General features: G+C 42.4%; 3 protein-coding genes across 7 annotated transcripts; 1 reads left to right on the top strand and 2 right to left on the bottom strand.

The window, feature by feature from the left end:
* Window positions 1–30,404: 30,404 nt before the first annotated feature.
* On the bottom strand, window positions 30,405–68,176 carry CFAP95 (cilia and flagella associated protein 95). 3 transcript variants are annotated; one of them, XM_075931700.1, is made up of 7 exons: window positions 67,134–68,171; window positions 61,114–61,222; window positions 54,107–54,228; window positions 52,155–52,223; window positions 44,434–44,491; window positions 34,558–34,605; window positions 30,564–30,700 (listed from the first exon to the last, which is right to left on the bottom strand). In XM_075931700.1, the coding sequence occupies exons 1-6, from the start codon at window positions 67,418–67,420 to the stop codon at window positions 34,567–34,569; spliced, it is 684 nt and encodes a 227-aa protein (XP_075787815.1). In that variant the 5' UTR covers window positions 67,421–68,171; the 3' UTR covers window positions 30,564–30,700; window positions 34,558–34,566. The 3 variants fall into 3 exon arrangements, with proteins under 3 accessions (XP_006137902.2, XP_075787815.1, XP_075787814.1); XM_006137840.3 differs by lacking the exon at window positions 34,558–34,605 and having other exon boundaries at window positions 30,405–30,700; window positions 67,134–68,032; XM_075931699.1 differs by lacking the exons at window positions 30,564–30,700; window positions 34,558–34,605 and adding an exon at window positions 38,244–40,005 and having other exon boundaries at window positions 67,134–68,176.
* Window positions 68,177–76,589: 8,413 nt separating this feature from the next.
* Window positions 76,590–89,118, bottom strand: LOC102457766 (uncharacterized). 3 transcript variants are annotated; one of them, XM_006137841.2, is made up of 12 exons: window positions 88,980–89,118; window positions 86,052–86,288; window positions 85,824–85,955; window positions 83,639–83,725; window positions 82,937–83,228; window positions 81,708–81,990; window positions 81,323–81,559; window positions 79,984–80,060; window positions 78,608–78,712; window positions 78,302–78,513; window positions 77,799–77,963; window positions 76,590–77,128 (listed from the first exon to the last, which is right to left on the bottom strand). In XM_006137841.2, exons 2-12 carry the CDS (start codon window positions 86,273–86,275, stop codon window positions 77,005–77,007), a joined length of 1,938 nt encoding a protein of 645 aa, XP_006137903.1. In that variant the 5' UTR covers window positions 86,276–86,288; window positions 88,980–89,118; the 3' UTR covers window positions 76,590–77,004. The 3 variants fall into 3 exon arrangements, with proteins under 3 accessions (XP_006137903.1, XP_025034646.1, XP_006137905.1); XM_025178861.2 differs by lacking the exon at window positions 88,980–89,118 and adding an exon at window positions 88,633–88,911; XM_006137843.2 differs by lacking the exon at window positions 78,608–78,712.
* On the top strand, window positions 89,105–142,928 carry PTAR1 (protein prenyltransferase alpha subunit repeat containing 1). The gene is made up of 7 exons (XM_075931698.1): window positions 89,105–89,237; window positions 98,219–98,388; window positions 110,720–110,786; window positions 117,093–117,197; window positions 125,505–125,718; window positions 133,271–133,587; window positions 136,429–142,928. Exons 1-7 carry the CDS (start codon window positions 89,152–89,154, stop codon window positions 136,772–136,774), a joined length of 1,305 nt encoding a protein of 434 aa, XP_075787813.1. The 5' UTR covers window positions 89,105–89,151; the 3' UTR covers window positions 136,775–142,928.
* Window positions 142,929–144,179: the final 1,251 nt, after the last annotated feature.

Below are 144,179 nucleotides of genomic sequence, written 5' to 3'. Positions count from 1 at the left end.
CCCCCTCACTCTAACCCCAAAACCTGACCCCAGATGTACTCATTTGCTTCATAACTGCTAATTGTGTACTTTAATATAATATAATATAATATAATATAATATAATATAATATAATATAATATAATATAATATAATATAATATAATATAATATAATATAATATTCAAATTGTGTCTCACGTTTTTTGGTAACTTATTTTGTTTTCATGTGTCATCATTTTAAATTTTCATTATGGCTAGGGGCCCCAAAAGCTGGAAGTGGCCCAGGCATCTCTGGACTGCTAAGAAAGCTTGAACAAATGGGATAAAAGCCCACATTTGTCAAAAAGGTGGAGTGGAGTGGAAAGTGCAGGGGAGCAAGTGGTGATGCCAGTCCCACACGGGGGGTAGGCAGGGCTCAGGTAAGCAGCAATGCCAGCTCCGCATGGAATTGAGGGGTCCAGGATGAGCAACTTGGGTCAGCCCTGTGTGGGGTCGGCTTGAGCTACCATCAAGCACTGTTCCATTTTCCCTTTAGGCAACATGATCACCCTAACAATTGTGCTGCTGCTATATAAACAACCAAGAGGGAATGATTCCACAGCATGGTGCTAGCTTAGGAGCTGTAGATTGCTTTCCTTTTTGTGCCTTTCAGATTACAAAGATCACAGTTTGTCAGTATGTGACCAAACCCCTGAGATATGCACTCCTTGAGAGCCAATATTGTTCACAAAATATCAGAGCACCAGGAACACAGATGCGTAGGGAGTCTGATCCCATCATCCCAATGAAATAAACATTCGTTAATACCTCTGGATTACATTTAAGAAGGGATAGTTATTACAGAAAACGGAAACATTGCCCAGAGACAAACATACTAAAAGTTCCTGGCTGACAGCAGAATTCATGTACAGATCTTTCAGAGAGGACACTTAATCCACACAAGGCTGAAGATATAGGTGGAGATTTCCCCATTTTGTGTGTCATGGGATGACCCTGTCCTTTTAAGAGGACAGAGGCTAGTGTAACTGTGACTGGGCAAATGACCCCCAATTACTCTTAAAAGAGGGCACCTGCACCCTAGTGGGAGGAAGCAAAGAAAGACCTTTAAATGCAAGGAAAATTATTAGACATTACCAGGATGGGGAGAAGGGTCTGTGTCCAGCTTCTAAGGAGAAGACTGTTTTTGGATTTCCTTGAATCTCATGCCGGTAAAACCAGACTCTAAGGAGGGCTATCACTGAACGGAAAGAAAATAATTGTCTTCACTGCACTTTCACTCTGAATTATGAGGGTGTGAACTGCAGGGTACACCAAAATGTCCTATGTTGGCACTGCCGGAGGTACTCAGTTTGCATTAACATGGCTGTGTTAATTCAAATGAGGTAGTCACCTTCTAATTCATGCCAGCAGCATTCACACAGGGCAGCAAGAGCACATTTTGGTGAGATCTGCAGTTCACAGCACCATACTCTGTACTATGGTGCAGTGTAGACATAGCCAAACAGTTCTTAAAAGTCCTGAAAGAAGCGTCCTCTCCCACATAGCCACAAAGGATCACTCAGATGGCAACTGCCTATTACAGTAGGAAACAGTCACCAAAGGAGGGGAGATTCAGCAGTAGTTATTGAAACAAGCCTTAATGGCAGAAGAGATAATCATCCACACTGCTTTCCAACCAAAGAAGAAGAAGACTTCACAATTGTCTAAAAAGACCACTGGCTCTCTTAAGTTTTGAGCTATGGTTTCTTTCACTAGTAAATTAAAATGAAATATTATTTCTGTTGTGAATGTCTACAGGTAATTTTCTTTTCGGGGCTATTGTGCCAGGGTTTCTCAATCTTATTCTCTGCTTTAATATATTGACTCTCACTTGATCTTAAATTTAGCTTTGTTCTAGCTTTCATATACATTAAAATGTCACAGTTACCACCTGTTTGAGACTGAGTCAGATACTATGTAATTTATTCCAGTCAAAAAAGAATTCTAAAAATAAATAATATTATGGATAATGTCACCTGTCAACACCCAAGAAATCATAGCCAATAGGTCTCTACTTACCTCTAGCTAACGAGACATAGGATGGGAAAGAGAAGAGAGGGAAATAGAATGAGGGAGAGAAAGAAAGAAAAAGATCCCAGCATTTATTTCTCTTCCCGCCACCAGCACTCCTTTTCAGCCTCACTACCAGCAACACTAACCCAGTCAGGCCTGAGGGAGGGAGCTGGAGGGAACCAGAAAAGCTGCTGCAGATCCAAAGAGCTGCAGTACCTCAGCAGCTTGCCCTGAACTCACAGAGCTGTGTGTTGCAGGAATTGTCCAAACCTGTGTTTGCTGGAAAGGAGGAGTGAGACTGAACCATGGATATAGGCAGCCTGATGCATCAGCACAAAATATAATAAAATTCCACCAGCATTAACATCATAATTTCATTTTATAACCAGAGGGATCAGCCCACGCACTCCTAGTGATCACAGCTGTGATATTACAGCATGAGGAAAGAGGCAATCACTCAGTCAGGTCATTCCTAGGCCATTTAGTTCTTTATAGTTCGAAACAAAGATTATATTCTCCGCCAGGCGACCAATGAACTGGTGCCAGATGCTTCCCGCAAGACATCATGCTCAATAAGCAAGCTCCTACACCATTTTCCTTCTCTGAATAATTAATATTTAGCCCAATATAAATTGCATTGCAACAGTTTAATCTGAAGGTAACCACAGACACAAATAATAGTGGAAAAAGTCTACCCCTGAAAAAGAAAGATTGCTACCTGCTGGCCAGACACAGATGGTAAAAAGCTGGATAACCATTGTAACATGATAATCTAACAACAAGTGAATTAAGTTTAGAGGAAGCTACAGTTGCAGGGTGCTCTTCTTTTCCTACTCTCAAATTGCCTGTCTTAAAACTCTCTTGCAGACTGTCAGTTTGTGCACTGCTATAATGAGCGAATTCTTTCTTACTACTAGGGAAGGGAGTGCAGCCAAAGTCTCACACTGCATTAATGATGGTGGCTGTTGCCTGGTAAATTTGGCACTTGAATATTCAAATGCAGCTCCAAGCAGATCTGATTTATCTGTAGCTTTGCCTCTGGAGACCTGGAAAGATTTATCCCTTCAAATCTGCCATCTCTAAAGCTATGTTTTCAAACATAAGGGTTAGGATTGTCTTTCTAGCTGTGAATTCTAACATCACACTTTGTGTGTCCCTAAAACTACCTACCTTAATCTCCTTAAAAATGCCCTTAACTTGGCTTACATCAGCCCTGACTCAGTTATGCAATGTGATCCAAAGGTATAGCAGCCAAATGACTGTTTTGATCTGTCTCCAGTACTCTGACATGAGTAGTTCTTTCTTAAATAATAGCTCACAAATGCCCTCTAAGGCGTCAGGAAAAGTTAGGGTGGCATTGTGCTTTTTATTTAAAAAATAAAATGTTATATTAACTTTCAAAATACAATCAAACTTTTTAAGTTTAGGTAAAGATCAGAATAATCTTTTTTGAGACCCCAGAACACTCATCTCAGTCGGAGGTTAACTTGACACAAAACACAACAATGCCATTGACAGAATGGCTACGTCTACACTGGCCCCTTTTCCGGAAGGGGCATGTAAATTTCACCTATCGTCGTAGGGAAATGCGCGGGGGATTTAAATATCCCCCGCGGCATTTAAATAAAAATGTCCGCCGCTTTTTTCCGGCTTTTAAAAAAGCCGGAAAAGAGCGTCTACACTGGCCCCGATCCTCCGGAAAAAGCGCTTTGAAGTAGGAATAAGAGCCTCCGGAAAAGGGCGCTTTTTCCGGAGGATCGGGGCCAGTGTAGACGCTCTTTTCCGGCTTTTTTAAAAGCCGGAAAAAAGCGGCGGACATTTTTATTTAAATGCCGCGGGGGATATTTAAATCCCCCGCGCATTTCCCTACGACGATAGGTGAAATTTACATGCCCCTTCCGGAAAAGGGGCCAGTGTAGACGTAGCCAATGTGTTTGTGCTTGACACCCAACTCATTCAACAATAGTCACTGTTACATTATCTAAACCTGGCCATACTGTTTTGGTCTGAGCTCTTCTGCCCTGATTGCCACAGAGCTCCTCAAGCTATTCTAATTCCCAGTGTGTTGCCATGAACTGTGCTAGAAAATTTTCTTTGGCAACAAACAGTGCAATGCTTCGTAGTCCTGACAGTGGATCTATCAACATTCACACTACCTTTCCAGTACTTCTGAGACAACCCCCAGAACTCAAACCCATTCAATATTTTTGTCAAGGACCCAATTCCACAGAAGAAACTCGGTGGTTTGTTTATCATTGGGTCCTGCATAGCAAAGGCTTGAAAAGTACTCTCGCCAGCAGTGGATTCCTTCCAGCTCTAACAATTCTAAGTGTAACCCTTCTGCCGGGTAGCACCAGCAGCAGCCAGGGCCAAGTTCAATATCTAGGGGTTCCTGTCCATCCATCCAACACAGAACTGGTGCAAGCCCCCACCTAGTAACAATGGGTGTTTTGGGGAGGCAATGCTTCTCCATTTGCAAGCACAGAGTCTGAAACTTTTAAATAAATGGAGAGGGGAGTAATTAATGTGGGAAAATGCCACAAACAGAATTCATATCCAAAACCATGAGTTACAGTCCCACCCCAAGTAGGTTGGGCAAGGTCCTTTTCCTCTCAGGTTCATAAGTCTAGCAATGTAAATGTCCTCTTCAAATGCCCATGCCTTTCTCTGCACCCCACTCACAATTGCTGCCCTTGGTCAGGGGAGACCAGAGTTCAGAGGTACATCTGCAGAGTTCACCTCCCATGCTGAGTTGGGGGGAGAGAGGTAAAGAGGCATCTTACTCTGCTGGTCACTTGCCACCTGTCTGCTCACTACTCTGCCGCTGCCCTGCTGGCTGCTCATCACAACTCTACACTGCCTCCCAGCTAGCCATTAATCTCACCTCTCTGCCGCCACCCTGCTGGCCGCTCATTACGCCTCATCGTGCTGCCATTACTCTGCTATCCACTTGCTCCATCTCTCCGCCACCTCTGCTTCTGCTGGCTCTGATGCATTTGGCTCTGGGTGAAACATAATGATTTCAGCTCTTAGCCCAAAGCACAGTCCAGCCACAAAAATTCCAGCATCCACTGGGATAAATTTAAATTATAAAAGAGACTCCTTATGGAATCTATCTTTAGCTCTATCATTGGAACAGTGGGGATAAAAAGGCTGAAGCAGTTTTTCTTGCTCACACCTGGAGAGCATGTAGCCTGCTGACTCAGAGTCCTGCCTTCCCCAGCTTAAGCTCACAGGGCTTTGGAAGTGGACCCTCTGTCCATCCACGTTTATTTACACGGACGGTGTCTCTCTCCCTTATGCTAAGTTAAGCAGAGACTTTTTTTTTTTGGTATTCCCACAATAATTACAGACATTGCAATTAATATTAACACAATTTGTGACCCAACACCAGCCAAGTTGATTACAATGAGCAAAACACTATTCCATCAGCTGAATAACACGTCTAAGCAAGGCAGGGGCAAACTGTATTTACATAGACACACACAGGGTTTCTCTTCCATACCAGCTAGCTGTAATGGAAGCATTGATTCAGACCCTGATTACATAAGGTTCTCTGATACACCCATTCAAAAGATCTTTCCCCTATTTGTTTTTTGATTGAAGGCCTCAGCATCCAAAGAGAAGAAAAGGGTTCCCACTGGAGCATACTTGTAGTATCCTATAACCAGGGCTCGACAAACAATATAATCTACTCGCCGATGGTGAGTAGATTACACCCTGGAAGAGCCGGTGCAGAGCGCAGAACCACGCGGCAGGCGAGCAGGGCTCACCACCGCTCGGCAAGCCCTGCAGATAACAAATATTCCTAAAATTTCTGTACAATAGTGTTTCTTCATTGGTATCAGGAAAATATCTTGATTTGAATCAAATTATGATGGAAATCGGCCCATATTATTTGTGATTACAACCCATAAATATAGTTAATCACTATGGATGCAAACACAAATACCATTTATAGAAATGTGGTCAGACAGAATAAAAGAATTGAGAAACAGGATAATTTACTGTCAGTATTAGATTAAAATGTGAATTATTTGAAGAAAGAGGCCAACCAGGATGAACTGATTTAAAGACAATTATTAATGTAACTTTATAGCAATAATATCTGCGTCATTCATCAGCTATACTGCCTCAACTCTGCTGCATTTCCTCTTTATTTTTATATCTATCACCCTCTCATTTATAATCTATGCAAGAAAATAACTGGTACTGTCAACAACTTCTGTTTAATTTTAAAAAATAGTATCAGGAAGAGTAAGTATTAAAGTATTGACAACAACGGATTTTCTGCTTTATACATGCAGCATGCTACAGTTGTTGAACTTTTAGTATAAGAAAATTATGGGGCAGCACAGAAAGAAAGTTTGTCATCGTTATAAACCTATGACTGCTATTTAAAAAGCACAAATTCCTTGTAATATGTTCTTCTTCAAATATGACACTTTAACAGAAAGTTAATTTATTGGGTTTCTTCTTTAACTGTGAATTGTCAGAATGGACATGTAGGGTGGGATTTTCAAAAGTGCTTAGCATTGACCTAGCTCTGCGCCCAAATGAAACTATTGGTGAAGCTCCCATTAATTTTAATGGAAACAGAGTCAAGCCAACACTAAGTGTTTATGAATATCTCTCAGCCCTAGACCTGCTCTTGCCTCACCAGAGTTCACGTGAGTTGACATGCATGGGAGTGGGACTGACCTTAACTAACCACATCATCTGTTGAATTTTTGGAGGGAGAGTGATGTAAAAATAAAGCATCAGTCAGTGCTGTTACTAGATGGGATCCTGCCCTGTGAAAATCTATGGTAGTTTTGCTACTGGGGTGCTTCAGTGGGGTTAGGATTAGACCCATCCCTGCATTTGTGATCCAAGTTTATGACCAAAAAAAAATGAATACAAATAAATAAAAAATAAAGACAGCCATACTAGTGCATATTTTCCTTCTCTGACTATACAGTCGATACAGTGTAAACTCACTCCCTTCTCTGTCCCTTTCTATACTATTTACAAAGCAGAGAGCAGTGTGGCCAAAGTGAATGTATTAAGGATAGGATGGAATGAACACAAACGTCTGTAGCAAAACAAGTGAAAGCACAGTCTGCACCAATTTGTGAATTCTAATGTCAGTGTAACCCGACAGTATCATTTAATATAAGTAGAAAGGATTACTGTTTAGAGAAGGATGCAAAACAGGAATGAGAACATCCAAAAACTCTGAGAAGTTTGGATTTGGATAGTGTCCTTGCAAAGGCCTGTTTTTGTTGTTTTATATTTTTCCAAAAAACATACAGAACACATACAATTATCCTGTAGATAGAGGCTTATTTCTCAAAAATGTCCCTAGCAAATGTGCTTCAATCAGGCCTGTTTTGTTTTCCTGAGAGGGTAGTTTCCAGTGTGAGAAGCACAACAGGGTGCTAAGTAGGTGACCCCCATGCCAACTTCTATAGGGTTTGATGCCATTCTCCTCCATGACCAGCTTACTCTGCACCAGAGTCATAACAAGGCACTTACCCTGGGAGCATAGCTGAGGGGGTACAGAGAATAATATAGAAAACTAATTATTTTAAGACAGCTACTTATTTTAAGACAGCACCGCTTCCCTCCCCCGCCCATTAGCATTGTCTGGCCCACAGTTTACATGTCAGGCTGCACGTTGCCGCTCTGCAATCCCACAGTCACCAGCCCTGGTGGCCACCCAGCGCATCAGCTGCTTCCAAGCCAAGTGCTGCCTTAAGGGGCCCTAATGCAATTCCCAGGCATGGGGCGTGGGACTGGGGGAGAAAGGGCTTAGATTGCCCTGCACAGAGGTAGAGGTGCAGGGTGTGAGGTGGGGGTGTCAGGCTGGGAGCCAGGATTCCTGGGTCTTGTTTTACCTCTGCCAGGGGAGTGGCTCTAGGACTTAGGGATATGTGATGATCCCTGGGTTCTATGGGTCAGGGTCCAGGCCCTTAGCGTGGTGGAGTCATGGTTTCTCCTCCAAAAACTGGAGCCCATGCGGCTGAGCCACCTGTGCCAAGTGCTTTGAATGTGCTACACAAACCAAGGGGACAAGGCAGTGACTGTGGCTTCTTGTGAAAGAAGTTTTAGTAAATTAAAATTAATTAAGAACTACCTTCGAGCATCCATGGGTCAGGAGAGATTATCAAATATGTCCATCTTATCACTAGAACACGAGATAGCGAATAATATTAATTTCAACACAATTATTGATGAGTTTGCCTCATTAAAAGTGTGCAAAGTACAATTATAAACAAATACCTAATACTACCTGACATGGTGATATTTTATAATTATATGTATATATGTATTAATTGATTGTTTATGCAGATCTCATAACTATAATAAATAAACATTGTGTTGTTATTATTAATTATTATTATTATTTATGTATTTTCCATTTTTCTACAAAATAACTACTATGAAAATATACACGAAGGGGCGCAATTTTATATTCTTGCCTCAGGTACAAAATTAGCTAGTTATGGCATTGCTCTGCACCTGCATTTCTGAGTTCTTTATAGCTCCTAGTTTAAAATGCAGTCCATGCCAATCCTAAAGGCTCAGAGATAATCACCAGCAGATTATTTACAATTCTCAGTGTTGGTCTCCAGTGTATCCATTAAATATAGCAGATCAAACACTGTTATTTTTCCTCAAATGCACAAAGTACAAAAGCCATCAAAAAGAAAGAGAAAAAGAATTCCATCTCCATTAATTCACGTTTGGTTTTTTTTTCCTTTCTGTAACAATTTATTTTAATGATACCGTGGATAATTCCAAATCACAGCAGATACCATGTCAGTACATGTCATCCACACATTTACCAAATGAGTTCACTGTGATTAGTGCTACTATAAGAAATCCCAAATTAATTAATAATGATGAGATATTTAAAATTAGATGTTACTTTGCTTTTGCTGGGTGGATAGTAAGTAGAAGGAAGTAGCTCATGTATGGGCATATTTGGTGGTAGTTGGGAGGATGACATACAGCAACAAAAATTATTAAAAATCTTTGGCTCCAAGTGTACTGCAGGCTTTGCAGAAGCCAAAACCAATTAGTTTTTTATCTCTCAAGAACATCCTGGGAAGTGCGATCTTAATTCAAGCTCAGCATCATTTCTGTGCTGTTCAGAATAAGGGATGGTGGCAGTGATGGCGATGTAACATGGGATACTGATGATTAAATTTCATTTGAGTTTTGAAAGCTAAATGCTTGGAATTTTGAGATTATCACACTTGCATTTCTCCAGATTTCACAGAGGGATATTACTGCACCTTTTCTTAATATACAAAATATCATAATATAGAAGGGTACCATATTACTCTCCAAATTAGTTTTATATCCCGATATATACAGTGATTGAGTACTCTTATTGGGTGAAGGGCCCTAAATGAAATATATCGTATGTAACTTTGGGTTGGGGGAGAAAACAGTGTTATATTTATTTCATTCACTTGTAGAATAGATTTAAATCTACTGGGATAATACCTTTCTCAGCAGCCCTGAAGAAAGGAAATGTGGTTGAGCAGAGAAAAAGAACAGTTGTATGGTTAGATTATGTTTGGAAACAACTGAAAATGAGTCTTAACTGACATTTGTTAATTTGTTTTATACTCTTTTAACATATGCTCATCTCCTGTTGTGATGAATGTTTTATGCTAAGGCAATTGAATCATTCTTGTTGAAGCTGTTGGGTGTGATAACCATCTTCCAGTCAGGCTAAACAAGAAACAACTAAATATCCCTTTGTTTAGTGATAGCTAAAGCAGGGGAAACCACCGCCCAAGGACTAAACCGCATGCAAGCCTGAGCAGTGACTAAGCACAACATCCAAGGGGTTTATCCAGGGGTCTAATAACAAGCACAAATGGGGGATTCATTTGATTATGGAAGAGGAATACACAGAACGCATCAAGAAAGCCTGATTGCCAGCCTGACAGCCAATGCAACATGACCCTGAGAAGAGCTAAAAATAGCTTTTGGGCAGAATGCTGGAAAAGGGGTTGAAATTGTAAGCAAAGAAACATCTTTTGATATTTGATTCCTGTGTTCAAGGAAACAGGAGTTTGTACATAATTATACATAATTGGTAAATTAACAGTATTACATCAAAGAAACACCTACCAGAAACAACCATCAAGACCCTGAATTTTGCTTGGGCCAAAACAAATAACAGGTTCACATTGAAAGAAAATGAGAAAGAAAACACATTAAAGACCTCCTACAGCAGGAGTGGGCAATAACACAGTGTCAGTTCGCCAGAATAAGCCCTTGGGCGCTGGTGACCTTATGTTTACCTGGAAGTGCACGTACCTGTGGAAGCGCAGGTAAATAAAGTATTGGGGGCCAACCCGATACTAACCCTCGCAGACCGTATCTAGCCTATGGGCCAGTATTTGCACTGCCCTACAGGAATAATAGTTAATACCATCAGATAAATAATAACATTCAAATTGATGTTTACATTTTGCTTGCATGAACATATCCTGTGGAAGTTATTTTGTTGGTTGCTTTGCTAAAAATCATAAGCATTCAGTATCTTTAATACTGATTTCTGTGTGGCTAGAAGTTCACAGGTAGTATGGAATTGTGAAATCAAATCAGAAGTGGATATTGGTGTATGTGCACTTCTGAGAATGAAAAATGAGATGGCAGTGAATCCCTACCTGTGTGTGTGTTAGCTTTGGAGATATGGAGCTAGGTGAAAAACAGGATGACATTCTGATGAAGGATTTGCCATGCTCCCACTTAACTCAGAATACAGTAGTTTATTCAGACATAAATGTTTATCTTATGTAAAAAGAGATAAATGTAAGAACATAAGAACAGTCATATTCCATCCAGCCCAGTCTCCTGTATGCCGACAATGGCCAATACCAGATGCCCTAAGGGAGGGGACACAACACGTAATCCTCACAAGATCCTTCCCCTGTCACCCACCTCCAGAGAAACAGTGGCTAGGGGCACCATTCCTACCCATCCTGGATAATAGCCATTGATGGAACTAATCTCCATGAATCTATCTAGCTCTTTTTTGAACCCTGTTAAAGTCCTAACTTTCACCACATCCTCTGGCAAGGAGTTCCACAGATTGACTGTGTGCTCAGTGAAGAAAAACTTCCTTCTGTTTGTTTTAAACCTACTGCCTATTAATTTCATTTGGTGACTCCTATGTACAATGTACATTGAAAAGAAAAAGATCCTCGAGTCCTACTAAGCAGTTCATTTTAAGGGCTACTTTAACAACTAAAAACCTTGGTTTTCGATAATAAAAGCCTGCTTCTCTGATGACATTTAATATAGTAACTCAAATAACTCAGTTATCATCAAAAGGTTCATTTTAGTTATTATGTAGAAATAGTACTTGTCAAGCTGTTTGGGCCTTCGTGCCAAAGTTTATACATAGGCCTATTGTTATAGTCTCAATAGCAACTGTATGTAGCTCATACATGCATGCCGATGTATGTGTGTATATATATATATATTACTTTTGGTCTAATCCCAAACTCAGATACATAAATGTGTATCACCCAAATGTGCAATACTTTGAGGCACAGACAGCAACCAATTGCTGTTAAACTCTAGTTCTCTTGGAATTTGGCATCCTCTAAAATGTATTTGAACAGCAATCTATGACACTTAACATTTGTGCCTGACAAATCCCAAAATGAAGGAAGATTTTAAAACTGAATCCCAGTTTCTTTCTTTCTATGCAGCAGCACTCCTTGGCTCCAATAACAGAATCCTCCAGAGCGATGAAGGAAACGCCTCACCCCAAAAACAAATGTTACGTTATTTACAAAGGCCAGATTATAGCCAGTTTCTGCACAGATGCAAAAGGAGCTTCCAACTCTTGTATCCCATATGCAGCAGCCAGCCACTTGAATACAATCCGGCTGAGTCTAGACTGCATCCCTTTTCCATAAAAGGGATGCAAATTAGACACATCACAATTGCAAATGAAGCGGGGATTTAAATCCCCCCCGCTTCATTTGCATAAACATGGCTGCCGCTTTTTTCCGGCTCGGAACTTTGCCGGAAAAAAGCGCCAGTCTAGATGGGGATCTTTCGGAAAATAAAGCCTTTTCTGAAAGATCCCTTATTCCTCTTAAAACCTTAAGTCCCCGCTTCATTTGCAATTGTGATGTGTCTAATTTGCATCCCTTTTACAGAAAAGGGATGCAGTCTAGACACAGCCTCCTTGTGTTCAGACAATTCATAGTAATAATTGTCCCCCAGTAGTGCCCAAAAAGAGGCAGGGAGAAGCTGGGGCCATGAGGCTATGGCTCCTTCCTCACCAGCCAGTGGAGTTGGCCAGCCATGAAGAGAAAGACATGATGCACCTACTTATGAGTAGTTGTGTAGGGACACATACCTATATGCTTGGGAGCTTGTGACAGCAAAATGCCTCCCAGAATTCTTACAGGATTAGAGTGGTTCTATGTAGATTCCAATATGGAGCAGTACCTAAATGCATCATGGAGTCCCATATCACTACAGGAAAAAACCCTAAGGGTACGTCTACACTGCCCCCTTAGCTCAAAATAAGCTACGCAATTTGAACTATACAAATTGCGTAGCTTATTTCGAGTTTATTCTGAAATAGCTTATTTCATAATTTGGCACTGTCTATACAGTGCCAAATTTCAAAATAAACCACTATTCCGAAATTTCCCTTAATTCTTGTGGAACAAGGTTTACTGAGATATCAAAATAGTGCACCCGTTATTTCAAAAGATATATTTTGAAATAAATGGGCATGCTGTCAAGACACGGAATAGCTATTTCAGGATACCAGAAGTGCCCCGAAATAGCGCCACTGTGTAGTTGTACCCCAAGGGCACGTCTAGACTATGGGTATTTTTGAAAGGAGATATGCAAATTTGGCACTAATTTGCATATCTTCTTCCGATCGCTTTTTCAAAAGTAAATGTAGTCTGGACGTGGTTTTTTCGGGAAAAAAAAACCCTTTTTCAAAAAAACTGCTCTTCCTAAAAAAAAAGGAGATTTATGTGGTTTTTCGAAAAAGGTATTTTTTTTCTAAAAAAAACGCATCCAGACTACTTTCACTTTCAAAAAACTCACTTCCAAAAAAGCAATTGGAAGAAGATATGCAAATGAGCGCCAAATTTGCATATCTCCTTTCAAAAAAAAAAGTAGTCTAGACATGCCCTAAGAGACCAATGGCTACACTACCACAGATCCCTAAACAGAAACTTTCTTCTAACTCACTGATTTAACCCAGTAAAATAGGATAAAATATAGGTAGGCAGTCTGGGTGTGTCTATACTACAGCACTAATTCGAACTAACTTAATTCGAATTAGTTAATTCGAACTAAGCTAATTCGAACTAGTGCATCTAGACCTAAAAACTAGTTCGAATTAGCGTTTTGCTAATTCGAACTAGCATGTCCACATTGAGTGGACCCTGAACCGGGGTTAAGGATGGCCGGAAGCAGTGTCGGCAGGGCATCAGATTAGGACTTAGAGCGTGGAGCTGCTGTCTTAGGCTAGCTGAGGGCTGTGCTTAAAGGGACCCGACCCCCACCCCGAACAGACAGTTCTCAGGGGTTCCCCGCTCGCTTGTCTAACTCGATGAGGGACAGCAAAGCAGTCCTGGCTTGGAGTGCCCTGAATGCCCACACTCAGCACATCACAGCACTCGGCCATCAGCCCGGCTGCACTTGCCGCAGGCTGCCATCTGGGGGGGAGGTTCAATTGGGGGGCTGCAGGAGAGCTTCCACCCCGAGGAGCCCACAGAGCCACCCCAGTCCTCCCCATCGGTGGCTCGTACCCCATTCGTCCCTCACCTCCTTCCACTTACCTCTTCTCAGCCCCCCTTCCTGATGTACAAAATAAAGGACACGTGTGTTCAAAAATAGAAACTCTCTTTATTGAACAAAACTCGGGGAGACTGGGAAAAGGAGGTGGGAGAGGGGAAGAGAGAGGGTGGGAGAGAGGAGGGCAACTAACATGATCAGGGGTTTGGAACAGGTCCCATATGAAGAGAGGCTAAAGAGACTGGGACTTTTCAGCTTAGAAAAGAGGAGACTGAGGGGGGATATGATAGAGGTCTATAAAAGCATGAGTGGTATGGAGAGGGTGCATAAAGAAAAGTTCTTCATTAGTTCCCATAATAGAAGGACTAGAGGACACCAAATGAAATGAATGGATAGCAGGCTTCAAACTAATAAAAGAAAGTTCTTCTTCACAAAGCAAATAGTCAACCTGTGGAACTCCTTGCTGCAGGAGGCTGTGAAGGCTAGTACTAGAACAGAGTTTAAAGAGGAGTTAGATAAAGTCATGGAGGTTGGGTCCATGGAGTGGTATTAGCCAGGGGGTAGAAATGGTGTTCCTGGCCTCTGTTTGTGGAAGGCTGGAGATGGATGGCACGAAACAAATGGCTTGGTCATTGTCTTCTGTCCATTCCCTCCAGGGTAGCTGGTGTTGGCCGCTGTCGGCAGACAGGCTACTGGGCTAAATGGACCTTTGGTCTGACCCAGTACGGCCATTCTAAGCTCAGGGCTCAGGGTCGGGGGTCTCACTGGACCACCTTGATTTTCATGCACACCTGCTCCTGGGTGGCCAGGCTGGCAGCTATCCTGCCCTAGATGGCCACTTTCCTGTGCCTAGTGCGGAGGTCGTGGATGAGGTCCACGATGTCTGCACTAGCCCAGGCGGGTGCCCACCTCTTGCGGACCCGGGCAGGCTCCCGGGAGCCGCCAGCCTGGTCCCGGGAAGAGGCGGAGGGCTGGGTGGCAGCGGGTGGCTGGCTCGAGCCGTGCCAGGTGCAGGGTCTGCTGGCTGGGTGCTGGCAGGCTTGCACCTGGCACAGGCACAGTAGCCAGTCCGTGCCCCTTTAAGGACTCCGGGGCTGGGAGGGGGGCAGACGAGTTTCCCTGGTGGTGCCCAGAGTGGGCACCAGGAAAAGCTGGGGAGGGCTAGCCTCCCACTAGTTCAAATTAAGTGGCTACACAGCCCTTAATTCGAACTAGTTAATTCGAACTAGGCGTTAGTCCTCGTGGAATGAGGTTTACCTAGTTCGAATTAAGCGCTCCTCTAGTTCGAATTAAGTTCGAACTAGCGGTTTGCTAGTGTAGCGCCTATCAAAGTTAATTCAAACTAACGTCTGTTAGTTCGAATTAACTTTGGAGTGTAGACATACCCTTTCTGAACAAATACAGGATCAGCAATCACAAATTGGAAATTGAAATTGGGAACTACAAAGCACAAAGTGGAAATGTAGGATGAAATTCTGGCCCCTGAGAAAAATTCCTATTGACTTAGTAGTCGTGATTTCATGACTAGAGCAGTGTGAAATGTGTCAGAGCAAAATCAAGAGATATTTTCTGCTTCACTGGCCATAATATTAAGGTGTGATACTTTCTTGAAGTATAAGAAACTACAAAAGACTTTTTTATCAGAGAGCAAGGAAGCAAAACTGTATAGCTTTTGAGAATAGAAGAGAAATAGTAGAAATAATCTCATGCTATCTAATAGCCTGCCATTATAAAAACCTGATCCAACTCCATTCAAATTTGGATCATGACATTAAAAGTGACCAAAAGTAATAAAACCCAAAACACAGAAAAGATGCTTGATTCAGAAGTAGTTTTGACAGATACTCACAGTTAAGCTGGCTAAAGAAAAAAATGTTATGAATTTGTGGTACCTGTATTTTTCCATATAAATTAACTAAATGTTCTCCGTTGTGTGCCCTAATTACAGAAGAGGCAAGCAATATGCAAACAGATTTCTCAACTATATTTCACAACTTTAAATAATAAAATAATTAATACATGTTCCAACTATCTCTGTGATACTCTAACAAAGGTATACCAATCAAATATTATTTATATGATTTGGTTCCTTTCCTTGCAATTCAAACACAAATTTCAAAATAAGTTTCTTGAATGTAAGGTACTCCATGTATATGGTGGAATAAAAATCACATGTAGCCAATAAATAGCCACCACTGTATCATTCTAACAAATCAATGTAGACTCAAATTAAAATCCAGCATGCAGCAGGGAGACCTGAGATTAACACTGCAGTACCTTGGGACCATAAAACTAATCAATTGATTACATTTACCCAGGGATGTAGTTTTTCTAACTATGATAATATCATGAGAAATAATCTTCCTTTCATAATCTTAATATAATCAAAACTAGCTAGCAGTGTAAGTAAAAATACCCTTTGGGTCAAATTCTGTCCTGTCATAACCCCATTTACCTCAATGGGGTGATGTGAGCAAAGAATTTGGCTTATTTTGTTTATTTCCGAACACCATGTGTGAGATGGAACGGACACAGACTGGAAAATGCTTATACAGAATGTAACAGGGACTTGCATAATTTGGTGGTATGTGGCACACTCTGCGGTGAAATGGAAGGCATGTCACAGGATGCCTTTTCAATGTGTCACATCAATGGCAGTTGTGACGTGCCTTAGACGTGGCTGATTTGCTTTCTGAAATGACATTGAATGCTGACCAGTGCTACTAGCTAATAGATGCAACCTAAATTGTAATACTGCTGGCTAGTCTATCAACTGAGAAAGGAAATAAGATAAAGTAACCCTCTTCAAGGCAGAAACATCAAAACTTCAATAACAGTTAATTCAGTTGGAACTGACAGATTCCATGATTTCTACCCCTGTTAATTTCAGTGAGAAATGCTATGACTGATACCTTGGAAGCCAGTTAAATACTTTGAGAATTCATAAGCAAAAATTATTGAGAGTGAAGCAATAACTGGGGATTTTTTTTCAGATGCTCCATCTGTGCATAGCAGAAATGTCTTGTATACTTATATTCGGGTTGCTTAAAAACAGGTCATCTCTAAACCTCTGCAAGGATTTGGCAGGTGGATCTTTGCCTTTTGCAGATTTGTGAAAATGGTGTCAATTTTTTTATTAATCATTATTATTGTTATTTTTAGTGGAGCAAAACTTCATGAGAGGTTCTTAGAATGCTGGAACATTTCCTCTTATGCCATCTTAATGCCTATTGAGCACCAATGACTGCATGAAGATTATATAGAGACATCAGTAAAATCAGTTCTGCTTATTCCTAACATGTACACGTAGACGCTTAAGCTCCAGCATGTTCCATCCGATTTCTCAATTTTGTCTGTTATGCCTGCAGGGATCCTCAAAAGGCCTCCTTGGCCTTTATAACAACATCTACTATACTGGTTCTTGAGGTGGCTCATGGATATTTCTTTTCCATGTTCCCCGGTAATGCATGATGATTCATTCTAAAGTTAGGCCCTCATCCAAATCACCTGACTTCACTTTACTCATGTATTTTTAAGTCTTCTTTCCTTTGCATGTTTCCAGTAATACAGTCATTAACTTCTTTGGGGATGCTTTGCTTTTCTTAGATGGCTAGTATCCTATAACTAGTCAGTGAAATTAGAAATACTATCATCTTTTTTCTGTGTTATTGTTCTAGGAAAGATATTTATACACTTGAATGGACTTCAGGCAGTTTATCTGAGGGAGGGCCCCTATAAGGGAAACCTTTTACTTCTAAGATTTCCTGTTGACTTTTGCTGCTTATCTCCTTGATTGGTGTTGTGTTCAGAGTCGATATTGCTTCACTGGATAATAAACACCAATGCTTAGAAATAATACATATAGCTATTGGCTACGTCTACACTGGCCCCTTTTCTGGAAGGGGCATGTAAATTTCACCAGTCGTCGTAGGGAAATGCGCGGGGGATTTAAATATCCCCCGCGGCATTTAAATAAAAATGTCCGCCGCTTTTTTCCGGCTTTTAAAAAAGCCGGAAAAGAGCGTCTACACTGGCCCCGATCCTCCGGAAAAAGTGCCCTTTTCCGGAGGGTCTTATTCCTACCCTAAGTAGGGATAAGACCCTCCGGAAAAGGGCACTTTTTCCGGAGGATCGGGGCCAGTGTAGACGCTCTTTTCCGGCTTTTTTAAAAGCCGGAAAAAAGAGGCGGACATTTTTATTTAAATGCCGCGGGGGATATTTAAATCCCCCGCGCATTTCCCTACGACGACTGGTGAAATTTACATGCCCCTTCTGGAAAAGGGGCCAGTGTAGACGTAGCCATTGTGTATAGTTTTGATATCCAGAGCAGTGACTAATATTTGGCTGTGCTGCCTTGTATGTCTTTGTACAAAATTGCCACTTTTCATAAGAACACAAGAACGGCCATACTGGGTCAGACCAACGGTCCATTTAGCCCAGTCTCCTGTCTGCCGACAGTGGCCAATATCAGATGCTCTACGGGGAGGGAACACAACAGGTACTCCTCACATGAGCTCTCCCCATCACCCACCTCCAGCGAAACAAAGGCTTAGGGACACCATTCCTACCTATCCTGGATAATAGCCAGGGCTTGCCGAGCAGTGGCGAGCCCCGCTCGCCAGCTGTGTGGTTCTGCGCTCTGCACATGCGCAGATCGCTCTGCACTGGCTCTTCCGGGGTGTAATCTACTCGCCACAAGCGAGTAGATTACATTGTTTGTCGAGCCCTGATAATAGCCATTGATGGACCTAACCTCCATGAATCTATATAGCTCTCTTTTGAACCCTGTTAAAGGCCTAGCCTTCACCACATCCTCTGGCAAGGAGTTCCACAGGTTGTATGCTGAGTGAAGAAAAACTTCCTTTTGTTTGTTTTAAACCTACTGCCTATTAATTTCATTTGGTGATCCCTAGTTTTTACATTGTGGGAATAAGTAAATAACTTTTTCACTTTAACCTGATATCTACAAAATAATTTCTAGTCTATATGTGAGAACATTATCTGAAGCAGTCATTTGCAAACATCTTATATTTTAAGGATAGAAAATGCTTGTATTAAATCAGACTGCATAGCAACAAATGGACAGCTCTGAACCACACAATGTTCTCTATTTATAAGTAGTTCCTTCTGCTCTGTAGACTTTCTGAACTGTTCTTAGTCTAATTTTACTTATATTTGCTTTTGTTTTTTCCTGTTCAATTTGTTTCCTTGACAGGCAGCTTTTTTCTCCTTTTGCCAGTTTGAATATCTGCAGTACATGAATGGCTCCAAAGCAAAGTCTTTCTGGGATGCAGAGGTTTGGGGGGAGTTTTTTGGGGGGAGAGGGTAGAATTACTCAGAGCTGACTGCACGTTTGACCCTTTTAATCCATGTCAGATGTACTCTATGGCTACTGGTGATACTACATCAGTAACCCAGGCTTAATGGTGTTTGGATCCACTACACTGGAGAGCAATTAGTTCATTCAATAGAATGGAGGCTGATATGCATGAACAATTTCAACAAACTTGAAATACATAGTATTGTTAACTGAGTACCATATTCTATTAGAAACATATGTTCTTTATCCCATGAATTGTGAGATATCTTAAAGACATCCTCTAACAGGTCCCTGACTATCTAATGAAAAACCATACTAATGGGGAAGAGAAAGAGTCCTCATTTTGCCCAGGGTTTCAAATGCAAAATAGAATCACTGGTCACTCATCTATGCCTGCAAATAGGAAAACAATATAATTACATTCCTTTCAGAATCAGTTTTATTAAAACCAGCAAAAGACATTGTATTTACCAAAGCTGATTTTAATTTCTACCTCACAATCAGAGTTAATGAACTGTACGGAAATAGATTAGCTGGGCAAGGTTTATTACCCAGAAGGAAAATCCAGTCCGAGTCCTATGGGACTGCAGACCATACCTGTCTCTCCACTTCCACACTGGAACATTTTATTCATTACGTACATTGCTGAATCTGGAAATCAAATATAATAACAAGACAGTTCAATCAAATAATACCCAATCTCAATCTAAAGACAAACATAGTTAAGGCTAGCTAATGCCTATATTAAAATTGCTTTGGACATTCCATATCAATGGCACAGCAGATGGCAATGAGGCTATACAATCAATGAGACATCTTTGTCTGAATTTACACTGAATTTGCCATTCTTCATGGCTACATCTAAACTGGCGCGTTCTCACGCAAAAATTCTTTGGAAGAAGACTTCTTCTGCAAAAACTCTTCCAGAAGAGAGCATCTACATTGGCATGTGCTTTTGCGCAAGAGATGTGCTTTTGTGCAAGAGCATCCATGCCAGTGTAGACGCTCCCTTGTGCAAGAAAGCTCTGATAGCCATTTTAACTACAGGGCTTTTTGGCGCAAGAAATTCATGTTGCCTGTCTACACTGGCCTCTTCTGGAAAAGCTCTTGGGGTATGTCTACACTACCACCCTAGTTCAAACTAGGGTGGTAATGTAGGCAACCGGAGTTGCAAATGAAGCCCGGGATTTGAATTTCCCGGGCTTCATTTGCATCTTGCCGGGCGCCGCCATTTTCAAATGTCCGCTAGTGCGGACTCCGTGCCGCACGGCTACACGCGGCACAGACTAGGTAGTTCAGACTAGGCTTCCTATTCCGAACTACCGTTACTCCTCGTGAGCACTAGCGGACATTTAAAAATGGCAGCGCCCGGCAAGATGCAAATGAAACCCGGGAAATTCAAATCCTGGGCTTCATTTGCAACTCCGGTTGCCTACATTACCACCCTAGTTCGAACTAGGGTGGTAGTGTAGACATACCCTTGCACAAAAAGGGCTTCTTCCTGAGCGGGAGCGTCAAGAGTTCTGGCGCAAGAAGCCCTGATTTTATACATTAGAATGTCAGTTTACTTGCACAAGAACATGCGGCCAGTGTAGACAGACAGCAAGTTTTTGCGCAAGAGCGGCCGCTTTTGCATGAGATCGCGCCAGTGTAGACACAGCCCATGTGTGTATCTATAGTGGCAAAGCTCTGGCCATTATTTCCTGTGGGTTTTGCACTACTGGCAGCTAGTGTTAGCCTCAGAGGCTCACTGTGGCCCTCCGTGCAGCCTCTTTCTCTTTACTAGATGCAGGAACCACAGCCTACTGAGCTATACTCATCACTGACTAGTTCATAAGTTTGAGGTAAACTCCCCACTTGAGTCCTGATCTCCCATCTTGAGTTAGATTGTTTTGTGATGTCCTGGGGAGGCTTGGGGGAAACTCAGGCCTACCTACTACTCTGGGTTCTGGCCCATGGACCCTAAAGCAGCAGCAACAGGCAGGGTTACTGCCACTGTCAATCTGGCAGCTTTTTCCCAGGCCACTTCCCCAAACAATCACTCCCAGTACCTTTCCTTTGGTACCTGCTCATCAGTCCTCAGCTCACACCCACACAGCACTTCTCCACTACACTTTGTCCTTCCCCCTTTCCTTGCCTGGGGGAAACCTTTTAAAGCAGCACCACGGGCCTTAATTGGCTGCAGGTGTCTAATTAGCCTGTCATTTCTAGCACACTCTAATTGACCCCAGGTGCCTGCCTGATTATGCTGTGCTGTTGGCTTACCCTTTTTACTACTCAGGGAGGAGAAAGCTGTTCAGCTCAGCCCAGCATGTCTTCTCTCTACTAGTATGCAGCAGCCAGCTGGTCTGTGTCTGTCACAGTACTCCTGGCCTCCCTTGCTTCCACCTCAAAAGAGAGAAATTATATCTCTTTGTCACCAGCAGGAGCCTGGCCTCAACGGTTTTCGTTGAATGCATATACACATATGAATGCATATATGCATAACTATCTATCTTGTTTCTAAATTAGGGGGCAAATTTTGAAAGGAGGACTGAGGGCCATATACAAAAAACTCTCAGGGTATGTCTACACTAGCCCCCTAGTTCGAACTAGGATGGCTAAGGTAGGCATTCGGACTTGCAAATAAAGCCCGGGATTTAAATATCCTGGGCTTCATTTGCATGTTCCCCGGGCGGGTGCCATTTTTAAATCCCCATAGTTCGAACTGACTGCCCGCAGCTACATGCGGCAGTCAGAAGTTAATCTGAACTAAGTCCTTAGTTCAGATTAACTGTTACACCTCATTGCAGGAGGAGTAACAGTTAATCCGAACTAAGGACTTAGTTCAGATTAACTTCTGACTGCCGCGTGTAGCCGTGGGCAGTCAGTTCGAACTAAGGGGATTTAAAAATGGCGCCCGCCCAGGAACATGCAAATGAAGCCCGGGATATTTAAATCCCGGGCTTCATTTGCAAGTCTGAATGCCTACCTTAGCCACCCTAGTTCAAACTAGGGGGCTAGTGTAGACATACCCTCATAAACTTGCACAGACACATTCATATTGGTCACTGTGTATACAGATATCTAGTTAGTGCATAAAATAGTCATCTGCACATGCAGTCACAGTAATTTTATATATGAAGGTAGCTGTGCATTTGAGCTTACAGATCTTGGACTTTCTCTTGCAATGTGTGATTGATCTATGCACAGTGATCTAGGGCATATCTTTCAAAAAGACAGTCAGTCTTGATTTAAAGACTTCAATCACTGGAGAATCTACCACATCCCTAGATTTGTTTTTCACATACTCCTATTTTAAAAATTGCTTATTATTTCCAGTCTGAATTTGTCTAGGTTTAGCTTCTTTCCATTGGACAATTTTACACCTTTGTGCTAAATTAAGGTATTTCTAGACCGTGTTTAAGTCTTCTCTTAATCTTATTTCGAGAAACTAAAATAAATTCAGCTTCTTTCTTCATGTAATCTAAAATATATTGTGGTAGGGTCAGACCAGAGAGCTGCTGCAGAGGGGGAAAAAGGCAGCTCAGAAAGGGTAAAAACCTGTAATTAGAAGCAGAGGGCTGCAGGACAATTAGATGCAGCTGGGAGGAAGCTGGCTCAGGTGGATTGGGGCCAGCTGACTCCTCTGCTGGCTGGCTGAAGGCCTTTAAAAGCTTCAGCAGTTGGAAGCTGGGGGAGAGAGTGAAAGGACAGAAGGGAAGTGAAGGAGAAACAGGGAGCAAAAGGTTTGAGAGTGATTCATACCAGCACTAGAACAGAAACAGCCAGCCAAGAAGGGAGGGAGGGAGGAAGTTTGAGGAGGCGTGATCGGGCTCTCTACCACAGAGACTTGCTGCAAACCCCCATACTCTGGGGTTGGGAGCAAGAAGCTAGCCCCAGCAGTGGCCAGGGTAAGAGGAGCCCTTGCCACAATATATTTGTAAGGGGACAGATAGCTCCTTACTAAAACTCAGTGGGAGTTTTTAGTTGGCCAGCTCCCAGTACCAAAAGAGGAAGGGTCCATGAGAAATCAGGGACCCGAGACTGACAGACCCCAGGGACAATGGGAAGAGGCCAACACTCTAGCTCAGCCTGATTGACAAGTTGGACAGATCAATGAGAAAATTAGAAGGCCAGGTCCCGTCCTCCATGTGAGCTGGGATTTTCTGGGTCATTGTGAGAAAAGAAAGATAAGAGCAGAAGGAAAATAAAGCTGTGTGGAGAGACAGAGCTGCAGTGTCAGAGCCAGACATACACAGCCCAAGAAGTGTAAGTGGCAATGAGGGGCAGACCTAGGGTTGCCAGGTGTCCGGTATTAACCCGGACAGTCTGGTATTTTTGCCTCCTGTCCGATTAAAAAATTCAGAAAATACTAGACACCTAAGATGTCTGGTATTTTCTGATTTTTTTTTCCCCCGGCCAGGAGATGAAAATGCCAGGCACCTGGCAACCTTACAAACACTCAGCGCCCAGCCTTCCCCTCCCCATCCCCAACACCCTCAGTCCCCAGACCTTATGTTTACCTGGTTCCGCAAGGCTACCAGCACAAAATGGATGCCTGCAAAAAGACCAAGGGAAAGTAATGACTCCTCTGGGTCTTAATGCTCAACCGCTCCCCTGTTCCTATCCCTGCACTCACTCTTAAAGGGGACATGCTGTTTTATTTTAATTTTTTTTTTTTTTGCTCAACAACTTTGGTCACACCACCCCCCCTTTTTTTTCTTCAACAGAATTTTTTCCTGGTTTTTTTTGGGGGGGGGGGGTCAGTATTTTTGTTTCAACCATCTTGCAATCCTAGGCAAACCTGCAGTGACAGAGCCACACACACAGCCCAAGGAGCACACACCCTGTGCTGAGCAGCAGACCTGCAGTGACCAGAGAGCCAAAGGGGTCAGAGAAGCAACACAAGGAGCTGGAGTCTGGCAAAGCAGCACAGTCTGCAGCTGGGTGTGGTGAGCAGCGGAGACCAGCAAAGGGGGGAAAAGAGGCTCTGGGCAGAGAGATGCCACCAGCCAAGAGGCCGTGTAGGCCAGACTTGGTGAGGGATTGTAACTCCAACTGGGAGAGGGGTCCTTCCACCTGGAGCCTGAGGCCATGTGGTCACAGCCAGAGCAAGTGTGTCCAATCTTCAGCCCCCCTGCAGCACAGTCAGAGCCTGAGAAAGAGCCCTGGGACCTATAAGGAACAGACTGTGAACTGTCCTTACGCTCTGCAGACTGCTGTTTGTGATGTCCCCATGCTACAGAGCAGGACTTTGTGTTCTTATTTAACCTTTCTCGTTTTTCCTTATTCTTTTCTTTTTAATCAGTTGTTGTTTAATAAATTGTATTTGTTTTGAACTATATGAAATGATCACTGGGTCAAGGAAGCATGCAGTGTGCAGAGAGCACCCCAGAGTGGGGACATCCTAGCCCCTGCCCCAAGTGACTACAAGGTTGGGGATTAAGCCTCAGAAAACCTGAACCCAGCCTTGTTGGGATTTTGAGGACTCTGCTACTCAGGAGAGTAGAAGGGGAGCCCTCAGGGTCAGGGAAGCCTTTGGGTAAAAGAAGTGGGAGCGGGGACTCAGATCCTTTTGCTGGTCCATTTCACTGGGGTAGTATAAAAGCCAGGAAAGTTCCCCAAAATAGTAGGACCATTCCCCCGCTTACATATTGTAATGGATGGAAGAGATGCTGTCCTTTTCTAAACATCTCAGCATTCAGCAACTAAAGGGTTAAACCCAGATAGGTAGGAAATGTTGGCAGGAAGCCAGAAGAACCAATGGGAAGAAAGTGTTGAGATGTGAATTGAAAGGAAATCTGTTTGCCACTTTTTTTTTGAGGGAGTTTTAAAGCAGCAGCTGGGGGAGGGGGAAGATTAATTGAACCAGGGGATATCCATAACCAGAAAAGGAATACCCGTGCCTAGAAATGGACTGGACCCTGAAAATACAGATATGTAAGTGATAGGGAATGTTTATTTAGCCATGATTAGGTTATTTTCTTTGTTTAGTTGTTTGGTTAAAACTCTTCTGTGCTGAGTCCCTTTGCCCCCTCATATACTGTAGTTAAAGCTGAATCCCAGGGAAGCCATTCTCTGTGCTTTAAGCTATTTTCTCAGTTCCTCTATAACACCCAGCAACCAAGTATGCTTTACCAAGTACATATTTTTGTTTTGTTAATGGTGTAGACGGAGCTTGATGGTGTAGACGGAGCTTGATCCTGCCTTGAGGGCGGGGGGCTGGACTCGATGACCTCTCGAGGTCCCTTCCAGTCCTATTATTCTATGATTCTATGATTACCTTTTTAAAGACTGCTTCTTGTGTCCTGGGAGGTAATAGGAGGTCTGTATATGCATACCTAAGACTGAGAGGTCAGCTATCAGAGATTACAGTTTGTTTTCTTTTTCTTCAGGCTCTCTTGTGGTAAAAGAGCTTGGGTACCCCTCTGGAAGAAGTTCACAAATGATTTCTTCCTGGGTTCAAGAAGAAAGGCTCTAGAGGCAAGATATTTTAAGGTCTCTTGCGGGCCCTCACCTTCTGTATGCAAGGTGACAAAGTGGGGAACAGCCTTGTCATATATACCAGAAAAGAAAGCCAAGTTAGAAAAAGAGAGGTTACCCACCTCTCTTTGAAAGCATGGCCTTGTTCCTCTGTTGGACATATCATACAGTATTTACAAAACTCTCCCCCAGGAGTTGTCATGCATAAATACTTTGACCTACATTTAGTTTAGCTTCTTAATGCTCCAACTGACAAGAACAAGTTTCCTATACCTAGAGTGGGGAATGGTGGGAGTAAACACAATCTTCTGAAGCCTTCAGTCATATCACATGCCTTCTATGACACTTTTTACATTTTCCTTTCCTCCAAGTTACCAGACAGACCAGGTGATTCCTGCCTATTAAAACTGTTCAGAAGTCTTTAATCTTTTCTGTTAGGGTTCTTTTACTGTGCCTATCATCATCACACCCAAGTGCCTCACATTTAAATTATGCATATGAATGCTCTGTTTTCCTGTATCTCTCCCATTGACTAGACATAGGTGGAATTTGTTAGACTGTGCTTATTGCTCTTCCTTGCCCTTCTTTCCCTCATTTTGAGGGCAAACTAGTAGAGACTTTTTTTAGTTTTGATGTGTCTGTAGATAGGAGCTGTCAGAAGGTCAAGTAAAAAAGATGTCCTTATAGCCTGTCCTGAAGATGGTCAGATCAGGCTCATCCTCGGCGCTTATGACAGGTAGTTCCAGAGTCATCAGCTAGATACTGAAAAAGGACTTGTCTCTTACTAGTCTTCTGATATTTGTTTTGACTTTCATTGTCCCTTGACAACACAGCCAGTGCAGGAGGCCATGGTCTTGTGTGGTGTAAAGAAAACCAATCTTTGGCTATGTCTAAATTACACCCCTCTGTTGGCAAAGGGATGTAAGTTAGATGTTTCGAAAGTGCAAATGAAGGGGGATTTAAATATCCCGCACTTCATCTGCATAATGGCGGCCACCGCTTTTTTTCAAAACAGGGCTTTTAGCAGGTAGTTAGCATCTTTGTTAAGGAACTACTTACCCATTACAAAGATAACTTCCCCAATTATCACCCCAATATCATTATCTCATAGACACTGACCTCACCCCCTCACCTCCTCCCATTTTAAAATCTGATTTGTCAATTTTATATGTGTTCACTTTTTTTTTATTGTATCTCTTTCGTATATATTGTCATGCCAATTTTCTTCCACAATTTGATCTGAGGAAGTGGGTCTGGCCCACGAAAGCTCATCACCTAATAAACTATCTTGTTAGCCTTTAAAGTGCTGCATAGTCCTGTCTTTTGTTTCAGCAAGACCAGACTAACACGGCTACATCTCTATTACTAGTCCTCAAGTTAAATGTGTTTAGTCATGTTTAATTGCCCTTCTGAAGAGTCAGCATCCTACACGTTGGACCTTTCTGGTCCTGCACCCTTAGGATCCAACTGGTCCCTGACAAGGAAATTTGATGGACCAGAGGAGGTTGGGGTGTGTGTGCCAGCCTCTCCACTGGGTTCCTGTCCCCAGAGACTTGGCACTGCTGTCCCTGGTCCCCCAGCTGTAGCAGCTCTCCAGGCTGCACAGCCCATGAGCTCCTGCAGCCCTACCAGCTTTGCTGCCAGACCATGGATGTTGCTGAACTAGAGAGTCCCAGATCACAGAGGTTCAGCCTGTAGCCAAAATAGAGCTTCATTTGGCATTTTGGGAAATAGTTGCCCAAATACAACTGAAATTTAAGAGGAGTTGGATATCTAACTTTCTTAGGTTTCTTTTTAAAATCTTGCTTCTCCATGTACTAAAGTAAATAAAGTATCTTTGCACTAGAGGGAGATATCTTGTTGTGAGTGTTCAGTCAAAGCAGGACAACTATGTATTACAATGACAGTTATTTTGGTTTTCATATCTCTGCATGTTTGTATGTATATGTTACAAAGAAGGAGAAAAGATAGGGGACGGTAATCAGGATCATATTTCTACAAAAAAATTATACATCATGGAGCCTCAGATACGACAACTTTCTGGACAGCCCAAGCTTCTTTAATTGGTTAAGGCCAGATTTTGCCCTCACCATAAGAAACAGCTTGTGCAGGCACAAGGAAGGACAGAAATTTATTCTCTGGTGATAGCATTCTCATACGCATCTCAAAGATTCCTGTGGCACACCAAGGGTACATCTACACTGGCGCGTTCTCACGCAAAAACTCTTTTGCGGAAGAGTTCTTTTGCAAAAACTCTTCCAGAAGAGAGCGTCTACACTGGCATGTGCTTTTGAGCAAGAGATGTGCTTTTGCGCAAGAGCATCCATGCCAGTGTAGACGATCTCTCATGCAAGAAAGCTCTGACGGCTATTTTAACCATAGAGCTTTCTTGCGTAAGAAATTCATGTTGCCTGTCTACACTGGCGTCTTCCGGAAGAGCTCTTGCGCAAGAGTGCTTATTCCTGAGCGGGAGCATCAGAGTTCTCGCGCAAGAAGCCCTGATTTTATACATTAGAACATCAGTTTACTTGTGCAAGAACACGTGGCCAGTGTAGACAGGCAGCAAGTTTTTGCACAAGAGCGGCCGCTTTTGCATGAGCTCGCACCAGTGTAGACAGCCCAAGACACATTCGCACTAGTGCTCCCACTGTAGTGACTTATTGAGGCCGCTAGGTTGGTAGAGTTATTGTCTTTCACATGAGATGATAAACTGAAGGTCTTTTCTGCTCCTTACTTTTGGGTGTCTCAGTAGAGACAAAAATTGTTATGGAGGGATTTCATTTATGTGAAACATTATTTCTCATTAATGTGAACAATTCTTTATAGGTCCCTACTGCTGCCAGCTGAAATGCTGCCGAATACTCTTTCTGGAAATTTGGGGATGAAAAGAAGGAGATGGGTGTTACGTGTTTTCCTTTACCTCTTCTCTCAGGCTCTTCTTGAATCTTACAACTTCTTTTACATGGATTCCTCTTTACTCCCAGATACTTTTACAGATCACTAATATATTAGCATTCTTTGCTGATCTCTCTGTTCCTCAGTCTCTATCTTTGTCTGTCAAGGAGAGATTTTTCTGGTAACTGTTAAATCCTTAGATCTATCAAATCTCTGATCCCTGTCTTAATGGAGAGGGAGCTGTTAAAGGGAGGAAAAATAAGTTTCCAAATCCTAGCTCTTTACATCTGGGTGGTCAATGGCAAGAAACCAGGATTCAAAATGTTCTTAATCTGCTTTCTATTTGCAGTCTTTACAGATTTTAAAGATGGTAACATTTCTTCACTATTTTGCTGGTGGTGGTCCCATTATGTTGCTTTTAAGCAGGGGAAGTGTACATTTCCAAACTGCTCATACTACTTTTTGGCAGCAGGCCCAACTGATTTGCTTCATCTGACTTGCTCAATTGCCTTTAAAGCTAACATAGGCTAGTGCATCTGTCAATTACCACAGGGATTCCAGCAATCAGCAAATGACTCTGGAGTGTCTCTGCACTCCAAATGTGCCAATTACAATGGTACACTCATAGACTCTTAATTGTGTGGAACAACCATCAGTAAAGTTCAGGTGTGGGAAGCACCATGGCAATTGTGAAAAAGGATCAGCAGGCAGGATTGCTGACTCTTTGTTCATGACTGAAATCTACTGTGCTCTGTTTTTTTTAAAAGTGAATTTTATGGGCAGTGATGTCTTCAGTCTTTAGTTTCAAACGGTACATCACATAGATAGTCTTTTTTCACATTCACATATTCATAGATTCCAAGGCCAGAAGGGACCACTGTGATCATCAAGTCTGACTGCCTGTATAACACAGGCAGGCCATAGAACTTCCATTAAAATAATTCCTTTTGAGCTACAAAGTATATCTTCAAAAACAATCCCGATTTAAAAATTGCCAGTGATAAAAATGCACTATGACCCTTGGTAAGCTGTTCCAATGGTTAATTACCCTCACTTAAAAATGTATGTCACAATGCCAGGTTGAATTTGTCTAGCTTCAACTTCCAGACATTGGATCATGTTATACCTTTCTTGAAGATCCCATTGTTAAATATTTTTTCTCCATGTAGGGACCTAGGCTATGTCTAAACTGCAAGCCTCTTTCGAAAGAGGCTCTTTCGAAAGATACTTTCGAAAGAGCCTCTTTTGAAAGAGAGTGTCTAGACTGCACGCGGAATTTCGAAAAAGCAAGCCGCTTTTTCGAAAGAAAGCACTCAGTGAGTCTGGATGCTCTCTTTCTAAAAAGCCTGTTTGCTTTCAAGAACGCCTTCTTTCGAAAGAGCACTTTCGAAAGAAGGCGTTCTTCCTCGTGGAATTAGGTTTACCACCGTCGAAAGAAAAGCCGCATTCTTTCGATTTAATTTCGAAAGAACGCGGCTGCAGTCTAGACGCAGGTGAAGTTTTTTCGAAAAAAGGCTACTTTTTTCGAAAAAACCCCTGAGTCTGGACACAGCCCTAGTGGCTGATTGAATCACTCCTTATCCTTCTCTTTACTAAACTAAATAGACTGATGTCCTTCAGTCTACCACTATAAGGCAGGTCTTCTAGACCTTTTTTCATCTTGAGGCTCTTCTTTGAACCCTCTTCAATGTGCCAACATCCTTCTTGAATTATGACATCAGAATTCCAGCAATGGTCACATCCGTACCAAATATAGAAGAAAATAGCCACTCTATTCCTACTCAATACTCCCATTTATATATCCAAGGATTGCATTAGCCCATTTGGCCAGAAAGTAAAAAGCCTTCATATAATATAGGTATAGTGTAAATCAATATAAAGAGATCACTTGCAGAATGCATCTACTGTAGAAAGCATTTCAAAAATATTTATTGAAATATTTGGAAAAATAGTTAATACATGAGATACAATGTGTCTATTTTAGATTCCATTATTACTGCTTAGAAATGATCTTGACATACATTTGAGGATATAGGATTAGTTACTGGGAAGACCTTTTGCTTTGTATCCGCATTGGCATATATCCCACTCTCATCTTGCCATGTGTTGATACCATGTCTTCTGTAATCTGCTGTGTCAGTAAACTGAGAATGACATTTTCTATGAACTATAGAATAACCATCTGGTTGGGCTCCAGCCTGTGGAAATAAGAGAGATTATAGTAGTTTATTCTTCAGCAAACAGAGATATTAAAAAACATGTTGCTTGATGACATCTTGCTCATATTATGGTCAAACTTTAACCTTCAAAAAAGTAAAGCATTTCACAGAATATAATTTTATCTCTGAATTAAATGTCTGGTTACTATATTTGATATACTGAATTGGGGACCACAGGATATCTATGATTTAGTGGTGAACTTGGAAGACTAATTTATTTCTTGGCTTCTGGAAATTATTTTTCTAATTAAATTGAACAATAAAAGTATTTGTTCTTCTTGTGCAATTTTTAAGGAAAATAACTTACCTTATCATTGGAATTTTTCAAGTTGTGCAGTCCATACAGATATTCATTGGGAGTTCACATGTGCTCCAGCATCAGAGATTGTAAGATTCTTCACTAGCAGTATCTATTGATTCACCTTTGTCCTGTGCCTCCTTATGCTCTAAACGAACCACACAAGTGGAAGCACAGACAATCTGTCTCTGCAGTTCCTATTTTACTGAAAATCAAGTGACTAGCTGAGCAGAGGAGGAGAACAGGCATGAAATGCCCAATGGGATCACACATCTTGAAGAACTTTATTTACTATAAAGGAAAGTAACGTCCCTTTTTTGTTCAAATGCTGGCCCCTATATTTATGTGGGTAACTCACAAGCAGTACCCATTGAAGAGGAGGAGGGTGTGAGGACCCAGGGTACACCACAGATTGCAGGACTGCTGTGCCAAAGAATGCTGAACAAGCCTGGACCTGTACATAAAGTCTAGTAAAGGTATGCAATGAGTTCTGTGTCACTTCTCTACAGATTTGAGAAAAGTTGTACATGCAGTAGTTGAATAGGCCCTTATACCTTGAGGAGAAGGAGTTACCGTCATATAGTAAAATATAGCCTGCAATCTAATTTGGGACTGTGTCAAATGAAATTTCCTCCCTTTTCATCCACTTAGCACAGGAGAAGAATAATCTCAGAGAATTTCAAAAAGACTTCATTTTTGATGGTAAATAAAAAGCCAAAGTTCTACAGATACCCAAGGAATTATCTTCTAGCTTTTCTAGTGGTAAGAAGTTTCAGGTACAACATCACTAGATGGATAGGCCAATTCAGGTGGAATCTTGAGGGAACTCCGCAATGAATTTGGGATGTAACCTTAGTGACAGTTTGTCAATATGGACCACCATGTAGGGAGGGTCTGCTACAAAAGCCACAAACTCCCCAACTTTTCTAGCTGAAATGATTGCTGTTAGAAAAGGGAATAGGAGGCCAAAGGCTCAAATGGTGGATTCATAATTTCTGACAGTAGGAGATAAAGGTCCTAATTAGGAATTGGCACCAATACTGGAGGGAAGGCTGGTTTCTGAAAACCCCCCTCAGAAATGTCATGGTAAAAGGATGAATATACCCCACACTTTTATCTTTTGGAGAATGGAAAGTTTTGAATGCTACTAGGTGCACAAACAATAAGGTAATGGATAAACCCAAAGATTTCAGGGAAAGGGGCGATTCCAAAATGGTTGGAATGCCAAAATCCAATCCAATGCATGTGTATGGCAATGCTGGCACCAGGTGAAGAATTTCTTCCATTTGGCAGTATAACATTTTAATCTGGAAGCCCTTCTTCAGTAGCTGAGAGCGGATTGGACGTCCTTGCAGCAAAACTTCTATGCTTGTCACCCAAATACAAGGCTGTAAGCTGGAGGGAGATCTGATTGGGATAGATGGTTTTGCCTTTGTTCTGAATCAGAACGTTCAGCAACATGTGGATATTTGGTAGATACTGGTAAACAAAACTGTTTCAGCCATCAAGAAGCCTCTAGGATCACTGTCAATTTGTCCTGGTTGATCTTATTCAGGACATGATGGAGGAGGCATACACTAGTGTATCTGACCCCTGAACCATGAATAAATCCCCTCTGGAATTGTGCCCTTGAGCAACATAGGAGCCATAGACTGGACATTTCTTCTTTACCAGGATGCAAACAGGTCCCATGACAGTGGACCTCACTGACAGTTGTGAAGTACTCACATGCAGTCTCTGTGAAAGCGACCTCTGCTGAGGCTCTCTGCTACAAGGTTCATTACTATGCAAAAGGGTGATCTTATGTCAGTTGCACCAATTCCAGAGCTTGTCTCTTTTTAAGGTAGAACACTGACATTATGTTGTTTGATATGATGGGAACATATGAAAGACAGAAGCCTATGGCAAGCCTCATGAACTGTCCAAAGTTTGAGAAGACTGATGTGTTACTGGGACTCTGGGAAGGTCTATACTAAAGCCAGAAGGTATGCAACTCCAGCTACATAAATAACATAGCTGGAGTTGACATACCTTAAGCCAAGTTTCAGTGCCATCCCCACAGCAGGAAGTCAACAGGAGAAACATACCCATTGACTTTCCTTACTCCTCACAATTGGCACCATCAGCATTCGATTTAGCGGGTCTTTACTAGACCTACTAAATCAAATGCCAGAAGATTGACCGTGGCAGTGAAGACAAGCCCCAAGAATCTTGCACCTCTTGGCAGTCCAGATGTGCTCCCTAACCTAGGAGAGAGGGGATTCTTTGTAGTTAAAGGGGAAACAAAAGGAACCCCTACAAACACAGATTTCTTTTTCCCCCACCAGGTGAGAGAAGTCAGAACACTCTGAGGGATCACAACTTATCTAACATGTTTATGTTCTGAGTGCAGACTATGCACATACATTTCTCAAGGCAATACAGATGGAACCTGGTGAAGTGTGCTTGTTATGTATCTGTAGAAAGACCAGACAGACATTAACTGTTTTTATGGACTCAATTGAAGTTGGGTGATTTTTGAGATCCCTGATTGCAAGACTCCTTTTTCAGGTAAATTAGTTTTGGGTTAATTATGTCAAATCCAGAGTTGCTCTAATCAATTTTATAATCTGCTTGGGGATTAAAGTGGACATTTGAAATTCATTTGAAGTTTTGCAGATTGCAGGAAACTGAGCATACTGTCAGTTGAACTTCCCCAAATGACGATCTTGCAAGCAGATAGTTATCAAGGTTAGGAAAAATTGGATTGTCCTGGCAATGCAAGTATGTTGCTATTATCAAGAACACCTTCATGAACACTCTTGGGGCTGCTGTGAGGCCAGAACGAACCCTCCACTGGTAATGTTTTAGTTCCACCAAAAAGCACAGAAAATCCATGTGAGATGGGTGAATGTCTATATGATGAAAGACATCCTTCAAACTGAGAACTGAGAAGCAGTTGCCTTTGTTGGGATATTGTTATAATTGGGGCTACAAATTTACTCTAATTGTGTGATCAACTGTATAAAGTACATGAAAGTTTATGGGATAATTATCTATAACAAACATTGATGGGGAAAAAGTAAGAAAGGGAGACAGACCGAATTAGTCTAAACATAAATGATTACTGATATAACTCTAGAACTGTGTTAAGATCATGCTTGGTAAACAAAAAAAGTGGGAACCAGAAGTCAGTGATGAAAATTGGTGTGTTGGATACCAGGCCTAATTCATGCACAAAATAATGAGAGGATGAGCTACTCTATCCATCACTTCTTTATCAGGTCGTTAAAGAGACTTTGGGGTAAAAAACTGACTATTGGAGTGATCTTCATAATCATGGCTGTCACCCACCATATCCTAGGACTCTGGGTCTTCATCATTGTGATCTTAAGAGATGTTCTGTTCTGACCAGGCCAGATAGAGGGACTTAGATGACACTGTCACTTCTGGATCCAAAAAATACCACCCAGGATGAAAAAGCAGCAAAAGCTCCAGTCCATCTCAACTAATTTCTTATATTTCCCAAAAGGTTAATTATTGTAATAGTTAATATCACCTTAAAAACTCAGACAAAGGAGGTTTTCCCTATAAAAGCACTCTCCATCTAAAGGGAAAAGGAAATAGGGATGTTGTTGTTATGAAGGCTTTATGTAATATTCCATGCTTTCAAACACTGTTTTCCCACCTTGTCTTTAATAAAAGATCTAAAGGATTTTTAACAGTGTGTTTACTATGGCATTAATCAGGCCCAAAACCCAAACCTTGCTTCACACTGTTTAATTTTGGACAGTGACTAGATTATTTTTACCCATTTAGCTCATATATTTCACTTAAATTTATACAATACAGATAATGGACTCCAGAGTGGTCATCTTGAACTCAAATAACATATGAAGACATCCACCCATCTGAGATATAGAATGGACCTCCTCCTTCTTGAAATGAGGAAATATATCATGGTATGTCTACACTACAGCATTGTTTCAAAATATCTTATTTCGAAATAGTTAATTCGAAATAGCTTATTTCGAAATAATGTGTCTACACACAAAATGCATTTCGAAATAGCATTTTGCTATTTTGAAATACCGCGTCCACACTGAGTGGACACTGATTCGGATTTAAGGCTAGCCGGAACCAGGTGAGGGTTAGGGCATCAGGCAAGGAGTGTCTTTGTGTGGCTGTTGCCTGAGGCTATCTGAGGCCGGTGCTTAAAGGGACATCCCCCTCCCTCGGGCAGTTCTTAGGTGTCCCTGCTTGCTTGCCTGCCTCGCTACAGGACAGCAAAGCATTTGTGTCTCCGAGTGCTTTGGTTGCCCTCACTCGGACACCACAGCACTCTGTAACAGGGTGCCAGAGCTGCCCCTGGGCACTCCGGTGTAGAGAATCAACAAATATAGTGCTTTGGCCGCGTGACAGGGCATCCCAAGGACGAAACCAAGCAAGAGTCCTGAGCCAACAATAACAACATCTGCCTGAGTCAACGACCTTCGAGAATGCTGTGTTTGGGACTGTGAAGAAGCAGTTTATGAAAAGCAGGATGTGGACTTTTGGGAAGTTTGAGGGGGTATAAAGATAGTTGTAATCTTGCAATAAAACGATTTCGTGCTTCCACCGGCCGGAGTCCGTGCCTTCATACACCACACTCCAGTGCATCTCGTGGACGCGTTGCTATCAGCCTGGCTGCTCTTGCTACAGGCTGCCATCTGGGAGCTGTGGGAGAGCATTCAGCTGCTGGTCTCGGTAACCCTGCAGTGTTGCAGTAGACTTGCTGAACCCTCGGGTGCGGGAGGATGTCCCGGGCAGGGTGGTGTGCCCTGCACGCGCAGCTGGTGCGGCTGTGCAGAAAGAAGAGAAGTGGTTAGTTGTCCCTGGGGACACAAGTGAATGAAGCCCAACCCCCCTCTGCGAGGTGAGGATGACTGTGCCCTGCACCGTCAGAGCCGCTGTACTTGCACAGAGGCCATGGTCGGAATGTCCAGCTATCCCAGGAGTGAGAGTTGACCCGAGACCGCACCCATGCGCCTGTGCTGTGTATAGTGCGGCTGAGGTGGGGGGGAGATGTCCCCTGCCTCTGTGTAGAGGGGGCTTGTGAAGAGAGGGCGTCCTGCTCTGTCCCGTCCCGGGGTCAGAAGCATGTCAGGTCTCTTCAAACATGCATGTGGCTATCAGGCCATGGCCCCTATGTGGCACACAGCTGGAGCCACCTGCCCTGGGGTGGCACAGCATGTGCTTGCACATGCACAGGTTGCTGCATGATCTGTGGTAAGCAAGGCCCACGTGTGCAGTCCCTGGTTTCCTTCCCCACCCCCCCAGGAAGGGGACAGTGCACTTACATGGTGTGGCCTCCCCGGATGACCCTGGTGACTCCGCTGCTGGGACAACTCTGGGGTCCAGCCGGCAAGGCACCCTCCGTGGCGGCTCCTCCTCTGCACCCTGATCATGGCCCTCCGGTCCCCGATTGCTTACCCACGGGGTGGCACACACCATCCCACTCCCATGACGCGGTCCAGGGCATCAAAATAGGGACAGGTGTCTGCCCCTGTTGGGGAAGAGAGAGGGTGGGAGAGGGGAAGGGGAAACCTGGGAGAAGGGAGCTGGAAGCGGGAAGCCAGGGGAAGAAGGAGGAGGGGAAGTATCAAACTATGGTACGCCATATCTTCAGTACTGTGTACAGATGTGATCTCCTCACCCCAGAAAAGATGTTTTGGCCTTGGAAAGGGTTCCGAAAAGGGCAACTAAAATGATCAGGGGTTTGGAACAGGTCCCATATGAAGAGAGGCTAAAGAGACTGGGACTTTTCAGCTTAGAAAAGAGGAGACTAAAGGGGGATATGATAGAGGTCCATAAAATCATGAGTGGTGTGGAGAGGGTGCATAAAGAAAAGTTCTTCATTAGTTCCCATAATAGAAGGACTACAGGACACCAAATGAAATTAATGGGTAGCAGGCTTCAAACTAATAAAAGAAAGTTCTTCTTCACAAAGCACATAGTCAACCTGTGGAACTCCTTGCCGCAGGAGGCTGTGAAGGCTAGAACTCTAACAGAGTTTAAAGAGAAGTTAGATAAAGTCATGGAGATTAGGTCCATGGAGTGGTATTAGCCAGGGGGTAGAAATGGTGTTCCTGGCCTCTGTTTGTGGAAGGCTGGAGATGGATGGCACGAGACAAATGGCTTGGTCATTGTCTTCGGTCCATCCCCTCCAGGGTACCTAGTGTGGGCCGCTGTCGGCAGACAGGCTACTGGGCTAGATGGACCTTTGGTCTGACCCAGTACGGCCATTCTTATGTTCTTATGTTCTAAGCTCAGGGCTCAGGGTCGGAGGTCTCACTGGACCACCTTGATTTTCATGCAAACCTGCTCTTGGGTGGCCAGGCTGGCAGCTATCCTGCCCTAGACGGCCTTTAAGGGATCCGGGGCCGGGAGGGGGGCAGACAAGTTTCCCTGGTTGTGCCCAGAGTGGCCACCAGGGCAAGCTGGGAAGGGCTAGCGTCCCACTAGTTCGAAATATGTGGCTACACAGCCCTTAATTCGAACTACTTAATTTGAACTAGGCGTTAGTTCTCGTAGAATGAGGTTTACCTAGTTCGAATTAAGCGCTCCGCTAGTTTGAATTAAGTTTGAACTAGCAGTTTGCCTGTGTAGCGCTTATGAAAGTTAATTCAAACTAACGGCTGTTAGTTCGAATTAACTTTGTAGTGTAGACATACCCTAAGATAGTGGCTTAGACTACTTCATTCAAGTGGTCAGGCTGTAAATCTCTAGCGAGCAATGGGTAGGTCAAAAGTCTTTGAGAGAGTGCAATTATTTGTTTGCTTTTGCTGAATATAAGATTACACTTGAAGAGGAGGTTTTCTGCCATCACTTGGACTTAATTATTAAACCCCATGTATTGAAGCCAAGAAACCCACCTTATAATACCGAAGTCTCCAGGAAGCAGGAAATGGAGCAGCTGCTTTGAAAGATATTTGGAGGGACATCTAAGCTATCCATCATCCAGAATAGTCTAAATTGCAATCTGAGCTCCTGAGCAGCCTTGTTTTCCCCATCCAACATGACATTTTTTTTTACCTTCCTTAAGAGGAAGAGCTTCTCCTCTGCCATCCTACATTTTCAGATGGCAAATTACCAGGCTGTGGATTTTGAAATGACTCCATTAAATAATTATAGTAAGGTGTTCAGGAAACCACCCAGGAATCTAGCAAATTCAGACACCTTACTAATTGTTTAATAAAGTCATTTCAAAATCCACAGCCTGGTAATTTGAAATTGTAGGATGGCAGAAGAGAAGCTCTTCCTCTCAAGGAAAGTAAAAAAAAGATTCCTGTTGGATGGGGAAAACAAGGCTGCTGCAATCTGTTGAGCTTGATAACGGCTGGACTACTAGCAAAATCAGGACAGGAAATGGAAAAACTGTCTGCCCCTTTTGATGAGGCAAAATAATCTCTTCTCAGTCTTATCTGGAGTTGGGACATAGTTAAGTGCAGTATGCCAAACAGCCTTGGCTAATTCTAATATGGGCCTATTGATGGGAAGTGTCACTTTACCTAGGCACATAGTTTGGAGGATGCTCACAAGCTTGAGTAAGAGCCTGAACTTCTTCCATGGAGATCTGTAAAGCTTTCACAATTATCCTGAGGAGGTCCTGGAACTGTTTAAATCATCAGGTGGTGAAGGTGAAGCCAGAGGTGAGAGGATACCCATGAGATTGTGGAACTCCTCTTAAGACTAATGCCACATCTTGGGACCACTGGAGTGGTCCGTGTATCAGCCTGAATCTTGCAGGAAGAATAAGAGTCCTTGAAATCTACAGGCAGAGCAGTCAGTATCTCATGTCTTATGCCATGATTGGTAGATTGAATTGGTGTATGACACCCTTTTGGTGCCCATATCTCAATACCCCTCAATATCTAATGAATGGGACCAGAGAGTGGTGTACTGATGGAGTGAAGTACCTTTGTGGAGATCATTGGATCAGAGAGTAGCAGTGACTCTGAGTTGATGTAAACCCTAGTTCCTTAATAGCAAAGGCTGGGTTCAGCAGAAGAGTGAGGGGCAGCTCTCTGTCAGTGGATAGGAAAGTGCAGACTCAGCTCAGAAGGTAACTATTACTGCCGCCAAGTCCCTTTTCCTCTTGTAGTAGGAACTGCAGATGCAGAGAGTGGCTGCACTCTCCTTTCCTTCTCTGATGATGGAACCAGACATATCATTTGCACAGGCAGCTGGCTAGGGGTATTCCCGGCTTTCAGTAGTGGCCCATGTTCGCTGTGAGCTACACATCTCCCCATATTGGGGCACAAAGTCTGCTTGACATACAGGGATCAGAGGAGGCAGATCTGTTACATGGTTTAAGTAGGGATTTCTATGGCTTCTTATGAGGGTGTTTCCCTTTATCTTCTTCCCACCCACACCTGGTAGAGTCTTTAAATCTGCACTCTTTATAACATTTCAGGCCTGCAAAATGCCAATTCCATCAATGTATAGGGAGTCAGAAGGTTCAGGGTTGAGATGTGGCCTTAGTTCCATCAGATGCCTTTTAACACAAAATTCTCAAGATTACACTTGGATGGAATGACATACTCCCCAAGGGAGCACATACAGGAGACCTGGTTATCACTAACTGAGAAGCCCTGGGGGCAGGGCAAGCAGGTTGTAAAACTGGGATCTGAGGTATAGTAGATGCTCTAAAAGTGGAGGTGGTCTGGGGGATACCGCTACCCCCAATGGTACTCCAGTTAGCTACAGTAAAATAAAGCTATTTACAAAAACCCTGAACAGAAGGCAGGATCACTAGGAAAGCTATGGATGGAAGTTCCACCTCAGACCATGAGCAGAAGAAAGAAACTGGAAACGCAATTGGTCCATGTCACTCCTTCCGCTCTCCGTTTGGAGAACATGAAGACATAGGAAAAAATAATGGACACTGCTAGTGAAGAATCTTTAGTCTTGGGTGCATGCGTAGCCAAGGAACCAGGAACCAGGACTCAAGAGACCCTGAAAAAAACTTTAAAAACAACAAGTGGCCCCTACAGCACCTTAGAGAGTAACAAAAAATATATATATAGCATCATGAGCTTTCGTGGGCACAAGCCACTTCTTCAGATGATCACTGAAGAAGTGGGTTGTGCCCACGAAAGCTCATGATGCTATCTATATATTTTTTGTTAGTCTCTACGGTGCTACAGGACCACTTGTTTTTTAAGTTGTTTTTTAAGTTACAGACTAACATACCTACCCGGCTGAGACTTTTAAACATCAAAGGACCCCTGCATTTCAAATTTACAGTGTATTAAAAAGCAGAGTATGGTAATTATATTTGTAATTGTCATTTTTATAATAATAAATAACAGCCATTCAAAAGAGTAATATCACTACCCATATTTTCATTTCTTGGATTTGTTGAATAATCTATCAAGGCAATTGTTAGAGACAGCGTTCAAGGAAAAAAACAACACTATTAATTCCTTCTATGAATTTGCCTTAGTAAAGGAGCACTATTTGGGATATTTATTTGCAATCTAGCTTAATTTAGTAAAATGTAATGTAATGTAATAAAATTACTGCACATCCTAAAGGGAAGATTACTTCTGTAGGAACAGGTCAGGGTTATATTTGACAGGGATATTGAGCACGCAATCCTAAACTAATAAGCCAAACTTTGCCAAGGATGCTGAAAATTAGATGACCAGAGCTGCTGAACAAAACAATAAAGAGATAAAAAATGTTACCGGTATGTCTGATTACAGAATCTGAGTATTGAGCTCTATTTGAACTAGAAGGTTAGATGGTAACCTTACGCACTTATTGCCTAAGGGCTTGAAAGAAGGTATAAAACAATAAGTATAAAACTACAAGTCATAAAAGAGACATTTTATTTGAGTTTCTTCCATGATATATTAAATTACAAAACAGTCATGAAATAATGAAGGTTTTGCTCTGTGAAGAATTAATTTCTAATTGTTTATCTGCACACTACTGAAGAAGAATTTAATTCCTTTGTGTGCTGTTAAAATAAACTAACATACAACGTATTTCTTATTTGATTGATATTTCCAGCCTGTATCTTTTTTTAAAATGTTTTTACTAAGCACCTAAACATGGGGTTTTCATGGCCCCTCTATGTATCAAATGTTTGCTTAAAAGTGTTTCTTTATAAATGAAGAAAACATAGCAAATGATACAAAACACATGCATTAATTATATATATATATTGGGAAAACTATTCTCCTCCCTTTAATTAAGTTTTTATAAAGAGTGTAAATACTTGTCAAAGGTCCTAGCAAGTGCCCTCTTCCAACTACCCACCAGGACTGCTGAAGCAGGAATACAAGACTCGTCTGCTGTGGATCCCTAGGGTATTTCAAGCTCCTGCTGCTTCAGCAATACTGATTCCTTTCTAGACCATCTGGCCTATTTCCTGGGCACTGACTCAAAGGCTTTATCTTTCTAGAAAATGGGGCTTTTCAGCCCTCTGCTCTGGTCCATGATCAGCAACGAATGAGCCCTGAGATACCCCGGTCAATCCAAAATAGGTCAAACCCCGTTGCCAGCTTTGTCCACATATTCATTCTGCTGATACCATTATTGGACCTAACCAAGTGAGTTATAAGATCAAGAACACATATTCCTGCGCATCCAGAAATATAATCTACGCTATCATGTGCCGAAAGTGTCCGTCTGCTATGTACATTGGACAAACATCTCAGACACTTCGCCAAAGGATTAATGCCCACAAAACAGATATCAGACAAGATCACAAAGAGAAAACAGTTTCTTGCCACTTTAACCAGAAAGGACACTCTCTCAATGACTTAGCCACCTGCATTCTGCTACAAAGACCTTTTACATCTGCACTTGAAAGGGAATCCTCTGAACTGTCATTCATGTTAAAATTCGACACTTGCCAACAAGGACTTAACAAGTCTTTGAACTTTCTCACCCATTACCAAGACAGTTTCCCCAATTATCACCTGTAATACCATTAACTCACAAACATCCCACTCTCCCTACCTTTAATATCAGCAATTCACAGACACTTACCTTCCTTCCTCCCCCTTCCCACCCCCCCGCATCCTCCTTCTGTTCTGCAATGTGATTTGTCCTTTTCATATTTGTTCATTTTTTTAATTGTATCCTTTGGTATATATGGTTGTGACTACTTTCTTCCACTATTTGATCTGAGGAAGTGGGTCTGGCCCACGAAAGCTCATCATCTAATAAACCATCTTGTTAGTCTTTAAAGTGCTACATTGTCCTGCATTTTGCTTCAACTACCCCAGACTAACACGGCTACATTTCTATCAAAATAGGGATGTGAGGGTATGTCTACACTACCCCGCTAGTTCGAACTAGCGGAGTAATGTAGGCATACCGCACTTGCAAATGAAGCCCAGGATTTGAATTTCCTGGGCTTCATTTGCATAAGCGGGGCGCCGCCATTTTTAAAACCCCGCTGGTTCGAACCCCCTGTAGTGCGGCTACACGGGGCACGAACTAGGTAGTTCGAACTAGGCTTCCTAGTTCGAACTACCGTTACTCCTCGTGGAATGAGGAGTAACGGTAGTTCGAACTAGGAAGCCTAGTTCGAACTACCTAGTTCGTGCCCTGTGTAGCCGCGCTGCACGGGGTTCGAACCAGCGGGGTTTTAAAAATGGCGACGCCCCGCTTATGCAAATGAAGCCCGGGAAATTCAAATCCCGGGCTTCATTTGCAAGTGCGGTATGCCTACATTACCCTCCTAGTTCGAACTAGGAGGGTACAGTAGACATACCCTGAAAGTGTAATTGTGTACACAGTCAAGAGCCTGGACTCTTCGGTTAACCTTCATGGTTACACACAGGCTCCTGAGTATCAGAGGCAGCATTGCAGGGGGAGGAGAAAGTGGGACCCAGATCCACGCACACAGCAGCTCCCAGGAAGCTGACTGCTGCCCCGCGTGTAACTGTAATTGCTGAAATTTTCAGCAGTTATTCAGTTACTTAATTAAACACATTTTAGCATCCCTACTCAGAATACTCCCTTTTCCCAGAATTCCACCCACAGGACTGAAGGTTCTGGTTTGCAGTTTAATAACTTTCTCAAGACATGCAGTACATGTAAAGCAGTCAATATATATATATATTTCATACAATTTAACACCTTTATGCATCGGCACCAGCTTCCTCATTTCCCTGGGAGTGCTCATCTCCCACTCTAGTCCAGACTGCTCCTCTAGTCTATTCTTCCTCTAAAGCTCATCCCGCCTCTTACATCCCCACACCTTCCCAAAACTGCTTAACCCCACCTCTTCCTGCCCCATTCTGTCCCCTCACTTGAGCACATCATACTTTCCCTCTGCAGCATCCCCCTCAGTGCCGCCTGAATGCAGCTGATCGCAGAAGGTGGGAAGCAGTGGGAGGAAGGGGAAGAAGCTGCTTGGTGTGGCCACCTGTAGGCAGGAGCACTTGGGGGGAAAGAGGAAACACTCAAAAAAGCTACAGTTCTAACACCTTTGGTTTGCCTTCCAAAACTTTTTATTCTTTTCAGTTTACATTTTATTTAATTTTAATTATAATTTAATTCCAATTTTGTATTTGCTACAAACCACATAATAGCACAATTCTTTCACTTTGTATATCAAGAGAACACTGATACTCACGCATGTGGTGGTTAAAAAAAAGATAAACAATTCATTTATGTGTAAGCTTTTATTAATGTGAAGCATCATTAAAGTTCAAGCAAAGATGGAAAGAATGTTATAAATATCTTAGGCTATGTCTACACTACGGGGCTTTATCAGAAAGAGGTACGCAAATTGTGCTCCACGATTTGCGTACCTTTTTCCGATAGTTTTTTCGGAAGAGGCTTTTCCGAAATTTGGCCCATCTACACTGGGCCAAATTTCAGAAAAAAAAACCTCTTTCAGAAGAGCCCTTCTTCCTCATGGGAGGAGGAAGACAGGGCTTCTGAAAGAGTGCTTCTGCTTTTCTGCAAAAAAAAAAAAAAAAGTGGAAGAGCAGATGCGTTCCCTGGGCACGGCGGAGTTTTTCCGGGATACCTCTGGAAAAACCAGAGGTATCCCGGAAAAACCACATAGTCTAGACATAGCCTTATTTTCCACAAAATACTGAGCTCATGTGGTGGATAATCAAGAAAAGGGAAGAAAATAGCTGTGAATGGAAATCTTAAATAAACAGTTTGCTAGCAAGTTATACGGAAATGAAGAAATGTGTCCCAGTAGTATATATACTCCAAAATAAATTATATCTGTTATAACTGTTTCATTTCATTACTGACTCCCATAGTTATATTGCTAATGGCTCTATGGAAATATGAACAAATCAACATTTCAAAAGCAGCCTCTTTTTTTCCCAAGGTTAATTAAATGCTCTAGATATGAAGCTGCATGGAAAATGTTTCTGTAAAATAGTATTTTTCTGTGCTATATACTTACCTGTGGCATATAATCATATGGAGGAACATAGTCTATACGGTATGTTGTATCCAGATACCTATGAAACACAAAAACAAACAAGTAAGCTATATGATAGCTCAAACAACTTTTATTTAAGGAAGCTTTGTTTATATACAATGGAAACATTTGGGTTGCAGCCATATTTGGAAGTGCAGTTGACTACAGCTACTCAACTCTGGAAGCTCCATGGTCCACAATGATACTCACAGCACATGAACAACTTAAGTGTGGTTGTATATACATGCAAATATATGCAAATAGCTTATTTCACACTGACAGGCGTGAATATAAAGATTAAACCTTAGACTGCGGCGCTGGACCCAAACGTGGCTAGTGTGAGCCAGTCAGTACCTCAGGCTATGCCCATAAGGCTAAGCAGCCAGCACTTCCCACAGTGCCCCGGCACTCCTGGCACCTCCTCCCTTGGGGCTAGAAATGCCAACACCCGGTACCTGTCTGTTCCAGCCAGCCCGTCTGCTTGTGTCTTTCAATGCTCACCCCACCTGGGAGATTTCTTGCTGTTGTGGAGCATGTTCCCAGTGGAGGCCACATTCAAAGGATCCCACCCATGGGCCGCGTGTTGAGCCCCACATAAACCCAAATCACACCATGGGCTGCAAACAAAAAGGCCGCAGGCCACATGTTGAGTAGCCCTGGTTTAAACTCTAAAATCTTGTCAAATCTTATCGCAACAGAGTCCAAAAAGACTGCCCTTCACTTCATGAATAAGGATGACTAAGCAAATATATGCTGCATTTTATTTCCTTGTTTCTACTCAAAAAAAGGGGGGAGGGAGGCAGGGGGAATTTCCAGGTCAGAATCCATAGGCAGGCTATTTTTATATGAATTTTTCTGGGAGCAGTCCTTATAGTGAGCCATATACAGGCAGTCCCCGGGTTACATACAAGATAGGGACTGTAGGTTTGTTCTTAAGTTGAATCTGTATGTAAGTCGGAACTGGCGTCCAGATTCAGACACTGCTGAAACTGACCGCCAGTTCTGACTTACATACAGAATCAACTTAAGAACCCCAGGCGTCCCCAAGTCAGCTGCTGCTGAAACTGATCAGCAGCTGATTCCAGGAAGCCCGGGGCAGAGCAACTCTGCCTGGGGCTTCCTGTAGTCAGCGCTGGTCAGTTTCAGCAGAAGCTGACTTGGGACGCCTGGGGCAGAGCAGCTGGGGTGCTGCTGGGTTGCTCCAGTAGCGCCGCTCCTCGGTGCTACTGGACCAACCCAGCAGCACCCCATCTGCTCTGCCCCAGGCGTCCTGATTCAGCCGCTGCTGAAACTGACCAGCAGCGGCTGAAGCAGGACCTGGGGCAGAGCAGCTGGGGTGCTGCCGGGTTGGTCCAGTAGTGCCCAGAGCGGCGCTGCAGGACCAATCGGCAGCGCTCCAGCTGCTCTGCCCCAGAGTCCAAAACAAAAGCCTGGTCTGCTGGGGGGGGGGGGGGAGCACACAAGCTGCGCCCCCTCCCCAGCAGACCAGGGACACGGGGAGCAGAGCCGCAGCGGCAGCGGGGTGCCGCGCCTCTGAGGCTTTGCTCTGGCAAAGCCTCAGAGGCGCGGGACCCCGCCGCGGCTGCGGCTTCAGTCCCGGTGCCTGTGGTCTGCTGGGGACGGTCCCCAGCAGACCACAGGCACCCGGACTTAAGCCGCAGCCGCGGGGGGGTCCCGCGCCTCTGAGGCTTTGCCAGAGCAAAGCCTCAGAGGCGCGGGGAACCGCCACTGCTGCCGCTTCAGTCTGGGTGCCTGTGGTCTGCTGGGGACGGTCCCTAGAAGACCACAGGCACCCAGACTGAAGCCGCAGCAGCGGCGGTTCCCCGCGCTTCTGAGGCTTTGCTCTGGCAAAGCCTCAGAAGCGCGGGAACCCGCCCGGTGCCCCTAGTCTGCTGGAGACGGTCTCCAGCAGACCAGGGGCACCGGAGCAGCTTACGAACGGGGCTTTCTCACCCCGACCTCCGGGGCGAGAAAGCCCCGTTCGTAAGTGCGGATCCGACGTAAGTCGGATACGCGTAAGTCGGGGACTGCCTGTTATGTTTTCAGACATCTGTGTGCAAAAATTCACCCACCTATTTGCATACAATCAACAAGCAAGTACTGAGATGTGCATACATACATATAGGGTTTGCATGCACACACTGAAGTGTATGCAGAGCCCCGCATTTGCACATTTGAGTACTTAGCCCCATAAGCTGGGCATATATATGTCTGAAAATATGTCCCAATATCTTCCTTTGTAAGATATTGTAACTGTAATATAACAATTTTTACTATTGTAGCGTGAATTAAAAGGACATCCTTTATTTCATAAGAGATATGTAAGTTAACACACAGTAGAGAGGTTAACCATAGGTATCATTCACAAGGCAAAAGTGGAGCAATTCCAACTACAACCTTCCAATTCAAAGTTTAAATTGGCATTTTGTCCGACAGTTGAGCAACATTTATGTGCTGCAGCCTGTAGGGTTAGCAGTATTGTTAGAATACCTGAATATTTTCCGCTCACTATCTGTCATATGCAGTGCTAATGCTTCCCAGTCTTGTTCCTTCAGTTCAAAGGAATTAGCACTCATCTTAAAGTACAATGGGGTAGAAATTAATCAGCAGAATTATAGGTAGATAATCAGCAGAAAATAAATAGGTTAGGACAGAGGACTTGTTCTATAACATAGGAGTGTACAGATACACAGTTTACACAGGCATCATTTAACTATTTAAGAACTATATCCAGCAAGGTGGAACCCTCCAGAGCATGATTACAGTGAGGAGAGAGGGGCTCGATAAACCATTCTTTTAAGGTTTCCGGTCATATATGGAAAGTGTTTAGAGAGAGCTAGATCAGTGTAAAAAACAGATGGCTGTCAATGCATTTGTCTAAGATGGGGGCTCTCTAACTGGGGTCATGACTCCTTTTAAGGGGTCACAAGGTTATTATATAGTGGTTGTAAGCATGTGCATAAAACACTGAAAAACTGCTAATATATATAATTTAAATTTCAAAAAGTATTGTAAATGTATAAAGCAGCAATCCTATATGTTCCTAAAAGAAATATATATTTGTATCACCACCACTTTAAGGAAATTGAACTCTGGTGATTGTAGTTTTGTGCACACAGGTCGGTTGCCTTGAGACTGAAAAGGTGGGACTGAGACAACATTAGAACACTTGATTATTCAGGGTTCATTAAACCACAGACAAATCAGAACACTGAGACTGCACCCCCAAAAAAGCAATATAAAAAAGCAATGTATAATTTAACAGTTTGACACAAGGTGGGGCAGTGCTAGGCCACTTCACAATTTGCCTTATAAAATAAAGAATGCAACAACTGCTTTGACCATCCTCACCAAACATTATGTGTTGGTCTTAAAGTATACCCTTTCTGAGCATCCTACTCCAAAGCCATGACTAACTTTCTGAAATGGGTTCAAAGTTATCATCAAAAGCAGATGATCCACTTAAAATGAACCTCATAAAATGTAGCTTTTAAAAGGAATCTGTATGGTCAATATAAAATTTGTGGATTTGGCAAGCTTACCCACCATTATAGTCAACAGGACTATCATTGCCTTCATTTTTTATTTCAGTTTTTCTATTTAAAAGTATATATCTGCAATTGTGCAGCTACATAATTAGTTTTGCACTTAAAAGAAAATTGTGCCCATTTTGCTGAAACCAGCCATACATGTTTGTTGATTGACAATCACCTCTCATCATAAATAAACTGATATGTATTTGAATAATCTCCAGGCAAGGCAAACCAATGCAGGAAATTCAACAAGATGTAACTCACAAAATTCCTGACTTATTTTCAATAGGGAGGGTCTTATAGAGGGGATATGGCCCTGCAATGATGCAAGTTCACAGAGACTGGCAAGGAAATCATGTGCATCTCCAGGCCTCATGTGGAGCATCAGGCCTATGCACTATTCCCCATTCCCTCAAAATGAATCCTGGCAATACAGCTCCCTCACATTACTGTTATATGTGTTGCAGCAGTATGCAGGAGCTCCGGTCATGTATCAGAACCTACTGTGCTAGTGTCATGTCAGGTACTTTCTCTATATAGCAGAGCCATATCAATATTCACACATGATGCTCCCCTAACCACTGTCACATTGGCTCTCTCAAAACAACGTTAGAAAAGGTTTAAAAAATAATGTCACATTGGCTCCCCTCACCTTCCTCTGAAAGATTTAAAGCATTGTATACAAGGGACTCCAAAATTGTCTTTAAATTAGATTTTGTTGAAAGTGAAGGTCTGTATTTAGAAATGTTGCTGTCTAAAGTTAGGGATCTAAATCCATATTTAATACCTAAATAAAATACTTGAATTTAAGCAATACCAAGAACCTAGAGCTCACACTTTTAAGTCAATAGGACCGAAAGATGTTTAGTATAACTGAAATCAGTTTAGTATAAATCAGGATGTTTAATATAACTGAAATTTAGTTTAGTATAACTGAAATCTGACTTTTTTAGGTACTTAAATTTGAATATAGGGTTCTAGCTTTGTGCATCCAAACTTCAAAATTTTGGCCTAGATATTCTTCAAATGTGATTGGCTAGGAAGTGCACAACAACGTAAAGTCACTTCACCATACAAAGATCTTCATACAAAGATTTGCAGAAAAAGATGTACTGAGAATCCAGGCCAGACTTTTCTTTTTCAATGAACTGACACCCAGGAAGAGGCCTTTGACTTCAAAAAGGATTTTATTTCACCCTGTTTTAATCTAGTGCAATAAATCAGGAAATGTCTAATAATAGCCAGAACAGAGAAAAATATGCTTGAAAGGAATACTAATCAAATTAGACATCAAAGTTTATGAAAAATAAATGCTCAATTTATGAAGTTAATCCATTACTTTCTAATTTGTTTATAACATTTGCAAAGGTTATGTATCTCACAATTGTAAATCACTTAAATTATTTTTCCCCTTGAATTGTTAGCTTTGATACCTCAGCTGATTCCAACTATCAGAACAGAGTACATATAGAGAAGTAGACCAGATGCTAGAAATCAAACAATAAAAGGTAAATACACCAAATCAGTACCTGTCAACACTAGTTATCTGAATATAGATGCATAAAAAAGAAAACATTATCACCCCTAGTGATTTGGCCTACACAGTGAAGAAAGGTGCCAGAATAGGACTTTGGTCCATCTCATGGACGCACCATCAAGACAGAAGAACAATCAGCCAATACTTTCTCAGTCCTTTCAGACAGTAAGCCACATAGCCATTCACATACTCTTCTGAAACACTCCCAGGGTATGTCTACACTACCACCTTAGTTCGAACTAGGGTAGTTAATGTAGTCAATCGAAGTTGCAAATGAAGCCTGGGATTTAAATATCCACAAGGAGTAACGGTAGTTCGAATTAGAAAGCCTAATTCGAACTACCTACTCCGTGCCGCGTGTAGCTGCGGGCACGGAGTCCGAACTACCGGGGATTTTAAAATGGCGGCGTCCGGCAAGATGCAAATGAAGCCTAGGATATTTAAATCCCGGGCTTCATTTGCAACTTCGATTGACTACATTAACCACCCTAGTTCGAACTAGGGTGGTAGTGTAGACATACCCCCCAGTCTCTAGATCAGTCTGTTTCAATCAAATATCATGGTCAATAGTATAAAACAGATGCCATGAGCAGATTGTGAACAGAGATGACTGCAGTGCTTTTGGTCCATATTCACATTTCAAGACAGGTTAAAATAGGAACCGGATATGTGAGGATTCCAAGTATTACAGAACTACTTTGTCATAGTCTTCTCACTAACCTTTCCCAAAACAGAAAGGATAGAGAGAGGGCAATTAATGACAAGTTATCAACATCAGTAAGGGTACATCTACACAACAGAATTATTTCGGTGTTCTGGGGCCAGGGAGGCTGGAGCCATGCGCCCTCCTCTCTCCCCAGTGATCCAAGAGCTGAGAAGGCTCTGGCTACGTGGCCTCCTCCCTTTCCAGTGCTCCAGAGGCTGGGGAGGCTCTGGCCCCGGGCCCTACTCCTTCTCTGGTGTTCTGAGGGCCAGGAAGGCTCTGGCTGTGTGGCCTCCTCCCTCTCCAGTGCTCCAGGGCCAAGGAATCTGGGATGTGTGCGCTCATCTCCTCCCCATGGTATCTGTGGGGATGCGTGCATACTTAGCGTGCTATCCCATTTCCTCCTCTCCCATGGTGGGGGCAAGGCCTTAGAAAGGGGGGGGGGGCTGTAGGCAGGGGTGTAGGTAGGGCTCAGGACGTGCCTCTCCCAGCCTTAGCTGCATCAACTGCCCATAGACAAACATATAGTTGAGAGAAAACCAGGCCTTCTAAGAAAGTGTCCGATAACCTTTATAATAGACAGTGCTACAGCCCTGAGTATTGTATGCATTGCTTTTTCCTTATATTAAAAATAGTATGATTTTACCAATATATCATTACTAATTAAGGTTACTTGAGTCACTAGTTATGCTGGAAGTGAAAACCATACACACATAATACTATGTATGAATTAAATGCAAACATTCAAGAAATAATTCTCAATTAACTTATGTAAAACCAATGTTTTAGTGATCCTTCCAGACCCTGATACTCTAAAGCAGGGGTCTCACACTCCATGGCCACAGCAATTGTGCAATCCAGAGATTGCTGGTAGGTTGGGGGGGCTCTCCATTACTGGACCGTAAGCATTCTTCCCACCATTGCCCTCTCTCCTTCATTACACCCCTTTCCCAAAAGGGAATGCGGCTTTGGGGATAACCGAGGTGTGACCTGCCACCATGTGGTGTGTAAAAGGGCAGCTGCCCTGTACTAGCCCCTTAAGAGCCAAACCCCAGCCTGGAGCAGGCCCGGGGAGTTCAGCCCAGCTGGGCGGCATTGGCCAATTAAGGCCCAGCTGGGGGCTATAAAAGGGCAGGGCTGCTTCAGCCAAGGCAGTGTGAGCCTGGCTGCCGAGGGAGCAGGACGCTCTCTGGGGCTAGGGCAGGGCTAGAGAGGTAGGCTGGGCCAGGGCGTTCGGACAGCCAGCCTGCTACGCCTGCTACGCCTGCGGACAGGCCTGCTGGAGAGACACCAATGCCCCGGAAGGGGGGCTCAGAGCGAGTGACTTGGGCACTGCCGGAGGGCAGTGTGGCGAAGAGAGCAACGCGACTAGAAGATTCCAGAGGGGAAACGCCACGTGAGCGGAGGCCTGTGCGGGCGGAATGGACTGATTCCGGGGACAGATGACGGACCCCCGCTACGGTGGTGAGTGACCCCCTCACAGGTGGCAGAGCTCATGCCCCACCCTGCACTCCCCACAGTGGCAGGAACCTCAGGGGAAGCACAGCATGTTGGATGGGTGCACTCACTCAGCTGCACACTGCTTCCCCCAGGGCTCTTGCTACTGCAGGATGTCTGGAGGCAGGGTGATGGGTGTGCAAAGGCTGTCACTGTGCAGCACCAGGCCCTCCCCTGTGATCCTCAAAGCCGCATCCCTTGAGAGACAGGGTGTGATTGGGCGGGGGGGCAGACAATGGTGGGAAGAGATGGGGCTTGGATATCAGTAACAGACAGGCCTCTAGGGCCTGCTGGGAGTCCCAGGATGAACTGTGCAATCACTCCACCCAGACTGTTCCATGGGCCAGGAGTCTGAGACTTTTAAAGCCACAGAGAACAAATATAATTTATCGCTAAAGAGTACATCACTATTTACCATTGAAAGATTACTAACATTGTAAAGTGATCTGAAGGGTGTCTTGGCAATACAGCTCCAATTCCTGTTTTGGGTAACCCAGGCTCCCTGCAAAAGAAAAGATGATTTTCAGAAATTAGCATACTCATAAGTAGTTTAGTTTTTCAAACATATTTTATGCAAAGTGGTAGAAGCAAAGTCTGAAGTGTCAACATTTAAAAGAGAACTCTCTCAGAGCTATGAAAAACATTTGCCTACATCATTAAACCAGCAAATAACAGGTTTTCCCTGCTTCACTGGGGAAAAAAAAATCTAGCTTTGCACTAGGGATGTAAATATTAGTCAAAACAGTTAACTGGTGAAACAATTAAAATTATATAGTTTAACCAGTTAACCGCTGATGAGCCTGCATAGAGAAGCTGGGGCTGGGGTCTCACCAGGGCTGCAATCCAACTGGATCTGTAGAGCAGGTGTGGCATGGGCTGCTCCAAGTCAGTTTATCCATCTGTGGAGGGGGTCGGGGCCACTCTGCTGAGGCTGTGGCCAGATTGCACCAGCCTGCCCAGGACGTTCCAATGTGGCTATGGCCACGGTTCCACCTGTGCAACTGGGATCCTGCCTACCTGCCAGAGCTAATATAACATGGCCAGCATCCTGCCTGTCCACTGGGGCTGCTCCAGCTGGGGTCCCACCTGCCTGCCGGAGCTGCTCCAAAGTACTGGGACCCACCTGCCCATTGGGGCCATGCTGGCTGGGGTCCCATCTGCCTGCTGGGGCTGCTTTAGTGTGGCCGGGGTCCCATCTGCCCATCAGGAACAGTTTGCCATGGCCAGTAATCAGCTCTCTCCAGTGCATCCATGGCCCTGCCTGCCCAGCACACCAGGTCTGGCACAACTGTTGCCAGGGCCACACATGCCTGTCACATGACCTCATCCCAACACAGGCAGGGTCCCACCAGTCCAATGCAGCCAGAGCTGCTCTGACCTGGTGCGACTAGTTGTCCACCAAGGTTTGGAGGAAAATATATATATATATATATATATATATATATATATATATATATATATATATATATATATATATTACACATGCACACAAAGAAAGAGAGAGATTACCATACAAATTATAGTTTGCACATATATTTATCACTGCCATCTATGGGCTAGAATGTACAGAGCCATCTCAAGTATTTATTAGATTGTAAGGGTACTACTTTGGTAGCTGGAGTGGACACATGACAGTTGGGGCCCAATTCTGAAACCGAATCTCAAAAGAGAGGAGCTACAGCATGGAGATGTTTCAATTCAAAAATTCATAAATCTTTAATTCTGGAGTGGATTCCCTAAAGTTTGGTGGGAAGATGCCATATGTTCCTTCAGGTTCTATCCCACTCTCCTCTTATCCAGATTGCCAAACCCACAAAGGATCTTCTGCATCAGCAGTTCTCAAACTGTGGGGTCAGGATCACAAAGTGGGTTGCAACTCTGAGCCCTACTTCCTGGAGTTAAAACCCCACCAGCTGACACTAAATCCCAAGAGTTTTAATTCTGGATGATGGTCCTCAGGTTAAAGACCCACTGCCAGGGGCTGAAGCCCTAGGGCTTCAACTCTGGTCTCCTCCCCTGTCCCGTCCCCCCCCCCCCCCCCACACACACACACACACACTCAGGCTTTGACTTTGGTCACCTAACCTGAAACAGCAGGACTCGGGTGAGTTCAGGCTTCAGTCTTCATGGGGTTGTACAGCAATTTTTGTTGTCAGAAGGGGGTCACAGTGCAATGAAGTTTGAGAGCCCCTGCTTGACATGATCCTAGGACAGGGGTCTGTGATACTGGCGTGGGTAAGGGAAAACTTGGACATGGAGAGTTCCCTTGGAATGTGGATGTGGGGAATAGGGTAGAGAGGATCTTATTTTATCTTTCTTTGTAGTGCAATTCCTATTTGAATGGTCTCACACAAAATTTTATAGTGTACACAATATTAATTTTACCTGTCAAGAACACCATCTTCAAAATTATCTTCGTTCAGCATGGATTTACGAATCTCTATTTCTCTATATTCTTTATTTGTATACGGTTGAGACAAATGATCCTGGTATGTGGTGATCCATGCCTGAAAAACAGCATAAAAAGATACTGGAAAAGAAAAAAAATCCGTTTTCATTATAGACTATTTTCAAACTGAGACACCATACAATTGTTTGTTGCTTATTAATTAATTATTATGATGGATGCTATATATCATAGCCCTATTTTGCTTTGCACTGCATAAGTTTAGCCCTGGCTAGGAGGTCTAAAAATAGGGGTTTATACATAGGCAATAGCTAGGTTTGACCTCCTAGCCTGGTCTCTTGCTGTAGGAAAAGTGCTATCTCTGTAACTTGTAAATGGTAAAAAATGCTCATGGTGTAAAAACTCTCATACATATGACATGAAATATAATTTAAATCTGCTCAGACAAAGTCACAGAGATTACAGTAATGCTGGGAAAGGGCTGGAATAATTTTATTATTGAAATGTATCATTTGTATAAGTATTCAAGAATATTCAAGACTAATCTCAACTTATTTTATTTCACAGAACTAACTTTTTAGTATGTTTGTTAACATTCTGCATCCTTTGTGTAAAAAGAGAAGAGAGTACAAGCTGGTCACATTTGCTCATGATTTTATCAAAATGGTCAAAATTTTATTCAACAAGACCTATTTCAACAAGGTACAAATAGATAATCAGTCTATGTTATAGCCATTAACTTTTTTCATTCTAATTTTTTCTCAGAATAGCATTGTTATTATTTTACATACATTAAGAAAACCTTTTTTTTTTACATTTGCCAAATGAGATTTAACTCAAATCAGCTACATGAATAAGTGACTTTATAACACAAAGGCTGTGTCTAGACTGGCAAGTTTTTCTGCAAAATCATCTGCTTCTGCAGAAAAACTTGCCAGCTGTCTACGCTGGCCGCTTGAATTTCCGCAAGAACACTGACGATCTCATGTAAGATCATCAGTGTTCTTGCGGAAATACTATGCTGCTCCCGTTCGGGAAAAAGCCCTCTTGCACAAATCATTTGCCAAGAGGGCCAGTGTAGACGTCACAGTACTGTTTTGCGCAAAAAAGCCCAGATGGCTAAAATGGCAATCGGGGCTTTTTTGCGCAAAAGCGCATCTAGATTGGCATGGACGCTTTTCCGCAAAAAGTGCTTTTGCGGAAAAGCGTCCGTGCCAATCTAGATGCTCGTTTCCGAAAATGCTTTTAACGGAAAACTTTTCCGTTAAAAGCATTTCCGGAAAATCATGCCAGTGTAGACGTAGCCAAAAAGTAAAATACAACACCATGTTATTCAAAAACGTGCAGAAACTGTCTAAAATCTTATCTTAATCAGCTCTCAGTAGTACAATAAAAATAGAGAGAAAGCAAAGTTACTCACCTTGATGTAGTAACTGTTGTTCTTCGAGATGTGTGTCCCCATGGGTGCTCCACTGTAGGTGCTGGGCTTGCCCCAGTGCTGCAGATTGGAGACTATTCCCTAGCAGCATGCGCGGCAACAGTCGCGCTCTTTTGAACGGTCGCGCGGTCCAGCTCCCGCCAGTTCCTCGAACCCGCCTCAGAAGACTTAACAAGAAAGAAAGAAGCGGGGAGGAGGGCGGGTAGTGGAGCACCCATGGGACACACATCTCGAAGAATGACAGTTACTGCACCAAGGTGAGTAACTTCGCTTTCTTCTTCAAGTGATGTGCCCATGGGTGCTCCACTGTAGGTGACTAAGTAGCAGAACCCAGATCTATAAAAAAGGCAGGACTCGGAGTCCCTATTTGTTTGCTGTTGAGAGTACTCAGGATGCCACTGAGGTGTCTGAGAGCCATCGCTGCTGATCGCGTAATGTTTTACAAACGTGTCATGCGATGACCAGATGGCTGCTCTGCAAATGTCTTTGAAGGAAACACCTCTAAGGAAGGCCGTTGATGCTACCATCGCTCTAGCGGAGTGGGCCTTAGGTTGCATTGGAAGAGGTACATATCGCGCGGCATAACACTCAGCTATACATGAAGTTATAATTTTTGAGATGCACTGAGATGATATTGGCTGCCCTTTAGATCACTCAGCGAGAGAAACAATCAGTCGGTCAGTTTTTTGGAATGATTTAGTCTGTTCTATATAAAAAGCAAGTGTCCTGCAGACATCGATGGTGTGGAGAGATGTTTCACGTAGTGAGGCGTGTGGTTTTGGGTAGGATGATGGTAGAATAACTGGTTCATTGACATGAAATTCCGAATACACCTTGGGGATGAATACTGGGTGAAGCCTTAAAATTACTCCATCCTTATTGAAAATGGCATATTGTGGTATTGCCATGAGCACCAATAATTCATTGACCCAGCGTGTTGATGTGATGGCGAGGAGGAAGACTACCTTCATAATCATTATTTGCAGGGGTATAGTAGCCAACAGTTCAAATGGTGGTGTGGTTAGAGCCCCAAGTACTATATCTAAGTTCCATGCTGGAGGAATGGGTTTGTGAGGAGGACTTAAGTCCCTTCATGAACCTCTTGGTGGTTGGATGGGTGAACAGGGAGGTGCCTTCAGTGGATTATCTGAAGGCAGATATTGCCATGAGGTGCACTTTGAGAGAAGCTAAAGCCAATCCCGTGCGTTTTAGGTTCAGCATGTAGTCAAGGATGACGTGAAGAGGAGCTAAATGCGGGAGCAGATATTGTGTGTAACACCACAAAGCAAACCTATGCCATTTTGAGAGGTAAGTGGTTCTGGTCATTTGTCTTCTGCTGTAGATTAGTATCTCTCTGACCTGTGTAGAGCAGAGGGCTTCGGATGCATTGAGCTGAATAGAAGCCATGCAGTAAGCTATAGGGTGTGTAGCTAGGGGTGTCTCAGTGACCCCTGGTTCTGGGTGAGGAGGTCCAGGAGAGCTGGAAGCGGGTAAGGTCTGCACGGCAGCATGCGTCGAAGGAAGGGGAACCAGTGTTGACGTGCCCATGCTGGTGCTATTGGTATGACGGTGGCCTTGTCCACCTTGACTTTTTGCAGTACCTTGAGAATGAGAACTGTGGGTGGGAAGGCATACAGGAGAGGCCCGTTCCAGTCGAAGAGGAACGCGTTGCCCAGAGACCCGCAAACAAGTCCTGCTCTGGAGCAATATTTGCGGCATTTTTTGTTGTGACAGGTGGCAAAAAGATCTATGAGGGGAGTGCCTCACCATCGGAAGAGAAGGTGGAGGACTCCATCGTGGAGCTTCCATTTGTGCTCTGGCGCAAAGTGCCTGCTCAGGAAATCTGCCGCAATGTTCGTGATGAAGGTAAGTAGGATGCCACAGATGTGATGCCGTGCTGAATGCACCAGTTCCAAAGACAGATTGCTTCCGCACATAGGGAGTGAGAGCGTGCCCCGTCTTGGCCGCTGATGTAATACATTGCTGTGACGTTGTGAGAATTTTTATAGTTGTATTGAGAATGTGAGTGTGGAAATACCTGCAGGCATTGAAGACTGCCCGGAGTTCCAAATGATTTATGTGGAGTCGTGTCTCATGAGGTAACCATTGGCTCTGGAAAATGGCAAATGGCAACCATTTGCACTCCCTACCCAAGGAGGGACACATCGGTGGTGATATAAAGGGAAGGCTGTTGCTGGCAAAAGGGCACACCGTGGAGGAGATTTCTGTGGTCCATCCACCAGTTGAGGGAGCGTAGGACCGATTGTGGAGGTGTTACTAACTTGTATACATAGTGCTTCATGTGATTGTATACCGACGCTAACCAGTGTTGTAGGCTGTGAAAGTGCAGTCTGGCGTGACGGACCACATAGGTAGTGGCAGCCATGTGGCCCATGAGCTGTAAACAAGTGCCTATCTGGACAGTGGGCTGCCTTGAACAACCTCTATCAAATTTTGGATAGATTGAAATCTCTGGAGGGATAAATATGCCCTCACCTGCCAGTTGCTCTCAACCGCCTCAGGCTGCATACGGAGTGAACTGGTCTCCTCAACTTTTCTTCCTTCTCCATCCATGAGAGTGTTTTGTCTTAATTATAGTTTCTATTCGTGTTATAGTTCTTTCCCACATATTCCCTAGTTCTCATTTTTAAAAAAATCCCTTTCTCCTCAGTTTAATATCCATAGTTTATAATTATAGATATAGATATAGTTGAATCCCTCTTTCTACTTCCCAGTTTAAAAAACAATTAGAATGCCTGCCTCACCCTGATTTAAAAAACGCGATACATGCCGTGAGGCCAAGCCCACTTCTGACAGCCATTCGGCTTTATCTGGTGCCTCGGTGAGGCTCATGTTGCACAGAAATGTCCACACTGCACAAAGCTAACCGCGAGGGCTCGCCGGGACAGAGAAATGAAGCTGCGGATTATTCTTTTTGACAAGGCTCTCCAGCCAGCAGGGTTGGAGCCTTCGGTCTCCCCAGACCAGCTACCAAAGCGCAGAGCCTTGTCCCCTACATCCGCTCTGCCCAAAAGACCCAAGGCATCTTCAACTAAGTCTCTACCTGCTACTTTGCAGAGTAGAGTGAGTATCGGGAACAAACCAGGCACCTCAGGCACTGCCATGCCATGTTTTAGGACCCTCGCAGCACCTAAGATAAAGAGGTCGGTGACTATGTCACCAACGAAATCTACATCGGCACCGATAGTGACCAAACCCTCGGCGCCAACGGATCCAACAGTGCCGTGATTGTCATCGGCACTGGTGGCACCGACATCATCTATGGCAGGTATCTCGGCATCGAGTTCAGCTCTACCGGTGCTGATAGTACCAGCTGCGCACATGGATGGTACCGAAACAAGAAAGTCCACATCTAGGACACCCCGGCACCAAAATCCTACTCCTCATTCACCATCACTCGCTTTCTCGCTGGCACCATCGCCTTCTCCACTGGCACTGACGTCGCCAAGATCTCATGGTGCGGACTGTCCGAGTCAGAACTACAACAATGGCTGCCCGCTTGTTTTATAGCCTGTAATACCTCTAAGGCTGGTATAGGGGGCTCTGTCTGTGAGGTGGAGTGTTTTCCATATAAGGGCATGTAAATTAATAATCTTCCCCTGCTCGCTCCACCCATTGCAGTGAAAGATCAGCCAATGGGCTGACTTGTGCTCAGGCCTGCTACTCCACCCACTGCAGCAAAAACCAACCTATGGGGTGATAAGTTCACAGGCAATAAAACAGGCAGGCAGCCCCTCTCTCACTGGGGATTCGCATTGAGTGAACGCCTGGCCTGATCACCCAGACGCCTTGCACCCCCCGCTCTCGAGTCTTACTGAGCGTACTCCGAGTTGGTCGACCCGAGTGGAGACAGTTTATGAGCATGCGACCGGTACTTGTGTTCCTGCTGTCTCCAGAACTGGTATAACTGCCCCCTCCCCCCCGCCATCATCCCTATCCTAATTGATTTTTTAGTTGTCCTTATTGCTTGTCAAGTGACAGTGGCTAAAAAGTTACTAAGTTAGTTTATAAATAGTTGTGGTTTAGGTTTTTTACTGTTTCCTTGTATAAAGTTGTGTAAATAATCAGCCCTATGGACAATACCAGTGTTAATTCAACTGTTCCCAACCCTTGGGCAGTTATTGGGAATTATTGTGATTTAGAAAAGCCTCAGGGAATTGTTTTGTGTTGTCTGGCAATCTGTTTAATTTTTGTTCTGATGATTGTCTGGCGTCATCAAAATAAAATCAGTTTGTGCTTTTTAAAACCCCCAGTTGTGGTCTCATCCTTTCCGGCATCCCTTCGAACCTCGTGTATTATGGGGACTGACACAGACCAACGCAGATCTCCTCACTCTCCACACCAGAGGCTGCCCTCCCCATTTCTAGCAGCGTAAAGAGATCATGCCCATTACTCGCACTGTCTTTTCTCTGTGTCTATAGCACCTTCCTCCAGGATCTTCGATGCCCGTTCCTGTTCACCACGCTCACCGTGGATGGCACCATTGGCATAATTTCAGGCATGCTTACCTTGACAGACAATCACCACTTGACAGAGTCTATTTGGATGAGCTGTGCCATGGCTTGGAACCTGGATTCCAGCAGGACTGCTCTTGCCTGCACCGAGTTCAGAACCACCCCTATTAATTCTATTCTATGGGTAGGTATGACTCTTGACTTGTCTAAGTTGAAGAAGAGTCCCAATCTGTTGAAGGTCATTCTAACTAGTCTCACGTGAGACTTCACTTGCTCCCTGGAGCACCCCCACAGCAGCCAATCACTGAGGTACGGATACACTTGCATCTGTCTAGCCCCTGCAGAGAAAGGGTACTACCACCACCATGTACTTGGTACATCTGGGAGGTGGGAGAGGGCAGCTGTGGCTAGGTCAAATGAGAGCACAATAAATTGATCGACTCTGAATCTTAGGAATCGCCTGTAAGCCAGACAAATGGTAATGTGGAAATAGGCATCTTTCATTTTGAGGGCAGTGTACCAATTAGGGATGTAAGCGAATAGTCGACTAACCAATAAGCCAAGGTTTATCGGTAGCCGAGTTGACAACTTACATTTCCCAGGCCCCTTGCTGCCTCTGTGTCAGAGGCAGCAAGGGGGGGGAGCAGGAGCCAGTACTGGAGAGAGTCAGCTTAAAAGCCGGTTCGCCCCAGCACCATCTCCAAGATGCCAAATGCAAGATTGGATAGCTTTCTATTAGATCTTTTGAATAAGAAAATTCCCTCAGTTAAGGAACTAAATCTTGTTTCAGTGACAAGAAAACATAGGTGCTGTCATAAACATAACCCTAACATGACTGACTTTGGGGAAAAAATACTAAAAACATCCGAGAGAAAACAAGGGAGGTAGCCTTTAGAGAAGGAAAAGAAAAGTTAACTTAATGGCATGGAATTTAAATATTATCTTATTAGATTTGTCCAATAGGTTGTGCTGAAGGCAAACACAACACATGACTCTAAAACCAAAATAAGGTGAAAGCCCTAATGATAAATAAATAAACAATATTGAATAATTTGAGTTAAAATATATTTACCTCGTCCAAAGTTCCAAACCTCGAGTAAGTAGATTGACATAAATTCTTTGAACCCAAAGGAACTTCATTTATATCATAATCTTTAGGTTCAGCCTCTCTGTTTTGATGCCTTTAAAAAAAGTTTATATTTGTGAGATGACAAATGCAAACATAATGTCCTTTTTCGAAATCTAAATTAAAATTTCTCTGGATATTGTGAAACTCTCCACATTTATGCTTATGATAGGCCTGGCACTACTATACCACCCATTCTTTTATGCCACTATAATTATCATATATTGTTGCACCTAGAGGTGAAAAGTGAGATTTCTAGAGAAAATAATAAAGAACCAAATATAATTAAAGGATTTTTTAAAAAATCTATAGCAGGAAGAAATCAGGAAAGCAACAAACCTGTTGGATAAGCTACAGCTAACCTATCACTTTCCCCTTTTTCCCCTTTGAAAACCTTAATAGAATCACAGAACTGGAAGGGACCTCGAGAGGTCATCAAGTCTAGTCCCCTGCCGTCATGGCAGGACCCAGTACCATCTACCATCACTACCTTTTAAGAATTAAAAAAAAGCATTGAAAAAGGATATTGTAATTTTAGATCAAGGTATTTTTGATAAAACAATTAACATTTAAATCAGAAAGATTTTATTTAGTGAAATAAATGTTATGCAAACCACACAAATAATACTGCATTACATATTAATCTAGAAATAAATTGAAACTATTTACACCAAGTAAGGAACTCAAGCTGCCTGCTAGTGAAAAGCATTCATTAGCTAAGGCAATACCAATGTCAGACAGACAAGGGCTACGTCTAGACTGGCATGATTTTCCGCAAATGCTTTTAACGGAAAAGTTTTTCCGTTAAAAGCATTTGCGGAAAAGAACGTCTAGACTGCCATGGACACTTTTGCGCAAAAGCACTTTTTGTGGAAAAGTGTCCGTGCCAATCTAGATGCGGTTTTGCGCAAGAAAGACCCGATTGCCATTTTCGCCATCGGGGATTTTTTGCGCAAAACAGTTTTTAGCTGTCTACACTGGCCCTCTTAAGCAAAAGCATTTGCGCAAGAGGGCTTTTTCCCAAGCGGGAGCAGCATAGTATTTGCGCAAGAACACTGACAATCTTACATTAGATTGTCAGTGTTCTTGCGCAAATTCAAGCAGCCAGTGTAGACAGCTGGCAAGTAGTCTAGGATGGAATTCATTTTTTCAGGAAGAACGGCTCTTGTGCTTGAGAGGTTTTTGTGCAAAAAGGAGCCGTCTACACGGCTCCTTTTTGCACAAAAGCCTCTTGCGCTAAAACAGCTGCTAATTAAGTAGGCAAATGAAGCGCGGCGATATTCCACTCTGTGCTTCATTTGCATAAGCTTTTCTGGAAGAAGGCTACAGTGTAGACCTAGCCCTGGGGGAGGGAGGTGGAGTGTCAGAGGCAGGCTCTGGCTGGGAGGTGCTTACCTAAGTGTCTCCCAGCCAACAGCCCTGCAACACCCCCAAGGCAGGCTGAGCTTCCTGCCTGCTACAGCCCCAGATCACTTTAAACTGACGGCTGCTCCCTCCACGTGGCTCTCAAGCTCCCGGAAGTGGAAGAGGCTTATGCTGCCCCCCATACACCAGGACAATCTCTTAGCTCCTATTGGTTGGTTGTTTCCGGCCAATAGGAGCTGAGGATTGGTCTGGGTGTGGAGAGAGATTACACAAAGCCTTCCCCTCCCTCCAGAGCAAAGAGCCACAAGGACTGTACTTTATAACACGGCAGCTGTGTGTCCGAGGGTCCGGGCAGGGTGGTTGGCAGGCTGGATCCGGTGGCTGGGGGGCTCAGATCTGGCCCCGGTCATATTTTGTCCAGCCCTGTTTTAGACACACAGGAAAGGATTATGCAGTGACACTAACGAGAAATCTTTTGGATACATAAAATCAATAGAACTGCTAAGGAATAATTGTAGAATACAAAAAGGCAACTTTGAACAGCAGGAAAGTGCAAGAAAACCCTAAAAAAACCCTCCTTCTTCTCCCCTTAATTGGTGTGGGTAAAATCCTGAGCCTATTGAAAACTCAATGGGAGTTTTGCCGTTGATTTAAACAAGATCAGGATTTCATCATGTGCATATGTGAGAGACTGAGAGAATTTAGTTTACGTAAAGGAGATTTAGATCTGGATGTCATCTGCATTTTGATGGCATTTTAAAATGTGCTCTCACGGTAGCTCTATAACCAGCTTTATGTTGAACTGAGGCCTGTGGAATATAGGGCTTTAAGAGAGGAGGACCAGTAATCACAAACCATTCTCTGAGTCCATCCATGCCTCCATAGAACAGCAATACTCATTACAGGGATTTTATTTCTAAAAGCAAATTAATGTGCTGTGCACTAATTTCTCTGTACAGATGCCTCTAGTGAGCACTAAACATCCTCTATTACATTTAAATAGAGTGCTATTTGAAACAGTACTAAGTTAAAGTGAACCCAGAAACTATTAGTGCACACCAGCAAGGTCTATATGGACCAATTAGTTTGCAAACATGTTAATATGTTTTAGAAATCACACTCCCATAATGCATCATTGCTGCTCCATGTAGACAAACCTTGTGTTTTTGCAGGGCACCTTATGATGGAATCCTGAACCTGATTGGGGCCTGCAGATACTGCCATAACATTAAAACCAATTATACAAATTGGGGCAAGATTCTGTTTTGGACGGTGATTAATTTTGTTTACTGCTTTATAATAATCTAATAATCTCTCTAAATGCAATAGATATTTAAAGACACTAGGAAAGTATTCCTGTCCCACAAATGTTTGTTTAATTTAAAAAAATTATCACTCCCTACATTCTTATGGGAGTAGGGAATTCTATTTCAATGTTTGTCTCCCTTTTAATGGCTGTGGACTCACTGGTTGCTTTTAAGCTTTGATACTAAAAGGACTCTTTTACTACAGTAGATTATTTCTTTTCAAAGAGGCAAGACAGATGGTCCACATATGCCTCTCACAAGCTGTTCAGTGGAAGTCTAAGCAGGAGGTTAAATTGTCATTTTAACTTTTTTCTGGCATTAAAAAAGACTAATGTCAATGTTCAAGGGTCTGAATTTAACAAAACAAAAATAAAATAAACAACTTTCCCCTTTATTGCTAAATATTGCATAGTGTTTACAGAACTGTGTAAAGGTCATTTTAAGTTCTTCAGTAAAGGGGCTTTACTTTTAAAATATCTAACACAATGATGGCTCGCTATAAATACATAAAAATAAAAATCTGCATTTGCAAAATATGCAAGCCTAAGCACAATGGATAGAGAGAAGGGCAAAGCAAAATCTAAAATCCTCCCTTTTGTTGCTTTAGGTCTGACCATTGGTAATATTTTTTTAATGTTTACAGTTTTGATCCAACTCCCACTGGAGTCAGTGGAAACAATCTCACATTTGTACTACAGTACGAGGATCTGGTCCTATGTTATTTTGTTTTAATTCAAGGATTCCCGAGCATTTCTTAGTGTTATTCTTTTTAAATTATAACATCTAAAACAGTGGCTTTCAATCTGTAGTCCACAGACTACTGTGGGTCCACAGACTATGCCTAAGGCCGTGTTCACCAACCAGTAGATCGCGATCTACCTGTAGATCTCGGAGGCTCTAAGAGTAGCTCTTGAGCCCTCTCTGAACTGCGCACCTGTGCAGTACATTTACATTATACTTCCTCATTTGAGGAGCAGCTACTCACCGAGCAACAGCACAGGTGAGTAGCTGCGAGGAATGGTGGGAATTGTTTTTTAAAGTAGCAGTATAAGGATTGGGGATAGCAAGTGATGGAGAGGAGGAGAATAGAGGGGGCGGGGCTTCAAGGAAGGGGCGGGGTAGTAGATCTTGGCTTGGTCTATCATTTAAAAAGTGATCTTGGGTATAAAAAGGTTGGAGTCCACTGGCCTAAGGGGTATATGAAAGCTTGTCGTTCTCATTACCATAAAATACTGGCTTTCAATCTGTGGTCAGGAGATGTGAGCAGGCAGGAGCAGATGAGAGTTTTGCGGGGCCCAGGCCAGCACAATTTTGCCCCTCTTTGAAGAAAAAATAGAAAAAAGGCGTCAAATGTGCAAATTGAAGGCTATTTTCATACTAAATGTGAACTGGGTAAATTTGATAGAAACTTAATTTAGTTGGATAATTTTTATTTTAATTATATTGTAAGTCATTCTTAAACAAAATTCTGTATTAATAATTAAAAATTTTCATTTGTATTTAAGTCTCCTCCCCCTCCTGCCTCACTCTCTCTTTCTCTTCTCCTTAGTCCTCCCCCTCCTGCCTCTCACTTGCGGAGCCCAAACGGCCATTTGCGCCGCTTGCTCCCGTACAGTGGACCGGCTGAGCGGCACAGAACTCAGCCGAGCACCATGGCGGTAGGTGAAGGGAGGCGGGGTGGTGACGTACATGGCCAGGGGGCAGGACCTGGAGCCTCTGTCCCGGCACTTCGCCTCCCGCCACGGCGCTCTGCTGAGTTCTGCACCGCTCAGCCGGGCCACCGTGCAGGAGCAAGTGGTTCAAGCGGCTGTTTGGGCCCCGCACGGTGGCTCGGCGCGGGGCCTATTGCAGCGCGGGGCCTGGGGAAGCCGCCCCACTCGCCCGCCCACTCGCCCTGCCCACAGACCTTGTCTAAAATTTCCAAAAGAGGTCTGAACTTCTGTTTGAAATGTTTTTAATTAAAAAAGGTTGAAAAACACTGATCTAAAACAGTGTTTCTCAAAGTGATCTGCAAAATCACTTTGAGAAACATGATAACTAGCTGCTCCAGTTTGTTTACTTACCAGTGCCACAGCCACGGAGCCTCAAGGCTCCCATTGGCTCCAGTTCACCATTTGCAGCCAAGCGAAGCTGTGGGAAGCAGCAAACTAGGGATGTTAAATTTAGTTTAATCAGCTTGCCAATTAGTTGATAAGCGGGGGAGCCTTTTAAATGTATTAAGAGTCGGCTCTTAATACATTTAATAACATTTAATACTTATTAATACATTTAAAAACCAGAGGCACAGTGTCTGGGACTGGACGCGAGCCGGAATTAGCTGATTTCTGGCTCGTGCCTGGTCCCCGCTACTCCCCTGTGTCCCCCAGAGATGGTGCTGAGGGGAACTGGCTTTTAAGCTGGGTCTCCCCAGCACTGGTTCCTGCTGTCCTGCCTTGCTGCCTCTAAGAGAGACAGTAAGGGGGGGAAGCAAATAGTCAAGGGTCTTTTGTGGAAAAACTTGCCAGTCTAGACGCAGCCACAGTGTTGACAGTACTACTTGCTAGCCAATAAGCTACCCAAGTTCAAAATACTGTATCAATTACCATACTATTTAAATAGTTACTACCCTCTGCCCAATCCAGCACACATGCCAATGTTCATATACAAGAAGGTAGCACATGTTTATTTCCTAGTCCATCACGGTGTCTCATTTCAGATAGGCATTACAGACCTCCTTCTAGCAACACCAAGAATTGTAATTCTATAAGTTTAAAAATGAATATTCCTGTGGCACCTTAGAGACTAACAAATATGTATATCATGAGATTTCATGGGCAAAACCCACTTCTTCAGATGAGCCACAGGACTACTCGTTTTTGTTAAAGTTACAGACTATCACGGTTACCCCACTGAGATTTCTATATGTTTAAACGTGCATACATACCCGTTACAAGATACATTTACAGGGAGACTGTTGTATCTTTAAGGTTCCTTTATGCCAGTATAACTGCCTCCACCCTCAAGGTCTTTACAGTGGCAACTATTTGAGCCAAAACACACCCCTAACCCAAGTGCCCCACAACATCTGGGGGCAGACCAGGCCAAAAGCTCCTCACAAAGCGCATCATAATCTAAAAAGCCCGAGTAGTGACTTTTTGCAAGGGGGTCCTACCAGTATAGATTATTGTGCAACATAATCTGGGAGGTGTGCAGTACACAAGGGAGCAGCGGATGTCTCTCCCCCCTCCCCAAGGCCTTTTGCCGAGCACCACGTATGTTCACAGACCCAAGGGGGCGACAGTGGGGGCCCCTTACCAGCGGTACACGAGGGTGGGTCTCCCATAGTGCAAGCCACGCGAGCGCAGCGTTAAGGTCCCCTTGCGCTCCAGCACGTCGGGTGGGCCCATGTCCATTCTCAGGTGTCCCCCTCTGGGGCTGCGGGACTTACTGCACCGTCCGGACCCTCCCCCCCGCACGGAAACAGTCCCGAACAGATGCCCGCCTCTAGCCCTTGCTACAGGGAGACATTCCCACGCAGGCGCTGCCTCGTCGCCTTGGTAACGAGAGACGCTGCGAGGAAGCGGGGGCGGAGCAACAAGCATTTTCCGCGCGGGCTCTATCGCTATGTCCTGAGAGTTCTAGCGGGCTGTCCCGCACAGGACTACATTACCCAGAATGCAAGGCTACGCTTTGACCCGTGCGAACAACGGCTCAATGCGGAGCATTGTGTGATGGGAAATGTAGTCCAGCAAAGATGGATGCCTGTTAAGCCAAAACGTGACTTCACTTTAAGGGGAGTTGCACCTTCCTCTCCCATTTCCCACCGCCCTTCACTGCCTAACCTCTCCTGTCTGCCTAGCCTGGAGGCCAGAGAGACACGCAAATTGTGTTGTGATGGCTTCCAGCTCCCTGTAGCACTACACAGCTATTTCTCATCATTACCTGTGTAATCTGGTAGCAGTCAGGAGACCCAGGCATAGATCTGTACACTCACTAATTCCTGTGGCAACAGCTCCTGCCCCAAAGAGCTATAATCTAAATTAGCAGTATACCTGTTCTGGAGACCAGCCAAGCAGGGTGGGTATTCAGAGAATTTTGCACACTCAGTGATAAACACATCATTTTGTTTTTGCCCCTCCTGTGATCACCAAAAAAACTATCCAGCTATACAGACAGCTTTACAAGCTAAAGGTGAAATCGTGGTCTCATTAAGATCAATGGCAAAACTCCCACTGAGCTCAGTGGGGCCAGGATTTCACCATAAGGCTATATCTACACTGCAGGCTTCTTGTGCAAGGACGGCTGTTCTTGCACAAAAACTTGCAGAGCATCTACACTGCACGCATGTTCTTGCACAAGTAAATTTACAAGAAAGTGTTGGAACAGAGGAAGGCAATGTGGACGGGCAACAGGGTTTCTTGCGCAAGAAACCCCTATGGCTAAAATGGCCATCAGAACTTTCTTGCACAAGAAATCATCTACACTGCCATGGACGCTTTTGTGCAAAAGCACATCTCTTGTGCAAGAAGCCTGCAGTGTAGATGTAGCCAAGAGGTTTACAGGATTGGGCATGATTTGCACAAGTAGTATAAATGCTTTAGGATTTTTTATTGATATTTTAAATCTTCACTCTCTTTGGACAAGTAAATGTATAAGTATTGTGATTACAATTTTAGCTCATCCCATGGTTTAAAGTTACTTCCAGCAAATAAATCCAAAGTAGTATATATACTTTAATTTACTGTCTATGCCCATAAGTCCTCCTTGTAATAAATCTGATAACTCATTCACAGCAGAATATAAATATTAATTGACACAACAGGATTCCGATGTTAAAATGGTAACCCTTGACTACCAATATGTTATTTCTGTTTGCACTATTACTGCACTTATTGTACTTTTTTTTGCAGTTTTTTTAAACTATAAATTGTCCAAGTCTTTAGAAATAAGCTGCTTTGTTCTTATTTCCTTCTGTATATAAAGTATGGCTTTATTCTGAGAAGTGACTTGGTAAAAAGTGGCATTACGGGGATCCATCTCTATTTTGTCTCCATTATTTCTACGTTAAATATGTTCATTTTACAAGCTTTAAAAAAAAGTATGTTTTATTTTCTAAGTATTGGCCCTGCATATGAGAGTCACTCTGCCACTTGAGCATCAGAACCTGTAATGAGGATTCTACAGGCCAAAATATGGCAACAGCAACACCTGTGCAACTCCATTGATTTCATAGCTAAACTAGCTACATTGTCACTAATAGGATAGCATTGGTGTAACAGACTGGAACTTGGCACAGAATTCTATTGTCAAGAAGGAAGAGACACCATTTCAAAGTCTTTCATCCTCTTAACTATTTTGGCTCAGCTGGAATAATGGGAATAAAATGTAGTGGATCCTTACTTTTTATCATTAAAGTGATCAAATAAAATCCTGAATACATTCAAAGAGCAGATATCTGTTGAGTAAGATACTTCCATTTTAATTCACTTTTCGGAGTGAATGAAATATTTAAACATGTTGCAGAATAAGTTAATTAACTTTTAGTTTGCTCCATTGAACCACTGAAAAGCGTGCATTTAAACTGCCATTTACTTCTTCCTTTTCAGTATGTATGTAAATATTTATGGATGATTCAAGTCAGCTGGCCATTTACTCCTCTTTACAAATTACAATTAGGCCTTTAATTGATGTTGGTGTTCTGTCTTCATTGCGCCCTAATCCCTTCTGACAACAAAAATTACTACATATACCCCAGGAGGTAGTGAAACCTGAGCCTGCCCAAGTCCCACCCCCTGTTAGGCAGGGGTAGATAAGGGTGAAGCCAAAGCTCAAGGGCTTCAGCCCTGGGTGGAAGGCTTGTAACCAGAGCCTACCCCCCCCCCCCCAGGGTAGAAGCTGAAGCCTGAGTCCTGCCATTCATGGATGAAGACCTCAAGCTTCAGCTTTAGCCCCCAGTAAGTCTAATGGCAGCCCTGGTGACCCATTAAAATAGGATTGTGACCATTACAGGGTCCCAACCCATAATTTGAGAACCACTACTATAATGCTATGTCTACAATGCACAGTTAAGTTGACTTAAGTTACATTGACATTTATCTACCACTATTGCACAACCACACAATGCTCTGAGAAAGCATTGTCATTAGTAGGTGCTCCTGAAGAAACAGAGAGAGGTGCACTGTAGGTAGCTCTTTCAGGGCACATCTGCACGAGAGAGTTATTTCAAAATAACTCCCCTTGTTTTGAAATAAGATGAGCATCCATACAAAAAGTCCATTATTTCAAAATTATTTTGAAATAATGGGCTTGTTATTTTGAAATAACTCCCACTTCTGATGAGGAATAATGCCTATTTCAAAACTGTTATTTCAAAATAGGGTTAGTGTGGACGCTCAGCTGTTGTTATTTTGAAATAATTGGCCTCCGGAGGCCTCTCACAGCTGCCCTGGTGGCTGCTCTGGCCACAGCCCTGACAACTATAATGCTTCCCTTCTCCTGCATTCTTTAAAGGTGCAGGCAGAAGGAAAATGGCTGATGGCATCACACTATGCAGCACGCTTTCTTGGAACCACAGCAGACACTCGTGCTCCCTCCAAGCCCCCCATGGCTGCAAGTACACCTGCTGCTACCTCAGAAGCCAGGGGCAAAAGACAGCACCAGCCTGGACTGGTGCAGAGATCCTGGATCCCATTGAGGTCTGGGGCAAGGTGTCAAACCTCAAGGATCTCTGAACCAGATGGCAAAACACCAGTGTCAATGGTCAGATGGCCACCAGCGTGGCCCAGAAGGGGCACAGCTGCATCCCATACCAGGCACACATGAAAATTAAGGAACTGTGGCAGGCCTACATGAAGGCAAGGGAACAAAATTCCCACTCTGGGATGGCACCCCAGAGCTGCTGCTTTTACGAGCAGCTGGATGCCATCTTGGGAGGGGGGCCAGTCACACACACCCCCGTGTCATCAACTCCGGGCAGGACACACCCATCATCAGCCTCAGCAAGGGTGGAGCTGTCTAAGAGGAGGAACAAGTCAGCCTGGACACCATGCTTGCCAGCCAGGAGGTCATCAGCAGCCTGGAGCTGGTCCCTTCCCCCAATGGCTCCCAGGTCAGTGGTTCCTAACCCCCCAAAATTCCCTACCGCTGCAGTAAACTGTGCATTTGATATTTGTCAGAAAGCATGAATCCTGTACTGCTCTGCAGTATTGTGATGAATGTTATGAACACAAAATGGATGATCCTGCAGTATTTCATGAACTACATAGCCGATGATGACATCATGGTGTCTGGACTACTCTGTGCAATGGACAGAAACTATTCAAGATTGCTGTTGGCACTTATGGAGCAGCTGTACATGGTGGACTGTCAGTTCTGGGTGCAGAAAACAAGCACTGAGTTGTGGGATCATATCATTATACAGATATGGGATGACGATACAAATATTTCTATCTTCTGAAAGGTACATGAAAATCAAGCATATTTGCCATTGAGACTCTCACAGCTGCTATGTGTATGTCCAACTATCATTGTGAAACAACCCCATCCAGGTGCACTGTGAGGAATGTAGGGAGAGGAAGAGTATAGGAAGGTCATGAAAAGTAGTCTGTAAGGGCTGCAAGGGGATATGAGCACAGAGATGTTTCACCTAAAGTTCAATCAGGTCATGTCTACATTACAGAGTTATTTCTAAATAACAAGGTGAGCATCCACATAGCAAGGCTGTGTCTACATTGGCACCCTTTTCTGGAAAAGGGATGCTAAAGAGACAAGTCGGAATTTCAAATGCCACGGGGGATTTAAATATCCCCGCGGCATCTGCATGAACATGGCTGCCGCTTTTTTCCGGCTCGGGGCTTTGCCGGAGAAAAGCGCCAGTCTAGACGGGATCTTTCGGAAAATAAAGCCTTTTCTGGAAGATCCCTTATTCCTGATTTTAAGAGGAATAAGGGATCTTCTGGAAAAGGCTTTATTTTCCAAAAGATCCCGTCTAGACTGGCGCTTTTCTCCGGCAAAGCCCCGAGCCAGAAAAAAGCGGCAGCCATGTTCATGCAAATGCCGCGGGGGATATTTAAATCCCCCGCGGCATTTGCAATTCCGACTTGTCTCATTAGCATCCCTTTTCCGGAAAAGGGTGCCAATGTAGACACAGCCCAAGTGTGTTATTCCAAAATTATTTTGGGAACAACAGGCTTTTTATTCTGATATAATAAACCCTCATTTCATGAGGAATAAGCTTATTTCAAAATAGGGTGACTGTGGATGGCACAGCTGTGCTTATTATCAAAATAATTGGCCTCCAGAGTTTCTCACAGCTGCTCTGGTGGCCACTCTGTCCACACCCCTCAGAACTCCATAATTTCCCTTCCTCTACAGCCTTTAAAGCTGCAGACAGAGGGAAAACAGCAGGACACATTTGTATAGTAACAGCTGACCCCACCTAGCTTCCTCACTTCCCCTCCCCCCCCCCCCAGCTGCTAGTGAGCTGGCAACCAGCTCTTTAGCCCCTGGCCGGGGCAGAACAAGAAGGCCCCTATTGGTGTGGTATGGAGATCCTAGATCTCACTGAGGACAGGGGAGAGGAGGCTAACCTCCAGGATCTCCATGCCAGGTGCAGGAATGCAGATGTGTATGGTCAGACGACTGCCAGCTTGAGCCAGAAGGGCCCCATGCCCACCCAGGAGCAGGTATGCATTAAAATCAAAGAACACAGGCAGGCCGACAGACAGGCCAGGGAATGGCGTTCCCTATCAGGGGCAGCACCCCAGGCATGCTGCTACTTTGACCTGCTGCACCACATCCTGTGGGGGGAAGGTCAGTCCCTTCCCTGACCCTTGTTGTTGACTGGAGATGCCCTTTGTGATCCTCCAAGAGGGTGGGGCTGTGCTCCAGAACGAGTAGTAAGAAGAGGCCGCCAGCTAAGACATGATGTCCACTAGGCAGCAGGCCATCATCTCCCTTCTGGGATGTCTCCTAGCATTCGGATGAACCTAGGGAAGGCCCATCAGGTGAGTTCCGTTATTTTGCTGCAACATACATGGAGGAGGCCAGGGGCTCATGCAAACGCCTGTGCACGTGGAATGCCAGTCTGGAGCAGACAGCCACACAGGAGCCTTTCACTCCTTCTCGCATGTGGAATGCCAGTCTGGAGCAGACAGCCACACAGGAGCCTTTCACTCCTTCTCACAAGGTTGGTGGAGAGGCCTGTCATACTCCAGACTCCCTGCGGGGACAACTTCCCACCACTAAGGAGGTTGGGATCATGGACACACACACAGCAATGCTGCACATGGTCGTGCCCACACCTTCAGAGCAGCAGTCGTACCCGCGCAAGCGCAGCAAGGAGGACATTGAGCCCCTGCGTGGAAACCTGCTAGGGGGAAGAAACAGAGGGGACCCCAGTAGCAGCTCCTCCAGCAAATAGTATCTGCTGCTCACACACACCTCCCACAACACCCTTCCTATCCTCCTCCAGTGGGCAGTGATAGAAGCCTGTGGGACACGACCACTACCAGACCCGGTGCGTACGCAGCATGGAGGAAAGGTTAGCCACCCTGATGCCCCCCTCCTGCCCAGAGGCTCCTGGCCTAGCACTGTTTTTCTCAAGTGGGGTTATAGTAACTGATATCTTGTTCCTGAAGATAACTGAGGATGCAAGCATGAAGGTCCTGAATGTATGTGACTGCAGACCAACTGCACATGCTGCTCAGTTATGTGCTGCCATAGTACCTGTAGAAGTAATTGCTGAATGGCATAGCAAAATTTTCTATCATGTGGGAAGAGGGATTTCTGTGACATCCCAGTGTACATAAACTTTTCTGCAGGGCCACTTTGCCTTGCTGAACAGGGGAATAAGAAGCCAATACAAACTGTACCTATATTGAAACAAAAAACAGGACTATGTAGCACTTTAAAGACTAACAAGATGGTTTATTAGGTGATGAGCTTTCGTGGGCCAGACCCACTTCCTCAGATAAAATACTGGAAGAAAATTGGTATGACTATATGACAGATATTAGACAGGATCACAAAGAAAAAAAACAGTTTCTTGCCATTTCAACCAGAAAGGGCATTGTCTCAACAACCTGATTACCTGCATCCTGCTTCAAAGACCTTTTCACACCAGACTTGAAAGAGAATCCTCTGAACTGTCATTCATGCTTAAATTCGACACTTTACGCCTCAGTCTAAACAAAGACATTAATTATCTTACCCATTACAAAGATAGCTTCCCCAATTATCACCTTTAATATCATTAGCTCACAGACATTTACCTCCCCCCAATCCCTCTTCTGTTCTGAAATTTGATTTGTCTTTTTCATATGTGTTCATTTTTTTTTTTATTGTATCCTTTGGTATATATAGTTGTGCCAATTTTCTTCCACTATTTGATCTGAGGAAGTGGGTCTGGCCCACAAAAGCTCATCACCTAATAAAGCATCTTGTTAGTCCTGTTTGTTTCAGCTAGACCAGACTAACACGGCTACATTTCTATCGCTATGTATCTATATTGTTATTTCAATGCCTGTTCTACTCGGATTAAAAAAGCAAAGCATTACCTCATGTGTCTCTGCAGCATCATAGCACAATGAGTTCTTACTAGTTTCCCTTTCCTGCATCAAATGTGCCAGAGCTGGAGTTCTGGAACTTGTTAGACCTTCCCAGAGTTTAAAAATGGTCCTGACTCAGCACGCTACTGAATGTCCCCATCCCCTCTCCTCTTCCAACTCCACTTCCTTGTTCACTATATCATTCTTGGGGTTTGCTCCACTAGCAACCATCTTCAGTCCCCCTAAAATATCCATAGGGCTCTTCCCAGTGGAAGTAGAATTGTTGCTGAAGATCCTAATACAAGGAGCATGTCTTTAGAGATATATATCAGAGCAACCATTGGCCTCTCTTGCCTTCAGGTAGGGCTGCCTCAGCTCCTTGATCTTTGTATAGCACTACTGTGTGTCCCTATCATACCTCTTCTCCTCCATGTCATGAGTAATCTGACCATATGTCTCTAAGTCCCTGCAGTGAGAGCAAAGTTATGACTGCATAGCCTCCTCTTCCTAAAGACCCAGCTGATCTACTACCTCTGGTGTATTCCAGGAAGGGGTGTGTTTGCTACTGGGAAATGGCAGGGTCAGTTGAAGAGATACTATTAGAACTGTTCACACTGGGCAATCAGGGAGAGCAATTAAAAAAATTCTCAGGGGTCTAAAGAGAGAGGGGAACATGCCTGAGTACCTGACTGAAGGGCAGTGGAGTTCCAACTGGTGACCAATGCAGTCACAGTGGGCACTGTGGGACACCTCCTGGAGACCACTGAAACATAAAATATCAGTGGAGACGCTTGCTTAACTACATCACCCTAAGCAGTACATCTCTTTTTGAGGTGGTTTTATTATGTTAGTGTAGCAGGAGAGTTAAACTAGAAGGAGCATTGCAGTGTGCTCCCACACTGCCATACATAGTTCAATGTAAGCTGTTTTATGTGAGTTTTAACTTTGCACTGTAGAAATCCCTCATACTCAGCACTTAGTATAATATGTACTATATGAAAATAAAACAGAAAATAACTGAATACCCAGCAATAATCCAGTACAGCAAAAGTGTCTGGAGTGATTATGGCACCTTATTATTGAATTTGTGTTCATTACAGATTAATGAATAGAAAAACAAAGTCAAAATTAAACTTTTAAAAAGTGGATAAAGAACAGGAGCAGTTGTTGAAACTGCACTTTGGAACTTGTGCCTCTCAAAGTATAGAGGAAATATGTTAGTCTTTACCACCGTATAAGAGTTTTGAAACCAATGGACAGACTACTCTGGCAAAGTGAACTGCATGATTGGGGCTTTTTTATTTTTATAATTCTATCAATTAACTAGTTCCATGAACTTAATTTTACAATAAGTTGTGTGTTAAATAATACTTTCATACAAGATTTTTGGGATGGTTCTAATACAGCTTTGTTAGATTAAAAAGACTGTATAATAGTTAAAGGGAGAAAAAAAAAAAGGACGAAAAGAATTTCAGTCCAAATTATGATATTCCCAAGCTCTCCTCAGATCCAGGTAAGCCCAACACACACACACACACACACACACACACACACACACCCACCCACCCCCTTTCTAGGCTGGCTGCCTAATCAGACTCCGAACGCATGTGGAAAGGACATATTTCATATACAGAAAATATGCAAAGTGTGTGGGTACCAAAATTTACAAAGGGAACTATCCTCATATTAGCGAGGCGTTCTCTCCCAGAAAAGTCACTGAGAAATGTGCTACCTGACCATCTCTTCCTAGCGCCCTGCATAAGCAATATGAAAAACTAAAATAAATCACATTTTGATAAAATTAATAATGTCATCTATGTACAGAAACTTTAGCACATACTTTCAGACATACAAAATAAAGTACTTAAAATAGAGAATTTAAATCTTAAACTGCCATATTAGATAAAAGGTATAAATTCCAGACTAGGAGTCAGGAATTCTTTACAGACTGCTCCAATTCTTACCCAAAGCCTCTCTGTGTCCTTGGACAAGTCATTTAAGTCCTTTCTCAGTTTCCCACTAGTAGATTAATATCTAAATCACAAAGGAATTGTAAGGATTAATTACATATTGGCAAAACAATGCAAAAATAAACTACTATATCAATTCATACAGCAGTTATCAAATTATAACAATATTAAGTTAAATGAAACTTTAGGCCCAATAGACTTAACAATATCCTTTTCTTTAACGATACTGATAGTTTGAAATGAATACAAAAATGTATAGTTTGACATTTTATTATAACTCATTAAAAACAAACGTACCATACATAAACGTGCATATCACTTTTATCAAAAAGTAGTTTTACTCTTTGAGAAACATTGTTCTCAAAGTTAAAACTATAATGAGTGTGTATGCACACAGGCACACAATTTAAAAAGTTAGCAAGTTTTTGTAACTTGACTATTATCCATTTCTCATGGGGGTGATTTAATACAGATACAAATAGTTCAGTCCTCCCACCCCTAGAATAGAACCATGTCCTCTTTAAAAACCAAACATGACCCTAAATAATTCCAATAGATATAACCCTGGAGAAGATTTTTTTACACTGTGAAAAAGCCTAATTAGTACAATTAATTTTGCAATCAGTCTCAAAATATTTGGTTGGAGAGGTTAGCCTTCAGGACCTCCCGCTATATTCCTAAATGGCGTTGAAATATCTCCTCCATTATGTCATCAATATATACATAGTGCTTATTTTCTTTCTTGGGTACCAAAGTCCATCTTCCAGATTTTCTATGGTATATTCTACGGTATCTATTATAAAAATAAAAAGGGGAAGATGTTTCATTAGGAGAAAAAATAAAGATACGTGTTTTCATCCATGAGTATTTATAAATTAAAGACCACAGTCCTGCGAACTTTATTCACATACCAACTTCAGTGGGGAAATGTGTGTAGCAAAAGGCTACAACATTAGCCGCTAAAAGCCTGCAAAACTGTAATTAGTCTCTATCCTTTTATTTTACAATTGAAGTCAACGCAGCTCCATCAATTTTAAATAGAGAAAAAGATTGATATCAAGTGATACAAGATCGAAAATTATATATCCTATGCTCACTCTCTCACCCAGGTCTGTGATTTTTCTGAGACTAATTTTAGGTATTTCTGTAGAGTCAAACTTTGGGATGTAACTGAACCATGCACTTTTTGTTCACACTTTTCCAAGTGCTGAATCACCTCTAGATCTGTGTTTTCTCTCTCTCTCTCTCTCATGCAAATTATGAAGACTCCTTAACTTTCTATTAACATAAGAAAAAAAAAATCAAACGTTCTGGCATAAATCCCTGAATTCAGCAAGAAAATGATCAATAGAGCTTTACACAGACACTATGTAATAGTATATACTGATTTCTTAGAACAAATGTCAACTAACTAAGTATTAGCTAACAAAAGAAACAATAGAATAGTGCGGGATCAGACTTACATTAACTGATTCTGTTGATTGTGCATGGTTTGCCGGTTCAAATGCATATTGTAATCAATAGCAGCCAAAAAACATCTTGCTCTGTACACTGGATAGGTGTATTCAAATCTTTTGGTAGCATACATATGCACATGCTGCTGAAATTGTTCCAGATCAAATGTGGATCTTTATAAAAAAATATTTATTTTTTCAGAAAAATGTTTAACATATTACTAAAATTATTAGGAACATTATGTAACTAACACATCAATATTAATAAAATGCAGAAAGACTTTTTTAGTAAGTAACCTATCCTCTTACATTACAATTTTTACATTTAAAATTCACTTATCTTCAATTGTGTTATGTGGTTTAGTATTACTAAATGACAGTTTGAATGATTTAGTATATATGCAAAACTACCTTTTTTGGCACACAGTCTACATTCATTTTTAGAGGAAGGGAAGAGAATGATTTGGAGGAAACAAAGACAGCCTAACATCCACAATTCAAATTCATTATACCTAAACTGTAGAAAGTATGGTATGTTTCTCAGAAACTTTTTATCCAAAATTATTCTGCACATTTCAGTGTGAGGTTTGCTTCCCTTTTCTAGCCATTCCTTTTCTCTTTCATCCATTTGAGGACCATGTTTGCACCGTTCCTTAATGATGCCGTTTCCACTAGCCCACTGATGTTCATTGACCACATGATGAACTAAGCCACACCACATTCCCTACAATGGTAAGAAACCATGATAATAAAATGTAATTTACTGCAGTAAAACATTGTATTGGAATATTACAATTTAGCTCTAAATTACAACTTACAATAAATTTTTCATATGAATTTGCTTCCTTGCAGCAAAACCAGAAGTAATTGACAATATCTGAACACCACTGTAAAAGACGGTGACAATCTTTCTGTCTGCTAGCCTGAAAAATAAAGGCATGCATGACTATTAAAAACAAAATGGCATGCCTATGTATGTACGTCTTCTACTTATCTACTGAAACTATATATAGTTTTATATGTAGTTAAACTATATATAGTTTAAACACTTTCATAGGCAGGGAATGTCTTCCTGTATTCTTTATAGCATCTACCGAATTCTGGGCAATACCATATAATATCACCAGAAAATAGAGATGCAGGTTGAATTTCTCTTGTCCAGCAACCTTGGGACCTGATGGGTGCTGAACCAGAGAATCTGCCAAACCACAGGCGATCAATATTGTCTAGCAGCCTTATCAACATTTCCACTTCTTATTGGGCTCTGAGAAGACATTTAAGGGTAAATTAAAGCTAAATAACTGCATAGAACACTGAGAGCCAGGACTGGTGGCTATAAAAAAACTTTATGGGACCATGGGAAACTTGCCCATACCTATAGGTGGACATCTGGCTAACTAAAATCATGTTGGACTACAGATGTTTCCAGACCAAAGGATGCCGGACTTGATTGTTTGGAAACTTGTTTGTGAAAAATAAAGTTATACTTCCCGATTAGCTACAGATACCAAATTTTCCATAAACAACCCTGCCACTTAAATTAGCTGAATGCACTACTTTGTACACCAGAATATACAGGGTGAAAGATTTAAATAATTATTTTTGGTCATGACTATTATGATTAGAGTTCATAAATATTTCCTAACAAAATTAAAATCAAATCGCCTATTCAACTGTCATTGTAGTGAAAAGAAAATTTATACTGTTAAAAATCACAAAATAATTCAGATTAGGTATGGAAAGAGTAATGAATGCTTTATGAGTTTCTGATTCAAATTCACTATGTATGGTAATTATTTAATAAAATGAACTAGGCTTGAAATCCTACAAATTTAAAAACTGTTCTTTTACTTCCCTTTTTCAAGCACATTAATAAAAAATTATATTACATATATTTAATTTCTTGAATTTTCCTATAAGTGTAATCTACACAAAATGACTTTCCATGGTCAATGACGGACTTCACCTGCTAATCGCACATATTACACAGAACTGACCAGATATACATTAATGATAACATTCTACTGCTACTAACCTGAGCTGGACTTGAACCGGTTGAAGACACTACATATATTATTAATCTTCTAAATTATGAAGCCAAATGTTGTGTTATAAATGTACTATGATCAATTTTATTATACTATTGCAAGTAACTACAAAATATATAATTATTCTGTACTCAGAGAAATGTTACCTCAATTAATTTATTTCCAAGATTTTTGGCACCACCCCATATGTCATATGAATGAATTACACAGGGGAATTTCTTTGCTGTGGAAAAAATATACACAATAATTAGATTTACATTTCATGATGTTCAATTTAATGAGAGTCCCTGCATAACATTAAACATTTTTTTTTCCAAATTCATTCATAATTTTCCCCAAAAGCACTGCTGTGCGTAGTGGGCTGCTCCAGCTGGTTGAAACTGGCTGAACATTTTCTTTTAAAAGTGTTTTTCAACAGCAAATTGAATATTTGACTATTTTTTGTGAACATTTTGTGAATTCTCACAGAAAATTTCAATTTTTTAGCTGAAAACCAAAATATCTTGATTTAGCAAAACTCCTGTAGTGCCTTCTTAAAGCAACCAAAATACATCTCCATGTCCACATTCTCTTCTATGGCCACGCTTTTAGCTATACTATATCTCCCAGGATTCACCATGGCCAAAGACTCCTATGACACACTACTTCCTCTTCACATTAAGAGACCTCAGTTGACAACAGGATGGTAAAATGGTTTGACTATGTGTCGATAGAGGAGAATGAGAACTTGAACTACAGCACCCATGAGACAGTGCAGTAGCATTTTTTAATTTCTGCCAAAGATTAACATTTTTCCATAGAAAGCATCTTCATTTTTCAACCAGCTCTAGCAAAGTTTTTTTAGAAACTTGAAGTGAAGAGTCTTTTCTTGCTGTTTGTGTCCTTTCTAGCTGCAATATTGATTCTTCCTAACTTGTGAATTTAGCAATATGACACTAAAATGCTGTTTTGTATTTTTTTTCCTTGTTTATGCACTACTGTCACTGATTAGTTCAGCAATGCTTTGTGAACAGTGTTAAGTACCAAATGCTGGAAATGCTTTATTTCACAAACCATTTTATGGAAGTTAGTGGGATTACTTGTGTGAGTAATAATTACTAAATTTGTTTAAAGCAACATCTGGCTTCTAGGACCAAATTCTCTTAAGATATCCATAGGCAATACTATCTGACATTACTGGAAGTTACATTCTCAATTCTGACGGAAGAAATGTGACCTACAAGTAGTAAATTACTGAAAGCCAACAGTGGACAATCAACACTAGAAACATTCTTTTTGCATAGGTCAAACAAAAAAAAAAATGCAACCATGGCTCTAATTCTTCTGAGATTGGTATAATGGACTTCTTTTTAAAAATACAGACTGAAAATGCAGTTGATATTACAAAGATATTATTTTCAGGAAAAACTATAACAGTATGCCTTGAACTTACAGAGTTTTGTAGAGCTTTCAAAGCTTTCATAAAAAATTAAGAGTGATAATTACTTATCAAAGCAGAAATTTGGGTGTGTGAATCAGTAACCACTTCTTTGACCATTAGCTGTTCATCCAACAACTTTTGTAATCCTCTTCGAAAGGCTTCCTTCTCCATAAATGGGGAGTTCAGTTGGGTTTTGCGTTTATCCACTATTTCAATGGCTAAAATTTGTTTAGTTTCTAAATCCATGAATGAGTATACACAGTACTGTGCAGAGTGGCCAGGGCCATCCATATGTCCATCTCCTGCACATTAGGAATTAAATAGAAATGTTTTATTCTGAGATAAGTGACCTTGATTTTATTTGTATTAATAATGGTAGTAAGAAAATTTTAAAAAACAAACAAGGAACAAACTTGAATGAGATATTAAATTTTGAAAGGCTTTATTTACCCATAATGACTACTTCCTTCCCATGTAGTTCCTCTAAAATGTGTTGCTTCATTCGACACCAGAAGGACTCTATAGTTGGGACAATAAAGTGACGCTGCATTTTGAAGAATGTACTTGCACTTACGAATGTCAACTTCATAAAGTTTGCCATTTGTGAAATTTTTCCAAAATTGTTTCCTGACAGTATGATTGCAGCAGATAAAGCAAGGTCTCCTGCATATGTCTGTCCTTTTATCAAGGGTTGAGAAGACCATTCAAATGCTATATGTCCTGCACTACATTTCTAGACATGTTGAAAGTTAAGCAAAGGACAAAACAAAAGAAATAAGTGAGGCCATGTACTTAATGTTTGCACTATAACAAGCCAGAAGACCAAAAAAAAAAAAAAAAAAAAATCAGATCAAGAATTATATGGATAGTTTTAAGGGGCACCTTTAATTAAAGACTCCCCATTCTCATAACCAAATATCTTATATATTACTATCAACTCCTTAAAAATGAATGACTGTTAGAAATTCAATTAAGAAGCATAAATAGTAATGAGTTACATATCATTTACTGGTTACATGTCTCTCAACTGGAACAATGAAAAAAATTAATGAATTAGTTTACCTTTTTGTAATCAGTCATCTTCATTTTCCAGTTCATAGAGCAACATCAGAGTTTCAAAGAGACTACTGGACTGATATTTGCTTATTTCATTTTTTTTTTTAATTCTGGAAATGTTTTTTATTGGTCTTCAGTTTCTTAAAAGCTTCACTTTACAGTATACACTTTTTGGACCCTATTTAAGTATGTCCACTGAATGATAGGATATATGATAAAAGATATAGAAAAGCTCACATCAGAAAACATAGGGACTTATCTGCATTCTTTTACTAACACAAGTAGTCCTTACTCATATGAGTAACCCCATTGTGCTCAGCATGATTACTCGAGCAAGTGAGAACAACTGACCAAAGTAAAATCTGCAGAAACAGGCCTGAATATATTACAAATAAACATTGAGGTCTCAATCCTGCAATTAGACACAGGTGGGCTGACCTTTGTGGAAGTAATTAATTTCAAAGGGATACTATGTAGAAGGCATGGGATCTCATTTGAGTCAGTGAAACTCCACATGGCCCTGCCCCGATGATCTGACTGCAGGATCAGGACCTTACAAAATTAAATTACTATTAATATATTGAGAATTACTTAGAGAGATATTTACAAGAGCTATTACTCACCCATATCAAATGCACACAGGAGGAAACAGGTTGTATAGAAATATCAACTTCACCAGCACAAAACAAACATTTTGGTATAACAATTTTTTTGGCTAGTTGAAGAAGAGAGTGTTCATAAATGATGTGAATTTTTTCATGAGCAATATTCTGGGTTTCATCCAAAGTCATATCAAGAGTTGTCTCCTCAAAGGTTTCTGTAAAGTCACCTTGTGACCCATCATCACATTCATCTGTGATACCCAATATATCCTCTGCTATAGACACATTTTTCAAGTGTTTAACTGAAGAAAAACTAAATAAATTAAAAGACAATTAGAATGCATTATAAAAATAACACATGAATTAAGACACACAGAGTAATTTAGACCCTGAAAGTTTGGGTTCAGGAATGGTGTTATTTTTTTTTAAAAAAAGGTAACTATAGAAGGGGAAATAAAAGATTGTAGAAAGCCTAATATGAATAAGGTGTTTTAAATTTAAATGGCAATAGAGTAAAACATTACCCTGTACAGCTTCAGTACATAAGAATCAGAAAGTGAAAATTGAGTCAGACCATTCTACGTTATAAGTGTGTGAACAATTAAGCAAACAACTTAGATGAATGGCAAACTATATATATGATCGGTATAACGATGTATTAAAACTGGAAGTACTAAATAAAAACAAATATAACTCAACGAGATACCTTTAAATACTACTTACCTTTTAGAAAGATCATAATCATTATCAATAGTACACTCTTCACCTGAATTGTCTGTAGATTCATGCTCTAAATCTTCACATGGCAATCTGTTAAATAAATTGAGCCAAAGAAGTAATATTTAATGTCATGTATCCCTGGCAATAAAATGCTATGCTCCTGAGATTCTTCACCCTGTAGCAAACCATGGGTATACCATATAATCAAGATGCAAATTTCTCTGCTACTTACATAATCTCATTACATAAAATAATAAAGCAAAACATCCAAACCACCCTCACTTGCTGCCTCTGATAAAAAGGCTGCAAGGAAGGAGGGGGGGGGGGGAGTCAATAGGATTAACCATGCTTATCAGTTAATTGTGTAACCGACTACATATTGACATGCCTAGTATGGGTGCAGAGGGTTTTGGTTACGTGGGGCAGAGGGTTGGAGGAAGGAGGACCTGAGATGCCAGAAACAGGCTCTGGCCAGGAGGCACTTACTTGGGCAGCTCCCAGCCAACAGCCCCACCCAGCAGATTCCTCAGCCAGGTGTAGGCCAGGGGTACTGCTCTGTATACTGGAAGTACTTTGCGCACTGCCTGTTCTGCACATTAGCCAAAACCAGCCAATGGGAGCTGCAAAATTCTGCTAGGGGTGGGGGCAATGTGCAAAGCCTCTCCCCTGCTTCCCTCCCCCAGGCTCACAGTGTTCAGAAATCTGCTCTGAGCAACGTGCAGTTGCAGGACAGGCAGGGAACCAAGCTGAGGCTCCCACAGTACCTGTGGGCTGAACCCAATGGCTTAGCAGGCTGAATTTGACCCACAGGCCCTATTTTGCCTGCCCTGGCATAGAGCAGCCTCCACTTTCTTAGAAGACACAGCAGAATGGACTAATTATCAGAACAAGGATGAATTTCCAGGCAGCCTTTTTATGGGAGATAGAAAAAGGTCTTTAATAGTCAGTATTAGATTAGCCCCTGGTGGGATGCTGCCATTATACTGTTGAAGCAAAAACACGCTCCTCTCGGTTTAGGCGGCTAACAACTGATTGCTTTATTGATCAGTAAAGCAAAGTGAGCCAAACGTGGTCCCAGCAAAGTCGGGCCCAGTAAAGCTGCTTAATACAATCAATCCTAGTATCTTTATACCCTTAACCAAACAGTCTGACGTCAGGGCATCCAATTACAGAAATAATCAATTAAACTAGGAAAAAACAAAGCCTTATCAACAAGATGGCGGACAGGTACGAGGGAGTACCTCTCCTCTCTGAATCAGCCTAATTAACACATTCCAATAGCACATCTGTCTTCGCCTGGCGCATGGGGTGATAGAAAGTTCACTCTGGCCTACGTGCAAAGACAAAAAGCTGAAATGGTTTCTGTTATACAAGATGGCTTCTAGCTAAACATAAAATAGCTTCTACAATATTTACCTGCACCCCAGTAGGTACTAGCAATTGCAGCTCCTGTTGGTTGCAGATTGCCATTTCCAGTCAATCAGAACTGTGGGAAGAAGCATGGACCAGGATACTGCTTCCCTCAGCTCCCATTAGCTGGAAATGGCGAATAGGAACTGCAGTTGCCGTGCCTGTGGAGGCACAGGTAAATACACACCAGGGCTAATCCTGACATACCGGATCCAGCACCCAGGCAGGTCTTTGCCCACCTTTGGTGCAGAGGAATGATCACATGACAGAGTCATTTCATTGATTTTTTTTTTTTAAATTTTTACTAGGGATGTAAAATCCCGGTTAATCAGTTAGCAAGTTAAATGTTAGATTAACCTAACATTTAACTGCTTAACCGACTAACGTGAGATCCTGGTTGTGGACCACTACAGCTCTGCTGGAGCAGCCCCCAGTCCACAGGGCTCCTGTCCCCATCACTACGCTGGGGGCTGGCTACCAGATCTCAGCACTCACAAGAGCAGACCCTATCCACGGCAGAGCAGGCTCCCTGGAGACAGAGGCTGCTTCGGATGAGAGGAGCCCCTGTTCACAGCAGGCTTCCTACAGGGCTGGAGGAGTCCCCTGCTTGCAGCAAGCAGGGAGGAGCTCCATCCCCCACCGATTACCAGTTAAACGGAATCAGTAAGCATCACCCATTTAGGCTGATGCTTACTGGTTAACCTTGCACATTCCTAATTTTTACACAATTTCATGGAAAAAGCTGAGAGAAAAAAAAATTTAAAAGATTTCAAGTTACCTTTCAGTACTTGCTGTTAAAGAGGTCTCTGGCACATCCTCTTCTATGTTTAATGTTGTGTTTCCATCTACTTCCTGTATTTTTCCTTCTGATTCCTTGCACACAACATCTTGATTTTCATAACTGTCATATCTATATTAAAAAGTAAGATGAAAGAAACCAATCAGAATAAAATTCACATTTCTCTTTAGATAAACATATTTGATATATATTAGATATATTACTTACAAATCCAGTAAAAACTTGGCAACTTCAGCATGTGAGAAGACATTAAGCGTTTCCCTAAGTGACATCCATCTTCCTATTTGTTCTCTTATACATATCCTTGATTGAGCCCTTTTTCTCTCAAGACTCTTTCTCCTCCTCTTTTTTTCTGATGGGGAATATATGGTGGGTCTACCAGGTCGTCTTGGAGGTGGTGATGGTGAGGATGAAGAGGACGAAGACGACATTTCAAGCTTTTAACTAAGAAAGAAGACTAAATGTTTAATTTATTCATAACATTTAATTTTAAACATCTGGCTTGTGGAATTTACATTCAAATTCTTTCTCTATGAGAAAGAATTATTGGACACAAATCAGATATCCCAAAAGGCAATACACAAAAAACCTGTTGGAGAACACTTTAATCTACCTGAACACTCATTAATGGATCTCCAAGTCACCATGTTGTTTCAGGCCAATTCCACAAGCCAAATACACAGAGAAAGATTGGAACTTAACTTCATTTACAAGTTTAATTCTTATGCAAATGGTATGAACAAGGATATCGGCTGGCTTGCACACTACCTTCCACATCGTATGACTTAACCTACCAACCAACGGAAGTTCTAATTGTTCTTATCAGCCTGTTGTAACTATTTGAACCATCTACTCTCTGTCTCTCTCCTTTTATTTTTTTCTCCTTTCCCCTCCTTTTTTCTCTCCCCGCCCCTTTCCTTATTTATTCTTGGATCTGGACTTCTAATACTCCAGTCACCTGAAGAAGTGGGTTGTGCCCACGAAAGCTCATGACTACATGTTTTGTTAGTCTTTAAGGTGCTACTAGTCTATTTGTTGTTTTTTATGTAATGCCAATATAAGCTGTTGACACAAAATCACATAATATGTAGTCCACTAGTTTCTATCACTAAAGACCGCTGAGGCATAAATAAAAGGCACTCATTTGTTTGTATTACATCTCAATAAAATGTTTCATATTTTCCAAGTTACGAAAAAAATAGGAATATGAACTTTACTGTCAAACATTAGAAAACAAACAGAAAGCTTACAAAAAGAATTTGATATCTATTTGGTATCCAAAGTAAGATTTTTAAGTGACCGATTTATCAAGCTCAGTGGTTCTCAAATTGGGTGCACTGCAACACCCTTTTGACAACAAAAATTACTACATGACCCCAGAAGAGGCAACCAAAACCTGATCCTGACTGCACCCCATTGCCCAGCCAAAGCCAAGCCTGATCCCACTGCCCTGGGCAGAGGGAACATAAGAATGGCCATACTGGGTCAAACCAAAGGCCCACATAGAATAAAACAGGGAATTATCAAGTAATCCTTTTCCTGTCATCCATTTCCAGCCTCTGAAAAACAGAGATTAGGGCAGGGCTGGCCTTACCATGAGGCGAACTGAGGAGGCCACCTCAGGTGCCAGACTTTGCAGGAGGAGGGGGGGAAGGGCGCCACTAAGACCCAGAGTGTAGAAAATTGTATCTGCTGCTGGTGCATATGTATTCTCTCTGCTCTAGATGCACAGAGATGGTGGAGTGCTGCGATGGAGGAAGGAGGGCACAAGAGACATAACAGACAGGCAGGAGAAAAAGTGGCATGGGGCATCATTTGAGCTCCCTGCCTCAGGTGCCAAAATGTTGTGGGCTGGCCCTGGATTAGGGTCACCATTCCTACCCATCGTGGCTGATCAGTATTGCTGGACCTAACCTCCATGAAATTATCTAGCTCTTTTTTGAACCCTGTTAAAGTTCTGGTCTTCACAACATCTTCTAGCAAGCAGTTCCATGGGTTGACTGTGAGATGTGCAGAAATACTTCCTTTTGCTTGTTTTAACCCTATTAATTTCATTTGGTAACCCCTAATTCTTGAAGACATTGTGCAGGTCCTTCGTCATCTGCTACACCAGCACTGCCACCTCCCTTGGGGCTAAAGAACTTTCAGTCTTGGGCAGTGGGAGTAGGCTTTGGTCCCAGCAAGTCTCAGGCCAGCCCCAGTGACCCATTTAAAACAGGGTGGCAATCCACTTTGAAGTCCAGCCCACAGTTTGAGACCAGCTGTTTATTTAAAAGACTTCTCAAATATAACCATAATCAGGGACAACATTTGAAGTCAACAAAGTTGACAGACCAGCCAAGTTATATTTTGAACCAATTGTAAGGACTTTTTTAAAGGGGGGGGGGGTCTCATCTCTCTTTAGGGAGGAGGATATTCTCTGATGGTATACTCAGAGGATATTCTCTGATGCCATGCATCTGATGAAGTGGGTCTTTGCCCACGAAAGCTTATGCTCCTACACTTCAGTTAGTCTATAAGGTGCCACAGGACTCTTCGTCGCTTTTGCAGATTCAGACTAACACGGCTACCCCTCTGATATCTGATGGTATAAGATTCCCCTTAAATCTCCTTTAAGCAGCATGGGAAAGAAGACCCCAAATCACAAGCCTGTGTGTCAATTAATTAAGCAAGCAAGCATGTATTATTACAAGAAGCAGAAGCTCTGCAAACGCTTATGCCTGTGCTCCTTAACGTCACCCACAAGACTCAGAGGAGTAGCCGGGGTCGTCCACATCACTTCACCCACCAGAGTTATCCCAGTGGCTTAAATGGGACTACTCATGTTTGCAGCAATAACCCCGTGAGAGTTTGCAGAGCAGGGGCCGCAGGCTGCGCCGCCTCCCTCCATCGGGGAGACACAGGGGACTTGGGTTTTAATTGTCATTCCCGGCCCTGCCCGCGCCGAGCCGCCACATGCTCTGCCTAGGGCTGGTGCAAGGGCGAGCTCCACGCCAGCCACAGCCCGGGGTGGGGGGAGGCCCCAGGGGCCCAGGCACAGGGCGGTTGGCGGAAGAACCCAGCCCAGTTGCTCCGAGTGCGGCCGTTGGCGCGCGCAGGGCAGAAGGGCGGAGCTGGGGCACCGCGCCCGGTTACCTGGCTGAGTGCGGCGCGTCCGCCTGTCCCGCTGCCGCCCGGGTTCCGCCGCCGCTTGCCCCGCTGTGGGTGGGCGGGCCGGGGTGAGCCGCCGTTGCCAGGGAGCGGCTCGTCCCTCCGCCGACCCGGAAGCGCTTTAGCCCAGCCTGGCTCAGCGGCGCGGCGGCCGAAGATGGCCGAGTCCCCGGAGGAGGTGGCGGTGCTGGTGCAGCGGGTGGTGAAGGACCTGCACAACGCCTTCAAGCGGAACCCCCACATGTGAGTGCGGCGGGCGGGCGGGTTGGCCGGGCGGCGGCTGACGCGGCCCAGCTCCGGCGGGGCCAGGCGGAGACCCCGGCGCCGACTTGGTCTCCGCTCGTCCCGTCCGGGGCAAGGCAGCATCCTCATCACTGGGGCCGCTGCTGCCCTGGCTGGGGACGGCGACTGGCCCCTCTCGCCAGCCCCGCGGCCGGGAGTAGGACAAGCACCCTCCGGCGCAACCAGCCCGCGAGACTTTCCCTTCTCCAGCATCTCTGCGAGCGCTTCACAGACACCCCCCCCCCCCCCCCTGCTAACGCCCGGCCTCCGGGAGGTGACCAGGCATGGCAGCTGCGGGAAGTGGGCTCCGGGAGCCCTCCTCTCTCGACTGTCTCGCCCAAGGTCGCACACAGGAAGTCAGCTGTGGCTGGCCTCTGGCTCTGTGAGCTCCCCTAGGCGCTGGGCCTGAATTGGGTTAACTTCTTTCGCAGGTATCAGAAGTGAGGTGGGCAAGAGGGACACTAGTTTTGATTCTGTTGGCGTTCCTAAACTCAAAACCACTCTCAATACTGTGAATAACTGTGAATCTCATTTCTGCCCCTCTATGCTTTTTGGCTTTTGTTTATCTGATTGCTCACCTTGAATAGGAGAGAATCATGGCACCAGCCCCCAGCAGAGCATGTGGCCGCTTGAAGAGGGGAGGACAGAAGATGATGATTAAAAACCAAATCTGTATCCTCCGATGGAGAGATGCGGCGCAGCCTGCAGCCCTTGCTCTGCAAACATTTTTGTGGCACTTGCATCCCATGATGCTAAACACAATACAAAAATCATAGCTCTTCCTATTGTTGTTTTTTAATCTCTTTGATTTGGCAAAATCTAGTGGATTATGTCACCTGGGTACTGCATATTGTAGTGCAATGTGTGTGTATTTGTGTACTAAGGAAAAAACAGGCTTCAAGTGTATTTTTGGTAAATGAATGGAAACGTTCCTTTCAATATTAAAGAAATCTAAATTTTGAAATAACAGTGCCTTCTTAAGGCCCCAGTGGACTCTACATGGCTCAGAGGTCTGTCCCTAGCATTTATAGAAGGGATGTAAAATCCTGTTTAATTGGTTAACCCGTTAAACAATGTTTAAGCAGTTAACTGATTAAATGGGGTGTGAGCAGGGAGCTGTTCTGGGCCAGAACCGCCCTCCATCCCTCACCTGTTAACCTTAACTTGTAAGCCTCACCTGTTAAACCTTTCACATCCCTAGTTAATACAGGAATTGGGACAGAAAAGTTCTGTGTAGCTCAAAAGCTAGACTCTTCTGCCAACATAAAGTGGTTCAGTAAATGATGCTACCTCACGCTCCTTGTCTCTTCAATTTCCTGGGAACTATCACAGCTACAATACCTCTCTTCTATGTGACAGAAATCCTTAGGATTACATAAATGTGGCTAGCAGTTTGGCAGGTAGCCAAACTTTAAACTACAACATATGGATATAGTCAGAAAGAAGCCTTTTTAAAATTAGATTTAGCCATAAAATTTCCCTTTAGGGTTACGAGGCATAATACACTGTAAACAGTAAATGTCTGTGTGTGACCTGTAGAAAGACTTCTGCTTCTTTTCACATTCTGTTCTGTCAAAGTTCCCTTTAATTTCAGTGGTAGCGGACTCAACCACTTATTCACTAAGAATGTGTGGCTGTTGCCATCTTCCTTCATGGAAAAAATAGGTTAGATGTAAAAGTCTGTGTGCTTTTGAGACTGACCTACCATAGTGTGCTTGTGTAGGCCCTGCAGGTCAAGTTAGATAGCTATTGGTAGTGCAGTGCAAGAAAGCTGCTGCTGCTGTTACAGCTGTTCTGTGGATAATCAAGAGACTTCTGTGTCCAATAGTGATAGAAATGTATCCGTGTTAGTCTGGTGTAGCTGAAACAAAATACAGGACTATGTAGCACTTGAAAGACTAACAAGATGGTTTATTAGATGATGATGTCCAAGATTGTCAAGCTGTGCTCCTTAAGATGAACATGGGCATATGGCTGATGTGCTTTGCAGATTCCCCACTGTGTTTCTCTTCTGCAGTGAGGAGATGACCCTGGCATATGCCTACCTTCAATCTGCTAAGTTGCAGCACCTTTTCTGACTCCTCCAGAATTTCCTTCTGAGATTCTGGCTGCAGTTTTCTTCATCCTTGTATACTCCATCCATGACCCCACCAAGTCATAAGACCTCCCTTTTAGCCTTGGCACTGTCCAAGATAAGACCCGATTAATGGATGGCTGATGCTAAACAGGGTGATCAGAGACTCTGGGTTTTTTTCTTTCTTTCCATGCCCTTTTCACACATTCAGAGTTCCTTTGGGCACTGTCCACCATTGTCCTTCAAAAGTATATCCATCTGGTCCCTTGTTTAGAACTTTTGATCCTTACACATTTGCATGGATGGGCCCTTCGTTCTGGGTGGGCCAACACCCACCCCTAAGAGAATTCAGGTAAGGTTATTGGGCACTATGCTCACAGAAATACAACAACAAGTAAAAGTCTAGGCTGGGTTGTTGTCTTTCATGTTGCATTTAAATTAATTCAAAGGGGATATTAGTATTTTATTTTATTTTTTTAGAAAAACATTTATTTATTTTGTAAATAAAAATCTAACCTAAGACTCATGTTCACTTGTCCTGCTGAGTCACATTTCAGTAAAGAAAATGAAGCTGTCTCAGCATACTGTGTCCTGTTTTTGAATATCTATAAAACTTGTAAAATTTATTGCAAAATATTTTTCTCACCAGACACATGAACACTTAAATTTGTGTATAATATGACTCAAGCCTAATGGGGTTGCATTAGCAAAATTATGCAAACACATAAGTGTTTGCAAGACTGGGGCCTTAGCTGTTACAAACAGACACCCTGTCTAGTTCAGCAAGCTTGCTGATGTCGAGTGAAGAGGAATACCTTTTCTGTGCCAGAGAGTTGAGCACTATCCTTGTCCTAATTCTACTTACCTGTTTTGGTTTTGTGAATATGATGTTAAACAAATCTTGAGCACTTTTTTCTAGGCAAAATTCATTTGCAGTATTTGGCTTGTGGTCATGCACTGGATGGGGATAAAGGAAATCTGTGGCTTTGCCACAGACTGCTTATGCGACCTCCATTAACTCAGTTACTTTGTCTGAGTTCCCCACCGATTAAATGGTAAAGTAATGGGTTTTTTTGCTTGTCTTGTCTAGTTTAATTCAAATTTGAAGGTTGGAAGGGACTGCAAGGATCAGCTAGTCTAACCCCCTACCAATATGCAGAATGTATTGTGTTTTTTAATCAGAGGTCTTCACTCAGTGGGATATGCCTCCATAGGGGAGCAAAGAGTATCATTTGGGGAGGTGAGGCTGAGACCCAGACCAGCCCCTATAGGGAGTGGGCCAAGAGCGTTGCCACACTCCTGGCTCGGGCCTCAGATATGTCTTTGCATCTGGGGTCCTGCCAGCTGCGGCTGCGGCTGGCCTCAGCTCCCAGCCTCAATTCCCTTCTCCCTGTCTTCATCCTCCCTCCTGGAGCTGCAGCCTGGCTTTGTGGTGGAAGGGGGCATGCACAGGATAAGAGGGGTGCAAGATAAAAAGTTTGGGGATCACTGGTCTAAACCATCCAAGGCAGATGGTAATCTAGCCTCCTTTTGAAATTCTCCAGTGAAGAAGCTTCCACAAGCTCCTGAAGCAATCTGCTCCATTGTCCAACTCTTATGGTCCTGCCCTCTTGCAAGAGACAATAACTTTTCTCCATCCTTTTTATGGCAGTCTTTCAAATATTTGAAGACAGCTGTCACATCCCCCCCTTAATTTCCTCTTTTCCATGCTAAACATACCCATTTCCTTCAACTGTTGTTCATATGGCTTGTGTTCCATCTGTTTGGTTGTCTTTGCCACGTGTCTCGTGATGCTTTCCAGCTGCTCCACATCCTTTTTATGTAGCAGTGACCAAAATTGGATACAGTGCTCCAGCTGAAGCCTAACCAGTGCAGAGTAGAGCAGTACTATCACTTCCTGTGACTTGCATGCTGTGTCTCTGTTAATGCTACTTAAGATTGTAAACACTGAGACAAAGACTTAACTGTGTGCACTAGTAGTTGAAACACAGGTATAATCTGTAAAGTCACGTTTTTAAAAAGGGAGAGGTTGCAAAAAATATTTAACAACTTAAAAATTGGACAGACTGTGAATCTTGTTGATGGAAACAGGTGATATTCTAAAAGAAAGAGCTCTCAAACATGGTTGTTCCCATTTCTGTCACTTCACACTGAATCCAAGTCTATAAAAAGTTAAGTCGACTCAGCTATATCACTCAGGGGTATGAAAAATCCATTCCCCCTGAACAACGTGTTTAAGCCAACTTCGTCCCTGGTAGTAATGTTAAAATGCATATAACTAAGTAACTGTGTAACCACTGAATAACTTCAGGAGTTACATGTGGGGTGGGAGGTGGCTCCCCATATGTACTGGGAGCCTGCATATACCGGGAGCCTGCGTGTAACTGTGAATGTTAACTGATGAGTCTACATTCATCACGCTTTTACATCCCTAGTCTCTGGTAGGGATTTAAAAAGTTGGTTAAAAAAGTAACCGTAACTGCTAAAATTTTGGTGGTTATATGATTACAGATTACATGCATTGCAGGTTAAATAATCTTTATACTGCAGAGCCTGCGGCATAGTCTCCCTGGGAGCCAGGTTTGAAGGGGCTGCTAGCTCTACTCCCAGGGAGGAGGCTTTACTGCAAGAGTGGGGTAGTAGCCTTTGCTAGTCCCACTCCCATGGAGCCTGCTTCTGGGACCTGGCACGTGCCAGGACAGACCCTATTGGCTCCTAAACTGCAGAGCCAACAGTGGGGTTCAGCCAACTCCCCAGACAGGCAGAGTTTAACCGATAAGCATCAGCTTATTGATTAATTGGTTAAACTCTAACATCCCTAGTTCCTGGTATAGACTGAACTAAATAATGAAAGAATTCTTCTGTCAACTTAACTACCACCGCTCTGGGAATTAGATTAGCTATATCAACAGGACAGTTCCTTCCATTGTTGTAGTAAATGTCTTTTTTTTTTAAGCACAGCAGCAGCACCACATGTACTAACCCTGTCTCAGATATCAGAGTGATAGATAGATTGTCATTGCTGGAATCTTGTTATATGGACACCTGCTGCAATAGGATCCCAATCTCCAAGGGGTCTATGGACTATTGCAAAAATTATTGTGAAGTAATTACGTCTTATCTTCCTGAATTTTCACTGCAGCTGTATATAGAACTCTTTGCACAGGGTCTTTTGTCTTCCGTCCTCAACTGTTGTATGGGTGTTGTTCTAACAGCTATACATCACCCCATCTATTTCAGTGAAGGGTGAAATGTGTTCGTAAAGTGATTTGTAATAAAAGACTATCTGTATAGGATTTTATTATTATGTTTTAGAATCAAATGAGGATTAATTGTGCTCTAGATGGAAGAGTTTTTTGGAGATGAGGGATCTAGTATTAAAAACTTCTTTGCAAATTATTTCATAGTTGATAAAAGCACTGAGTATTATAGTAATGTCCAATTCTCCTTGTATTTTGTTAAGAGTATTCAAGTCATCACATAGAAATAGATAAGAATTATTCAGCTATTTACTTTTTTAAACTTTAAAACAGAAAAGTCTTCTATTTTCAAAATTAAACAAATACAATGATTTAATTAAAAAGAGAACTTTGTTTCATCACTTTCTAGTTGAGGGGCATTGTCTGGTACTGCTTTTTGGGTAGTGTGAATCCAGAGGCTCGATTGCATGCAGTGTAGTCAGATTTGCATTAGATTAATTTTGATTTTAAAAACTCTATTACTAACAGTGTCCATCTTAAATGTCATCATAAGGCTGCCTATGTCAAACTTAACTGTAGTGTAGATGCTGAACCTTGCTCCCACTGATATGTGTCATACTACAATGGCATAATAACTCTTCCTCAACAAGAGGTTAAGGGCTTATGTCTGTGTAGTTAAAGACAGTTGGTGTCTATATTCTGTGTACACACTGCATTAGTTACATGGCTATTGGCTGTCTTTTCAGTTTCTTGGCTTGAAGAAAGCCTGGCAGCCATACTACCCACTTCCAGCCCAGATATCCTGACAGGTTACCTGCTTAGAGAACCAAGAAGCCTGCATGGCTGGGTTCTGCTCCTAGTTTGGAGCAGAGAGCCAAGATCCCTAAAGGAGGAAAGGAGCAGAAAGATTTCAAGTGTAAAGCTGTGCTCTAGGTCCCCCACACTGTCCCCGATCAGATGGTCAAGCACTCCTGCTGAGAATGCACACCACTATCAGAAGGAGGATAGCATGGACATCATAGGTCCACTTAGGGCTATGTCCAAACTCTGGATGGTCCTTTCTACTACAGGCAGTCCCCGGGTTACGTACAAGATAGGGACTGTAGGTTTGTTCTTAAGTTGAATTTGTACGTAAGTCGGAACTGGCGTCCAGATTCAGCTGCTGCTGAAACTGACCAGCGGCTGACTACAGGAAGTAGTAGTGCTCCTCGGCACTACTGGACCAACCCAGCAGCACCCCAGCTGCTCTGCCCCAGGCGTCCAGATAGCCGCTGCTGAAACTGACCAGCAGCGGCTGAATCAGGACGCCTGGGGCAGAGCAGCTGGGGTGCTGCCGGGTTGGTCCAGTAGCGCTGAGGAGCGGCGCTGCGGGACCAACCCGGCAGCCCCCCAGCTGCTCTACCACAGGCGTCCGCGAGAAAAGCCTGGTCTGCTGGGGAGGAGGGGCAAACTAGCTGTGCCCACCCCCCCAGCGGACCAGGGAGACGCGGGCAGCGGGAGACGCGGGCGGCAGGACCGCCCAGACGCACCGCGGTCCCGCCGCCCGCATCCTCCACGGCTTTGCTCCGCGTCTCCCTGATCTGCCGGGGTGGCCGCCCCCCCCCAGTAGACCAGGGAGACGCGGAGACGCTTTTCTCGACCCGGGGGACGCGGGCGGTAGGACCGCGGCGCATGGGCGGTCCCGCAGCCCGCATCCTCCAGGGCAAGAAAAGCCCCGTTCATAAGTACGGATCTGACATGTCGGATCCGCATAACTCAGGGACTGCCTGTATTTAAAACTAATATAATCTACAATAGCACTTTTCTGTTTAAATTCAATACTGCCTGCCAATACAACCATAATCTAATTCCACCTCTTGTTATAATTGTGATATGCTATAATCCTTATCCAACTACAATTTACTAATCCCTCCCAAATGCATGAAGAAAAAGGTAATATTCCAGATATACTGCAAAAGGTCAACACATCTGGGCTATGACAAACCAAAGGGGCAGGATGTTTCAGGGTGGAGGGATCTTCATTAAGAATGCACTGTTGGCAACTCCCCTTTCTATCTGGGGAACTCAGTACTACTTCTGATTTCCACTGCAATATTATAGTCCAGTAACATAGATCTCTAGGGTCTTAAAGATCTAAAGCAGAGTCTCAAGTAGACCTGAAAATCCACAATACAACTAGCAATGTGAAAAGTTAACTGGCGGGGGCTAGAGCAATCTTCCACCCATCATGGGTAGGGGGCTGGTGCAGCCCTATGGGGCCCGCCATGGAAGGGAGGCGCTCCAGGCTGATGGGGCTGCAGAGGCCCCTTTGCCCGCCCACCTCTGTTTAAGCAGTTAATTGGTTAAACATTAAATGATTAAATGGGATTTTACGTCCCTAAATACAACTAATACAGTTCTTGGAAGTGGAATACAGTTATCAGGTGTAGTTCAGTATATATTCTAGGAAACGGGTGTAGTTCAGTATATATTCTAGGAAAAAGTAGCATTTATTTTTATTTTACAGGAAATATTAGAAAACCTAGTGCCTAAAGAGATGCTGTATCTAATTCTTGCTATATATGATGCTTCTGGTAATGGATAGTATCTTAGAAGAGCTTACTTTTAATTTTCACCATTTTTAAATCACAAATCCCTTTCCCTCCTTCAAAACCATCAATTATGGCAGGGTAGTCTACTTGCCTTCCAAAGGGTAATTTCAGATTTATTAATTCTTCTAACTTGTGGTAGTTTGGATAAACTGATTTCAAATTGAACCGTAATTTGTTTCCTTATACAGCAATCTATAACATTTATTTTCTGAACTGAGTTTTAAACTTGGTATGTCTCATGTGTTTGTTAAATACTGTATGTATAAATGTCTTGCAATTCTGTTTAGCTTGGATGAATGTTTGTGTTGCGTGGAGTGGGTGTGAGGTTGAGTGAATAAATAGGAGTATCTTGTTTGTTTGTTTTTTTCCTCATGATAAAGAGTGGGCATATAGGGTTTTTTGAGCATGGCCTCTTAATCATGTGTGATGCACCTGCAAGGTTATGAAGTATGTATTGTCCCACTTCATAAAAAGATAACTTGCTCCCCCATCTGAAGCAAAGAATATATGTCCTTTGATGTAAAGCTGGCAAAAGTTTGTTCAAGGTCCAAATCTAATTATCAAATACAGGAACAGAGATGCATCTTATGGAGACTATGCAGCCTAGGATGCAAAGATCTATCTTGTATCAAGTTACCTAGCTAGATCACTTCAAAGATCTGAGTTGCATAGTACTTTGTTATTAATGATATGGGGATAGCTATAGGTTCTGTAGTAGATGGCTGGGATTCTCACATTGGCCTCTTAGTTAATGTAGCTGGTAAAAAAATGCCACGTTGCCTTCGTAGAGTATGAGATATTTTTAAGAAGCTTATTTGTGAAGTTAACTTTACTGCATGAGACATTTAGTTAGGCTTATTTCAGTGAGATGTCTGAGAAATTTCCAGGTTGTGTGTTCTCATCTCACATCTAGAGCACAAAAAGATGGGCTGAAGTAAAAGACATTAAAAATTAGTAAAGAGGGGAAAAATATGGGCTAAGTCCCATGGAAGAAATGAGTAGACTGTTATTTTTAGAGTTATAATTGTAAAAGCAAATAAGTACTCTAATTATATTTTACATGTGTTTATTTTTAAGAGATGAAATTGGGTTAATACCCTGTCCTGAAGCCAGGTATAACCGGAGCCCTATAATCCTGGTAGAAAACAAGCTTGGTGTGGAGAGTTGGTGTGTCAAGCTTCTTTTGCCATATGTGCACAACAAACTCCTTCTCTATAGACAAAGAAAGCAGTGGCTGAACAAAGATGGTAAGTTACTTTCTTGACTGAATTCCTGTATGATTCCTAGTATGTAGTTTATTATCTCTGATACAATGCAGTCTGCTTGAAATATATATATATTTGATAGTGTTTTGGAATAGTCTAGTGAAATGAGGAAGGGGGACCTATTGCACAAGCTAATATGGCCATTCTGCAATGGCCATTCTGCAAGTTATTTCTACGTAAGTTGAGATTCCTTCTGTTCCTCCACCTAATTTAGGAGAAATGTTACTGTGTTTGGAGTGAATTTTATCTAGCACTCCTTGGTCAAATGGCTAGTGATATATAACTATGGGTAGAAGAAGAGTGGGAGATTTTCAAGACTTAGAGGATCCCAGGAGAAATCATTTTTATAAGCAAATTGATATTCCAGAGCTCCTGTTAGCTTTACTAACTCAGTTTCACAAGTTTCTAAAGGTATTGCTGACTTTAAGTAGTCTTAGTGTCCTTTTTATTAAAAAAGTTTTGAAGTTCTGCTTCATTGGAGTCGTGTCACAAGGTGGTCAGCATAATTTAGAGAGGAGGAATAGGTATGAAATTTGACAAATGACTTCTTTGGATAAAAACAATGAGCAGTTTTGTGGCAGCTTGGAGACTAACAAATATAATATATCATGAATTTTTTGTGGGTAAAATCCACTTTGTCAGATAAGTTGAAGTGGAAATTACAGAATCCAGAGTATATATAACAGCAAAAGCAGTTACCTGTCAATTGTAGTACCAGTGTAAATTATCTAAATTAGGGATATAAAGGACTAGTTGACTATCCGATAAGCTTATTTGCTTATCGAATCGTTGACAGGATAGTCGACTAGTCACTTCCCTCTTCCCTTGCTGCCTCTTATCAGATAGAGGCAGCAAGGGGAGGGGGGAGAAGAAGGAGATACTTAAAAGCGGCAGTGCTGTATGGAGCCCAGGGTCAGCTGCTCTGTGCGGCGCTGCTGCTTTGAATGCTGCAGGGAGCCCGGAATCAGGCTCCTTGCAGCATTTCAGAGCTGCAGCGCCACGTGAAGCCCAGGATCAGTAGGACTTCCCAGTAGCCATGGGCTCCATGCGGCATTCCTACTTTGAAATGCACAAAAGCCCTCACTGGGGCTCTTGTATATCAAAGCCGAAACGCGGAAGTTCTTATCAACTAGTTGAGGAGTTGATGAAAATTCCATCGACTGCTCAACTAGCAAATTAATGGCTACTTAACATCCCTAATGCTAACTGAGTCAGGCTGGATGTGTCACATTCACAACTTGGATGTGTAAATGTGAATATCAAAGGCAGTGCGGTAATGGGAGCTGCAATCACCTGTACCTGCAGAGGTGCAGGTAAACAAAACATCTGCTGGCCAGCTAGTGGCTTTCCCTTACAAGCCATGACCCAGAGTTTGAAAACTTTTATGTAAGGTGTAGAAGTGGTTCTCTGCAACCTAATGTTGGCATGTTAGCCCCTTTTAAATTGTCAGCTATCATAACGCTTTATATGTATTCTGGATAATTTGGAGGAAAACGATTAAGCCTTCTGGAACTCCACCTGTGAGCACTCTATGAGAGGAGGAGGAGAATGCCCACAATGGCTATTTAGGTTCATAGGGGTGGGAGAAAAAGAAACTTACCTCTTTCAGTTCACCCTTAGTCTCTTGCAAGTAGAACTGGAATGTTTTGTGAACAATGGCATTATATGCCAGAAACCGATCTAAAGAATTAGTATAATCCTACATTCCTTATCTCTGTATAGAGGAAGTTATCAATCCGAACAGCCGGTACCATGTGTCAGGTTTCAGGCCAGATTACTGTACAGAGGAATCTGTTTTACAGGTAGCAGTATTTATGGTGTAGTCTTTGTGATGTGACGAGTTAAGGCATGTCAGTACTTGGAGTTGTCTTCCATATACTCTTATGGAAGTATAATTTTGGAATCAGAGAATAATTTTGCCTGGACTAAGGATGTTAAATGGGTAAATGACTAATCATGTAGTCGATACAATTTGTATTGACTTTACAATAGTCAATAAAGGGAGGCAGTGTCCAGGAGCTACCCCCACTGCAGCTTTTATGACATTTAAAAGGCAGAGGCATAGTGGGAGTAAGTCCAGGAGAAGGGAGGCAGAGGTACAGCAGTCCAGCTCAGTCCTAGCTTGCGCGGGATCCCAGACCTACCCCCGCTTCGTGTCTGCCTTTTAAATGTAGTAAAAGCTACCTGGCTTTTCCTACATTTAAAAGGCAGAGGCACAGTGGTCCGGGAACTGGTGAGCAGTCCCGACTCAGTCGGGTCCCAGACTGCTGCACCTCTGCCTCCCCTCCCCTCGCACTGTGGAGATGGTGCTGGAGGGATCCAGCTCCTGCTTCCTTCCCTCTCACTCTTTGCTGCCTCTGATACAGAGGCAGCAAGGTGGGGGGAAACAAATAGTCAAGTAGTGACTTGACTACTTGATGAGCCTTGGCTTATCAGGTAGCAGATTACTCAACTAGTCACTTCTATCCCTAGTCTAGACTATCAAAGGCTTTATAGCCTCCTAAAAAGGTTTGGCAATATGCTGTCTGAGAAACACTGACAGTTTCCAGATATGGACTACATTCTGTCCTGATGCACAATGAGTTGACTGCTGCTGGATAACAGCAGCTCCACTACTGATACCCAATTCAGTTGTCAGGTTAATGCCCAGAATGAACTCTCTCTTCTAAGCAGCCACTTGCATTTGATATAGTTCTTATGATGTGCTGTTGGAATTAGGTTAAAGCATCTGTTTCTTAACCCAAAAAAAAAGGGCAGGAGGAGGATAGTAATAAAAAATATGTACTTGTACTTGAGACTGTTGTGGCTTTAATTGTTCAGAATTAGGGACACTAGGATCCTTCCCCATGTGTGCAGTAGGCTAACCATGATGAATACAAGGAGACACACACAGATGCAAACTTCAACGAGAGGTAACTGGATTGAATGGAACTTTCCAAAGTTTGAAAGGCAAGGATTGAGGTTTAAGTAAGGGAATATGTATGTATAGGGATTTTTTTTGTTCTTATCCTTTGCTCTGCATGCTATTTATGTTTGGATGTATATATGAATAAAGAATGTTTTGAAAAAACTGTTTTGGGGTTATTGTAGTCAGCTTGTTGGTCTCAGTCCTTTTTCTTTTGGGGACCTTAAAGATTCCAAACACTGTTGGGACTTCTATGTTAATCTGGTTTGGAAATGGGACTGCCACCCAGAGATCTAGTGTCAAAGTGGTTTGACTGTAGGGTTTGAGAGAGGTGCAGAAAATCACTCAAAAAGGACTCGGTGTCTAAAATGTAGCTTGCTTTCTATTGGTGACATCAGTGTAATTATATTTTACACTAACAAGAGCTGGATCATTTCCATGGTGCATTGAGGATTCCATTTAGTTTCTAATGATGCATTTGGATCTGATAGAAACAAATGGCAATATCTGATCTCATTCAGTTTGAGAACTCTTCTAAAAACTCCGTAAGAATTTTAAATGCAAAACATAAATAGTTAAATCTGACATTTATGCCAAAAACACATGTCCGTTTAAAATGAAATGGACTTAGGTGGACTAGTTAGATTAGAACATTGGCTTATCATACAGACACCAGCAAAGTATGTGTGTGTTTTTTCAGGTCCTTCACAGGCAATTTTTTTCGATTGGACCTAGAATGTTACAGAAGAGTTCTGCCCCAGAAAAGTCACAGCAGACAAAAGGCTTTCTACATCTGTAGTCCAAAGTAAACATATAGTGCAAAGCTTGTTTTATCCTTGGACATAAGCAAGAAGGCAATCATTGGTTCTTATTTAACCTCCAGTTCCCGTCTAACCAAGTTTGTCCTATTTTTATAGAAATAAATGCTTTGTTGTAGTGAGGCCCACTACTTCATCTGTACACAGGATTTGCTCATTCAGTTGTTCTTATAAACGTTCAGATCTGAATGTTGAAGTATTTTAATCCTTCTCTGACAGTGCCTATCTGAAGTCCTTTAATTCCAAAATACAGACTATTCTGCTCTATCATTGTACAAATATTTCAGCAATGTGAAAGCCAGGTTTTTGGCTTGAAGAGAGACTCCCTTCTCCATTTTCTTTTAACATAAAGCAAACACAAGTGCATGGTGCAAGATGGTCTGCAACATTTTGCAGGTTTATCCAACTTTTAAAGTGATGTTATTGTATGTTCTTAAGGCTCTGTTAATTACCTGATTATATGCCAGATTGTTTTAAATGTTGAACGACTTGCTTTATCCTTTGTCAAGAGAGAGAAGTTTGGCAGAAATCATAAGCTGCTCTGATGAGAAGATATACATAAAACAGTCTTCCAAATACAACATTACTTGACTTACTCTGAACTGTGATATCCTCGTATATGCTAAGGTGTATCTTTTTACTTTTAATAGAATGTTGCGTGGTGGGCAGCAGGGGTGTAAAATCGTGGTTAAACAGTTAAGCAGTTAAATGACATTTTAACTGGTTAACCATGATCCTGCGGTGAGGACTGCTCCAACCAACCAACACTGCCATGTTATAGGAGAGGAGCTGCTGCAGCCTGGCTTGAGTGCCCTGAGGTGTGGTTGGCCCAGCTGAGTTGGAGCACCCTATGCTTGTGAAGTGCCATGGGCTGACCAGAGCGCCACCTAGAGCTCACATCCGGGACTGCTGGTGCAGTTGGAGCTGCTGCATGGCCAGGTTGGGGGTCCTGCCTGTGCCCTCCTAGGGCTGCAGCCATGGCTGGGCCGGGGTGGCCAGTAGGGATGTTAGATATTGAATAGTCATGTAACCGCATAAAATCTCAGTGGTTACATGACTATTTGATAGTTCCCAGGGATGGCAGCCAGTGTGCTTCCAGCCCCACCCCCAGGGCCTGTGTATCAGGCAGCAGTGTGGGATGGCAGAGGGAACTGGCCCATAAGGGGAGCCAGTTTAAAAATCAGCTCCCTTCATGGACTGACTGACTGCCCCCCCCCCCCCCCCCCCGTACTGCCTCTGATACAGAGGCAGCAGTGTGCGGTGGCAGCAGCTGCTGTCTGCGGGGAGCTTGGACCCCTGCGGACAGGTGCTGCTTCATGGCAGCCTCCTCTGTCTTCCCCTGCACAAAGGCAGCAAGGGGGCAGAGAAATGAGAATAGTCAACAAGATTAACCAATAAGCTTCGTCTTATCAGTTAATCATCTAGTCAACTACTTATTGACATCCCTAGTGGCCAGGGCTTCCAGGGCTGCCTGTGCAACCCTGCCTACTGCCCTGTCTTGCTTCTCATTAACCCAGTCTGATTAACCAGTTATCTATTCAGTAAGCCGAATGCTTACCCAGTAACCTTTTATACACCTAATGGACAGCTCTCTTCTAGTTATAATGCCAAGCATAGATTTGGTTTGCATTGGTGATAAAGTCATTAGTCTCTTGGGTGGAAGGGGGAAAGTTTGGCAATTGAAATTATATTCCAGTCTTTTTCAAATGGTATTGGATCTCCTTTAAGCCAGCTTAAATTCAGGAGTGAAAATAAATGGTTCTGCTTCAAACATCAACTCTTGCAAGTGCTAACTGATAACTTTGCTTAGCAGGATCTCGTGTAACAGCTGCTCTCTGCTACATACTTAGAGAAGGAAATTCAGGATTTTTTTTTTTCATTTGTTTGTTTGTTTTTTTTAAATTCAGAAAATAGAAAAGTGACTAAGGGACTTCATCATTGTTTCAGTAAGATTCTTTCTCCTACTTCTGTGGAAACTGAAGTTTTTGGTTTATTGCCGACTTGAACAAATCAGAAATCCTATGTTTACTATGTATTTTGTACTTCTTCCCATGATGTTTAGATGTATGCTGAATATACTGGGTGTAGTGTCAACACAAATTGCTCAGCTGATTATTAGAGATTATTGTGAATATTTTCCATCCATTTGCTATAAAATGCTCAATTACAGCATACTTTTTAGCTTTGTATACTTCATTGTCTTCTTTATTTTAACAAAGAATTAAAAGTCTGATTCTTATTTTTTTTTATCTACAGTTGAAAGCATTGTGTAGAGTGATATTTTTTTTCAAGTTGCATGTTTAGGCATTTTAGGGCATCCTATAGTAGAATTCTGGTTGGAAACTGGTTATTGTTTGACTGTTTGTTGCTCAAAAGAAAATGGAAGAATAGCTTAAGGTAGCTATTTAGAGAACTGGACAGTAGTAGTCTTGGTAACTGTGGTCCCTGATTGTGCATAATGAGTTTATGCATATACATAAATCCTGTTGGTTTCTAAGTTAAATACTTGTGTCTTTGCAAAAAGTACACTCTAGTCTTAGTGTCACCATAATTCTAAAAGTGTTGTAATCTATTTTCACCATTGAATAGATGTACCATTGAAATTAAAATACCATGTTTCTTTCATTTTTTCAATTGTGGACTGAAATGTGTGCACTTCATAATCTGTTTTTTTTTTTTCTGGTATAGCCAAATAGGGCATTTGCTTCTTGCAGCTAAAGAAACGGTTTCTCAGAAAGCAGCCTTATGCAATGAATTATTCTGCACAAACCTCTGTATTCTGCACAAACCTCACTCAGCAGCAAAGACCTGCTAGGAGTGAATGAATTAAAAAGTAACCAACTAATATAATCATAAGGCATGTGTTACTTTTGCAGTACTGACATAGGATAATGAAAAACCAGCAGAAAACCACACCTATTTTGTCCTGTGGCAGACACATGGCTTTCCATGGAAAGAATGGTAAAAAACGCCACTAAAAATCACAAATGAAACCCACAGGCTCAAAACCCACCTTCTCATGAAAAAAACCATGTGCTATTTTTGCAAGTAACGGCTAAGATGACTGTAAGACAACTGTGGGCAATAATTTTTGATGGGGAGGGGCACTCCAAGATTTGGTAAATGGTCAAGGGCTGCATTTACCTATGGAGGAGGTATGGGGTCTGGGATGGAGGTTGGGTGCACAAGAGAGCTCGATACGGGATTGGGGAGTACAGGGAGGATGTGAGCTCTAAGAACGAGTTCAGGTGAAGGAAGGGGTTGTGACCTGATGCAGGAGAGACTTCTGGCCTGGGGGAGAGGTATAGAGGGGGATGAAGGGTCTGGGAGGGAGTTGTGACCTGGGATAGAGGGAGTAGAGTGTTTTGGTGGTGACCTGGGGCAGGAAGTTGGGGTGCAAGAGGAGGTGGGATGATAAATAGAAAATTGCTCTGGCCAGGACGCAATTATCTAGGTGGCTCCTGGCCAGCAACCCTGTGGGACCCATAGGTAGACTGGCTCCCTGCTTGCCACAGCCTCAGGGTCAAAGCAGGTCACTTTTACTTCCATGTGCCTCTGTGCAGTGTGCAGTGAGGGGAAGGACTTTGCACACTCTCCTCCCAGCCCAGTCACAGCAGCTCCCATTGGCCATTTCCAAGTCAATAGGATCTGCTATGATGGGGTTGAGGGTGGGGCGGCATGCAAAGTCTTCCCTCCCCCATCCCATGTAGGATTGGGCAAAGGCTGAGACCAGCAGACAGGCCATATCTTGTCCATCTTAAGACCTAAGTAAAGGAAGTGTATTTTTTTTCTGTTTGTGTTCGTGATTCATTTGACACTTTGTGTATAGTTAGTTTCACTCTATTCCCCGCATAGTCAATTGGCTTCCCTTGCTTATGGAAAAACAGCATCGGGGATGAAATGTTTCTAACATAGTCATCATTTTTTGTGGTTTTACAATCACATTCGGAGGGATAGAAATATTACGCCTGAAACTACTTTATTCCATTTAAACTTACTAGACTTTAAGTTGATGGTGGTCTTAATGCTTGATATAAGAAGATGCACTAATCTGGAAATTTGTCTAATACGTGGCTGTAATTAATTGGATTAATTAACATTAGTTTTGGCAAGTTAATTCATGAAGTATAAAACAAGTTTGTTTTTAAACTATTTTTAATGTTCGATTTAGCGTAACTAAAATATTTGTTTAGCACAGTTGACCCATTGTATAGTAATACTATGTAATGACAAACAAAAACAACATTGCAACCTTAACAATGAGTTTGTAAAGTCAAGCACTCCAAAGTTAGGAAAAAGCCAGAATTAAGGTTGTCTATGCATCCTAGTACCAACCAATCCTATTTTCCACCCTGAGGTTTGCAAAGTTCCAATCTCCCCACTGACTTCCAGTTTTCCTCCATGTCCCCACAGCCAAACATAATTTCCTTGAGCAGTCAGTCCCAGTCTCCATCCAACTCCTCATACGGTCTCAGTGTTCCCCACACACATTTTATCCCCTATTGGTTCCCATTCATTCTCCTTTCCCTGGATTCTGAGCTAATTTCTTTCTTTCTCCAGTGCCAGTCTTACCAAACTCCGTATCCTAAACTAGTCCTTTTCCTGTCCTTGGTCTAGTTTTTGTTCCGTATGCATTTGAAGCAGATGGCCTTTTCCACCCAGCTGCCTGGGTGCCAGATGGGGGAGGAAATCACTGAGAGACTTGGAGAGAAGTACTCTCTTGTTTTCAGTTCCTGTACCTCTCCTCACCTCACCTGATCCCAGCTACAGAGCAAGTTCTAATTGCAGAGCGTTCTTCCCCCCCCCCCCCCCAACACCAAGAGGCTTCGGACATGGCCATATTTGGGAAGTGAAGGGGGGGTTTACAAGGACAGGAAAAAGGCATGTCCCTTATGCAATGGGCACGCCTTTGCAATTTCAAATCTCTTCCCCAAAGTATGGGAGCATTAGAGTATTTCAAAGAACTTGTCAGTGTTTTTTTTAATGTTGACAAAAGTGTATGTTTTTCTTAGCTTTGTTCTCTCAAATAGCTACAATTCAGCATGAAATTTTCCGAAAACTATCATACTGAGACAGTTACCCAGAATGGAAAATTCAGCCCAAATGGTTAAAGTTGGACAAAGTTACAAGGAGCTGAAAACAGGGTCTTATAATGGGTATGTCAGACAGTTTTAATCATAGGCAGTGGTACCTGCCCCTACCTAGAATATAACTTCAAGTGTGGATGAGGGGACGCAAACATACTATACCAATGATGAATCACATTACAGGATTTGGTAATATCTTAGGTTAATTATTTATTAATGTAGAATGTAACAATGCTCGGGCTTTCTTGAGAGGAAAAGAGCTTGCAATTTATAATACAGAACACTCAAGAGATTTTTCTGTTTTAATAATCACAGATTGGAGAAGCCATCAGAGGATTGATATGAAAATCTCAACTGCCCAAGTGGGGGAGTTATGCTGGTTCACGTTTAGCAGTGATGTATGTCCATCTCTGTATTTTCTTCCTTAAGTGACCATTTTACCATCTAGTAGACTGCTTGGATGATCTTGCATTTGTGGTGAATTTACTTTACAAGAGTCATTTTCTCCTCTGTATTGATCATTGCTCTTTTAAAAAAAAAAAAAAAAAGAGGATAAGGCTGACAATTTGTATAAAACGTGATTTTTTTTAAAAAAAAGTAATGGTGAACTCAGCTTTTAACTATATTTGAAATTGAAAAAAATACTATATTTTAAATATTCCATCCTCTTACAGCTTTTCATTTTTGAGAAGCTAAAATGAAAAAGGTGTATGTGAAGCAGCCACACCTTATTGCACATCCCTGTTGTCTCTTGATGCATGTGTTGATCTAGCAATGGGCAAAACCCAGCAATGTTGGCTGAGATTTGTTGGTCAGGTTTTGGGTTACCAAAGCCAAAACAATGTAAGGCCTTAAACCAGCAAAGTACTTCATCATGTGTTTAACTTTAAGCATATGCATAATTCCATGTACTTTAATAGGACAATCTGCATACTTAAAATTAAGCATGTGATTAAATACTCTGCTGGATCAGGGCTACACGAATTGGTTTCAGGTCCCAGTTTGTCAAACCCTTAAGATCCAGATACTGGGCTTTGACACATCTCTAACACGCAACTACTTTTTTCCAAGTGTTATGTAACTGTGGGTGGTGCTGGCTGTAGTTGGAGACATTGATAAGGTGGCCAAGGGATGCACTGATTGACTGTATCAGTCTACTGGACAGTCATCTAGAAGGCCAAACCTGAGGAATTTCACATGATTAAATTCAACTTTCTCTGGCAGAAATCCCAAATGAAGGGTGCAACTGGCTAGGCTTGCATAGAATATTGATTGTAGGCCACCCTAGGACATAGGGGATTAATGTTCCCTGTTGTAGTTACATATGGGCAGTGGATTTACTAGTCTTCTGAATGTTCAGTCATCTTAATTGAACCATGCCTGCATTTATCTTCCTGCAGATATCCCTGGCTTTTTCTCCTCCGCCCTAGCTCTTTTCTTAATACAAACTGTAATCCAGTGATTCTCCTTTATCATGGGGATGCAGCTGAACTGAAAATACTCATTTTGTTAGCAAATTCCTTTGGTGTATTTTTTGGACTATATGATGTATAGTAAGGAATCGAGGCTGTCAGTCTTTCCAGAAAAAGTACTGATAATGTTTCAGGAATTGGGAGAATATTTGTGTGCTGCTTCTTCACCTTACCCAGCTCATTAAGTCAGTGTGTGTATTTAAGAATTGTAGTGATGGGAATAATTATTGACCTGACTCAGTGAATTTTGAAGGCAAGAGTTATAGAATCAAACCTGAGACAATGAGAACTATCACTGTTTTATGTGAGGCTGCATAACACTAAGATTTTTATTTAACCTTAGTAGGTGTCAAACTAATTGATTAGTGCTCCCAAAATACAGGAAGGAAAGGAAAGGCCAGAATAGAATAACTCTTCTGTTTGTCAGCCACCCACACAGCTCCCTTCAGTTATTGCATCATATGCAGAAATCTACGTTCTGCAATCTATAAAGGGGAGTAGGCAAACGTTTATGGATATGTCTGTTTGTTGCTTATTTAGTGATTAGTCATAGTATCTCAATCTTTGGATAGCCTCTTCAGTATGTTGTGTTACATAGTTATGCAACCGTCCTAAATTAATTTGTGATATTCTCTGTTCCTAATCCATAGTTGCTGGAGAGGAGGGTTTCCCTGTCCATAGATGCAATTTTTTTCAGTAGTTCTTTAGCTACAAATAAAAAGTGCCACATAGAACAGCTATTGTGAGTTGCTATCTGCTGTTCAGAGTTCTTAGACAACTGGAGATATGCCGTTCCAGAAGAGGATTGTAGTTTTGAATATTAAGATCTCAATCCACAATTTTTCAAACAACTCTAAGAACTGTGTGTTTGTCCCATAGTGCATTTCAATTTTAATCACTAAGTCGGGGTGGACAGCAGGGCCTCCTCAGGCCAGATTCGGCCTGCCAAGCAGGTTGTTTTGGCCCATGGAGGCCCTGCCGCTCCCCCGACCCCAGGTCAATAAGGACCTGGGGGCGGGGGAAAGCACACAAAGTTTCCTTTGAAACAAAATACAGGACTATTTAGCACTTTAAAGACTAGGAGCTTCCGTGCACTCCGGCAGGGCGGGAGGAGACTTTGCGCACTCCCCCGCCCCCAAGTCCTGATTGGCTTGGGGACGGGAGGAGTGCACAAAGTTTCCTCTGCCCTACCCCCACCCTGCAAGGCACACATGGCACATAGAAGTGCCGCGTGCTCCTGGCAGAACAGGAGGAGGCTTTGCGTGCTCCTCTGCCCCAAGAGCTTGATAGGCCTCGAGGTGGGGGAGCATGAGACGTCTCCTCCCACCGCTAGGGGCATGGGTGCTTGGTGGGAAAGGGGCTACCCCACCCCCAGACCAATCATGGTTTTGGGGGGGGGGGGGGGGAAGCCTGGAAGCATGCTGGCCTGCTTCTTCTGTTTGAGACCCTGCCCTTTCCAGTGCAGCCCGGGGCCACTTCCAAAATTTTTGAAGTGGTCCCTAGCAAAAAATTATTGCCCACCCCTGCACTAAGTAGTAGTAGCCCTGCAAATCTGCGGATATCTGCTTTGTAGCTACATCCGTGGATATCCATTTTTGTAATCACGGATACAGTTTCTATCCACTCAGGAGTTTAAGTGGTTGAGAGTGCTCAAAGATCCCATACAATCTCTCTGTTTCAGAGTTATCTAATACCTTTTATTGCACTTAAGAATACTGTCTTTTTGAATCAGTTGTTCAGGGGGTGGAGGGCCAAGATTCCAAGTCATAATAGTGGAGTTTGTAGACAATGAGCAAACCCAAAAGGTGGGACTTATTTTAAGTACTTAACATGAAAGGAGAAGAAATTAAAACCAATTGTGTGTCGTCGTCCCAGTTTGAGCTACGTCTTTCTCTGGACTAGAACCAGCAATATTTTGCAATAAGAACAAGTCGTAGAGAGGAGGCTGAGAAAGTACAGGAGCATAAAAAGGGAGAAGCACTGACATTTTAACACTTTTAATCATTGATTTTTTTTTTTTAAATCTTTTAGAATTGATTGATATCACGTGCACGCTGCTACTACTAAACCCAGACTTCACCACTGCATGGAACGTAAGGTATGTTGCACTTAACAAATGACAACACAAAGAGCTTGGCCAGCTGCCTTAACTCTGAGTCCACCATAAGCTTTGTTTTAAATGGGATTTAACATCTTAACTGCTATGTTGATGAAATGCACTGAGAGAACATCCTTCCTGGTTTTCTTAGTAGCACACTGATCATACTCTTTCCATGCTCTCCCACAAGGGCCAGGGACCGTTTTAAATAAGTCTGAGGGATTTTAAACAAGAAATTGCAGCTTTAGATCTAGGTGGTTTTTAAATGTTCAGACATGGAGATTTTCTCAGTTCAATTGGTTTCTTGCAGTTGGAAAAATCAGCCCATTAAGACTGTATTTGTGGTGAACAGATACAGCAAATATTTTTCTCCTGGCCAATAATGCAGTTATCCAGGTGGTACTATGAATTGATTTTTTTTAAGTGCCATTGATTAAAGAAAAGGGAAATGTGGCAGTCATAGTTAAGGGTTAGCTATCATAAGACAAATGTATTTTTAAGTATTTTAAATGGAAACCAGGATTGAACTCGTTCATTAGCACTATTTGTATACATCTCAGGTGTTGCTATAAGTAATGCTCTCTGCACTTGTATTCCTGCTGTTTCCAAAAATTGAACCCTTTCTTTAATGGAAGTACACAACTAGGTAAAAATCTGCATACTGGGTTAAGATTAATGGTCCATCTAACTCAATATTCTTCTTTCTGAAGCATCTGGCAATGACTATTGTGAGAAGGAATGAACACGAGAGGGTAGGGATGTTAAATTTTGTGCAATCAACTAGTTGATGGACTTTGCATGAATTAGTCGATAAGTGGGGAAGTAGCAGTGGGTTAGCTCCCAGGCTGGGAGCTAGCCCTGCTGCAGCTCTGACTTTTAAATGTATTGAGAGCTGGCAGGCTCTTAATATATTTAAAATGATAAAGCACAGCAGGAGGGATCTAGCACAAGCCGGGACAGCTGATTCCCAGCTTGCACAGGGTCCCCCCCAGCTGCATACCAGCCTTTAAAATACATTTAAAATACTGGTGTGTAATGGCAGGGGGAGGGACCCTGTATGAGCTGGGAACCAACTGTCCCGGCTTGCACTGGTTCCCCTCTCTTTCTTCCCCTCCCCCCACGCTGCACTTTAGCCTTTTAAAAAGCCTAGCAGCTCTTAATACATTTAAAAGGCTAAAGCACAGCGGGGGGAACCAGCACAAGCCACTTATCAACTGTTCTGGCGCATGCCAGGCCCCCACCCCTGGCTGCGCTTCTGATTTTTAAATGTATTAAGAGCTGGCAGGCTCTTCATTTAAAAAGCAGAAGCCCAGCTTCTGGGATGGTGCAAGCCAGGAATCAGCCTGATTCCCAGCTCACACCCCCGGTCCCTGTTACTCTCCTGCCCCCCGTAGAGATGGTGCTGGGGGAACCGGCTTTTAAGCAGGCTCCACCCAGTTCAGGCTCCCCCCAGCACCAGCTCCTGCTCTCCCACCCCTTTGCTTATTGTATAGTCGACTAGTCACTTACATCCATACGACAGGGTAGTTATCAAGTAGTCCATCTCTTATTGTCCAGGCCCAGTTTCTGACAATCACAGGATTTGGGACACCAAAACATGGGATTGTATCTTACCATATTGCCTTGTAGCCATTGAGGTATCTATTAAGGAGGTGAATGTATAACCAGCTTGGTTTCATAGAATACTACTAGAACTGGAAGGGACCTCATTAGATCATCCAGTCCAGTCCTCTGCCCTCATGGCAGGACCAAGCACCATCTAGATCCATGGTAACCAACCCGTCGATCCTGGGGGCCCGACCAGTCGATTGCGAGGCTTTGGGGCCCCCCTCCCCTTGCTGACCCCCATCCCTAAGATGAACACCGCGCTGATGCTACCTCCAGGAACAACGGAGGTAGCACAGGTTTCCAGCGGGGTTGGGGGGAATTCTGCAGCTCCGCTCCAGTGTGCAGGCTACTCTTCCTCCCCCTTGAATGGACAGCGTGGTACCTAAAATGCCGATCTGTTGCATGCTGGGGATTTTGATCCCCTGCTGCTTTCCTGCACGCGGGGAAGAGGGTGAGGGTTTGGGACTGCACCAGCTTTGGCTGCTCAGGCAGTTGGCTCTGCCTTGGGGAGCAGGGGAGCAAGGCGCACGCTGCCCAAGTGGTTAGGGCTGGCACAGGGAATGAAGTCTCCAGCGTGTCAGCTGGAGCCAGTGCGGCCTGGGACTTGCTTTCCTGCATGGGGTGGGAATGGGGGAAGGGGATCAGGCCCTTGATGAACCGGTGTTTCAAGTGCTGTGCTGCTGTTTTGGGGATGTGGGAGCAGCCCACGCACTTCCTGGGCCTTGGCCTGCAACTGCAGGATCCCCAGGTCCCAGTCCCTGTTCTCTCCCCCGGCCCAGATCCCCACAAGTACCCTGCCCCAGCACCCATCGGCACCCTGTCCTCTGCCCCAGGCCCTTGCCCCAGCATCCACTGGCACCCTGCCCCAGCACCCTGTTCCGTGCCCTGGCACCCACTAGCACCCACAGACATCCTGTCCCCTGCCACAGCACTCTGTCTCCTGCCCTCACCAACACAGTTGGGGCCACATTAGTGAGGCTTATGAGGATTGAGGAGGGTTGTGTTTTTGTATCTTACTTGTGTGGCCCCGACTGACTTTTCTGTGGGTCAGTAACCCCTGACTCAACACAGGTTCCCTGCCCCTCTCATAAATAAAGACAATGCTGAAACCTTTTGTGTTTGACATATTTTATTTAAAAATGAAGCCTGGCCAACAAGCCCCCAATTGGGGCCACGCCCTTATCTGGCCACAGCATCATAACATTCCTATATCTCCCACCTCGACCCCAAATTTGAGCCTATCATACACTGGAACCCCCTGTCCTGAGCCTCTCACATCCCCAAACTTCTGCACCCCCACATCCTCAGTCTTCTGCCACAACACTCTTGCATCATTCACGCACTGTAAATCTGTGTCCTGAGCCCATCATACTCCCAACCTCACTGCCCTGAGCCCTTCACACACCCCAACCCAAACTCCTGCACCCTCGCATCCACAAGCCTGTGGCTTGCTCAGCACCCCAACCCTCCACCTGAGCCCAACACTCACCAGCCTGGAGCCCCCTTCCTGAGCCAGCATGCCCTTCTCCACATCCTCCTGCATCCAAATTCCTTCCCAGAGCTTGCACCTCTTATCCTTTCCCAACCTAAATCCCTCATTCCCACCGGAGAACCCACACCTCTTGTCTCACCACAGTGAGGGTAGACTGCAGGAGTTTTTCCAGCAAACACGCTCTTTTGGCAGCCCCTGTATTCCTCATTCTACGAGGAATGAGGGGACTTCCAAAAGAAGGGGTTTTTTCCGACATTTGGTCCAGTCTAGATGGGCCAAAATGTCAGAATTTTCTTCCAATAGAAGGATCAAAAAAAGCGGCCGAGTACCCGTACCCTGAGAGTGTATAAGGATCAGGGATAGCAAGTGATGGAAAGAAGAGGAACAGAGGGCGGTGCCTCAAGGAGGGGGTGTGGTCTTGGGGAAGGGATGGGGTAGAGCTTGGCTTGTCCTGACATTTAAAAAGTGATCTTGGGTGTAAAAAGTTTGGAGACCACTGATCTAGATCATCCCTGATAGATGTCTATCCAACATGCTCTTAAATATCTCCAGTGATCAAGATTCTACAACCTCCCTAGGCAATTTATTGCAGCGTTTGACCACTCTGACAGGAAGTTCCTAAACCTCCCTTGCTGCAATTTAGGCCCATTGCAAGCCCAGTTAACCAGTGGGGGCTGGAGCAGTCCCCAGTCCTGGGGCAGGGAGCTACTCCAGCCCCACAGGTTCTACCATGGGCAGGGTAGGTTCCAGCCCAGCACTAGTAGGCTCATCCTGTTTAACTGGTTAACCAATTAAACAGAGTTTTATGTCCCTACTACCTATCCTCCATTGACTTCTCCATTCTTTTTTTTTAACCTACTTATCTTTTTGCACTTCACAGCATTCCCTGGAAATGAGTTGAATAGATTTTTCTGTGTGTTCTGTGAAATAGTGCTTTTTATGTTAGTTTTAAACCTGATGCCTCTTGTGATATGTGTTGGGTAAATAGCACTTCCTTATTCACTTTCTCTATGCCATTCATGGATTTTATAGACCTGTGGCATATCCCCACTTAGTTCTCTCTTCTATCTTTCTAGTTTTTTTAATCTTTCCTTATATGGAAGTTGTTCTATACACCAGTCCTTTTTTCATACCCTTTTTCTGCATCCTTTCCAGTTCTAATATCTCTTTTGAGATAGGATAACCGCAACTGCACACGGTACTCAAAATGTGGACTACCATGGATTTGTATAGCAGCTTTATGATCTATACTGTTGCAGGATTGATATGCCCATCACCCTTGGGGTAGAAGTTTAGTACAGCCCTGCAGTTGGACTCAACACGGTGTGCCTCAACAGTTTGAGTCCCCACCATGCTCTCACTTACCAAGACAAAGTCAATGGCCAAGCCTTCTTTCCCTTTCAGGAAAGGGCAGCCTGGTGGTCAAAGGTAATAGCAAGGGGTGCCAGGCCACCACCTCAAGGGAGGGTGTAGTGATCAGTGTAGAGAGACCCAGCCTCTAGTCACCCCTCTCTCCTCCCCAGGTTCCAATCTTCGGGCCAGTTGATAGTGTGGTTGCCTACCACCAGCTCAGTGGTGCTCTGACCAAAACATGCCGAGCTTTGTTCCTGTATAGTTATCTTTCCATGAGAGGACCTCCCTTCTTATCCCAGGACTGTGTTCACTTAAGAGCGTTTGGTATGGGACCTTGTCAAAGATTTTCTTAAAAGACCAACTACGCTGTACCAACAACTGGATCATCTTTGTATATATGCTTGTTGACACCCTCAGAGAATTTAAATAGATTGGTTAGGCATGATTTCCCTTTACAAAAGCTATATTCACTCTTCCCCAACATACCTGTTCATGATAATTCTATTTTTTGTTGTATTTTCCACCAGTTTGCCTGATAATAAAATTAGCTTTACCAGCCTGTTGTTGCTGAAATTGCCTTGTCTCCCTTACCTCATTTGCAGTGAAGACTGCTGCAAAGAATTCATTTAGCTTCTCTACAATGGCCTTGTTGTCTGTGAGATAGTTGAAGAGAAAAAAGGATAGAAAATATTAGAATATGAAACCTTGACAAGAAAAGTGTACAGACAAAAAAAGCAGTAAATAAGGTTAATCTTGGAGCAGAGAAGGTTTGGTGGTTGTTTTTTCCTGAGAATTGGACTCACAGATATAACTTCTAATCTAGCAAACATTTAAGGATAGGCTTAATTTTAAGGACACGGGTAATTCTATTTTTGAATATGAGAGACTGGTCATTTGCTCACTATTAATCAAATGCTTAACGCTTTGCTGGATTGGACCATAATGTAAAAATAGGTCTGGATCAAGGAGATAGATACTGGTTTTCTTGCAGCAACATCTTATTTTAACATGATAATTTTTTTTATCGTGAAACAGAGGAGGGTGATGGGGAAGGAGGAGAAAGAAAAGAGAAGGGTGCTCTAAGCTGTCCTATTCCATTCTTTCCCTTTTTTTCTATCCTGTTCTGAAGTAACTGTTCTAGTTTCTCCATTTAAAATAATCTGGTTGTTCTAGAAGTAACTGACTTCATTCACTAGTGCTATTACTGTGACCTCTTTTAGAATTAAAATTTTCAACCTCCTTTTATTTCTTAGTTATGGATGGCCACTTAAGTCAGACTTCTGTGGAATTATGTTAGATATCTTTTTGTTTACTTTACTTTCATTGGACTACTCATGTTTATTTAAGTATGTGCTTAAGTGCTTCTAGATCAGGGCCACAAAGCTCAGGATGGCACGTTAATGACAATGGAGCTTGCATGTGCATACCTGTCTTTTTTTGAAATGTCTGTGTCTTATGGGAAAGCTTTGGAAGATAGCTATCAGATGTTTGAAATTAGCTTAATTAGTCAAAAATTGTTTTGCATGCCAGTATTAGCACATACTGTATTAAGTTTTCTACTGAAAAATATTGTGCAACTCCAGAACAGGTCTACTTTATAAAATCGTGTAATCATTTCAGGATGAATTACCACTGACGGCAATAAAGACCATTTGTCCCATTTAAAACGTGGAACACAGATTTTTACATTGGAAAAAAAACCCGTTTGGTTACAATAAAATGGCTTTAATTGTAGAAATGTTTTTAATTTTTAAAGTTTTATATTCTGGGTATCATAGTTGTATTATATTTCAAAGAAAATAACGTGCACCTTTAACAAAAAAAGTGTACAAATTGTTTGTTTTCTTTTGCAGGAAAGAACTAATATTGTCTGGCACTTTAAATCCAGTTAAGGATTTACATCTTGGAAAACTGGCATTAACTAAGTTCCCGAAGAGTCCAGAAACATGGATTCACAGGTTTTTCTTTTTTCTCTCTCTCTTCCCCCCTTCCTCTCCCCAACCAGTATATTTTAATGCTTCTGTCTATGTTTTGGAGTAGGGAAGGTGTTGGGAATAGTTCTTGAACACACTGGGTGCAGGTGAAAACAAGCAGAGGATTTATTGATTCACACAGCTAGTGGAGTACAGGCAGTCCCCGAGTTACGTGGATCCGACTTATGTCGGATCCGCAGTTACGAACAGGGATTTCTTGCCCTGGAGAACTAGAGCAGCAGCACGCCTGGTCCCGCCGCCCGCCTTCTCCAGGGCAAGAAAAGCTGCTCCACGGCAAGAAAAGCTGCAGACCAGGGAGACGCTGAACAACGCGGCGGAGGACCCGGGCCGGACCGCGGCGCTGATCTGGAAGCGCCACGGTTCGGCCCGGGTCCTCCGCAGCTTTGCTCCATGTCTCCCTGGTCTGCTGGGGGGGGGGGGGGGCGCAGCTAGTGCCCCCCCCCAGCAGACCAGGGAGACGTGGAGCAAAGCCGGGAGCCTGTAGTAGAGCAGGTGGGGCACTGCCGGTTGGTCCTGCAGCACCGCTCCTTGGCGCTACTGGACCAACCCGGCAGCAGCCCAGCTGCCCTCCCCCAGGCGTCCTGATTCAGCTGCTGATCAGTTTCAGCAGTGGCTGAATCAGGATGCTTGGGGCAGAGCAGCTGGGGTGCTGCTGGGTTGGTCCAGTAGCTCCGAGGAGCGGCCACGCTACTGAACCAAGCCAGCAGCACCCGAGCTGCTCTGCCCCAGGCGTCCCAAAGTCAGCTGCTGCTGAAACTGACCAGCGGCTGATTACAGGAAGCCCGAGGCAGAGTTGCTCTGCCCTGGGCTTCCTGGAATCAGCTGCTGATCAGTTTCAGCAGCAGCTGACTTGGGGACGCCTGGGGTTCTTACCTTGAATCTGTATGTAAGTGGAACTGGTGTCCAGATTCAGCGGCTGTTGAAACTGATCAGTTTCAGCAGCGGCTGATGCCAGTTCCGACTTACTTACAGATTCAACTTAAGAACAAACCTACAGTCCCTATCTTGTACGTAACCCGGGGACTGCCTGTACTCATCAGGGGTTAACCCAGTGAGCACTAACTTAACCAAAACAGACATTAGATTATATAGGTAGCAGATGGATGGAGGAGAAGTGATTTGATAGGTCTAGCAGCAGAAGTGAGACATGCACATAAGCCAATGGTCTACAACAGTTACACAGTATCTCCGCCCATTGCCAATTAAACATATTATCACTAATACAGGTAAATATTTATAACAAGCTAAATAAGCCAACATAAACAAAGACGTATTGATGGTCATTTTGTCGGCCGGAAATATTATGCGTCTCCTGCGGGGGAGGTATTGCCTTGGCGCGATCTTTGGGATTCAAGCTTATTTTCTAGGAACAAAGCAGACAATGAAAAACAATCCCGCGTGGTTGATTGGTACCGGCCTTATCAAAGCGAGGCCCTTTTGGAATGTGGTTGCCAGGGTCAAGTTAACAAGTTAACTGCTGTCTGGGTGCTTCCCAGGGCTAGCCTAATGATTTGAGTTGTCAGTTCTCAGCAAGATACCATGGACTGCCTCAATTTACCCTACAGTTTGTGATGGATGTAGGCAAGCATTTGGAAACAGAGCAGATTTCCAAACTATGTACTATATGTAAAATTAACTGCTTTTATTTTTAAAAGAATCCTCTCAATTATGTGTAGGACTTAAGCGTTCAAATCAAACATGTATTTCTGCATGTTACATGTGTCTTTTGATATAACTACAGCGGTGTGTAACTTTTTTTCATTTTGTATTCCCATTATGAATGCTTGAAAATTGCCATCAAATTAATGTTAGGTTTTCCACATTTTACTTTTTTAAAATTTTCCATTAACTTGTAGACCTGTCAGAGAACAAGGATACATTAAAAATTAAATTTGTAGCTAGATTATATCCCATTACAATACTCTGATATTTTCTCTTATGATTATATTTCACCATCCATAAAATTATGCAATGACAATGCCTCTTCTTGAGCAATAACAAAGAAAATGCTCTTTATCTGAAAAGGCAACCCAGTGGTCAATCAAAGGCACCAAATGCCTTTGGCTGGTGACACCTAATGCTTTCTGGTATATGGTAAAGCAAGCCTGTGGTCCTGGCCCAAAGCAGCAGAGACCCTAGCCAGATCCACAAGAAGTTGTTCTAGTTGCTCGCTATGGAGGAGGTGACCCCTCTGCTGAATGGCTCTGTCCCTGAGCAGAAGCCCTTACAGTGATATTCAGGATATTAGTATGTAATTGAATAGTCATGTAATCGTATCAAATATTAGTGGTTACATGACTATTTGATAGTCCCTGGAAGGGGGTTGGCAGCCAGTGCGCTCCCAGCCTCACTCCCGGGGAGCCCCCGCCCACCCTGTGCTGATGCCTCTCTATCGGAGCAGCAGTGAAGGGTGGCAGAGCCTGGTGGCACTGCCCAGGGGTCTGTACTACACCTCACCAGGACCCCAGCCTTCCACATACCTTATGCCTTTAGAGATCCAGTGTCACTGACCCTGTGACTAGGCAGGGAGCCCTCCACAGTTGTCACATCTACTCATTCACTGTTCAGGTCTGTCAGAGCCATCCTCAGGTACATGCTGTTCAGCACAAGGGTGGATTCCCCTGTAATTAGGGGCTCATTCTTCCCTTTACAATCCAGGTCAGGAGTCTCTACTAGTGTTTTAGACTCCTGAGACACACAGTGAGTACCCTACAGCCCCAGTATCACTACTGCTCAAATCATTCCCACTATATCTGTTAACACAAAAATCAAAAGAAAATCTTAAAAATCAATAGAAATTGTTGAAAGTAGAAAAACATAATTCTGTACATATATATACATGTGCATACACATCCCTTTCCTGTTATTTTCTTTAATAGGGTTGACATGGCACCAGAATTTAATGTAATCGGAATTATGCTATCTTGTAACTTTCTAAACTTGATTTTTTTTTTTTATTACCTCTACCTCATTCTTACTATTTGGCTGCTTTGCTTTATGTATTTACATTATGTAGAACGAAAAGGGTAGTAGATGTGATGGAGAGGAGAGAAATAACTTTCAAGTGCCATGATTTAGCTTTGGCTGTCTCAAACTCCTTCATGTTAAACCAGTGGTGGGCAATAATTTTTTATGGGGGCCACTCCGAGATTTTGAAAAGTGGTCGAGGGACACACTCTTCTATGATATTAATAGAGTTGGGTATAGAAGAGGGCTTGGGGTAAGGGATTGAGGGTCTGGGAGGGAGTTTGAGTGAAGGAGGCAGTTATGACCTGGGGCACTGGACTGGGGTTCATGGGTTTGGGTTGTGACCTAGGGCAAGGGACTGGGATTTGGAATATGACTGGGGCAGGAGGAGATTGTGACCTGGGCCAAGGGATTGGGGTACAAGAGGGAGTGCAAGGGTTTGGGCTGTGACCTGGGGCAGGGGATTGGGGTACAGGTTCTGGGAGGAGATGTGGGGGGCAGAGGGTTTGGGTTATAGGGGTGTCAAGGCTATTCCCCACTCTGGCACTCCCAGTGCAGAAGGTGGGGGCCTGCAAAAGACCTTAAATACCTTGCCTCTATAGGCTCTGCTTATACAAAAAACTCCTCAGATGCACTGACTCTGGAAGATAGGCTGTCACCATCAAGGGATTTTTTTTAAAGAACCCTGAAAACATCAGGAAGGAACACTTGAATTCCTTCCCCAGAAATACCCAAAGCTCTTCTGCCACAAGAGAACTTGAAAAAAGAAACAAAAGAAAACAGAGAAAACAAATTTTGTCTTTGATAGCTGGCCTCCCAGGCTAGGCTGACATACACACAAACCTCCTGTTACCTTCCAGAATACACAAATCAAATCACTGCCTTGAAAAGGGGGATTTTATTAACAAAGCCAAAAGATATACTTGATAAAGCTTACTTGGTTGCTACATGTTACAGAGCAACTAAGAACAGAACAGATCAAAACGCAAGGAACAATCTCTTTCAGCTGTAGCTTAAATATGGTGAGTGGGGGAAGGAAGGCACATGGAATTTACACAGAGAAGTTTAACCAAACAACCAAAACACAGAAAAATACCCTGATTGTGACTAAATATATGTTTTTCCCTTATTTACTCATGATCCCTTTATGGCCCTGTCCACTTACGTGCCATAACGATCCTGATTATTGCATATTGCTCCTTCCAGCCCTTAACTTAGAACTCTCACAAAGGAAGAGCAGCAAGGTATCTATATACAGGCAGTCCCTGAGTTACGCGGATCCGACTTATGTCGGATCCGCAGTTACGAACGGGGTCCTCTCCCTGGTCTCCAGGGGGACGGGGAGCAAAGCAGAGCAAAGCGGCGGAGCACGCGGGCAGCGGACAGCCCAGACGCGTCTGGGCTGCCCGCTGCCTGCGTGTTCCGCCGCTTTGCTCCCCGTCCCCCTGGTCTGCAGGTCTGGGCTGTCCTGCTGCCCCCGTGCTCCGCGGCTTTGCTCCGGACGCCTGTGGTACAGCAGCTGGGGCGCTGCCGGTTGGTCCCGTAGCGCCGCTCTGGGTGCTACTGGAACAACCCGGCAGCACCCCAGCTGCTCTGCCCCAGGCGTCCCCAAGTCAGCCGCTGCTGAAACTGACCAGTGGCTGACTACAGGAAGCCCCTGCCCCGGGCTTCCTGGAATCAGCCCCTGATCAGTTTCAGTAGCAGCTGACTTGGGGATGCCTGGGGTTCTTAAGTTGAATCTGTATGTAAGTCAGAACTGGCGTCCAGTTTCAGCCACTGTTGAAACTGATCGGTTTCAACAGCGGCTGAATCTGGACGCCAGTTCCGACTTACATACAGATTCAACTTAAGAACAAACCTACAGTCCCTATCTTGTACGTAACCCGGGGACTGCCTGTACAGATCAAATTTAATCAGTCTTTCCCATTGGCTTCTCTGGTTTTCTGCCAAACCTCCACTAGCTACCTGAGTTTAACCCATTAGTCACCCGGTGCTGACAAGCACCTCTCCTATCCAAAACGGGAGAGTAGGGGACAGAGGTTTGGGGGAAGGAGAGGCTGGAGAATGGGCAGTTCCCATTGGTCACAAACTGGTTAATGGGTTTGTGATGAGGCCATGAAGCCTTGCCCCCTCCTCTCTCCTCTTCCGGGCTTAGAGTTATGTGAAAGGAACCACCAGCAGCCTCTTTTCTGAGCGGCATGTGGGTGGGGTGAGGCAAGCAGGGTACCTGCCTGAGGCTCCCCACTGTGTCTGTGGGCTGGATCCAGTGTTTTGGCGGGCCAAATCTGGCCCGCAGGCCATATTTTGCCCAGCCCAGTGTTAGACAGTGCTGGACTATAAATTATATCATGTACTATAAGTGACTTCTTAAGAAATAAAGCTAGGTATTCTTTCACATGTATTTGTTGCCCTTCATGTATTTGTTTAGTGTTAAAATTATTTACATAGAAATGAAGAATTAGAAATTCATGTTTTATGCTTTACAGTATTTGTTAAAGAAATCACGCATCTTTTAATTTTCCTGCATAAGCACATTTTTTTCATCTCTCATTTTGGGTGTTTGTCACTCAGTGTCCCACTTTTGCATTTTGGCAGTTGAGCAGCAAAAAACTCCCATGTTTGGGCATCATTGGTTCCTGCATTTGTGACATGGATTCCCTCTTCTTCTAAATGAAGTAATCAAAGATTGTAGCTTGGCTTGCTGCCCTCTTTTAGCTACAATGAGTGTCATATCCGAAGCAGACTTACAAATAATTTGATCCGGCATTCTTGATCTCAGATTGGAAATGCAGTCAATTTGAAAATCACATTTTCTCTCTCGAAATTTTATCTATCTGTACTATTATTTTCAAAGTAACAGGCAAGGAGACTATGTATAGTTAGTTTTAGTGTTTCTCTTGTACAGTATTTGGTCAGCAAGTTTCCTCTATTATTGAGGTGGGTTTTGCACATACTAATTAGGGAAAAAGAGAAACTCTGGGGGAAAAAAAGGGGAGTGCATGGGAGAAATATGAGACACTCTGAACTGGTTGTTTTTAGTTTTTAGATCTTTATTGAGGACATTTCTTCAAACATGTGGAATGACATTGGTAGCATTTGAAATGAAAGTGAGCCAAAACAAAGTGGATATAAGGGTATCATTTTTTGGTCTCCATTGTTAAAACCTGTGGCTATGTCTAGACTCGCGGCTTCTTGTGTCAGAAATATGCAAATGAGGCTAAGCGTGGAATATTGCTGAGCCTCATTTGCATACCTAATGAGCTGCCATTTTTGCAGAAGAGGCTCTTTTGCCAGAAGGAGCTGTCTATGCTGCCCCTTCTTGCGCAAAAAACCCCCTCTTGCACAATGCTGTTATTCCTGAAAATAATCGGTGTAGTAACATTGCACAAAAGGGTTTTTCCTGCACAAGAAGGGGCAGTGTAGACAGCTCCTTCTGACACAAAAGCCTCTTCTGCAAAAATGGTGGCTTATTAGGTATACAAATGAGGCTCGGCGATAGTCCATGCTTAGCCTCATTTGCATATTTCTCGCGCAAGAAGCCATGAGTGTAGACATAGCCTGTGGGTCCTGTTCCAGAGGTCCACTCAGCTTTCAATAGAATCCCCTCTTGCAGCATTGTCTGTCTGTTTATATGCTGTTTGTTGACCATTGTATGTTTGTAATACCTTTTCAAATAAAAGGTATTTGAAACAAACTTAATAGGACAAATATATTTACAGCTTTACTTTGACATGAAGATGGTATAAGCAGTCAGTATATCTATTGCAGTTTTGAGGCAGTGGCTTAAAATACAGTTCACATTTTTTAGAAGTGTCCATTAATAATAAAATAAAATGTAATGCGTGAATCTGTTCTCAGTTATTCCAGCTCACATGTGGCTAGTTTCCTAGTGAAAAGGTCTTTGTTTTGTTTTTCAAACTGCTAGCCAAACAGTCTCTGCTTGGGACCTCAAAGTTAAGCTGGGTTTTTTTATTTATTCCTTGTATATCATCACCAGTAATAAAGGGTGCTGCAGGTGAAACGGAGGCCTCATTGATTCCTGTGTACCTTCACTGCTTTCAGTAGATTTGAAGAAGTGTAACTGATTAGAAGTTAGTGAACAGTTACTGATGCACAGGAAGAAATAGAATATGATTTACTTGTTCTTAGCTGTACTGACTCTGCAGGGCTAACAAGTAAAAAGCAGTAAAGTCTTTTTTTCTTTTTTGACTAAAGTCAGCCTGTAAAATTGAATCCACATGGTGCAAATCTGTTGAGTAAAATATATTTTTATATAATCTCTTTTCAGCATAAACACTATGGCTGTCTTGTCAAAAGGGAATTCAAAATCTAATTTAATCTTATTCCATGGAGTGTGGGTGTGTGTTGTGTGTGTTTGTTTGTTTTTCAAATCTGTATATTCAGGTTTTTTGGTAAAAATTTTTTTATTAACTTTCCCAAATTCTCACTATAGGTTGAACCACTCTGGTTGGGCAATCTCTGGTCCGGCAACATTTATAGTTCAGCATGATTTTAGTTAGTGGGATGTCTACTTATCATGGGTATAGCCAAGTTTCCTGCGGTCCCATAAATTTTGTTTACAGCCACCACTCCTGGCTCTGAGTGTTCTGTGCTATTTTTTAAGCTCTAATTCACTCCTAAATGTCTTCTAAGGACCCAATAAGCAGTGACAATGTTGGTAATGTTGCTAGACAATATTGATCTCCTATGGTTTGGCAGATTCTCTTGGTTTGGCACTGGTCAGATCCCAAGTAGGGATGTTAAAAACTGTGTATTAGGGTAACCATGTAACTGCTGAAAATCTCAGCAGTTACATGGTTACCTGTACTGTGGGTTCTGCAGCATAAAGCTTATCTTTATACTGCAGAGCCCACAGGTAAGCCTCCCTGGAAGTGGGGCCATTCCCATAGAAGAGGCTTTGCTAAGTGAAAATGACACCGTTAACTGATAAGCATCCACGTACTGGTTAAATGGTTAGTTGTTTACATTCAAACATCCCTAGTCCTGTGTGTGCTGGACTAGAGAGGTTCAACCTATATTAAGCAATTTACAGTTATTGGTCATATCTAATGTCAGCACTCTTTGTTACTCTTAAATGTGTTCTTAACTGAAGACTCTGTATCTGAACAGCTGATAGGTGATAGCCTGTTGGCTTGATTATCTAATCTCCAGTTTATTCTGTATTAAGGTGATGGGAAACACCACATATCTTGGTCAATTTATATAAAGAAATAAGGAATAAAGCAAAATGTTTTTCTCTTAAAAATGCTTTTGCACTGTTAACCCTCTATACCATTTAACCAGACGATGGGTGCTGCAACAACTAATTCAGGAAAACTCCTTGCCAACTCTTGTAACTAAAGGGAACTTGGGAACAGTGCCTGTGGAAAGAATTCAACGATTGGTACAGGAGGAAATGGATGTCTGCTGTGAAGCTGCTGGGAGGTATCCAAGCAACTACAATGCCTGGTCCCATCGTATTTGGATTTTGCAACATTTGGGAAAGCTGGATGTCAAGGTACAATAAAGAGTGTATAAACTGCCTGTGCAGAATGTAAATACGTTTTAAATCTGGATCCTCAAAGTGTACTGTGCTGTGGGAGAAGTGAATCATTGTCTCAGTGGTGTTGAACTGATGTTCACAATTAACGCTTTAAGAGACTAAGCATTCAAGGGTATGGACTATTCTATTGCTCTTTAGCAATGTAACTTGCATCCATCTGTAGGTACTTATATTGATAGAGAGCAGACAGGAGTCTGGGAGAGGAAGCAGAAGATGGAGCATAGATTCTCTGCTGGTATAATCTGTAAGGGTATGTCTATACTACCCTCCTAATTCGAACTAGGAGGGTAATGTAGGCATACCGCACTTGCAAATGAAGCCCGGGATTTGAATTTCCCGGGCTTCATTTGCATGAAGCCGGCCGGCGCCATTTTTAAATGCCGGCAGTTCGAACCCCGTGCCGTGCAGTTCGAATCCTCATTCCACGAGGAGTACAGCTAGTTCGGATTAGGAAGCCTAATCCGAACTAGCTACTCCGTGCCGTGTGTAGCCGCGCAGCCCGGGGTTCGAACTGCCGGCATTTAAAAATGGTGCCGGCCGGCTTCATGCAAATGAAGCCCAGGAAATTCAAATCCCGGGCTTCATTTGCAAATCTGATATGCCTACATTACCCTCCTAGTTCGAATTAGGAGGGTAGTGTAGACATACCCTAAGAGACCATTAGAATAAAAGCTTCTATGCAACAGGTGTTATTCCAATACTATAATATTCCTCTTTTTTACTACCCAGTATTCTTTAATGTCATATTGTGATGTCAGAATGTGCATAGCGGACTAGTATAGGCAATTTAGAAACAGAAAAGTGGTGCTTATAAGCATTTTAATGAAATCTAAGGACACTCTTCATGCCAGTTTATCCTGTTTCTTGAATCAGCAGTGTTATCAGTTAGGCAAAACTCACTAAATGTCCTTAAATATGCCTTATCAATTTCAGCAGTCATATTGTGTGAAAATCTTCTAGTTGCATCTCAGGCATGTTCATATTGTTCATCCAAAAATGAAATATGCTCAGGGCCTGCAGGAAGGTGAAGCTGCTGACACTTGACATGATCTAAAATAAGCACAAATTTCTAATTACTTTTACCTTGTGATTTCTCAGCTGTGAGGTGAGTTCTGTGCTTTTGTTTTGCTAATGCGCTGACATTCCATAGCAGCTGTTCCTGACTCTGCATTCTTTCACTACTCTCACCCCATCTGGGTGTTTTTTTTTTTTTTTTTTTTTTAAGAGAAGAGTGCTGACTCTGTAGAACCACAAAATCTGTTCTGGGCCTATCACTCACACCTTGGGAGATCGTTTTTGCTTATACTTTTTCCTGTTTTAGATTATCACCTGAGCACATTTTTAAAGAACTGTACATATTCCGTAATCACTTGACAAGTGTGAGGTAGTCAGACAGTCCAGCAACTCTCCCATCTAACTCCCAAATAAAAGGTGGGTGTGCAAAATTCAAAACTATGGAATTCTGAGGAATTTATTCATCAGGAATTCTGTACTCTCAGACAAAAGCCCTTGATGACTGTATTATTTTGTGTGTATTTATATTTTCTATTTCCATGCAGTTAAGTGGAACACAGCCATTCTCCTATTTAATTGGTAGCAGTTGTTTGGGCATTATCTCAAGGGCTTTTGCCACTGCGAGTCCCATAACTATAGACTATCAAAATAGGTAAAGAGGAAGACTGTAGCTTGAAACATAGCTCTCTTTGGATTTAGAAGTTGTTTGCAGCTATGTGAATTGCATTGAGCAATGGCAATTCACAAATAATTATATCCATGAAGGAAATTCAAGTCACACACTTAGCTTGTTCTTTAACTTTTTTTTGTTTTAAATTTGTTTGGAAACTCCCTAGTCCTTTTGCCTTCCATTCATCTTGGCAGCCATCCCAGTTTCCCTACTGGTCTCCTTTTGATCCGTAGGAAAGACTTTTATGCTGATCCTAGAATCCTTTGCAACAATTGCTGGTTCAGCACTTCAAAAGCATCATTGCCATGCTGCATTAGAGTGTCTGTGGGAACCAGGAAGGTTGTTCAACTTCCAGGGGAAACAAAGGAGGATTGGAGTCTCAAGACATAATCTAGGGAATATAAATACACAGAATTATAAAAAAGACATTTTACATTTGGTATATTTGTGCGTGAATAGTTAAAAAATTAATGAAAAGACAAGACAAATGAGGAAAGGGAGAAATGAGGTGGTTTTTTTTTGTTTTTTTTTTTTCAAAAATCTTAAGGACCATAATTGTAGCGTTTTTTCTCTCTAATTTTGTACCTTCGGTCAGTTGAATGTGTGTAGTTCAATGTGAATACCAGTTATAATATTAAAATGTAAACCTGCCTGATTGTGACCAAAAATTAGGCCTTCGGAATTCTTCATATTGTCTTTTTACTCCCACAACTACAAGCAACTGCAGTTTTGCATCCAAGTTGAAATGCCTTTAAAAATTTACCCCAAAATTACTATTACGGACATTTATAATACTGTAAACCAGGGCTGCTCATCACGTGCCCCATGGTCAACATGCGGCCCGCAGCCTATTTGTTTGCGGCCTGCTGGTGGGAGCCAAAACAAACAAAAAAAAGTAATCAATATAATGGTGTTCTGTTGATATACATTTTAATAGTTAAATTCCTAGACTGTCATTGCTCATTAAAAGCGCTGTCATATGGGTGAATATTGGGTGAATATTGCATTTTATTAATATCAGCAGAACTGACTTAAATGGGGCCTGGGTATTGTGTAGTCTTGCCTTAATCTTTGTATTCATGCCCATCAGTGTGAAAGAAGCTATTTGCATTTATGTTTGCATGTGTACGCAACCACACTTAAGTTGTGTCCCTCGGCATGTGCTGTGAGTATCATTGTGGCCCCTGGGGCTTCAAAGATTGAGTAGCCCTGCTGTAAACTGTTCTAGATAGCTGTTGGAATTTTTAAATTTTAAAATCTAGAATATTTTGAAGCTCATTCTAATATACTTTATTCTAGGAATGGTATAAGAAATATCTCCAAATAGAGTTTGGCCCTAAATTTAGTTGACATCTTAAAATTACAACCACGACTTCAGACTCATTCACTAAAACTAAAAAAAGTCTTTCATCCTAAAAATCTCATTTTATTAAAAAAAAAAATATCTTAGAGCTTACCCAATAACCCAACTGTAGGCTGCAAATGTTATCTGTGTGCAGGATTAAATGCTTTTGCACACATGGCTCACTATAAGAGATGGTTACTCAAATGGCTCAATCCTACAGAAGATGTGTGATTTAGATTGTGTGGACTGGCTTTGTGGTGAATTGACCTAATTAAAAAAAAAAGCCATTGTAATAGGGTGGCATTCTCTATGCAGGACTTTCGCTTGCTGACTAATTTGTTTGGTATAGAATCCTGAAATGCAGAATTCTTTTTGCTGGCTCTAACATCTGGTCAGGTGAGTATTACTAGTGTCAACCTAGGATATTAAAAAGGTTGGTTTATCTCTGGGGCATAAGGAACCAAGAATAGAGGAATTCTGAGGAATAGGTTCTCAGAATAACCAAACACAGGAGAAAGCTTAAGCTAAAATTTATCTGGTGGCAGTAGTGTTTACAATAACAGAGGCAAATGCTCAGATGGGGATAAATTCACTTCACATCTGTTGTATGAATTCTTTATTTGGAGCAGAATGGAAATACCACCTATTTGTCTTACCATAGAAGATAAAAAAGAAAGCTTCCCCATCAGAACTAGTCAGTCAAGGAGCTACAGATACCTTCTCACATTTGGTTAGCTGAGGAATAACTCCTCTTTGTGGTGGATAGTAGAGGATACATTCAGCTTTTTATATCCTTAAACACAGTAGTCTTATTTGGTGATGAGACTAAACATAATCTTGGGCTTTTGTAGACAATTGGGTGGTAACAAAATAGATTGTTTAACCTTCATTAGCGCTTGAGTTAAATAGTAACTGTTGTGGAGCCTAAGATGTTCATAGAGGCAGTGGGTTTTCTAGGTAAGTGTCAGGTGGCATGAGGAACTTCAGATAAGACTTTTAATGAAAGATAAAAAAGCTCATAAAATCAGTCAAATACAATCTGCTCAACACAGGCACAAATTGCTTAAAAAGTTGTGTTTTCTTAATCAGTTTTTGAGATTGCACATGTTTTTAGCAAAAATCTTTAGAACTATAGATAACATCTGCTGGAGGCGGAGGTAGTTTTGTGGCTAAATCACAGGACAGGGAGTCTGGAGTTGTGGTTTCTATTCCTGACGCTGCCACAATTACAGTATTTTAGATATTTCTTACAATTCAATTGAAAGCCAGTCTGGAAGTTCACTAGTTAGCTGCTTTATATTATACAGTTGAGCCACTGAACACATTTATTTGTAGGGCTGTCAAATTTGTAGGCTATTTTTTTTAAATTGCAATTAATCATGAGATTAAAAATAATTGTGATTAATTGCACTATTAAACAATAATAGAATACCAATTTAAATTATAAATTTTTGAATGATTTTCTACATTTTCAAATATATTTCAGTTACACAATAATTGTCCAATTTCTCACTTTATATTAAAAATATTTGTACTGAAAAAAATTGAAAAATACTATTTCTACCTCATTAGTTTTGTAGTACAATGTCTTTATCGTGAAAGTGCAACTTAAAATGTAGAATTGGATTTTTTTTCTCAATTACCCTAAAAAATAAAACAATGTAAAATTTGAGCCTACAAGTCAAAGCATGAAAGGGCATATGAATGTTTAGCATATCTGGCCTGTAAATAGCTTGCAAAACAAATTATCACAGTACCATATGAAAGTCTGTTGTCATTTTCAGATGAGTTTGTAAATAAGAAACAGGCAAATGTAATAAATTAATTTGCCATGTTGATTGGTTGAACAAGGCGTAGGACTGAGTGGAATTTGTAAGTACTAAAGTTTTGTGTTTTGGTTTTGAGTGTAGTTATGAAAATCTAATATATAAAGGAGAATGTTTATATGTTTGTGCTCTAATAATTTGGACACTATGAGACCTACCGCAACCAAACTTTCCATGGGATAACCTTTCCTCCAGGAGAAGGTTTTAAGGTACTTTTGGACCTGTTCGGGCCTGATCTCAACCTGTAAAAATAAAAAATAACCTGCTGCGCTGCGGGGGCAGCCCTGCCCACCCTAGGTTACGTGCCTGCTGCCTGTGGCCCCTAGCGCCATCCAGGACTTGCCCCACCCCCAAGCACAGAATGGCCCTGCCCCCCATGGCTATGGTTATCAGGTAGTTTTAAAAAAAAAAACGGATACACTTGATCGAGGGCAAGGGGAGGAATTGTCTGGGAGGAAGGGGGAGGAGCCAGGAAGCAGAGCTGGCGGGGGGAGTTGAGAGTGAGCGGGAGAGGGGCGGCTGGTGGGAAGCAGAGCTGGTCGGGGGAAAGGGAGAGGGGACAGCGGGACTGGCCAGGGGAGGTTGGGGGGGGGGGGGAGATGGTGGGAAGCAGAGCTGGTCAGGGGATAGGGGTCGGGGGCAGCAGATGGGAAGCAGAGCTGGTCGGGGGAGATTGGGAGGAGGAGAACCGGCCAGCAGGAAAGCAGGGCTGGTGGGTAGGGGCGTGGGAGAGTGAATCGGCCAGCCGGGAACAGGACCGAGCAACGCCGGGTAACTCCAGCTAGTTGTTAATAATTCCACATTTGTAAATTGTATTTTTATGATAGAGATTGCATTATAGTACTTGTATGAGGTGAACTGAAATAATATTTTAATCTTTTTTTACATTGCAATTATTTGTAATAAAAATAAAGTGAGCACTGTCTACTTCTTACTCTGTAATTGAAATGTATTTGAAAATGTAGAAAAACATCCAAAAATATTTTTAAATTGGTATTCTATTATGTGTAATTAAAACTGTGATTAATCATGTTTATTTTGTATTGATTACTTGCAATAACTGATTTAATTGGCAACTTTAATTATGTGGTTTCTATTACAATCTGTAGTCTAGTATTTATAACATTATTTTACTAGTTGAGTTTTCTTTCCAGGAACAAATTTTGTTGCTTAAATCCCTTTTAAAGAGTGATGGAGTCTACGAGTAGCTTAGTAAATGAAATATATTCAACCAGCGTCTTCTATAAAGTGTGATTTTGCTTTTTTTAAAACGAGCGACCCACCCCGCCCCCATCAACGAATCCAGGAGTCGGTGGAAGTTCCAGTGACTACTCAATTAGCTGATTAATCAAAATTTAACAGCCCTACTGCACATCAGTAACCATTGTTCTGTTAACATTCAAACAATGTCTCTTCCTTTTTGTGAAACAGCGCACTTCCCATATTTTGGCCCTCAAGACTTTTTACCATATTATGAAAGACCTTGAAAGTAACTCCATTGTTGAAATGGCAGGAGGCTTTCCATTGCAAATGCTATTTTTATGATCTGCAAGTAAGCATATCTCTCATCTGTTTCAGAATGTTTCCTCCTGAGTAAGGGGTGAAGAGAAGTCTGCTTCTGCTGAAGAGTCCAAATTTTCATTATTGAAATCCTGCACCTGATATTCTGTCCCATTGAATATCTGTCAGTGGATTTCCTCTGATCTCAATCCCGCCACAGTATCTCAGATGTTCCCTGGTAGCTGTTACTACAGGGTGATTTTATATCCTAAATTAAATAGTACTTCTGTTGGTTCTAAATTTATTGGCCATTCATTTTACTGAATAACTCAATGTTCTTTTATGATAAAAAGGACTCTTTACTATAACTTTTTATTATAACAGTCACCTCATTCAAATCTCCTGTAAGGTTTCTGACAGGCTAAGTAGTGTTTAGCTGTTCTAAGTTTCTTCATTCTATCCCAAAAAGTGCATATTTATCATACTTCAAGTTCTAACAGATGAACACAGGATGAATGTGAAGTTTTTGGAGTCATTCCTACTGTGAAGACTTTTAGTAGCTTGCCGCTCTCCCAATAGATGGAAGCAACTCCCCTGTTAGACTAGATGTTTGTTGTTGGGGTGTTTTTTTTTTTTTCCCCCTTTTCACTAGCCATTTTTTTTAAAAACTCTCAGTCTGTTGTCTTTATGCCCCATAAAATTTCACTCTGGTGCTAGACCTCTTCCACAGGTACTACTTTCACACCTTTGAGGAAGGTCTCTGAGATAGTCTTTCCTTCCTTTGTAGAGAGTAGAAAAGCTACAAATGTTTTTGTAGTAGTTGGTAAATAAGCAAATCTTAATTCCACAAATACAGAATTACTTGTATGGTAACAATGTTCATTTAAACATTTTTCTCTTGCCCATGAATAAGTATTCTATGTTGGAAAGTGTCTATAATAGGATGGCTCGGGGAAAGTGTTTATTTAAATGGATACTTTCATTTTTAGTATTGTTTTAAATTTACTATTTTCTTCATAGGAGGTGGTGATGGTGACAGAATTGGTGGCAAGATTAAAGGAAGGATTATTGGTGGGCAGGATTGGATAATATTGTTTCCTATAAACTCTTTATTCATATGAACTGGTTAATTTTATTAATTCTTATTTTCAGATTCTCCTTGATGAACTTTCTTCCACTAAACATTGGGTGTCCATGCATGTTTCAGACCATAGTGGATTCCACTATCGCAAGTTCTTAATAAAGTCCTTGATTAGCAGAACTGTGACCAACAATTCTATACTGGTGCAAAATCAGCTGGTAAATGAGCAAACCCCCAGTCTTCCAAAGAATGAAAAAAATGAAGTGTTTGAAGCTGCCAGTACAGAAGATCAGAGGATAGATCTTGCCCATCTTCTAGAGGAAGAGTTGGAGTTCTGCACTGATCTTATTGATACCTTCCCTGGGCATGAAACGCTGTGGTGTCACAGGTAAGAGGACTTGTCAATAAAATATCCCTTTGAATGATTTAATTGCTTTAAATCTGAATTTAAAGACCAAATTTAATTCTGATTGGACTTTGGTACCTTGTTGGAATAAGCTATCTACATCCTTCCATAGAACAGTATTATCAGGATAAAGCCTGGATGTTAGGAGATTAACTGCTTAAATTTAAAGAATAAAAGGCAAATGATCTGCATAGTCTCCAAATGTGCCTGACTAGATAAAAGAAACAGTGTAGTCAAAGACACATTCACTAAATTGGCTCAGAAATCTAACTGTAATTGAATAATTGCCCCTTTCCTTAGTTCTTGGATCCATATTTGATTCTACTCTGATCTGGGACTGTAACAGCAGTATTGTGGCACTCTGTGGTTGCTTTCCATTGATATCAATATCAAGTTTATTACATTAGAGAAAGTATTTTTATTTAAACTAATAACCCTAAACCAAATCTGGAATTGGAATAGCCAAAAGGGGTCTTCGCACATAGCATCACTATATTTTGCCTTAGGTAACAGTTGCCTTCGGAGTATTTGTACAGATGTAACTGATAGTCCTGTACTTTGAATTCAGTAAACCATTATCTTTCAAAAGAGAGAGTAGAATCCAAATTGCTCTTTCTTGGATGTGCTGGTTGGATGAGGCTAATAGTAGCAAAAAGAAACAAACTTATTTGTACATTCACTTTTTCACTTACTGAAGAAATCCAAATTACAGCTTATGGCTTCTTTGCCATTTAGTGATATGCCAGTTCGCATAGCACTGCGTGAATTCTTGGCTCCACTGACATCCATGAGAGCTTTTATGTTGACCTCAGTGGGGCCAGGAATTCACATAGTCATCATTCAGGTTATTCTGGGATTTCGCAGTGTCAACATTCAGCTTGTTCCAACACTAAGGTGCATCTACACAGCAGCGTTACCTTGGAATAACAGCAGTTATTCCAAAATAACAATGTGAGCGTCTATACAGCAGTTCCATTATTTCAAAATAAATTCAAAACAACGGACGCCTTATTCTGACTTCTGTAAACCTCATTGCATGAGGAATAACTCCTCTTCTGAAATAGCTATTTCAGATTAGCAGTATTGTGGACACTCCCACTGCTATTTCGAAATAGCTCCTCCGTAGGGTCATTCAAAGTAATTACTCCCCAGTGCCTCCTGGGGCTCTAAATTGAGGTAGGACATTCACATTAGGGAAGCCTGCCCAGACTAATGTTGAGGATTCCTTGTAGTGTAGCCGTGCTATTTCGAAATGAGCTATTTCAGAGTATTTCTTCCAGAATAGCTTATTTTGAAATAAGTATGCAGTGTAGACATATTTTAAGTGAATATAGCTGGTGAGAAATCTTGCTGATTGTTTTTTTTTTTTTTCTCCTCTCATCTGTAGTGCACTTCACACTTTCTGAGTTAAAAAGTTACAAAATGAAACAAGACGGGATTGAGGCACATTGGTAGTATGACGTAGGGTATGCTTCTGCTACTGATCTGTCACCTGTCATGAACAATAAAATCATGTTTTTTTAAAAAAATATTTAGTATCCCCATCAGTTAATATAAAACATCACATTGATCTTGTACAGAAAATATGGAAAATGTATTGGAGAAAACTTACTGTGTACATGTAAACATTTTTCTGAATCAAATCCTTGTGTTTGTGACAGCCTCCATCCTGATATTAAGGTCCGAGGTGGGAACCTCTGACCTGAAAATATGACTTGGTATTGCTTGAGCCAAAGAATTGTGATCCCTAGTTGAAAGTTATAAGAAATGCATATGCTCTGAGGGGCAGGCAGGCATGGAGTGCAACACACAATACATGTGCTGATCAATTGGTTACAAGTGCACACCTTCAGTGAGAATTAGTAGGCAATGCCAGTTTTAAGACTATACGGCTACGTCTACACTGGCCCCTTTTCCGAAAGGGGCATGCTAATTTTCAACTTCAGAATAGGGAAATCCGCGGGGGATTTAAATATCCCCCGCGGGGGATTTAAATAAAGATGTCCGCCGCTTTTTTCCGGCTTGGGGAAAAGCCGGAAAAAAGCGTCTAGACTGGCCCGATCCTCCGGAATAAAGCCCTATTCCGGAGGATTTCTTATTCCTGACTTCAAAGTAGGAATAAGAGATCCTCCGAATAGGGCTTTATTCCGGAGGATCGGGCCAGTCTAGACGCTTTTTTCCGGCTTTTCCCCAAGCCGGAAAAAAGCGGCGGACATCTTGATTTAAATCCCGCAGGGGATATTTAAATCCCCCGCGGATTTCCCTATTCTGAAGTTGAAAATTAGCATGCCCCTTTCGGAAAAGGGGCCAGTGTAGACATAGCCTACTAGATTAACAGAAGTCTCCTAGAGACAAAGTCTTCTGTTTTAACCTGGGGTCTTGTGCAACATGGACAATAAAAGTACACTTCCTGGGTAATGAAAGGAAGCATGTATATCCACTTGTACTTAAGGAACCCATTCTGAATTCTCAGTGCTTGAAGTCTGTTGAACTTGTCACTCAGAATGTCAAATTCTGATGGTGATTTTAGTGCAAGGAAAGGAAATGACACTACCCACTCAGCTGACAGATGATGTCAAGTACTGTCTGTTAAATGGTAATGATTTTTGGTTACTCTTCAGATAAGTCATAGAGAAGTGAAAAGCTTCATATCTCGTTATTTAACTGGAGTCATCCCTCTTCAAAATAAGCTGATTTTTGTAGTGAGTTTTGCTCAGAGGACATGTTGAAATGTAATTTCTATTACTTTAATACCTTTAGTAGTGGCAGCTGCTTTTTTTCAATATATGACTTTTTTCTCTCCTCCCTGGTCTTCCTTTGAAGACGGCATGTGTTCTATCTTCAGCACCATTTAAGCAACAAACTTCCTCTTACAACTGTACCGTTGATCTCTGTGGACAGCAATGATGGAACTTTGAATAATTCACACCCCAGTACAGCAGTCAGTCATGTGAGTCAAGCCATGGATGTTGACGGTTTAAATGATTCAAGCAAACAAGGCTATACTCAAGAAACTAAACGCCTGAAGCGTGCCCCTACACAGGATTCTCTTGGCTTGGAAATGGAATACAGATTCATTGATAACATTTTAGCAAATTGCAGAGACGTAGAACAGGCCAGGTTTGCTACTGCCTACAGGAAATGGCTAATTTCTTTTCTAGGTCAGTGAAAGAAGTGTTGCAACCTTCAGGGTTCTCTTTTAGTGCAATATTCTCTTATCAAACACAAATGCATGTCATGGTCACAAGTGTTTGCTACCCATGTACTTCCCACCTTTCTTTATGGTCAGTGCTAAACTTCATATACAGAATAATAATCTTTTGTTTTATTTATTAAAAAATCGGGCATACCTTTTTATTAAGCAAATTTAGTTTTACTTAAACTTTACACAATTTATATTTTTACTTGTCAGACTTCATACATATCATTGTCCTACTTAAATCTTTTTTTAATCCTAACATGGCTATGAACCATAGGGCTTTACAGAAAAAAGTTTAAAATTATTTTGGCCCAAATGGAATGTCTGGAAAACTAATAGGTGGATCTGTTGTTGTAACATGAACCATCTTCCAAATTATTCTTTATAATAGTGAATGTTGGTAATTACTCTTAAAGTTGGTGGAGTCATCTTTTTCAATCATAGCTCTTCTGAATTGCTGTGTAGCAAAGATCAAGCTGCACTTTTCCTGTCTTTAGTTCCCCTTTTTCATTATTTGTAAGGGCACATATTTCTACAGTACTGGAATTGTGCTTTTTGTTTATTGTCTGTGGCATTTTATTTGCCTTCCACATCTATTGTACATGATTGATATCAAAGCCTACAAAATTGACCTTGTCAAGTCAAATACTTACTGGTAGATGCAGGAAAATGAACCATGTTTCACAAATGTAGTGAAGAAGTATGGTTAAATGTGCGGCATTTGTAGGCAGAGTTCTTTCTTTTATGTCATACTTGTCATTTTTTGCCTCCAATAAGCCAGAGTTAAGACACTTTATTTAAATTTCTGAATGTATTAGGTACACTACAGAGTTCTACAAAGCCCACTAAACAGTACATGTTAGTTTTTCTATAGCTTTTTAAGGACATATGAGTATCTTAGATGATGGGATAAAAAAAGGAGTTATGCTGACAGTTCTGAATACTGTTTAAAATATGTGGTGTCTTCCCCTCCATGCCTGTGTGTGTTGCTTCCTCCCACTAAGCAGGGCATCAATTTCTTTTTTTTTTCTCTGTCAATGAAACTTTTCCCATCCAACCCTCAAGCATCTGTGTGCTGGATGGACAAGTTACACAGTTTTAGGTTATTTTTCATCTTAATTTTCCTTTCGGCTACCAGTGCAGGTATGTATTAATACTTGTACTGGCATTTTTATCAGAACTTTAATCTATATGAGGGACTTCTGTACCCATGCAGTAGCATCTGTGTAGTCGTGCAAGTACAAATCCCTCATGTAGAAGCATTGTGTCACTCTAAAGCGAGCCTTGCACTAAGGCAACTTTTACCATTGTTGCAAACAGAACAAACTAGCTGAGAGGAACCAGAGCTTCAGGAGAGCTCCTTTGCCACAATCCTTTGCACCATGTGCTTCCCCGATATGCTCAGTGTCATGCTGCTGCATTTGCTGCTCAGAGTACTATGGGCAGTAGAAAGGCACTGGAAATACATGTGATTCCTATAATCCCAAGTCCCTTTAAGAATCTTCTGTTACTAGAGTTTCTCGTGCATGTCAAGGGGAAAACCAATCTCTTGTATGGCTTTAGCAATGTGGTTGAATTTAACAGTCTTCTGGGAAAAGAGCAACCAGTGGGGTCATTCAGGAAACAGCCATCATAGGTTCAACAGAGTCTCTAAATTTAAACTCCCCCCTTAGATTTTTAACTCTGCAAAGATGGCTGCCTCCTGTCACTTGGCATTTCTTCTCATAGCTCTTCAGTGGCTACAATGAGTTCATAGAAATACTTCTAATTGTATGTACTTCCTGGTGATTGCTGGAAGCCTAGAAGTGTGAAAATACCTAATTTTGTGTCTTATCGGTTCAAAGTTTACCTTTTTTAATATAAAGGTATTGGAGGAGGGAGAAAAGTGAAGATAATTTGTGCCTTGTGAAGTAGGAAATTATTATATGAGGGAGTTGAGAGAGGGAGTCCCCTCTTCTGCTTGTACCCTAGTGCAAGTTCTTTGTTTTGGGGGAGAGAGATTGTCAAGAGTGGGTGGTAGAACAAGAGTTGAAATTCATTATTTTTTACTCGACTTTTAGACTGAAGTCTCAATTAGCTCCCTAGAGCTGTATAGTAGAAATATTCTGATATTGAATTTGACAGCCCTTCCATCATCATAAACATGTAGGGTCAAATTCTGTCCTTTCATACATATGTACAACTTCTTTTGTTGTCACGGGGAATTAAGCATGTGTGTAGGAAGACACACACAAACCAAAAATACATTTTAAGACCTGATATGCATTTTCATACTGTAAAGATGTCCTAATAGGTTTCAGAAAGTGAAAGTCTGATTTCCACAATTGCTATAAAATTTCAAAGAAAACAATTACATTAGTAAATAAAATACTCCTTTCCTGCAGGTTTGCATTACCCAAACCTTGCATCATTGAAGACTCAACATTGTGGGAATCTATAAGCAAAATAGAAATTTTGATAGAAATGAACAAACTAAATGAACAGAATTGCCAGGGAAAACAGTATATTTTTAAAAATTATTTTAATCTTAAAGATCTATGGGGGTGGTAAAAAAGAAAAGGAAATAGTCTTTTTAATAAAATTTCAGACGTCAGTGCCCATTAGCCTTTTATCTGAAGTGATTAATATAATTCTTTGGGAGTACTGTATATCTTCAAATTTAGAGTTTTATGATGACTTGTAACCATGATCTTTCACAGACATGACTACTTAGTTTTAATTTGGCTAGTTTCTTTAAAGTCCCAATTTGGGGAAGGAGGTACATAATAAATAGTAGTAAAAATTTAGATGCATACCATTGGTAATTAAGATGCATAAAAGTTGCTGAGCACATCTCCTCAGTATTAAGTAACACTGTATTTGGCATTTACTGTTTCATAGGTCAGAACATTCTAACTCCATAATTAAATGGAGGTTGTGCTGGATGAATCATCTGACTGCAGACATGCAGCACCAAACATTCATTTTTATGATTCTTTTTTGAAAGGCAATATAGATATAAATCAGGCTTTATCCAGCACTAAACTGTCTGGGTCCTTTTTAAGGTTCAGTATCTGTTAACTCTCTGTCCTTTATTATATTGTATGGCATTTACATCGGTGCAGACATTTTTCATGTGCTGACTCGGTCTTATAGTAACATCTTTGCACTGGAAATGAATCGAAGTCTTTGAACAATGAATGTCATTTGGAATTCCAAAAGTAGTTAGTTGTATTTTCAATCAAGTCAGAATGAACAATCACATTTTTAAAATGATGGATAGTGCAGTATTGCCTAGTATTGCATCAGCAATTGGTTTTTCATCTTATGTGGTGAAGTCAGTAGGGCAAAACATACAGTGCATCCAAGATGACTGTAGTGATGGATGACTACAATGCTTGGCTGAATGCTTAGTCTTTAAAATATGTTCATTGTTTTAATACGAGAAAATTGAATTGTCAGTTGAATGAGTAATTTATTACTAGTTAAAAGAGCATAGTGATTCTGTTTAACTGAAATTAGCTTAAGCATTTCAGTGTCTTGTGTTTACTTTAGATATTATGTATGAGTCCTTTTGTACTCTTCACCTTGAAGTAGGTAATTTTAATGAGTCTTTGAACAGTACTGCATAATATTCACAACCAGAATTCAAAGGATCTCGAAAGGGCCTTTTCTGCTCAATCAAACCCCGCTATCAAATCTCATAAGAAGGCTTATTTTAAAAATGAACCAAATACAGCAATTGTGGAATACTGAAACATTTTGGGCTACAGGGATTTTATTATTTAAACTTCTGGATGAGGCGCCCCCACATCCCCTCTATAAACCTGTATTGCAGCTTCCAAGGTACAGAAGTGATACTGAGCTTTTTGGTCCTTTATACTATTATTTAAAAAATAAGCTGGCAAACTCAGTCTTCTGCAGCTGTGATTTTCAACTTTTTTGTATAGGTGAACCCTTTCACACAGCAAGCCTGTGATTGTGGCCCTCCACTTTTATAAATTAAAAATGGTGGGGGTGGTAATTTAATTTATCAGGGGCTCTGGGCGCTCAGCCTCCCAGAATTGACAATTAACAATCTCCATGTAACCACCTCGTGACCCCCAGTCTGAGAATACCTGTTCTACAGAGATCTTGAAATCAAAGGTAGATGGTAGCTACATGTGTACTGGTTCCCCTCTGTTTTGATGTTTTCTTGTCAGCTTTGATGTTGTGCTTCTTTATATATCATTTGAAAATGTTCTTAAGATGCAGCTTAGTAACAAAAGAAGACCATTGTATTCTCTACCGTGTTTTTACTTCTCTTTCCCATTGTACTCAGAGAATGGTTCTTTCTGAACTGCTAGTCCTCTTTCCCCATCTAACAAAGAATGTGATGAAGCTATGGGGAGGTGGCCTCATTTAACCTAAGGATACTTTGACTACCTCCCAAAAATGCTGTGATATAGTGCCCTTAACTTTAGTGGAATTCATCAGGTTCATTCACAATCTCAGGCTAAGCCCAAATCGCAAAAGCTTTTCTCAGTAAGGCCATATAGAAACAAATCTAGAGGAAATAAAATAAAATAAAAACATAGCCTCACCAACTACTTCCTCTGACAGAACGTTGTATTGGAAGAAACTTGTGCTTCCAAGAAAATTCTTTGTTTGTCAGTTTATGCTTTCAAAATGTTAATATGCTCAATGATTATAAACTGGATATTTCCTTGTGGCTTTTACTTGGTGTGTAATGTTACTTCTCAGGGCAGAGATTATTTTAGTGAATTAGGGTGAATTTTTACAATGTATAGTCAATGGCTTTAAAAAACATAAGTAATAAATCTATAATGGGCTCTTAAAATGTTTAGTCTAGAATAGTATTGTGTACATAGTCACTAACTAAAACTGTAGCTATTTACTTGCTTTAGGCCAGCCTTTTTCCCACTTGTCCCCAATACTCACTTTCTATACACAAACTTTACTCCGAATCTTAAATTTCTCTATAGTGATATAGGGGCCGGATCCTGAAAGTCGCTGGATACCTTTTGGATACCTCCCAAGTGCATCCATGGTCATGTCCCATCGATGTGACTGGGAATTGAAGGCACTCAGCACCTCACAGAGCCAGGCTTTAGCATACCAGGAGAAATGTATCTATTTTGTATTTGTTGACACATGATATATTTTTTAATTTTCCAAACCATGCTTTGAGTCTGAACACTAGAATCAAACCTCTTTTTCTGAGGCAGAAGGTTTTTATTCATCAGTGTATGTATCCTACAGCTTGACTAAAGAGCAGAACTCTTGACTGAAGAGTTTTTATTCAAGCGTTCTTCTGTGTACTGTCTGGAACTTGTTCATAAGACTAGTAAATACATGTTGTTGTTTTTTAAAGAAACACTAACATATCTATATGTTGTGCACATTGAATATTCAAGTGGAAGATGATTATGATGAAGCAAGAGAGGTTTTATTGGGAAGACTTAACATTTCACAGAAGATGTGAATAAAGTTGACACCTAGATACTACAGAATGGTTTCTTATACATACACATTATGAATGGATAAATCTATAGTATAGAGTCTCATTATCTAGTATTGCAAGTGTCATTTGTGATATAAAATATCAGAAGAAAATGTTTCTTACAGGGCAAAATACACCTACTGTGATCATTTCCCTTTGTTCAGGTTTTTACTTTGTGAATTGGCTACGTTTATTGCAGTGTTCTCATTTTGTAGCAGTGTGCTTGGTAATGTTGAAATATAATAGAAAAATTGGAGAATCGTTAAGATAGTATTGGAATCCATGGTACTGGAAATATTTAAGTCAGTATTGTAGTATCCATGTGAACCAATGAGCATTGTATAATTTCATAAAGCCATCACTTTAATCTAAAATTTTTTAGCTTAATTAGGAGAGAGAGATACCGTATTTTCCGGCGTATAAGGCGACTGGGCGTATAAGACGACCCCCTAATTTTCTAGTTAAAAGATAGATTTTCGTCTTATACTCGCCGTATAAGACTACCCCTCCTTAAGAGGCCAACCAGCAGCTCCCCTCCGCCTCCCCGGCTTTGCTCCCGGTGTTCCTGGTCTGCTGGAGACGGTCCCCAGCAGACCAGGGGCACCAGGAGCAAAGCCGCAGCCGTGGCGGGGTCCCGCGCCTCTGAGGCTTTGCCAGAGCAAAGCCTCAGAGGCGCGGGACCCCTCCGCCTCCCCGGCTTTGCTCCCGGTGTCCCTGGTCTGCTGGAGACGGTCTCCAGCAGACCAGGGACACCGGGAGCAAAGCCTCTGAGGATGCCGGCAGCGGGACAGCCGTGGCGCGCCTGGGCTGCCCCGCTGCCCGAGCCCCTCCGCGGCTTTGCTCCGCGTCTTCCTGGTCTGCAGACCAGGGAGATGCGGAGCAGCTTTTCTCGCCCCGGAGTACACGGGCGGCGGGACTGCGAGGTCCCGCAGTCTGTGTCCTTCAGGGCAAGAAAAGCCCCAGCGTATAAGACGACCCCCGATTTTTGGGAGATGTTTTTTAGCATAAAAAGTCGTCTTATACGCCGGAAAATACGGTAGCTGTCCTATCACTAAAAATACTCTTTGATGTAAGCAACTTCTACCCATAAGATTGCATTTTATCAGACTTTCATATTTGTTGGATACACAACTATCATTGTCTTAAATGCTTTGCAAGTTGTTTAGTGCAGATAAATTAGATTAAAAATTGTAAGGTTGATGGCATTGGGAATAATATGGTGACAAAGCAGTGTAAATAGTATGACAATGGAAATATTACAGTGCTGGTAAATTGTTGGTTTGCCACAGAATAGTAAATGTAAAGAACTTTTTAACTCAAGATAAATTCCTTTAAGAGAATAGCACTGTAGGTCAGTAAAGAGAGAGATTCCTTGAACACAGTCAGAAGTAAGTCAGTTGTAAGTAAAAAGTTCATGACATGTACACTACAATAATTAAGAAGAGAAAGTTTTTGTGCCCAGTAGGAATGTTAAATTTAGTTTAATCAACTAATTGACTTGTCAATGGATTTTTTATCAATTAGTTGATAAGCGGGAGAGCTGCAGCAGGGTTAGCTTCTGGCCCTGGGATCTAACCCTGCTTCAGCTCTGCCTTTTAAATGTATTAAGAGCCATTAGGCTGTTAATACATTTAAAAGGCTGAAGCGCAGCAGGAGGGATCCAGTGCAAGCCAGGATAGCTGAATATCCCTTCCTTCTCCCCCCGCTGTGCCACCAGCCTTAAATATAAGAAGGCTGGAGTGCAACAGAGGGTGCCGGGAGTCAGCTGTCCCAGTTCTCACAGGGTACCCCCCCTTCTGCGCTTCTGATATTTAAATATATTAAGAGCCAGTGGGGACTGGGTATGAGCTGGGAATCAACTGATTCCCAGCTTGCACCCAGTCCCTGCTACCC

The sequence above is a fragment of the Pelodiscus sinensis genome, chromosome 6, assembly GCF_049634645.1.
Source record: "Pelodiscus sinensis isolate JC-2024 chromosome 6, ASM4963464v1, whole genome shotgun sequence".
NCBI lineage: Eukaryota > Metazoa > Chordata > Testudines > Trionychidae > Pelodiscus > Pelodiscus sinensis.
Note: the sequence above shows the minus strand (reverse complement) of the source record. Positions and strands in the feature narration are given on the sequence as shown.

Bases quoted from the DNA above. Each gene is read 5' to 3' on its own strand.
- CFAP95 (XM_006137840.3), bottom strand. From the start codon at position 67,420: ATGCTTGTTGCTCCGCCCCCGCTTCCTCGCAGCGTCTCTCGTTACCAA. The intron at 54,229-61,113 runs GTAAATATATTT...GCTGTTTTTCAG, and splicing joins GGTTTGGAACTTTGGACGAG to GCATGGATCACCACATACCA. The intron at 52,224-54,106 runs GTAAAATTAATA...TTTCTTTTGCAG, and splicing joins GAAGATGGTGTTCTTGACAG to GGAGCCTGGGTTACCCAAAA.
- LOC102457766 (XM_006137841.2), bottom strand. From the start codon at position 86,275: ATGTCGTCTTCGTCCTCTTCATCCTCACCATCACCACCTCCAAGACGA. The intron at 81,991-82,936 runs GTGAGTAATAGC...CAACATGTCTAG, and splicing joins CCTGTGTGCATTTGATATGG to AAATGTAGTGCAGGACATAT. The intron at 78,713-79,983 runs GTAACATTTCTC...TTTATTTTTCAG, and splicing joins TTGGAAATAAATTAATTGAG to GCTAGCAGACAGAAAGATTG.
- PTAR1 (XM_075931698.1), top strand. From the start codon at position 89,152: ATGGCCGAGTCCCCGGAGGAGGTGGCGGTGCTGGTGCAGCGGGTGGTG. The intron at 110,787-117,092 runs GTATGTTGCACT...TTTCTTTTGCAG, and splicing joins ACCACTGCATGGAACGTAAG to GAAAGAACTAATATTGTCTG. The intron at 117,198-125,504 runs GTTTTTCTTTTT...CCATTTAACCAG, and splicing joins CCAGAAACATGGATTCACAG to ACGATGGGTGCTGCAACAAC.